The sequence below is a fragment of the Nicotiana tomentosiformis genome, chromosome 3 (assembly GCF_000390325.3).
Source record: "Nicotiana tomentosiformis chromosome 3, ASM39032v3, whole genome shotgun sequence".
NCBI lineage: Eukaryota > Viridiplantae > Streptophyta > Magnoliopsida > Solanales > Solanaceae > Nicotiana > Nicotiana tomentosiformis.
The window spans coordinates 66,616,386-66,751,101 of record NC_090814.1 but is presented as its reverse complement, the minus strand read 5'-3'; the positions used below and the strand labels follow the sequence as shown (position 1 = coordinate 66,751,101).

General features: G+C 38.8%; 5 protein-coding genes and 1 long non-coding RNA gene across 15 annotated transcripts; 3 read left to right on the top strand and 3 right to left on the bottom strand.

Moving 5' to 3' along the window:
• Nucleotides 1–13,062: 13,062 nt before the first annotated feature.
• Nucleotides 13,063–13,599, bottom strand: LOC138907942 (uncharacterized). The gene has a single exon (XM_070198569.1). It carries the CDS (start codon nt 13,597–13,599, stop codon nt 13,063–13,065), a length of 537 nt encoding a protein of 178 aa, XP_070054670.1.
• Nucleotides 13,600–27,618: 14,019 nt separating this feature from the next.
• On the top strand, nt 27,619–34,851 carry LOC104093430 (mini-chromosome maintenance complex-binding protein). Its single transcript, XM_009599172.4, has 13 exons — nt 27,619–28,010; nt 28,106–28,219; nt 28,740–28,871; nt 28,983–29,027; nt 29,239–29,358; nt 29,756–29,914; nt 32,551–32,625; nt 32,868–32,981; nt 33,075–33,277; nt 33,379–33,514; nt 33,830–34,057; nt 34,350–34,417; nt 34,498–34,851. Exons 1-13 carry the CDS (start codon nt 27,729–27,731, stop codon nt 34,607–34,609), a joined length of 1,788 nt encoding a protein of 595 aa, XP_009597467.1. The 5' UTR covers nt 27,619–27,728; the 3' UTR covers nt 34,610–34,851.
• On the top strand, nt 30,811–31,268 carry LOC138907047 (uncharacterized). Its single transcript, XR_011414750.1, has 2 exons — nt 30,811–30,951; nt 31,074–31,268. It is a non-coding gene; the product is annotated as an uncharacterized lncRNA (long non-coding RNA).
• A 5,478-nt stretch (nt 34,852–40,329) lies between the features above and the next one.
• LOC104094855 (SNF1-related protein kinase catalytic subunit alpha KIN10-like) lies at nt 40,330–91,143 on the bottom strand. 5 transcript variants are annotated; one of them, XR_011414748.1, is made up of 13 exons: nt 90,803–90,952; nt 89,767–89,965; nt 89,442–89,626; nt 89,135–89,317; nt 88,913–89,044; nt 88,657–88,842; nt 88,117–88,206; nt 87,725–87,808; nt 78,368–78,493; nt 78,054–78,290; nt 77,615–77,786; nt 73,140–73,309; nt 72,660–73,073 (listed from the first exon to the last, which is right to left on the bottom strand). XR_011414748.1 is itself a non-coding variant. In XM_070197063.1 (11 exons), exons 2-11 carry the CDS (start codon nt 89,948–89,950, stop codon nt 77,670–77,672), a joined length of 1,524 nt encoding a protein of 507 aa, XP_070053164.1. In that variant the 5' UTR covers nt 89,951–89,965; nt 91,014–91,143; the 3' UTR covers nt 77,216–77,669. The 5 variants fall into 5 exon arrangements, 3 of the variants coding, with proteins under 3 accessions (XP_070053164.1, XP_070053162.1, XP_070053163.1); XR_011414749.1 differs by lacking the exons at nt 72,660–73,073; nt 73,140–73,309 and adding an exon at nt 40,330–40,600; XM_070197063.1 differs by lacking the exons at nt 72,660–73,073; nt 73,140–73,309; nt 90,803–90,952 and adding an exon at nt 91,014–91,143 and having other exon boundaries at nt 77,216–77,786.
• On the bottom strand, nt 67,274–69,514 carry LOC138907046 (uncharacterized). Of its 2 annotated transcripts, XM_070197068.1 has the most exons (3): nt 68,257–69,514; nt 68,015–68,184; nt 67,274–67,942 (listed from the first exon to the last, which is right to left on the bottom strand). In XM_070197068.1, the coding sequence occupies exons 1-3, from the start codon at nt 68,902–68,904 to the stop codon at nt 67,828–67,830; spliced, it is 933 nt and encodes a 310-aa protein (XP_070053169.1). In that variant the 5' UTR covers nt 68,905–69,514; the 3' UTR covers nt 67,274–67,827. The 2 variants fall into 2 exon arrangements, with proteins under 2 accessions (XP_070053169.1, XP_070053168.1); XM_070197067.1 differs by having other exon boundaries at nt 68,015–69,514.
• Nucleotides 91,144–92,615: 1,472 nt separating the features above from the next.
• LOC104094856 (uncharacterized) lies at nt 92,616–104,396 on the top strand. Of its 5 annotated transcripts, none has more exons than XR_001969032.3 (14): nt 92,618–92,954; nt 93,170–93,334; nt 97,609–97,707; nt 97,783–97,917; nt 98,031–98,099; nt 98,238–98,334; nt 98,429–98,531; nt 100,686–100,896; nt 101,057–101,170; nt 101,780–101,911; nt 102,389–102,469; nt 102,784–102,900; nt 103,071–103,239; nt 103,740–104,396. XR_001969032.3 is itself a non-coding variant. In XM_070197064.1 (13 exons), exons 1-13 carry the CDS (start codon nt 92,838–92,840, stop codon nt 103,170–103,172), a joined length of 1,509 nt encoding a protein of 502 aa, XP_070053165.1. In that variant the 5' UTR covers nt 92,617–92,837; the 3' UTR covers nt 103,173–103,275. The 5 variants fall into 5 exon arrangements, 3 of the variants coding, with proteins under 3 accessions (XP_070053167.1, XP_070053165.1, XP_009599165.2); XR_001969031.3 differs by having other exon boundaries at nt 103,627–104,396; XM_070197064.1 differs by lacking the exon at nt 103,740–104,396 and having other exon boundaries at nt 92,617–92,954; nt 97,816–97,917; nt 103,071–103,275.
• Nucleotides 104,397–134,716: the final 30,320 nt, after the last annotated feature.

Sequence of the window (134,716 nt, the reverse complement as noted above, 5' to 3'; positions counted from 1 at the left end):
TCTAACCTCACCCGGCTCAAACCAACCCACCGGAGACCGACACTGTCTCCCATATAAAGCTTCATACGGAACCATCTGAATGCTTGACTGGTAGCTATTATTGTAAGCAAACTCTACGAGTGGCAGAAAATGATCCCAAGAACCCCCAAAATCAATGATCAAGCGCGCAACATATCCTCCAATATCTGAATAATGCACTCGGACTGTCCGTCCGTCTGAGGGTGAAATGTTGTACTCAACTGAACCTGTGTGCCTAATTTTTGCTGCATTGCTCTCCAAAAATGTGATGTAAACTGCGTGCCCCAATCTGATATGATGGACACTGGTACACCGTGTAGGCGAACAACCTCGCGAATATAAATCCCAGCTAACCGCTCCGAAGAATAATTAGTACCAACTGGAATAAAATGCGCAGATTTGGTCAACCGATCTACTATCACCCAAACAACATCAAACTTTCTCAAAGTCCATGAAAGCCCAACTACGAAATCCATGGTAATGCGCTCTCATTTCCACTCCGGAATTTTAAGTCTCTGAAGCAATCCTCCCAGCCTCTGATGTTCATATTTTACCTGTTAACAATTTAGACACCGAGCTACAAACCCAACTATATCTTTCTTCATCCGCCTCCACTAATAGTGCTGCCTCAAATCCTGATACATCTTCGTGGCACCTGGATGAATGGAGTACCGGGAACTGTGAGTTTCCTAGAGAATCAGCTCACGCAAACCATCTACATTAAGCACACATATCCTGCCATGCATCTGTAATACCCATGTCATCTCCAATAGTGACTTCCTTGGCATCACCGTGTTGAACCGTGTCCTTAAGGACAAACAAATGTGGATCATCATACTAGCGCTCTTTGATGAGATCATACAAAGAATACCGAGAAACCACATAGGCCAAAACTCGATTCGGCTCGGAAACATCCAATCTAACAAACTGATTAGCCAAGGCCTGAACATCCAAGGCTAAAGGCCTCTTTGCTACCGTTAAGTATGCTAAGCTGCCCAAACTCTCCGCCTTATGACTCAAGGCATCAGCCACCACATTGGCCTTTCGGGGATGATAGAGAATGGTAATATCATAATCCTTAAGCAACTCTAACCACCTCCGCTGTCGCAAATTAAGATCCTTTTGTTTAAACAAATGTTGTAGACTCCGATGGTCAGTATATACTCATACTGGACACCGTACAAGTAATGGCGCCAAAATTTTAAGGCATGAACAATAACTACTAACTCAAGATCGTGGATCGGATAATTCTTTTCATGTGCCTTTAACTGTCTAGACGCATAGGCAATCACCCTACCGTCTTGTATAAGCACTGCGTCGAGACTAATACGCGATGCGTCATAATATATAGTATAAGACTCTGAACATGTAGGCAACACCAATACTGGAGATATAGTCAAAGCTGTCTTGAGCTTCTGAAAGCTTTCTTCACTCTCCTCTGACCACCTGAACGGAGCACCTTTCTGGGTCAATTTAGTCATAGGCAATGCAATAGACGAGAATCCCTCCACAAAACGATGATAATAACCGGCCAAGCCAAGAAAACTCTGAATCTTATTAACTGAAGATGGTCTGGGCCAACTATGAACTGCCTCTTTTTTCTTCGGATCCACCTTAATTCCTTCACTGGACACTATATGTCCCAAGAGTGCCACCGAACTAAGCCAGAACTCACACTTAGAGAATTTGGCACAAAGTCTCTCCTCTCTTAGCCTCTGTAATACAATACCCAAGTATTGTGCATGCTCCTCCTGGCTACGTGGGTATATCAGAATATCATCAATAAATATACGATAAATAAATTAAGATATGGCTGGAACACACTATTCATCAAATGCATAAATGCTGCTAGGGCATTGGTTAGCCCAAAGACATCACAAGAAATTTATAGTGGCCATAACGAGTTCTGAATGCCATTTTTGGAATATCCGAATCCCGAATTTTCAACTGGTGATACCCAGATCTTAAATCAATTTTGGAGAACACCCTCGCTCCCTGAAGCTGGCCAAATAATTTATCAATACGCGGCAAATGATATTTATTCTTGATTGTCACTTTGTTCAACTGCCTATAATCAATGCACATCCGTACAGTACCATTTTTCTTTTTCACAAACAGAACCGGTGCACCCCAAGGTGACACACTAGGCCTAATAAACCCCTTTTCCTTAAGTTGCTCTTTCAATTCTTTTAACTCAACCGGTGCCATACGATACGGAGGAATAGAAATGGGATGAGTGCCCTGCACCAAGTCAATACCGAAACCAATATCCCTGTCGGGTGGCATACCCGACAGGTCTGCAGGAAATACATCCGGAAAGTCTCGCACGACCGGTACTGAATCAATAATAGGAGTATCAGCATCAACATCTCTCACAAAGGCCAAATATGACAGACATCCCTTTCCAACCATATGTTGGGCCTTCAAATAAGAAATTACCATGCTAGGAACAAAATCTAGAGAACCTCTCCATTCAACCTTTGGCAACCCCGGTATCGTCAACGTCACGATTTTTGCGTGACAGTCCAGAATAGCATGACATGGAGACAACTAGTTCATACCCAGGATTACATCGAAATCAACCATACCGAGTAATAAGATATCAACTCTAGTCTCTAGTTCCCCAATACTTACCACACATGACCGATACACACGGTCCACAGTAATAATATCACCCACCGGTGTAGATACACAAAAAGGTAAAACTAAGGACTCACAGGGCATATCCAGATAATAAGCAAAATACGATGATACATATAAATGAGTGGAACCAGGATCAAATAATATAGAAGCCTCCATGTGGCACAGTGAAACAATACCTGTGATCACTACATCTGAAGCAACAACATCTCGCATGGCAGGAAAAACATAGAATCGGGCATGACCGCCACCTGACCGGCCTCCCCCTCTTGGGCGATCCTTAGCTGCCTGACCCCCAACCCGAGCTGGCTGGGCGGGTGATGTTACTGCTGGTGCTGGTGCTGGTGCTGGTGCTAGTGTCGTTGGTCGAGAACTCTGTTGTAGAGCCCCACTCAATAGCCTAGGACAATCTATCTTGAAATGACCCAATTCTCCGCACTCGAAACAACCCCTCATCTGACGGAACTATTGTTCCTGATAACCCGAAGAATTACCTATAGAAGCCTGAGCTGACGAGGCATGATGAGAACTCTGCGCTGGTAGTGCACTAAATGAAGACTGGCTTGAGTGAGCACTGTAAGAACCGTGGCTAGCTGATGCACCACGATGAGCTGGACAACCCGTCTGAGCATGTTTGTAAGAACGACCCCTACCGCGATAAAACTAACCCCCTGAAGGAACACTGCTGAGATCACCTGAACCACGAGGCCTCTTAGCCTCCCTCTCAACCCGCTCCTGGCTGCAAACCATCTCAATCTGACGAGCAATGTTGACAACCTCGTCGAAAGTAGCACCAGACACTCTCTCTCTAGTCATGAGTAATCGTAGCTGAAAAGTGAGGCCATCTATGAACCTCCTGATCCTTTCTCTGTCTGTGGTAATTAACCAGATAGCATGACGGGCCAATTCTGAAAATCTTATCTCATACTGTGTCACGGACATATCACCCTGACGAAGCTGCTCAAACTGCCTGCGCAGCTCCTCTCTGCGAGACTGAGGCACGAACTTCTCCAGGAATAGACCGGAGAACTGCTGCCAGGTAAGGGGTGCTGCACCGACCGGCCTACATCTCTCGTAAGCCTCCCACCATCTGAAGGCAGCCCCAGAAAACTGAAAAGTAGTGAATGAGACCCCACTGGTCTCTAGAATACCCGCTGCCCAAAGCATCCGTTGACACTTATCCAGAAAACCCTAAGCACCCTCTGACTCTGCACCGCTAAAAGATGGAGGTCGAAGCCTCTCAAATCTATTAAGTCTACTCTGCTCATCATCTGCCATAACAGGAACTACCGGGGCCTGAGCAGCTGTAGCCGGCTGGGCTGGTAGTGCCCTTGGTATCTAAAGTCCTTGTACTACCTGATCTGGAGTACGGGCAACAAGGGTATGAGTACCTCCCCCGGCCTGAGAAGTGGCAAGTGCGGCCTGAGCCGAAACCACCGGAACCAGACTAGTGCAAGATGCCAATATCTGGGCCAAAGTCTCCTGAAGGCCTGGAACCTCAATGGGCATAGCTGGTGCCTGAGCTGATCCTGTCGGCTCAGCTATATCTGGAATCTGCTCCTGAGCTGGAGCAACTAGTGGTACTATAGGTGCTGGTCCAACTGTGGTACAAGCTACACCTCGACCTCTACCTCGACCCCGGCCTCTACCACGGCCTTGGCCTCTCGTGGCCCTACCTGGTGGCATTGGTGGCTGACCGTCCGATCCGATAGTACGTGTCCTCACCATCTGTGAGAGAATAGAGTAACAGAAATTTTAGTTTCCGAAATCAACAAATTCTCAAGACAGAATACAAGAAAGTGAAATTTTCCTAAGGATTCTACAGCCTCTCGAAGATAAGTACAGACGTCTTCGTACCGATCCACAAGACTCTACTAAACCTACTCATGACTCGTGAGACCTATGTAACCTAGGGCTCTGACACTCACGATCTAAAATTCCAACCTGTCGTGATGGCGCCTATCTCGATACTAGGCAAGCCGATAATCTCAATAAAACACAATTTCTCTTAAGTTTGGAAATATAATATTTAAATACGATACACAATCCCACAAATACTGATACGAACACTCCCCAAAACCTGGTGTCACTGAGTACATGGGCATCTTATATGAATACAGGTCTGGAAAATACGGTCTATGATAATCTGAGGCCAAATACAATAACAAGGAGATAGGGAAAGAGAGACAAGGTATGCGAAACACGGCAGCTACCTCTGAATCTCCAAAAAATCAACTGTACGAGAAAATCAACCCGCTATGTCCAGAAGCACCTGGATCTGCATACGAAGTTCAGGGTGTAGTGTGAGTATAACCAACTCAGCAAGTAACAATAATAAATAAGGAATTGAAGATAGTGACGAGCTACACAGTTATAGTTCATTTCCAGTAATTCCAACAGAGAATAGACATGCTTTCAAATCCCGCAGTTTAAGTCAAATCAATTTATACAGTTCAAGTTCATGTAATCCGGATATAAAATCTTCAGAGAATTTCATAACAATGACAAATAGCAACTAAGTGCAACAACAAATGAAAAGCAAGTACAGCCTCTCAGGGCAACAATCACTCCACTCGTCACAACAACTCAACCACTCGGCTCTCATCCCTCACCACTCACACTCAATGGGTACCCGCACTCACTGGGGGTGTACAGACTCCGGAAGGGCTCCTACAACCCAAGTGCCATAATCTGCACGGACAACTCACATGATGCACGGATAACTCACGTGCTATAATATCCTGCACGGACAACTCACGTGCCATAATATCCTTACCTCACCGACAGGGCCTAGGCCTTACTCACTTCTCAACCTCTCTAGTCTCTGGAGCTCTCAGAAATCACAAAGATCAACCCAAACAAAGATAACATAGTGTATCAAAAAATATCCAGAAAGACTGAGGTATAATACGCAAGAAAAATCATGACTAAGTACAAGACAACAATTAGCAAATAATTCAACAAGTATGCGACCTCTGTGGGTCCCAACAATACTATAACATAGCCTAAGCATGATTTCTAACATGATTTACAGTCAAATTTCTTCAACCCATAGAGAGCATATAGCTAACAATAAATTATTCAGCTATACAGTTTCCACGGGACAGACCAAGTCACAATCCCTTCGGTGCACGTCCACATGCCCGTCACCTAGCATGTGCGTCACCTCCAAAATAATCACATGAAACAAAATTCTGGGGTTCCATACCCTCATGACCAGATTTATAACTGTTACTTACATCAAAACATGAAATTCTTTACTATGCAATGCCTTTGCCTCGCAAATCGGCCTTCGAATGCCTCAAATCTAGTCACAAATAATTCGTTTCAGTCAATAAAATTTATTGGAATTAATTTCATAAGAAAATACTAATTTTCCATAAAAATCCGAAATTTAGCTCAAAAATTGCCCGTGGGGCCCACGTCTCGAAATCGGACAAAAGTTATAAAATCCGAAGCCCATTCAACCACGAGTCTAACCATACTAATTTTACCAAAATCCGACCTCAACTCGACTCTAAAATCTACAAATCTTATTTCCAAATTTCTAAGTTCAAATCTCCAATTTACACCTCAAAAACATGTAATCTAGTCGGATTATTCGATGATAATTCGATATTATGGAGTAGAAATAATCATAAGGGACTTACCTCAAGTTTTCCTTGAAAATCTATCAAAAATCGCCTCTCCTCAAGCTCCAATTTGTCAAAAATGGTGAATGGGACGAAGTCCCCTGCTTTATAATTCTGCCCAGACAACCCTCGATCCTGCCTCGATCCTGGGCCTCCGATCGTGTTCCTCGATCCTGGGCCTCGATCCTGGCCCTCGACCCTGACCTTCGATCCTGCCTTCAATCGTGGTTTCGATTCTGGGCCCTCGATAATGGCCCTCGACCCTGGCCTTCGATCCTGCCTTCGATCATGGCTTCAATCCTGGGCTCGATCATGGCCCTATTCTGGGCACGACTCAGGGCTCGATTCTGGGCTCGATTCTTGGAGATGGAATTTGCAGCAGAAGGAAATTGCAGCAGCTATTTTAGTCCACTTTTTGATCCATTAAACCATCTGAAACTCACCCGAGGCCCTCAGGACCTTAACCAAATATACCAACAAGTCCTAAAATATCATACGAACTTAGTCGAGTCTTCAAATCACATCCAACAACACTAAAAACACGAATCACACATAGATTCAAGCCTAATGAACTTTGAATGCCGAAACCTATCAAATCACATCCGATTGACCTTAAATTTTGCACACAAGTCATAAATGACAAAATAGACCTATTAAAATTTTCAGAATCGTATTTCGATCCCGATATCAAAAAGTCAACCCCCGGGTCAAACTTCCCAAAAATTCAACTTTCGGCATTTCAAGCCTAATTCCTCTACGGACCTCCAAATATTTTTCCGGACACGCTCCTAAGCCCAAAATCACCATACGGAGCTATTGAAATCATAAAATTTCAGATCCGAGGTCGTTTACACCTAAGTCCACATTCGGGCAATTTTTCTATCTTAAAATTTTCAATTATGAGACTAAGTGTCTTATTTCACTCCGAATTCCTTCCGGACCCGAACCAACGAACCCGATAAGTCATAAATTAATTGTAAGGCATAAATTGAGAAGTAAATAGGGGAACAGGGTTATAATATTTAAAACGACCGGCCGGGTCGTTACAGTTTGGAAGTGCTCTCAGAGGAGGGAGGCTCGTCTCTAAGTTGGTATCTGCCATGTGGCTGTTGTGGCTGTAATTGAACAGCAGGCTGCTCTTGCAATGAGTCACCCTGTGACGCTTCCCGAGATAGGATATATGAACTAGACTCGGAAGGCTCGGGCTGTCTTCCTCGGCCTATTATGGCTTTCTTACTGATTACCCTTCGGAGGGCGAGAGGTAAATTGCTTTTGCCTCTGCCTCTAGAAGGTTCACCCCTCCCCTTTGATATATCACCACGACCTCGTGATCTAACCATTTTCTATAACAAACAGTAGCAGGAGTCAATTATAGTTCAAGTGTAGATAAACAAAACAAAATATGTTTGTAGTGAAGGGAAGTGCGGTCACTTGCACAATTGCAAGTGCGGCCGCATCCTGGGTTGTGCGGACCGCTCAATTCGGACTTGTGGCCGCAGAGATGAAAATATGGTCTGTACAATTTTGAGTGCGACCACACACCTGAACTGCAGTCCACATAATTATCAGTGCGGCTGCACTATGAGTACCTCTAAATGGCAACTCTCTAAAAACTGAATTTGGCCTGATATGCAGTCGCACACACTTTTCTACGGCCGCAATGAGATTACTGCAGTCCGCACAATTGCAAGTGTTGTCCGCACATTATTGCCTTACCAACTGCCCTAGTCAACACTTCTGCAGACCACATAGTTTCTTGTGCGATCGCAGATTTCAAAATTAAGTCGGGCAGATTCCTTAAGGGTTTCGATTTATGTACAAATTGGACATGGTAATAACAATTAAACATCATAATCAGGATAACCAATCCCCAAATAGCAATTAGGAGTTGACCCACACAATTTAAACCCCACATGGTTAGAAAATTGACTTCTAATGACAAACGGTCTAAAATAACTAACAAATTGTAAGCTAAACTAAGAAAATTAAAGAATCCTAGAAATGATTTGAACATACACGTGATGAAGTGGTGCTAAGGAATGATCACAGATGCGTATCTAGGTGGTAGATGATTGAACAGATGTGTGCAAAGTTTTAACCCTTTTTTGAGTGCTCAAAGAATGAAAAGTTTGTACAGTAAATTTAGCATTACTATTTATACAAGAAGGACGAGTGCGGCAACAGAATTCCTTCCGCGGTCCACACTTTGCTACCTAGAGGTTCACATTCCTTTGATGATCTGCGGTCCGCAGATTTAGCTGTGCGGTCGCAGATTTTGGTGCGGACAGTAGAATTTGTTGTGCAGCCGCACTTTGGCTATTTCTCTAACAAACAAACTTCAGAGAGTTTGTATTTTTCCATCTTAATTTGTGCGGTGCGCACAAGAATTGTGCGGCCGCAATTGCCTTCTGTTGTAGCATTCAAAATTGTGCGATCCGCACTTTTTTCTTACTTAGACAATTGTTCTGAGCACAGTTCCTATAAACCACATTCATTCCAATAACACACTTTAAATCCAGTTAGCACAAAATAAGAACTATCTAAAGAAGAAGAAAAGAAACATGGGTAGCCTCCCAAGAAGCGCCTGATTTAACATCGCGGCACGACGCAGATTACCATCACTTCAAATGAATCACTGCCACCACATGGCCATCATTAGCTTGTCCCAAATAATGCTTCACCTGGTGACCATTGACTCGGAATACCTCATCATTTTTGTTTTTCAAGTCCAATGCACCAAAAGGTGTCACACCCACAATTTCAAAGGGACCACTCCATTTGGATTTCAGTTTTACGGGAAACATCTTCAATCGTGAGTTGAACAACAAAACAAGATCGCCCACCTTGAACTCCTTGTTTCGGATGTATTTTTCATGAAGGTACTTCATTCTCTCTTTGTACAAGGACGAACTTGCATATGTATGGTACCAAAACTCATCTAATTCATTCAATTGTGCAATCCGCAAGTTAGCAGCTGCATCCCAAACAAGATTTAACTTCTTTAAAGCCCACATGGCTTTGTGCTCGAGTTCCACCGGAAGATGACAAGCTTTTCCAAACACCAACCGGTATGGAGACATCCCGATAGGAGTTTTGAAAGTAGTTCGATAAGCCCATAGTGCATCATCAAGCTTCTTTGACCAATCCGTCCAATTAGCATTCACTGTTTTGGACAAGATACTCTTTATCTCCCGGTTGGATACTTCCACTTAACCGCTTGCTTGTGGATGATAGGGAGTCATGATTTTATGAGTGACACCATACTTGCTGAGTAAGGTATTGAAAGCTTTGTTGCAAAAATGTGACCTCCATCGCTTATGATAGCCCGCGGAGTACCAAATCTTATAAAAATATTCTTCTTCAAAAATGCCACCATACTTCTTGCTTTATTGTTGGGTAGATCAACGGCCTCAACCCTTTTAGACACATAATCAACCGTGACCAAGATGTAGGTGTTTCCACAAGAACTCACAAAGGGACCCATGAAGTCAATACCCCACACATCAAAGATATCAATCTCCAAAATGGTAGTGAGAGGCATTTCATTATTCTTCGAGATTCCACCGGCCCGTTGGTATTCATCACATCTTTTCACCATATCACTTGCATCTTTGTAGAGAGTGGGCCAATAAAAACCACAACTTAGCACTTTAGCTGTCGTTCTTGCTCCACCATGGTGGCCATTATACGGCAAAGAATGACAAGCTCCAAGGATTTCACATTGTTCCTCCTCCGGTACACATCTTCTAATCACTCTATCTGTACAAATCCGTAAAATGTATGGTTCATCCCAATAATAGTCTTGACAGTCTCATTTGAGCTTCTTCCTTTGGTTTGAAGACAACTCATCTGGGATGATACCACTAACAAGAAAATTTGCTAGATCCGCGAATCATGGCACCTCTTTCATTGGAATAGCCAAGAGTTTCTACTCAGGGAAGGAGTCATTGATTTCAAGGCCATCATACGGCATCCCCTCCTCCTCCAAACGAGACAAGTGGTCCGCCACTTGGTTTTCACTTCCTTTTCGATCCTGGATGTCTATATCAAACTCTTGCAACAAAAGCACTTATATCATCAATCGGGCTTTGGAATCTTTCTTGCTCATAAGATAACGAAATGCCGCATGATCCGTGTGGACAATCACTTTTGCACCCATCAAGTACAGGCATAACTTCTCAATAGCAAACACAATGTCAAAGAGCTCTTTTTCGGTAACGGTATAATTGTCTTGGGAATCATTCATGGTCTTACTAGAATAGTAGACCGAATAAAAAATCTTGTTGATACGTTGCCCCAAAACTGCTCCAACCGCTACATCACTAGCATCGCACATGATCTCAAAAGGAATACTCCAATTAGGAACGATGATGATAGGAGTTGTTGCCAGCTTGAACTTGAGCAATTCAAAGGCCCACATGTAATCATCATTGAAGTAAAATTTAGCATCTTTATCCAAAAGCTTGCACAAGGGGTTCACCACTTTGGAAAAATCCTTTATGAATCGCCGGTAGAACCCCACGTGACCCAAGAAACTTCTCACTCCTTTCACGGATATTGAAGGTGAAAGTTTAGAAATCACCTCTATTTTCACCTTGTCGACCTCAATGCCCTTTTTTGAAATTTTTTGGCCAAGGACAATGCCCTTCTCGACCATGAAATGGCATTTCTCCCAATTCAACACCAAGTTCGTTTCTTCACATCTTGCCAATACTTTATCCAAATTTGCCAAGCAATCATCAAAGGAATCCCCGACTACTTAAAAGTCATCTATGAAGACTTCAAGGTAGTCCTCTACTATATCCGTAAAGATCGCCATCATACACCGTTGAAAAGTGGTTGGTGCATTGCACAAGCCAAATGGCATCCGCTTGAAAGCGAAAGTGCCATAGGGACAAGTGAAAGTTGTTTTCTCTTGATCTTCGGGGCAATAAGGATTTGATTGTAGCCCGAATATCCATCTAGAAAGTAATAGAACGCCTGACCGGCCAACCTATCAAGCATTTGGTCAAGAAATAGTAGTGAAAAATGGTCTTTCCTTGTGACTTTATTTAGCTTCCGATAGTCCATACACACTCTCCACCCGGCCACCGTTCTTGTTCGAATCAACTCGTTCTTATCATTGGTGACCACAGCTATGACCCTCTTCTTCGGGACACATTGCACCAGAAACGTCCACGAACTGTCGGAAATAGGGTAGACCACCCCGGCATCCAACCTTGATAATCTCCTTTTTTGATCACGTCTTGTATGGATTCATTGAGTCTTCTTTGATGTTCAGAGGATGGCTTGGCATCGTCCTCCAAGTTAATCTTGTGCATGAAAAATGCGGGGCTTATTCCCCGAATATCCGCCAAAGTCTACCCAATAGCTTTCTTCCTCTTGTGGAGCACCGCCAATGTAGAGTCAACCTGAACATTAGTCAAACAAGAGGAAAGGATAACTGGTAAAGTAGAACAAGGGCCAAGGAATTCATACCTGAGATATGGAGGCAATGGCTTCAACTCCAAGATAGGAGGCTCTTCAATTGAAGGCTTTGTAGGAGAAGTTTTCCTATTCTCAAGATCCAAGGAAAGTTTTCGGGGTGCATAGTTATACGACCTCATTCTTTACAAAGAATTAACATATTCCATGAAGCCATCCATCTCGTCATCATCAAAATTTAGCAAGACGGCCTCCAACATGTCAACCACATTAATCGTGGCACATGTATCATCAACAATCACATCGGTCACCAAGTCCACGAACGAACATACTTCATTGCTATTCGATTGCCTCATAGATTTGCACACGTGGAACACTACCTTTTCATCACCCACCCAAAAAGTAAGGTCACCGGCTTCCACATCAATAAGAGCCTTCCCCGTAGCAAGGAAAGGTCTACCAAGAATAATCGGGACCTCATAGTCCACTTCACAATCAAGAATAACAAAATCCGCCAGGAGAATGAACTTGTCAACTCGAACCAATACATCCTCAATCACCCCCAATGGTCTCTTCATTGTACGATAGACCATTTATAATCTCATAGATGTGGGTCTTGGTTGCTCAATTTCCAATGTCTTGAAAACCGAATAGGGCATCAAATTGATACTCGCCCCAAGATCATAAAGAGCTTTTGCAAACTCGGCACTTCTAACGGTACAAGGGATTGTGAAAGCACCGGAATCTTCCAACTTAGGAGCCATCGAATGCACGATTGCACTCACTTGGTGTGTGTCTTTGATAGTTTCAAAATTCACCGACCGCTTCTTTGTCACTAAGTCCTTCATAAATTTTGCATATCCGGGCATTTTTTCCAAGGCTTCAACTAAAGGCACATTTATCGAGACTCTTCATCATATCAATGAACTTTTTAAATTGATTCTTGTCATTTTTCTTGGCAAGCCTTTGAGGATAGGGAGGAGGTGGCTTAGGCAATGGTGCCTTAGCTTTTTGCACTACCGATTCCGATATGTTAATCACATGATCCCTAGATGGGTTCACATCCTCTTGAGTTTCTTCCACCTTGTCATTAATATCAATACACACTTCTCCATTTATGTGCACAACATTCTTTGGAATCTCCTATTTCTCTACCAGTTGCTCATCATCCACAAGTTGCATTTGACTTGAGGCAGGTGCATTCCCACCTCTTCCACTTCTTGTAGTGACGGCCATGGCATGCCCCGTATTGTTCCCACCCTTCGAGTTCACCACCGTATCACTTGGTAGTGCCCCTTAGGACTAGATTTAAAGCTTGAGAGATTTGACCCATTTGCACTTCTAAGTTTCAGATTGACGTGTTGTGTGAAGCAAGTTGGGCATCAGAATTAGCATTCTTCTCCATCATTTGCTTGAACATGTTCTCAATATGACTCATTTCACTATTGGAGGAACTAGGACCATGAGAAGGATAATGAGGTGGGTTTCTCGGTGGTTGATTCATAGGGGGCCTTTGAAAACCCGACCTCTGATTTCCTTGGTTGTTGTTCCACTCACCTTGGTTATTGCCTCCCCAATTGCCTTGATTGTTATTATTTTGCCAATTCCCTTGGTTATTGCTTTCACTCCAATTGCCTTGATTTTTTCCACTATTCCAATTACCTTGGTTGTTAGAATTCCAATTGCCTTGATCATTTGAAGGTCTACATTGTTCTTGACTAGGGCCTTGGAAGTTGTTTCTTTGCCCTTGAAAGTTGTTCACATATTGAGCCTCTTCCTCTTGATCATTATAAGAGTCACCTTGATTAAATCCACTATCATCTTGCACAAGATTGTCCACTCTTTGTTGCACTTGTGGACTTCTTGTTCTTCTCTTGTTTACCATCATATTGACTTGCCTAGGGTTTTGTACTTGTTGAAGTTGAGCTTTTTCCAATTGGTTCATGGTGGTTGTCAACTCAGCTATGGATTGCCTATGGTCATGTAATTTTTTTATGTAGGTGAATCACGTTCGGATCACCTTGAGGAACATTTGCCCTACTTTTCCATGCCAATGAAGTGTCCGCCATTTCATCTAAAATCTCACAAGCTTCGCATACGGCATTGTCATAAAATTTCCACCGACAAGTTGATTTACCACACACTAATTGGTCGTATTGATCCCCCGATAGAAAGTTTGTTGAATCATAGCCTCCGTCATGTCATTATTGGGGCACTCTTTGACCATAGTTCGGTACCTCTCCCATATTTCATGCAACAGCTCATTGGGCTCTTGTTTAGAATCTCGTCTCTAAGAGAATCCATATGTCCAGGAGAAAAGAACTTGGAGATAAATTTCTATACCAGCTCATCCCATGTATGGATGGAATGGTTTGGCAATCTCTCTAACCAATCCAAGGCTTTTCCCCGTAGAGAGAAAGGAAATAGCCTCAACCTTAAAGCATCCTCAGAGACGTTTGTCTGTTTACTCACCCAACAAGTGTCCACAAACCCATTCAAGTGTTTTTATGCATTTTGACTCGGAGCCCCGGTGAAGAATCCCCGTTGCTCTAGCAATGTGAGCATTACATTTGTGATTTGAAAGTTGCCCGCCCTAATGCGGGGCAGGACTATGGCACTTGCATACCCTTCATTCGGTAACACCCGGTGTAGAGCCGCTCATGGTGGAGGTGGGGGTGGAACGGGTACATTGTCTTGAAGCGGTCAGCCTCGTCTATTGGCTTGAGGTTCAAGAGGGACCTCATCTATTGCATCATCATCAACGTCCACACACCCCACGGCTATGTTTCCGAGTTCATAGTTTGCCATGATTGCACCTACAATACTCACACGTTAATAACAAGGAAGGAAAAGAAGATATTCCAAAAATACACCTAAATATATAGCTAACACCGTTTTTAGCTCCCTGGCAACGGCGCTAAAAATTAATCTCATCCAATTTCACTCCTCTATTTAAGGATTTGAAAACGGTCAAAGTAATAGTAATACCCAACAAGAGTCGGGGCCGAATTCTACAGGGAGCTATGTGAATGGGTGTTAGTAGTATATATCTTAGCGCGTGAGTTTGTATATCTAAATTTGCACTTCCACAATAATTGGTTTCATTTGAAAATCTAAATTAAACTACGATTGCGATTTAAAAAATGAAAATAGGAAATTGTTTTTGCTTGTTTTTCAAATGATATAAAAGGCCTAGTTCTATTACCTTCACCTAGGTGTTTGCCTAATGAGTTGTAAACTTTAAAGCTTGTTTTATTGGTCGGGGTGTATTATAGATATCAACACTTAAGTACCCACTCACTACCTCTCGGTCAAAGAGTCGTTTTGCCCAGTTTGGATTTCTCAAGTCCAAATGGGTATTAAACAAAACCGTTGATAATAAGCTCTAGTCGGGTTTTACTATGTCTAGGTTCAACCCTTTAATTGGGCTTATCAATCTCTCGATTGACCCAATTTCTTGCTAGCCAAGTTTTCCTAGACTAAGTCTCTCCTTCTCAAGTAGAGACCAAGTCAAATATGCATGAAATAATGTTTGCAACCATTAATTCTTCACATAAAATCAAGAACTAGGTTAGATAATCAACACCCAACCATAAAAAAGCAATAAATCAAACACCTATTAAGTTTACACACTAGGGTTGGGTCACAATCCTAGTAAAAATCTAGCTACTCATGCTTAAATTGGAAGGAAAAAAAGAAGAAGTGATAATTAAACCCATATTGATAATTAAAATGATGAAATCAATATTCAAAAAGCTCAAAATAGCAAAAACCACTAAAAAGAGTAAAAGAAACTGTCTACTGTAGCAGTTGATGTCAAAACTTAACCTAAAAAAGTGAAACTCTTCTATTTATCTAATGCTGGAATTTTCGGACAAAAATGCCCTTTCGGAGGTTCTGCGGCCTCATAATTCCATGTGCGGTCCACACTTTGCTTCAGCCTGACAGGATTTGAAGCCTGTGACCGCACAATTCTGAACTGCGACCGCACTTCTCTCTTTCTTCGGACAACACAAATATGTTTGCGGCCGTACCATGCTCTTCTACGTTCTGCACAAATGTGGTTGTGGCCGCATCATGCTCTTCTGTGGCCGCACTCTTGTTGAACTTGAGATGCAGGTTCTTTGAACTTTGGCTTTTACCCAATTTCTACGGCCGCACAATTTCATGTATGGTCTGCATCTTGCAACCTTCTGTGATGGAATTGCTTCATGACATGCGGTCGCAGATGGTATTCTGCTGACCGCACTTTTAGCTTTTGTGTTGTTTTTGTCCTTAAGTACAGATTACTCCTTCTTGAAGTGGATTTCATCTTTTGAGCTCATCTTTCAATATTCCTATAATTAAGCATATTTTATCAGTTTTTGGGAACACAATTAAGCGCTTTTGGACTAAAACGAAATCAAAAAGGCGCTAATAAGTAGTCAAAATCCCCACTTATCAGCCCTGTTCGATGAATTTTTGGAAAGGAAGTTTCACTTGGGAACATGACTCAATCCCGAACTCAAGTTTGAATTTATAAATTTTCTTAAAGCTAACACAGATTGTTTTGCTTTGTCGCATTCGGAAATGACAGGTATCTCATTGGAGGTGGCCGTTCACAAACTAATTCTGGACCCAAACTTCCCATCGATAAGGCAAAACAAAGTGCCCGATAGCCGAGGTCAGGAGCATGCTTGTTAAAGAAGAGTAACCCGACTACTCAATATCGGTTCCATCGGGGAGGTCAAATATACAGAATGGTTATCCAATGTAGTTGTAGTTCCAAAAAAGAATAACAAGTTTAGGATGTGCGTAAACTATAAGGATTTAAATAAGGCATGCCCTAAAGACTCGTTCCCATTGCCAAATATTGATCAAATAATTTATGTTACGGTCGGACACGAGTTAATGAGTTTTCTCGATGCTTACTCCGGGGATAATCAAATAAATATGAACCCGGAGGATCAGGAAAAACTTCTTTTATAACAAACTTTGGCTCATATTGCTACAATGTGATGCCTTTTGGGCTTAAGGACACCGGAGCCACTTATCAGAGGCTCGTTAACAAAATGTTTGAAATTTAGATAGGCAAAACAATGGAGGTATACATTGATGACATGTTAGTCAAGTGTTTGAATGCAGGAGATAATTTGAAACATCTCCAAGAGACCTTCGGCATCCTAAGAAAGCATAACATGAAACTCAACCCCGAGAAGTATGCCTTCGGGGTCGGTTCCGAAAAATTTTTAGGGTTCCTTGTCTTGCAAAGGGGGATCAAAGTTAATTCCAATAAGATCAAAGCCATCGAATACATCCCGGACCATCTAACAAGCGCAAAGGAAATGCATAGGTTAACCAGAAGGTTGGCGGCTTTAAGCAGGTTAATCTTAAGTTCCTTAGAAAAGTGCCATCATTTCTTCTCACTTCTAAAAAAGAAGAACAATTTCGAGTGGACTCCGGAATGCCAACATGCCTTGAAAGACCTAAAAAAGTACTTATCGAGCCCCCAATTACTGTCAAAACCGAGGGAAAGCGAGTAGTTGTTAATATACCTAGCGGTCTCAAAAGTAACGGTAAGTGTCGTTCTGGTCCGAGAAGAAGAAGGTACACAATTTCCCATTTACTATGTTAGTAAGATATTGTCGGGAGCAGAAACCCCTTATCCACACCTCAAAAAGCCAGCCTTAGCTCTCGTAGTAGCCTCTCGAAAGCTTAGGCCTTAATTTTAGTGTCACTTGATAGCCGTTGTGACAAACTTTCCCTTAAATAATATACTTCACAAGCCTGAGTTGTCAAGCTGTTTGGCTAAATGGACAGTAGAAATCAGTGAGTTTGACATTGAATACAAACCCTGGACTGCAATCAAGTCACAAGTTTTGGCCGACTTTGTGGTCGATTTTAGTCCCGAATTAATGCCCTTGGATGCTAAGGAAGCAGTGTTGGTGTCGGAAACGACATTGGGAGTTTGGACATTGTTTACAGATGGAGCTTCCAATGTAAAAGGGTCCGGTCTTGAGATAGTTCTAGTCACGCCCTCGGGGGAAACTCCGAGGCAGTCCATTAAAATTGTTCCTTTGAGTAATAATGAAGTCGAGTACGAAGCTTTGATTGTAGGACTTGAATTAGCTCGGGGACTAGGCTCCGAGGTCATCGAAGTAAAATGCGGCTCCCAGCTGGTAGTAAACCAAGTGTATGGGGTTTTCGAAGCAAAGGAAGAACACATACAATAATATTTGAACAAGGTTCAGGCATTGCTTGCACGATTTAGGGAATGGTCAATCATACACATTCTGAGGGAAGAAAATGTGGAAGAAGACGCCTCAACTAATTTGGGATCATCCATGGAGATGAAAGTATTAGACTCTAGTACGGTCGTTTAACTTCTACACTCGATATTGGATATGGACGGTTACTGCGAGGTCAATTCAACCAACTTAGTCTGAGACTAGAGGAATGAGTTCATCAAGTACCTTTGGCATGGCAAGTTACCCGAAGACCGGAAGGTGTCCCGGGTATTACAAACCAAAGTAGCTCGTTACTGCCTCGTGGATGGGCAATTATACAGAAGATCATACCAAGGACTATTGGCCCGGCATCTAGGGGCCTCAGAGGCGGACTATGTGATGAGGGAAGTCCACAAAGAAGTTTGGGGGAATCACTCTAGTGCAGATTCGCTAGTTCTAAAGTTGATTAGGGCATGTTACTACTGGCCTCGGATGGAACATTACCCAAAGACATTCATTCAAAGGTTTGACAAATTCCAACTCCATGCATAGTTGGTGCACCATCCAGCAAAACTCCTGCATTCGGTGTTGTCCCCATGGCCTTCATGAAATAGGGAATATACATAGTTGGTCCTCTACCACCGGGCCCCGGAAAGGCAAGATTTTTCTTAGTTTTAACTGACTATTTCACTAAATGGGTTAAAGCGGATCCTTACCAGAAGATCGGTGAACGTGAAGTGGTCGACTTTATATGGGACCATATAATCTGCCGATTCGGAATACCAAAGGAAATTGTTTATGAAAACGGGCCATAGCTCATAGGTTCAAAAGTCACCAATTTTTTGGAAGGGTTGAAAATCAAGAGAATTACATCTTCATTGTACCACCCAAGTGCTAACGGACAGGCGGAATCAACCAACAAGGTAACCATTCAGAACCTGAAAAAGAAATTAGAAGATGCTAAGGGCAAATGGCCCGAAGAGCTATCCGGTGTGCTATGGGCGTACTGGACAACGACGAAATCGATCATGGGAGAAACACCTTTCTCCCTCGTGTATGGCGCGAAAACTCTAATACCGGTAGAAGTAGGGGAACCAACTTTGAGGATTTCTCGGACAAATGAAGAAACAAACAATGAAGCATTGTCGGTGAGGCTGGACTTGCTCGATGGACACAGGCACTTGGCGTACGTGAGGATGGTTGCTCAATAGCAAAGCATGGAAAGGTACTACAATTGCAGAGCCAATTTCCGTTATTTCAAAGTAGGAGACCTAGTTTTGAGAAAAGGTGACCCAGAGCACTCGAGAAATCAATGTCGGGAAGCTGGGACCAACATGGGAAGGCCCATACCGGGTTTCAGCTATAACCGGTAAAGGGTCGTATGAGTTGGAAAATTAAGATGGAGTCAAATTGCTCAACAGTTGGAACGTGATTCACCTCAAAATGTATTATTGCTGATGAAGCCTGCCAATATTGAAAGTATGTGCTGCACTCTTTTTTTCTTCGACCAGTTTTTGTCCCAATCGGGTTTTTCTAGCAAGGTTTTTAATAAGGCAACAAAGAAAAGCATACTACGAAGGGAGCATCATTGACAAAAGGAAAGACCTTTAGACATCAAGGCACTAAAAGTTTCACATCGATGGCAAAACGGCTATATGGATGGTTAAATAATCTTTGATTCAATGGCAAGCTTTGCTTTCCATCACTACAAAAGGATTATTTAACCATTCATAAGTTGTTTCCACCGATGAAGCAAGACTTACAGTGTTCGAATTCTCATGCTTCACATTCGAACACTAGGGGGAATAATATCTGATACGGTACCAGGAGTGCCATGAAAACTAGGGACTGTCAGAAATGGGATCAATAATGTCTCATCAGAACCAGGGACTGCATGATCAACCCTGTAAAAATAAGTTGTACAAGTTAGCCACATATATTGGAAGTTTAGTTTACTTTAGTAAATGAATGCTTATGTACCTTTAAAGATAGAAGGAACAAAATAAAGTCCTTTTATTTTTATCTTATTTCTTGTCCAAATAATGAGTTAATTTTATCGTTTGAAAGTTAACTAAAAAACTTCAAATGCTTGTGGAGGAATGAACATGAGACGTCCTCTTCAAGAGTATCGTAAACATAAGGGCCTCTCTTATGAAACCCTCATAGTAAAGGGTTAAGTCCAGAAGAATTTATGCCCAGAATCAAAAGCTATCGGATGACAATATACCCGAAGCTTTAATCAGTTAAACGCAAAAAAAAATTTTGCGCAACACTTAAGCAAAAATTCGTTATTTATTTATCAATTGCCAAACTCAGTAAAAGATTTTGCACAATTACAAAGTAAAAAAAAGGGAAAAAAGAAAGGAAAAAGAAGCTATGGATCATTGCCGCCAGAACCTGAAGGGAGAGAGGGATCCTCAACCTCTCTTCTATTTGGGCCCTCTTCTCCTCGACAGCATTGGCCTCCTCGGTTTTGAAGCTTAAGTCTGTCTTCAAATTATTAATTTTCTCCTAGAAGGCAGTGAATCCACCTCCTCTACTGGGGGAAACGCAGATCCCTCTCTCCCTTATTCAATCTCTCCTTCGTTTCTCGAGTACTCGGAACCAGTACTCGAAAAGTCATTTGCAGCTGGCCGAGCGGGAAGATTTTCACGAGCAATTAGCTCTAGTTCTCGGGCCTTGACAATGCAATCATCAATATCGACGATGCCCGTTTTGGCTTCTTCCAAGGTTTTCCTCGTCATATGATATATAGCATAAGTCTTCTCAAATACGAGAGAATCCTGTTAGTCCTGGAGATTTGCTTGGAATCTATCAATTTTAGCTTGGAGGTTGTCCCTCTCATATCTCAGGGCACTAAAGCGAGTATCGAGCTCAACATTTGTAGCCGAGTGAAGCCGATTTTGGTCCATCGACCTCTTCGGCCTTTTTTCCATTTGGACCCTCTTCTCCTCGACATCATTAGCCTCCTAGGTTTTGGAGCTTAAGTCGGCCTTTAAATTATTTATTGGCTCATCGAAGGCAGACTCGTGCTCGACAGCAGAAAGCACAGCGTCATGGAGCTCAGCCCACTTAGCCTTAGCCTCTTGAAGTTGTTCATATAATTGAGTGGCTTCTTGGTGGTTGGACATTTTATCTTGCTCTATTTGTTACAACCAGGCCTCAAGCTCGCCCATCTCAGCAACTTTAGCCTCCAATTTCGGGAGGCACGCAGCAAGTTAGTTCTTTTTGGCCAACAGTTGATCTCACTCAGAAGCGAGTCCTTGCTTTTCAATGATCAATCTCTATAGGCCTTCATAAGAAAGAAATTTTTCCTGTAAAAAAGAATATCAAAGTTAGGATTTCCATTGCAGCGGGTAAATGGAAAATAAGATATAAGAAAACAAGTATGGTACATGCGTCGCGCTGTGCATGGCATTATTTATCAAGCACTCCCCAGAAAGGGAGCGCATTTTCTTCCAATCTTTCTCCGAAGCCAACAGCTTTAGATAATTTGCAAGCTCTATCGGCTTGGACAAAAGATGGTACTCTTTCAAAACCAAAAGAGTGGCACTTCTCCTCCCTCGAGGATCTAGGGAAGGAGTTGAGTAATCCTACCCCAAATTCCCGTAGACGGGAGACCATGAAGGGAAAGCATTCCTTTATCGGTTGTCCGGTTGAGCATCCGGTTGAACTGGTAAAGATATTTCTCTCCTTTGAATGGGAGCCTCTTCACCACTGGCTTCCCCTTCATCGTCTAGAACCACTGTGACTATGATCGACTCGGTCGGTATTTTCTTTATCTTCTTATTTTGAGTCCCGACCAAGGAAGGGTGTCATGTTTTTGGTTGCTTGTTCTCAGGCTGGGGACTCCAAGAGGAGGCACCCTCACCTGAAGCAGATCCGCGAGCTCTGTTTCGGGCAAGGGCATTTTGCAGCACCCTCCTGATCTCTTTCGGGTCAACTAAGGCATCGACCTCAGGGCAGGTAACAGAGCCCTTGGGAAGTCCTGTAGCAGAGTGAGCAGGTTGTTAATAAAGATTTCTTATGTTCGAGCAAGGATAAAACAAAGGGTATTTTGACTTACCATGGTGCTTGGCCTTCCACCCGTAATTGGGGGACATTTCCTTCCACCGACGAAATTCTGGTGTCGTGATTTCTAAATTTTTTTGAATCTGTTGGTCCAGGCCTTGAACTCGTGGTAGTTCCTATCGGGTACTTGAAACAATAGAAACAAGAAAATTAGTAACAAACGGAAAATAATCTTTTCACGAAGGAGGAGGTGACTGATCGAAAACTCAATAAAGTGGTTCTACGACTCAAGAAAAGATGGAATTGTGGCGGTATGATATCCCTGACATCGATGACAACGGATCTTTCCATCCACTCATGACTGTTGTCGTCTACGCTGGTGAGAAGAGCATGGTGGCCACGCTTGCTAAAGTTTATTACTCCGCCACGAAAATATTTGGGAGAGCAAAGGTTCATCATGTGTGAAAGGGTTAGGGTTTTCCCGGTCTCCGTGCACAGTTGGCGAAGGTAAGCCACCGTCCGCAATATTGATGGGCCTACTTGTGCTAAGCAGACCTAGTACCGGTGGCAAAACTCCAAAATGATGGGGTCGAGCCCTTCATTCAACCCTAGGGAGAATGGACCCAAGGTAAAGGGATACGTAAAACCCTCTTTGGTGAAAGTAACCCTCTCTATCATATCCGGGGCGAGGATTTCAAGATTGGGGCATTTGTAATCCTCCTTCACAATTGGGATACTAGAAGGGCGAATGGAAAAGGGATACCTACTAACAGGCCAAGCCCGTGAAGATGTAGAAGTAGCCTTCTCTTGAAAGTCGTTAGCAGTGCTATGATATTATGGTATGATGGTGCTAATGGTTGGAGGTTCAGAATAAACATCAGCTTCCTTGTCCTTATTTTTCTTTGGGCCTCTACCGAAGAGAAGATCAATGTTTCCGAAGAGAGCAGTGAAAGAAGCCATGGTAACAAAAGGTCAGTAAAACTCTTGCTAAGATAGGTTAAAAAGATGAGAATTTCTAAGTAAAGCTAGGGAAGAAGAAAGACTTATGAAAATTTTGGAAGTAAAGAAATAAAAATAATGAGTAAAGGAAAGTTATAGACGGCAAAAATCGTGGTCGTGATTACCTCAAAAATCGGTAAAATATTTGCTAAATCGTGTAGAAACACGTGTTCGGGGTATTAAATGCGAGAAGATGTGCATCCTTTCAAGCGTTAGAGACTGTTCAGGAACATTCCCGCCAAGAAAAGAACCTTCACCAACCTCCCGGTAACACTAAGATATGTCATCAAAAAGTTAGGGGACTATTTGTATGGGATAAAATTAGTTTATGCCAGATGGTCGAATGGTAACGTGACACGTGGAACCAAAGCTAGACGGAAGGCAAGTCAGGTAACCATCAATACCAGACACAACAAATGTAATCTACTTGGGGTAAATCTCGAAGGGACCGTAGTCAATGAGAGAAGATCGATGGTTTGCCATCGGCTAGCATTCAATGAGGGAATATTCGCTAACATTAAATGAGCGACCGTTGTAGAGAATATTTGTATTCATCGCTTGCCATTACATGTGCATCAATGACCTTTTTTATTATCATTTAAGAGGAACTTAATCCTAGAAAATTGTTCCTTAGGTAGAGTTATAAATAGCAGGCTCAACAACCATTGTATGGATACAAAATTTTTTGCAGACATAAGGTATATTTTACCTTTGCTCTCACATCTCAATTAAACAACTTTATTTGCAATTTATCATTGCTTTCACTTTTGTCTTTGGAGGCATTGCGCTCGGGACTAGGCTTGTCATCTTCTTCAATCTCCATTGCTAAATTCTCATTTTTAATCTTATCTCTTTATCATTTTTTGGATCGAATTAGTTCGCTTGTCTATAAATCATGTAACACAATCTATCTCTTTTTACTTGCAAAAAATAAGGGTAGGTAGAGACCAGGTTAAATTCTCATTACCCTGACACAATCGAAATGTATATTGCCCCATTTCTTGACTTAAGTAGGAAATGTTAAACAAGAAAACCAACTTAAGCTGGGTGAATTAGGAAGATAAAAAAAATTAATAAAAAAAATCCTACCACAAAACAGAAACAAGACACCACCAATCTAATAGCTTGTTTGTACGAATGTCTAAAATTATTTTATTTTTAATAGAGTATTTTTTGTGAGAAACAGTTTAGGTAGAAAACCAACTTAAGCTGGGTGAATTAGGAAGATAAAAAAAATTAATAAAAAAAATCCTACCACAAAACAGAAACAAGACACCACCAATCTAATAGCTTGTTTGTACGAATGTCTAAAATTATTTTATTTTTAATAGAGTATTTTTTGTGAGAAACAGTTTAGGTTTGTCCAATTAATTTAAAAATTACTTTTGCTTTTCAAAAAAATATTTATGGAAAGAAGTTATTTTTTTCTGCTTCTCAAAAACTACTTCTGCTTGTACTCAAAGCACTTATTTCTTTCTAAAAGTTTGATCAAACACCTTTAACTTCGAAAAAAAATATTTTAAAAATCACTTTTTGCCAAACAAGCAATATATTGTGACATAACATTTTGATAGCACTAAAATCACAAAAAATAAATTTCAAAAAATCCAAAAAAGTAAATATTGGATCAATGTTCATTAAATTACACCTAGTAAGAAAAAATAATTTTGTTTTAGTTTGATCTGTCATTACATATGAGATACCGGACAATATAAATTTAATTCATTGAAGGAAACAGTATCACGATTTTAAAGATCAGAAATGCAAATAGTGGATTCAATGATTTAAGCAGGTTCGTGCTTCTCTTGATCCTATCTACGAAGCTTTGCTTCTCCCTGTAATCGTAATCTGTGCTTCAATTGAATTTTACAGAGTAATTAGGGCTCCTAAGGGACAAGAACAGAAGAATTGTTCCTGAATATGCACCTATAAAGAACCGGTAGGAATAAAAGTTTAAGTAGAGTCATGTTATAAATCGTGTAAGTGGATTCATTCACTTGCAACACGATGGATGTTTTCATAACAGGTTTTGGAATGATTCTGTATTCATATTAGGTTTTGAATTGGTTCTATATTCATAACAGATTTTATAGATTGGTTTTGTAACAGAAAAATATTTCTATAAATAGATTCACTAATGAACCTATTCGATACAGTTGACAATAGAAGAATTATTGTCTTCTAATATTATTATTCTCTTCTTGTGTTAAGTTCTAATTAATTGCATAATTCTTGATAAAGTACTTTTATTTTATAACAAGTCACAATTTTTTTAAGAATTTTCAAGTTCACTTGAATATACTTATTTCACACCACGTGTTTGGACCATTAATTCTGGAATTCTGCTTGTTCTATTCATATAACAAATTGCCAAAATAGGTCTTTAGAATGGTAACTTCAGTGAGTTTCATATCTTCCGTTACTACAATTTTGGCCCATGACCATGTTTGCCGGTTATAGCCTGTTTGACCAAGTTGCTAAAATCATCTTATTTTGAGTAGTATTTTTTTATAAAGTATTTTTTCAAAAGTCCTTTTGGTGAGAAGCAGTTTGTGTTTGGCGAATTAATTGGAAAAATACTTCTGATCAACAATTAATGTTTGGTCAAACTTTTAGAAGGAAAAAAGTGTTTTTGAGTAGAATCAGTATCAGAAGCAGTTTTGGAGAAGCAGAGAAGCTTGGCCAAATAAGCTATTAATCTATTTACATTGCAAGGATATATATAATATTTCTCCGATTTAGCTAAAATTTTCTATTTATAAAAAGTAACTGGAGTTGTTTATAAAATATATAGAAATATGGTCAAAATGTACAATTTATATACCACGATAACTTTTTATTGTACATAATCCGATCAAAAGTTGCAATTTACATACAACTCATAAATAACTTATATACAAATTTTTGTTGTACATAGTTCAATCAAAAAACTATAATTTTACAACATGTATACAATTATGTTAGCTGTATATATTTTATATGTCACTTGTACACCTGACATACTAAATATATACAATTTATTTATGTCTTTCTTTTTGAGTTTCAATCTGAAATTCCAACTAAAATCTATTCGAATCTTCACCAAATGTTCTAAAAATTGAGATATAAATTTTAAATGATATATATATATATATATATATATAAGATAATATTTATCCCATTTAACTATATTTTTCTATTGATAAAAAGTAACTGGAGTTATTTACAAAATATATAGAAATCTGGTCAAAATATATTTTATATACAACAATATTTTTTTTATTGTACAAAATCCGATCAAAAGCTGCAATTTACATACAACTCATAAACAACTTATATACATTTTTTTGTTTTATATAGTTCGATAAAAAAATATAATTTTACAACCTATATACAACATGTATACAATTATATTAGTTGTATATATTTTTATATGTACTCTCTTATTTCAGTTAATTTAACGCTTATGGATAAATATACGTGAGAAAAAGGGAGAGGGGGAGATAATGTAATTATATGTATATGAGAACATAACTAAGTGATAATTTCTTCAAGAGGAATAAATAAATTATAATTCCATAAATAGGTAAAAATTCCATTGCAATGCCTATTGACCGTATTCTCCCAAAAAAATGTGCATTCACGCTTCAACGGATACTGCAAAGGACAATTTCCAAAATTTATTTAATTGCATATTACATCTTGCCATTTTGGATTTGTGGTACAAATAAATATTATAGAAGTAAACAAAGTGAATTTTTTTCTTCCGTCGAAACTAATTTTAGGTAATTTACTTTCAGTATATTTTATAAAATATTAATCCGATAGTAGTCACTTTGAGATTTTATCAAAATAAAATAAAATTATGAGCTATAACCCTAACCTTTTCATTCCTAAAAAGACAGAGAAATTCAGTTTATACTTTGTTTTCTTTGATATATTTTTGTTGATAAAAGTATTTTTATGTTGTTTACATATTTTCGTATTAGATAATAGAAATTACAATAATTTCGTAAGATATTCTAATAGAAGTTCTCAGAATTTACAATAATGTATCTGATCACTTGCGCGCATGATTTCTTTTTTTGTTGAGCTAGCTAAATGAGATCAACATTCTTCATTTTCAGCTTTTTTATTCTATAAGTCAAATATATTATTCAATCATATTTATATAATTTTAAAATAATGTATTCATTGATATAAGAGACACGCGCAAAGCGCGTACACTAAGACTAATAGATTAAAAATATGACAAAATCCTAACACAAAGATGCGTGAGAAAAATGGAGAGTAGGAAAGAAAATGGGGTAGATTGAAGTTTAACACATTACTTTGTATATAAAATAGTAAATATGTATATTCCCATAAATGTACATTCATGCTTCAATATATACCGCAAAGAATAATTTCCAAAATTAATTTAAATGCATATTACATCTCACCATTTTGTATTTGTGGTACAAAAACCATAATTATTTTTTAAACTATAAATATTACCTCCTCAAGAAGTAAACAAAGTGAAAATTGTTATTTTTTCTTCTTCGAAACTACTTTTGGGTAATTTTCTCGATTTTATGATTGTGAAGTATGTTCTTTTAGCTTGGGCCGGAGTACAGAATCCTCCGGTTAGAGCCCAGTCCAAAACTGTGCCCTGAAACTTGGCGGGAAATCCAGCAGCCTCCATAACTTGGCGGGAAAATGTGCACCTACTTAGGACTCGGAGAGGGAATGCCACCAACTGCCATTCTCCTTCAACCCTAGCCTCTCTGCTTTTCGTCTCATAATCATTTTTCCAATTGATCAGAGCACACAATCAACAATGGTGGGCCTACCGTACGATTGCTTGGCAAATCCACTGGGAGCCGTCCGATTGACATTTGAAAAGGCGGTAGCTTCAGGCTCTGATCCAGCCACTTTCGATGGAAAGGACTGGGGCGCCACTGATCTCTTCAGTCAGTTCCTTTTTGACGATGGCGGTCTTTCTAAAGTTCCATTTCTGAATCCTTCAACAATGTCATGGGTGCAGCCGAACACTCTAGTTCGATTTCGTGGAATGATACAAGACATGTTGGGTAATGAATTCTATGTTGGCGCATACAAGGTATCATTTGTCCCTTGATTTCTCTTACTGACAGAGAACCTAATGTCTTCTTTGACCAATTTTTTCCTAACACTTGTTTTGTGTTCTGATTTAAGGAGGGAGAAACTTGGAGAACAAATAAGTTTGCTGACTTTTCTCAATTCCCTATGGCTACGGGTTCTTCACCTGACATGCGTGTGTGGGAGCGCCGTTTACTTTACTGTGTTCCTGTGAGTCCTTGTTTACTTTTCACAAGTAAATAAACTTTCTGTTTCAAAACAAAATTCATGTTAGGCTTTAATAGATTTAATTGGTTGTAGTAGTATTTATAAAAATGATTATCTTATATTCCCTCCTTTGACAAGGCATACAATTTAAGAAAGTAAAGAATTTTTTTTGAAGCTTGTGATCTTAAACATACTTTAACATTTGGGTTGCTAAAAGCATAAATTTGAATTGTTTCCAAATATAGTAATGTATCGTTCTTTTGGAACGGACAGATAAAGAAATAGTGTCATATAAATATTTCATAGGTTGGATAAATTTCCTAAATTTGATTTCTGGTAGGAGTTATACTCTTAGCTTGGAGTGATTATTTTTCTTCAGTTGTTTTCGAAGAGAATTTTCTTTCGTGTCCTTTCAAGTAGACTTACTCTTGTATAATTCTTTTTTACATTGGTGGAATTGACAACTGAAACTCATACTTGCTTATGTTTACAAAGTTGTTTATGTATTCTTGTCTTGATTTAGGTTCCAGGGCAAAATTCATGGATTGAACCTTCTTCTGGAGCCTTGTTAAATCCACATGCAATTTCTTCATCTCCACAGAGGGAGAAGCGCCAGAGGGACAATGATCTAGCAATGAATGACGTCGATATGCAAGTATATATCCATCTCTTTGTCTGGATATACACTTTTATTTTGCTATAAATTAACTAGATGACAAATAAGCATATTATCACAAAGGCATTTTAATGATGTGTTTATTGATAGGTCACAGATGAGGAGGTTCAAGATTCCACATCCAACAAAAAGATGGTATGCCACACTGAGTTTGTTATTACTTCTTTGTCTTTCTTACTTTGTTCAACCTCCAATTACCAGCTGTCCTTGACTTGAAAATTGTGGATGTAAACTTGTGCTCTTGTTGGTTGCTATTAATAAAATGTTTGCATTATCTGTCTTTTTATCAACTCTTTGTCCATCAACATCTAATTAAGCTTCCTTTTTTTTTTTGTTAATAAACCAGCGAGAGGATGGAATTGCTTCAGGTTCATCAAATTCAGGAAGCACTCCAACTGAGGGTGTTGGTTCTGCTACGAGTGTGCTTCCAAATTTTGACACAACTTCTTTTCCATGTTTCGTGAAGGTAAATCTTGAGTTGCTCATTTAAGCTGAACTTTGCGTATGCACCTTAACCTAATATCATCTGATTTCATTCTTTTAACTAACTGAGGAAGAATTTGCAAAATGATAAAACCCGGTGGGCGAATTTTCCATCTCCAAGGAAAAACACTCTGATCTCCTATGAGAAAAATTTCCAATTCTCCTTTTGGGGCTTCAACTCTCACATAAAGTTCTTGTTTTGACAATTCAAAAGTTGGAGAAGGTTTTTTACTAATAAACCATATCCATAATCATTCCATTCAGGATATTTGTCAGAACGCCGGATTTCTAAATTTTCGTAAGGCCCTCCTGGAATTCCTTCTAAAGCATGTTGAATAATATTTATGGATTCTAACTATTTACATTTTTAATCCTTACAGATATACGACTCTCCTGAATCTGATTTGAAGCTAAATGATGTTTTTGAGTTTATTGGTGTCTTCACATTTGATCCGGAGTTTCCAGTGGACAAAAATGACAACAATGATTTGGAGAGCAGCTTCTATGATGATACATTGGTCCAGATACCTCCCAGCAAGGTATTCTTCTTCAAATTCTTTTTATGTGATGAGGCTTGCTTTAGTCATATGGAGTGGGTTTTCAGTCAGAATTGTGAATAATTATTATTATCGGTCACCACTGGGTTTGATACTTAGAATACTTCTACAAACAAGAACTTCCCTTCACATGTTTTACTTCTCTGAATTACTTAGTTGTCAAAGGCAATCTTTGGTTCTGAGCATTGCAATCCAATAATTGCCTTCATATGTCCCTTGGACAACATCCTGCTATGGTCTTTTGGTTCGAATATCTTCTTGATAGAAACCAGAAGTCGATAACAAAGTAAATAGAACAAAGAAGTTAATATTATTGGCAATAATTTGTGCAAGAATCTTAAAAACAACTACACCAATAAAGTTGTCCGTATGGAGAGGACAATGCTCCAGAATAAAGTAGTTTTGATTCTGATAATGATACATACACATTACAGGATCTATTACTTGTATAATAGACTAACCATAACTACTGCATAACCTATTAGGATAAAGATAAATAACTTCTAATAACCATAATAAAACTGCTAAACATACAACTTCTAATAACCATAATAAAACTGCTAAACAGACAACCTCTAATAACTGAAAGCTCCAGGAATTATCTTCTCCTAAATTTCTTTGTTTCTTCTGGAAGATACGTGGCTTATCAGTACACCCCTCCTGGAAAGACGACTTGTCCTCAAGGCGAAGTTTGAGAAATTGTGCCCACATCAGTAGGAAACATGTCATTTTTGTTGTTATCTTTCACAATCTGTGTGTCGTTCTCTTCTTGCATCAACTCCAGATGAGCAAAAGTCCCAGGTTTGCAGCGATGACCAGGGCTAAACTTTTCTTCACAACGATAGCAAAGGCCTTTGTCTCGCTGAATTTGTTGTTCAGGAGTCAACGGGTGAGTGTTTGGAAGTGATGGTGGTTGAAAAGGACGTGTAACTGGTTGGCGGGATGACAGAAAATCGAAGGATACTCAAGCAGCTGGAGATGATGTCCCAACTGAAGGAGGTCGTGATACAGAAGGCAAAGTGGGTGTCTTACTGGACTGATTAGGTCCCTGTTTTCCTTCATATTCTAAAGCCAGGCTCATTGCCTTGTACACTGATCGAGGTTTGTGAATCCTAATGTCCACACAAATGTCTTCTTTCAGCCCACTGAGGAATACTCCAAGCAAACAGTGTTCTGGCCAATGTTGCAAACGCGCTGCTCGTTTTGCAAATTCTTGCCTATACTCAACTCGCTCCCGGTGACATTTGACACTACCTCATTTGGACTGGAAATAATATAACTGTCCAGTTTGTTGGATATCACAGAGATGTTCATCAGGGTTTTGAAACTCAGCAGGTCCGTAATTTTCTTGCATTACTTTCACCAATTCGTCCCAATAGTAAATGGTTCGCCCATTGTTGATCCAAGCGAAAAGATCCAATGCATCTCCTTCCAAGTACATCGAAGCCACATCAACCTTGCATTCCTCAGAAGTATGATAGTTTTGGAAGTACTTCTCTGCTTTTAAAATCCAGCCTCTAGGATCTTCTCCCTCATACTTTGGAAATTCCATCTGTCTGTGAGCGCCGGAAAGTTTCTTGATGCCAAGTGCTGTTAGCCTCACCCTCTGCTGGTATTGCTTTAGCTTTCCCTTTTCTGCTGTGATCTCCACTGTGCTGTGCTTTTAATCAGCCACATCAGCGGCTAAAGCATCTATGGATTCCAATTTCGCTGCTATAGTCGCCAATTGTTAGGAAATCGGGTCAAGAGTAGGAATGGTGGGTTCACTGTGGGAAGCGTTGGTCCGTGTGCTCACCATGGCAGATCTTACTGCTCTGATACCAAACTGATAGAAACCAGAAGTAGATAACAGAATAAATAGAACAAAGAAGTTAATATTATAGGCAATAGTTTGTGCAAGAATCTTTAACACAACTACACCAATAAAGTTGTCCGTATGGAGAGGACAATGCTCCACAATAAAGTAGTTTTGATTCTGATAATGATACCTACACATTACAGGGTCTATTACTTATATAATAGGCTAACCATAAGTCCATAACTACTGCATAGCCTATTAGGATAACGATAAATAACTTCTAATAACCATAATAAAACTGCTAAACAGATAACTTCTAATAAACTTCTAATAACTGAAAGCTCCAGGAATTATTTTCTCCTAAATTTCTTTGCTTCTTCTGGAAGATACGTGGCTTATCACTTCTCTGTTCAGCAAACCACCTTAATGCTTTTCCTTTCTCTCAGCCAATCAAGAGATGGTAACTAATACTAAAATCGTTATTTGTACAATTGGTAGTGTGACATTCTGTATTTTGGAGCAAAGTAAAAGGGAACATCACAGTTGTAGTTTTTACTCCATTCTATAGAACATCCAATGACAGATCAGGGTACAATTTATTTCTGTTTGATAGAAGCCTCTGCATTTGCTCCTGGTATCTACATCTTTTAAATCATTTGATGGCATATAGTTGCTTAAGCTAAAGCCAAGACTACATTGATATCTGGTAGAAGCTAAATCAACTATGCAGAATGATTCTGTTGAGAGGCCAGCAGTATAAATATATTTAGAAGCATTCAAGTCTCTTGAGCATGCACTTTAAGAGGCTTCTCTGTTTCAGGTACCTCGACTCCATTGCCTTGTTCACAGGAAGCTTACCGCTCAAGACTTTATTCCAGGTCCACCCACATTTGAGGTAGTTGAATTGCAAGCTCTTATTATCTTTTTACTCTGATCTTTTTTCATTTATTTTTCTATATTTTTGGAGGGGGTGGGATAGGAGGGGGGATGTTTTTCTGACAGTATCTGCGAAATAATGCCAGTGGGGCCACTTCGTGAGCATAAAATTTTCTTGCATTCTAGACTAATTACTCTTTTTGTTTTTGCTTGTTATGACTAATGATCCTTCTTGCTCATCTATTATTATTATTGTTGCAGCTTAAATCACAACTTGTGAAAGGAATAAGGGAAGCTCTAGTAGGGCACCTCACGACTGTCCTAGGAAATGATGGTGTTGCAGCTAATTTCATGTTATTACATCTGTTGTCTAAGGCATGAAAATGACTCATTAGTCTTACCTGTAGCTGGATAGATTAGAGACTTTCTATTGTGAGATACTGATATCAAGTACCTTCTTCTTTTCAGGTGCATGCTAGAGTGGATTCAATTGCTGTTGGAAAGCTTTCCTTGAACCTAACATGTTTTACCAAGGAAACTGTGTCTATTTTTGCTCATCGTCTTAATCTTGCACTCAAGAACCTTCTACCGTTTACACATTATGTACCTTTAACAGTGGATTACCTTAACAAAGTTTCTCTTGCCCCAAGAAAAGATTATCAAACTAACAGGTATTTGGTAGTTCAATATGATAAACCAGATTTAGTGATATTTATGTTCAGTTGACATGTCATTATTGTCCTTTTGTGTAACTTCGTGGTGGATGCTTCAGACTGGTATCAGGGATACTGCAACTTGCTGAAGGCTCTCATTTAACCATTGACGAGACACAATTACAAGCAGGGACTCTTAACTCTACCGGGGTTGATAATGCAAGAGTCCTGAAAAGCTTGTTGGAATTGCAAAAGGTAATTATGGAATTATGCTTATATTTGCAAATATGTTTCTCGTGTCCGGGTACTGGAAGACAGTAATATATGAAAATGCTAGATAATAATTGAGTATGATAATACTAGGTTAAAAGTATATGCCGAAGTAATAGATAATAATTGGTATGATAATAATCCCAGGTTAAAAGTGCCAAAGTAATAGGTAATAATTGGGTATGATAATAATACCAGGTTAATAGCATTTATGCAGGTTGGGCTGTTTGGGCTTATTTACTTTCGTAAGTATAAACTGAAGTTATCTTATATCCACTTGTTCTTCCCTTCTTTTTCTAGGTTGAATATGACTTCACTTATTATAAGATGGACATGCCTGCGGACTCTCAGTTGCTAGTTCTTTCTGAGGGGAAATCCAATATACTCCCAGCAGATTTGGTTTTACCATTCCGTCCATTGTCAGTAGATGCTGCTCAAGATGTTGAGACGGAAGTGCTGCAATCTTGGAGATGGTACCTGGCTACTATGAGATCATTGTCACACTCTATTGGGCAAGAAATGCAGAAGGTAAGAGTTTGTGCTAGACATCTGCTTCTCATGGTTTAAGACAGTCAGAAGAAGAGTTTAAACACTAGTATTCCATGCAACCTCAAACTCCCAAATGTAGGGTTGCAATAAAATGGACACTTTATATTTTGTACAAACATTTGTTTTCCATTTAAACTCTTTTTTATGTTACCCTGATTTTGATAATTGATGTTCGATAACCTCTCTCCTTGGTAAAAATCCCCTTAAAACTCAATGCTTATTGTTTGTGATCGTAAACCTTTAAAGTAGTTCTGACTATGCCAAATTACAGGTGGTAGAAGATGACTTAGTAGCTGCCAGGCAGGCCGATAGAAGCTTAAGTAGTCAAGATTTCAGCAGGTCAGTTGGAGTATTAGTTGTATTTGTTTGGTTTTCTCAGTCATGCCATTGGTTGTATTGAAGCTGATGTTGTGCTGCAGGTTACTGACAATGGGACGTCTTATATCACTAAGTTTTGGTGAAACCTCTTTAACCCTTGAACATTGGCAAATGGCCAAAGAACTAGAGCGCCTTCGAAAGGAGAGATTGTAGGGCAGCTCATAAAACATTACTGGAGCAGGAAATTGGATCATAAACCGTGTATACTTGTTAAGTGGAATAGTGGATCACTTTCTTCACTCTCTGTATAAAATGCCAAATCTTAAGCTGTGCTAGTAGAATGAACTGTCGTTCTGCTTAGCACTTCTGTGATTAAGGTTATGTTATGTACTCTTATCAATATAAATTTTCTTCTTGTGAACAACCAATCAAATTCATAGAGGTTGTGTGTTGGACCTTGTTTGAGCTGCGCTGAAGTTGGACTTGGCACAACTTCTTAACGAATGCCACTGACAAGGAACTGATGGCGTGGTCTTATAGATTACTACAGTTATCTTCAGCATTTTGTATGACGGTGTTCTAAACTGAAACCTTAAGTATTCTTTAACAGGAATATTATGTTAAGTAAATGACTAATCACAACCTGTTTCAGGTGTGCCTAACATATTTCATTTTGGGTTGTTTCAAAACGTCCGAGCCATTTTATTTTTATATATTTTTCAAATATTCTAATTCTTTAATATCTAAACTTTGGTCATGTATTATAGTATTTTATCTCGAGCTAATTTTTCAGTTATGGCTTTAATGTTTTTCATACAATTTTATAAGTGTGAACTTTTAGGGTGTGTTTGGTATAAAGGAAAATATTTTTCGAAAAATATTTTTAAATTTTTCCATGTTTGGTTGACTTAAATGTATAGGAAAACATTTTTTTTATCAATTTATTTTTCTTCACCTGGAGGAAAATGTTTTCCCTATCAAAAAGAGGGAAAGTATTTTCCAAAATTATTTTTCAACCTTCTCCGCCCTATCCCCGCCCTCATTCGCCCCACCCCCAAATTATCCCAACTCCCTACCCTCCCCCCCACTACACCCCAACCTCGCCTACCACCCACCCTAATAGAACTACTTATTAAGAGTACTTTCTTTTTATGTTGTAGATAGAGTATTTTTTTTTTTATTTCAACAAAATGAATTTTTTTTAATGATGTATTAAAAGTATTTTCTTTCATTTCAACAAAAGGAGTACTTTTATTTTATGATCTAGAAAAAAATATTTTCTTTTATTTTAACAAATCGAGTACTTTCTTTTAATGATGTAGAAAAAATATTTTCTTTTATTTCAACAAACTAAGTATTTTCTTTTCCTGGAAAAGAAAATGTATTTTTTTTTCAAAAAATGAGTACTTTCTTTTTCATGATGTAGAAAAAATATTCTCATTTCAACAAAATAAGTATTTTTTTTCATGATATAAAAAAAAGTATTTTTTTTCATTCAACAAAATGAGTAATTTCTTTTCATGTTGTAGAAAAGATACTTTCTTTTTCAACAAAATAAAGTATTTTCTTTTTCAACATGATATATGGAGATTTTGGGGAAGATGGTTGAGGAGAGTAACATTAAAATTTATTTTTCTAGAAATATTTTTACTCTCTAACCTAATACTAGAAAATATTTTCAAAAAAAAAAATTGCACTCACCAACCAAACAAGGAAAAATAAGTGATAAAACCACTCATTTTCCTTCCTACCAAAGACACCCTTAATGTGAAGTCATTTTACTAAAATATGTTAGAAACTAAACGACCAAATTGCTCTGTAAATAAATGCTTGATGTCATTCCTATTCCCCCCCCCCCTCCTCCCCCCCCCCTCCTTAGAGCAAAGACCTTTGTATTTTCTATTCCTCCAGTATTTTCTATTTTTTCACTTATTTACTACAAGATCTTTTTTTAAATGCTTGATGGTTTCATGTGTAAAAGAATCTTTAAAAAAAAAAAAAAAATTCTTTTACCCTTGATTTGTTTTGTAATTTATACTAAATATTTAATGGGTCAAGGATTATGGAGTTGTTTTCTTAATGATTTAGTTTCACCGGAGAATGCACAATGAAGTTGGCTATTTAATTTGGTTCCTACTAAATGATAAATGATGGCTACTGCGAATTGTAATGAATATTTTTCACCCCTAAGCGTTTTCAACTCCTAGCATTAACTTTGGCTAGAAAGTTCAATGTTTTGGAGTTATTTTCAACTTCAAACAGTAAACTTTTAAAAACTAATAAATTGCGAAACTATTGAACAATTGTAGATCCATTGACGTTCTCTTTGGTTCTCTTTTGGGAGTTCTACTACTCATTCTTCTTCTTCATTATTCATCTTTAATGTGATTGGCTTGTCTATGTCATGAATTCCAATGAAATTGCTCATGCATTTACTCTTTTAACCATCTAACTAAGTAATTATTTCTTTTATAAGTTTTGTAATTCTTATAGAGAATGGGATTCTTGTACTGTTATTTAGCATGTTCCATACTGATGTTTTTAACTATTTTCCCCTGACAGTATAGACCTGGTACATGAAAATTGAAAGAATGTATATTTGGTGCTTCTTTTTTTTTAGGTGTGATGGCTGGAAAAAACACATTTTCCTGTGTGTATTTATTCCTTTATTTTTATTTCTACGAAGGTTTTTTGTTTCTAGCTTGAAGAATTTCTTTTCTAAAACTATATTTTTTGAGGTGGCTACTTTTGCTATATTGTGTTGTATTATTACATCTTCTTTGTATATTCTAAAATAACAGAGAGCACAAATATATGATTATTTTGAATAATTTACTTTAAGTTTAAAATAACAGAGAACACAAACATTTGAATAATTTACTTTAAGTTTAATTTTATATTTTTATCTTATATAAATTGGTTAATCAACACCAATAATTTGACAATCGTAATAAAGTACTATTAAGTGATTGAATTACTAAGAGGTAGAAGTCTTCGATCAGGCCTACATGCTTGGTCGTTTTAGTTGAAAAAATGAGGTTGCAAGGATTCTAAGAACTAAAACTTTCTATTATTTTCAGTTTACTTTGAGACGACATTGTATTTCCTTCTTTTATTCTTTCAAAATAGTTAGCTTTTTAATGACACTGAGGTTAATGCATAGAGCTCTAGTGGTACAAATAGTGTTACTAGTTAGTGATTCTAATACTTTAGAAACACCACATTTTAATATGAAACATTTGTTAGTCACCAATGTGACATTTGAAGGAATAGTATCGAATCTTATTTGATTCTATGGAGTATAATTTTGTTGTTGTGACATGCATAAACTTTTTAATAATTCACATCGAATAGTACGTGTCACGCATGCACAAACTGTAAATAACAAATTACATGGATGCCAAGAGTTTTAGTCATGACATAGTATCTAAAATGTTAGAATGGAATATATATATATATATCAAGACATCGTTAATAAAAAAGTATTAGGTGAGATACGATCATATTACATGTTTGGACCTAATAACATCCACATTAATTTCATTATACATTGTTACGTTATACTGATCTAACTAAAGGTAGTTGTTCAGCTTCACAGGCTTTGAAGATGTTTACACTACTAGAAATTCGGCAAAAACCGATCAAGACCAACTTTGGTCGGTCAAAAAACCGGCCAAAAAACCGACCAAAGTTGGTCGGTTTTTCAAAATATTTTATTTTTAATTTTTTTTTTACGAAACTGACCAACTTTGGTCGGTTTTCTTTGGCGCAAAAATGCGAGAAACTATTTTTGAGTCCCGCGAAATTATTTTTCAAGAAACCGACCAACTTTGGTTTGTTTTTCAATTAAAATAAATAAAAATTAATATTTAAAAAATGAAAAAGGGCCAAGAATGCCCTTAACGTATTAAAAATGACTCAAAAATGCCCTCCTTCCACCTGTGGGTTCAAATTTGCCCTTAATGTTATTTTTAGGCTTAAAAATGCCCCTCTCTTAACAGAAAGATTACATGACATTGATGGACATTTTCATTAAATATGTAATATTTATTTAGTCTGGAAAAATATAATTTTTTTTACTAAAAAATGAAAAAAACGAAATTATTGTTTTCCAGTTTTTACAAAAAAACTGCTTTAAAAAAAGCTGAAAAATATTTTCTAAAACAATATTTTTGTAAAAACTGAAAAATAATTTTCTAAGGCAATGTTTTTGTAAAAGCTGAAAAAGAAGAGGAAATATATTTTTTTTACTAAAAACTGAAAAAAATAAAAATATTGTTTTTCTGTTTTTACAAAAAAACTGCTTTAAAAAAAGCTGAAAAATATTTTCTAAAACAATTGAAAAAAAACTGAAAAGCAATTTTATAAAGCAATATTTTGTAAAAGCTGAAAAATATTTCCTTTTTTTTTTTGCTTTAGAAAATTATTTTTCACTATTTGTTTAAGTTTTTACAAAAATATTATTTCAGAAAATATTTTTTAACTTTTTTTAAAGCAGTTCTTTTCTAAAAAAAACTGGAAAAAAAAATATTTTAATTTTTTTTCCAGTTTTTAGTAAAAAAATAAATTCCTCTTCTTTTTCAGCTTTTACAAAAATATTGCTTTAGAAAATTACTTTTCAGTATTTTTTTTAAGTTTTTACAAAAATATTGTTTCAGAAAATATTTTTCAGCTTTTTTTAAAAGCAGTTTTTTTGTAAAAACTGGAAAAAAAATATTTTCATTTTTAGTAAAAAAATAATATTTCTTCTTCTTTTTCAGCTTTTACAAAAATATTGCTTTAGAAAATTACTTTTCAATTCTTTTTCCAGTTTTTACAAAAATATTGTTTTAGAAAATATTTTTCAGCTCTTTTTAAAGCATTTTTTTTAAAAAACTGAAAAAAAAAATAATTTCGTTTTTTCCCGTTTTTAGTAAAAAAACACTTTTTTACGGACTAAATAAATGCTACATATTTAATTAAAATATCCATCAATGCCATGTCATCTTTTCGTTAAGAGGGGGTATTTTTAAGCCTAAAAATAACATTAAGAGAAAATTTGAACTCATAGGTGGAAGGAGGGCATTTTTGAGCCATTTCTAATACGTTAAGGGCATTCTTGGCCCTTTTCCGTTAAAAAAACAGATCAATTTTTGGTCGGTTAATTCGGCCGGTCATTTTAAAAAACCGACCAATTTTGGTCGGTTATTTTCGTGCGAAAATACAATTAAAGAGTATAAATCAAATAAAAGACAGTCTTAAAACAAAATGCACCAATGGTCTAGTGGTAGAATAGTATCCTGCCACAGTACAAACCCCGGTTCGATTCCTAGATGGTGAATCTTTTGATTACATAATTAAAAAAACCGACCAACTTTGGTCGATTTTTTTAGTCGGTGTTCAGCGGATTTCTAGTAGTGTTAATCATTTTGCATTCAATATTTTGTGTTACTTACCACTCACATATATACTGTAATGTAATAAAATTATTTTTAAAACATTTGTACCCATTGGCATAGAATATATGTGCAACACACGTCTCTAAAAACTAGTTAAGAAAATTAACAAAATCTTCTAATGCCAGAACAAAAGTTGATACTAAAATGTGAAATGTTTCGTGCAACAAATTTTACATTCTCTTTGAAGATTTAGTGAAAGGCGAGATTTCGATAAAAGATATGCCTTATTTGTGAAGATTTGTAAAATTTTAATTAGTGGATTTTAAACTTTATTTTCGTTTAGACAATATTATTTAGCTAGAAAAGAAGTATATGAAATTTTTATTAAACAAGAAGGAAAGAAAGAATGCATACTTTTTAACGGTAGCATATTTTAGAACTTTGAATTAAACTTCTTTGTATTCGTAAATAATTTTCTTTATAATAAGATCCAAGATAATATATCACAAACACATGGCTAACATCTTATTAACTTAGAGTTAACGCTTGCCAATATAACATTAAAGATTTTATATCTTGTAAGCATATTACACTATAAACAATGAATATAAGAAAAAAACAAAACACTAATTTTTTGCAAATTGTGTTAAACATATATAAACTCTATTTAAAAATTTAAATCTCTTATTAAAATTTGACTTTAAAAGACTAATTTATTAGATGGTTCTTGAAGCCCTCTTTTTTTTGCATCCCTAGAATTCTCGAGTGTCGTCTAATATGGGATTTTCATTCCCAATGGCTTGAGAATTCCAACTTTGTTAAAAATCTGCAATACAAAAGATTTAGGGAGTTACTTGGTTCGCTGAAAAATAAAAATATGTAGTGAATAAAATGAAGCTCAGAACATGCAGCAAAAACAATAGCAAATCAATGTCAAACAACAAGAAACTTTCAGTAGGTAACCATGTGAAACTAAGAACCAACTCTAAAGACTCTCCTATTTTTTGAAAGAGTTTACACTCAGAATACTACATACAAGGCTCTCAATTTTCAGCTTTTTTTTTATAGTCAGTTGATATTTTTCTATCAAGATTGTATTTTTTTTACCTCTCAAAGTATGTGTTCAACTAATTCTTTTTTTTTTCTTCTCCAAAGTTATGTAAAGTGTGTCCTAAAGTGTGGAATATGGTATGCTTAAGTAGGAGAAGAAAGTTCTTTTTGGACATATTTTAGTTCACCTAAAATTGTGTCCAAAGGGACTTACTTTTTGTGCCAAAAACAATCTAAGGACTGTCCAAATGGGAAAATGGCAGCCCTCTCAACCTAATGTGGTAAAAGCATGGGAAGAAAGATGCTTTCAGCCACCCCAGCAGTAAAAGCAAGCCACTAATGTATCTCAAATCATGATTAAACTATTACCCTCCAGCTTTAGACCAAAAGACCAAATCACTATCGACCTAATTGTTTCAAACCAAACCAAGATACAACAAACATGTAACTAGACTTTACTAGTTGAACTATTAACCAACAAGGAGAAACTCAGAAACCAACTATTAAAACCAAGCAAAAACATGTATAATCAGTAAAGACAATTTAGCAAACTAATACCCAAAAACAGAATCAAAGAGATTAAACATGAAACGGATGAATCAATCGGATTAAACCTAGACAGAAATTCCAATCAAACACAAACAAAGCAAAATGATAAACAAAGTGGATCGAATTAACAACAGATTCTGAGACTCGAAGAATCACGAAACTCGCAATACATAAAGAAATAGTAAGATCAATGAATTATGAAGATCAAAACAAAGCAATACAAAAACCGAAACAAACTTAAAATCTAAACTGACCGTTTTCAACTGACTAAGCTACGAACATTGATTATTGACAAAATCAAGCGTAAATCTACTGCTAGTAATGAGCAAAAAAGGGAACAAGGAATTACGGTATCACTTTCGTTCGAGAACCTACCTCAGAACTTTAACCTCGAATCCTCGGTGCAATAACGGGGTGCCAAATGGCCAGTCAATTGACCTTCGAGCACCTTTTGTCTTAAGGGCATGTGTTGGTTCAACAAATTCTGCACATCGGAAATTAATTTGTGCGCCATACCAAAAGAAAAAGGGTGTCCGAGATCGTACACAACTTAAAATAGAAGGCCGAGTGAGTTTCTGATGGTTAAAGGTCATGGAGGTGGAGGTTGCTAGTTGGCAGTAGCAGAGATCAGATTTATGGATGAAATTAAAAGAGAAGTGTAGATCTCAAGTATATCTACATGTTTATGTGAGATTTTTGTGTTGGGGATGACTGGTTTGTCACGAATTTGAGAAAGAAAAAAAAGAAAATTTTGGGCGGCTAGAGTTTCAGTCAATGCCAAATTGGTAAAGATTGATGGAGATTCTGAGGATTTGAGACGTGGATTGAGGTAGATGTGAGAAAGAGAAGAAGACTGGTGTAAGGTTGTTTGTGGAGTTTGGATAACGGCCGACCAGTGGTAGAGATTTTCGACCGGCGAAGGACGGCGTCAGTGCGCAAACTAGCAGAGGGGATGAGAGAGACGAGAGAGTAAAGAAAGAGAGGAGAAAGGAACAGTAAAGGAGAAATGGGGGGCAAAATTCGGACTCCATGAGACTTAAATACCTGGAGTGGAGATCAAATGATGGCCATCAGATCAAATGAAGATGGGTGGATGAAATTGAATCTCAACCACTTAACCAAAATAACGTCGTTTTAGACGTCTTCTAGGCCACCCCATCTGGACCAGATCCTGGGGCTACCGGGCTACCGATTTTGGTCTAAATTTTGGCCAATTACGTCTTTAAAATGGCAAGAGCAATCCCTTAACCCCCCTTATCAAATATTAAATATAATAAAATTCTAAAATCTACAAATAAACACAATAAACCTAAAGAATATAATGTAGGAGAGAAAAAAAGGAATAAAATTTCGGCATTTACAGGTACAAGTTGGTCGTGGTAGGCAATTATGGCCCGAGGTCAGCCTTGGCATACAAGTGTCCATGGTAGGAGGTCGGCCGTGGCAGACCACTATGCACGAGGTCGACTATGGTAGGCCACTATGATAGGAGGCCGGCCGTTGCAGACCACTATGGCCCACAACCGATCATAATAGGCATGTATCAATGGCACGAGGACGTCAATAATATGCCATTATGGCACGCATTCGGCGATGGCATACATGTATCAATGGCACAAGGTCTCTGATACCAGTTGTCGCGGGGTCAATTTGGGCCAATTTTTCGCGCCTAATTGACACTGTGCGGCAGCAACTTGACACTCAAGTTACTCAGCCTTTTCCAACACTTAGCCAACTTTTCAACAAGTTCGGCCTTGAACAAAATTCGGCAGCAACATAAAGAGAACACAATCAAGTACGGGAAAATCCCAACCTTTGTATTAATATGAAAATATACAAAGGACCCCTCACTTTGCTATGAACAGAAGTCGTTCACAGCCCACTTCGACCAGCCAAGATCACAAGTCAATCTTGTCACACTAAGACCTGCCCAAATGCCTAGCCTTAGCCTACTTCTGAAACACTCAGAAACCCTCACGTTTCTTTCTTGTTTCCCACTTTACTATGAACACAATTCGTTCACAGCCCACTTCGACCAACAAAGATCACAAGTCGATCTTGCACACTAAGACCTGCCCAATGCCCAGCCTTAGCCCCCGTTTGAAATAATTAGAAATCCTCACGTTTCTCTCTTGTTTCCTACTTGGAAGTCTCACAACAGAACTTCCTTTTGAAGACACTCTTCTTCTTTTGAAGACCCTCTTCTCTCTTCTTCCTCCTCCTGAATTCCACACGAAATTCCCACCAATTTATAAGTATAGGTGCTGCCACTGGCAGATTTGAAGGGACAACATTACAAAGGGACAATCCATTATAGTGCTTGTTCTACTTCAAGCACTAAATCAGCACTTAACCACTTAATGGGGCATTACCCACGAAATGGCCTTCATCAACATGCATTGTGGAGCACTTGGCCCTGTTTTGTGGAGCACTCAGCTCTTTGGTGGAGCACTGGTCCCACCTTCCACTGAAACCTGCCTTGTACACAGCTTTGCTAAATCTGTCCTAACTTGTAGTTGACATCCCCAAATACTTAGGCTATTTTTCCACACGAAATGATATTACATACAAGTATTAAACAGACATAGGTACAAGTCATTATAAAAATACAACGGCCCACTACTTTGGCAAGTGCACTGCATGTGCCCCTTTTGTTGGTCAGCTATTGCATGCCCAAGGCTGGCATTGCGCCCAGCCTTGGGTGATTTTGACATTGCTCCACGCCAATGCCTTTATGCGCAACCTGCTGCCCATGATTTTACCGTACATGCCCGACACTCTTTGTCGCCCGCACATTGCCTTAGCCGCATTTCTGCCTTGTATTTGTCAACACTTGTTTCACCCATGCCATTACTTGTATTTTGTCTCACATAGCTTTGCCTTAGCTATTGAAACCCTTTGCCATCATTCCGTGCCTCCGCAATTTAGCTTAGCTTGTACTTGGCGCTCCCACAATTTGAACTGCCCGTACCTTTGTCTTTGGCGCGCATGCCGTGCCATGCCGCCCAAACTTGCCTGCACTGCCTCATCAAGTCTTTGCCAAACTTGTCTTGCCTGTCCCAAGACTTTGGCCAATACTTGTTCCCTTGACAATGTTTCTCGTCCATTGTCCCGCATGATCATTTCACTCCCGCATAGGCCAATGGCAAGACCATCACGCCCCAACCCTTGCCACAGCCGTGCCATGTCTGATGACAAAGATTTGGGTCCTAACAAACCACCTGCACCCTTTGAAATCGACGTCATCGTCGTTCTGACTTAGCGAATCAATCCCAAGGGGTTGTTGACATACAAGTCCCCTGGAGGTGCATTCACATTTGCCACAATGGCATTTGCCTCTGCCACTTGTTCATGTCTCTCCGCATCCAACATAACATTCACCCTAGCCTTCACCGGACAGTCCCTCTTCAAGTGCGGACCCTAACAAGTGAAGCAGCCACTGAATTTGCCGCTTCTGTCCTTGCCCTTGGAAGTCTCTGTCTGCCTTCCATTCTTGGCAAGACCCACGTCTTCGGCAGCTTGGCCTTTCCCACTTTTCTTCCATTCCTTTCCCTTGTCCTTCCTTCCGTCGAACTTTAAATACGAAGACTCAGCAGGGTCATGACGTATATTGAGGTCAGCCAATGCATCTGCCGCTGCAATAGCAGTAGAGAGGCTTTGAATATTTTGCCTTCTCAACTCTAATTGCGCCCAGCCCTTCAACCCGCTCATGAAGTAATGCAGCTTGTCTTCTTCTGCCATGTTACTTACATTGAGCATCAAGGATGAAAATTCCTTGACATACTCCCTTACCGTGCCACTTTATTTCAAGTGGCGCAGTCCATCTCTCGCTACCGACGACGAGTTGGTTGGAAGGAATTGGGATTTTAATTCCTTCTTCAACGCCTCCCAAGTTTCAATCTTGGGCAGCCCAGCACTTTCCGCTTCTACTACTCGTGTACGCCACCACACCTTTGCATCATCCGTCAAATACATCGGTGTGATGGTCACTTTTTAATCATTCGGCACACGAGCAGCCAGGAAATACTGCTCCATATCCCATAAGAAATTTTTCAGTTCTTTGGCACTTCTTGCACCGCCATAAGCCTTTGGCTCCGGGATCCTTACTTTGGTGCGATCATTGTTTCTAGGGGCATTATTTTGTAACGCCCTTCAAAGTTGAACCACCTCCTCGCGCAATTTTTCCTCATCCTTGCATACCGAGGCCATTTCTGCCAGTGTAGTCTTATATCTCGCCGCATAATCTGCCTCTAGACGGGCCATTCTAGCAAGAACAGAAGAATCGGAACCCATTTCAAGAGCCTGCCCAACAAGCGCTTCCAACTGTTCCACTCTTTGGCGCAGTTCAGCATTTGTGCCACCAGCCATGTTCTCAAACAGTAACACGAAATCTGCTACTGATCGTCTTACCACTGTCACGAACTTTGATCTACTCTGATATTAGTTTATCAGGGTAGCTCTGATACCAGTTGTCGCGGGGTCAATTTGGGCTAATTTTTCGCGCCTAATTGACACTGCGCGACAGCAACTTGACACTCAAGTTACTCAGCCTTTTCCAACACTTAGCCAACTTTTCAACAAGTTCAGCCTTGAACAAAATTCGGCAGCAACATAAAGAGAACACAATCAAGTACGAAAAAATTTTAACCTTTGTATTACTATGAAAATATACAAAGGACCCCTTACTTTGCTATGAACATAAGTCGTTCACAGCCCACTTCGACCAGCCAAGATCACAAGTCGATCTTGTCACACTAAGACCTGCCCAAATGCCTAGCCTTAGCCCACTTCTGAAATACTCAGAAACCCTCATGTTTCTTTCTTGTTTCCCACTTTACTATGAACACAATTCTTCACAGCCCATTTCGACCAGCAAAGATCACAAGTCGATCTTGCACACTAAGACCTGCCCAATGCCCAGCCTTAGCCCCCATTTGAAACAATTAGAAACCCTCACATTTCTCTCTTGTTTTCCACTTGGAAGTCTCACAACAGAACTTCCTTTTGAAGACACTAATCTTCTTTTGAAGACCCTCTTCTCTCTTCTTCCTCCTCCTGAATTCCACACGAAATTCTCACCTATTTATAAGTATAGGTGCTGCCACTGGCAGATTTGAAGGGACAACATTACAAAGGGACAATCCATTATAGTGCTTGTTCCACTTCAAGTACTAAATCAGCACTTAACCACTTAATGGGGCATTACCCACGAAATGGCCTTCATCAGCATGCATTGTGGAGCACTTGGCCCTATTTTGTGGAGCACTCAGCTCTTTGGTGGAGCACTGGTCCCACCTTCCACTGAAACCTGCCTTGTACACAGTTTTGCTAAATCTGTCCTAACTTGTAGTTGACATCCCCAACTACTTAGGCTATTTTTTCACACGAAATGATATTACATACAAGTATTAAACAGACATAGGTACAAGTCATTACAAAAATACAACGGCCCACTGCTTTGGCAAGTGCACTGCATGTGCCCCTTTTGTTGGTCAGCTATTGAACGCCCAAGGCTGGCATTGCGCCCAGCCTTGGGTGATTTTGACATTGCTCCGCGCCAATGCCTTTGTCCGTAACCTGCTGCCCATGATTTTACCGTACACGCCCGACACTCTTTGTCGCCCGCACATTGCCTTAGCCGCATTTCTGCCTTGTATTTGTCAACACTTGTTTCACCCATGCCATTATTTGCATTTTGTCTCACATAGATTTGCCTTAGCTATTGAAACCCTTTGCCATCATTCCGTGCCTCCGCAATTTAGCTTAGCTTGTACTTGGCGCTCCCATAATCTGAACTGCCCGTACCTTTGTCTTTGGCGCGCATGCCGTGCCATGCCGCCCAAACTTGCCCGCACTGTCTCGTCAAGCCCTTTGCCAAACTTGTCTTGCCTGTCCCAAGACTTTGGCCAATACTTGTTCCCCTGACAATGTTTCTCGTCCATTGTCCCGCATGATCGTTTCGCTCCCGCATAAGCCAATGGCAAGGCCATCACTCCCCAATCCTTGCCACAGCCGCGCCACATCCGATGACAAAGATTTGGGTCCTAACAACAGGCCACTAAGGCCCGTATTTGGCCATGGTATGCCTATGTCAACGACACAACGTCAGCCGTGGCAGGCCACTATGGCCCTAGATCGGCCGTGCCAGGACTTCAATGGCACAACGTCTGATCTATAGAGAGTTGTATTCATGAGGAAAAAACCAAGAGGGGGATTGACCGTAGCTCATAAGTAACAACAACAACACAAGGACAAAAATTTTGCTGATAAAAAATCTTAATTAGCCTAATACTTGGCATCTATCTGAAATTTATTTTTCCAAAAAGAAAAGGGTCTTTGACTCCACTTGGGAGGTTTTGACAAGAGTAATAGAATCATAATTATATGAATTAATGGGTCAAATCAACGAGAATCATAATAAGGGGTGCCTTCATCACGTTGGACATTTGTATTTGTTCTCAATTCTCGAGAAGTTTCCAAACATAACTTCAGACAAGACTCCTTTTCTCGCGAAAGTTTGAGATCTATAGCTGCTAATGAAACATCGACACAGAATCACGGTATGCAAAATGAACTGATTTATTTGCATAATAATTAGTTACTTCTACGGACTAATATGAAGCCACTGAGATGGCAATGACAGATTTTGTCTGGTTCTCACATTTGCTCTTGTCATATATAGTACGATTTTGATTTATCATTAGTGGTGTTTTGTTTGAGCTCCTTTTTGTTTTGTTGAAATTGTTGTCTTTGGTTATGGCATTCTTTTTTCATTTTTATTGAAGTTGTGATTGATTCAAATTTACATGTATGATAATGGGGCGGTACAATTTGAGAGTTGAGACTTGAGACTATAACATTCATTCAGATAAGTAAGTACCTATATTTTTCTTTTTCGGTTTTTGGTCTTGATAAGTAGCGATAATTGGGTATAAATTTCCTCTATTTTTTCAAGCTATATATGCTCAATAGGCATCACACATTAGTGTGGCCACGCTCACAGTATTTTCTTCCCTGGCTCATACCAAAGTAAAAGGTAGTAACGAATTGGAGCTGAAAGAACATGTGTCATGTCGGAGGAAGTGATGAGCAAAGAATCTAATTGAGAGAAAATAAATATGAAGAATAAGGATAATTAATGATGAAATTCTTATTGGGCACCAATGTTAATTCTTTTGTGTCCAACTTAAACATCGTCTCATAAAACAAGTAATTCTCTAAACCCACGTTATTTTTCATTTTTATGTCAGTTACGTTTAATTTGCTCCAGCAGTAGTTAATTGTTTTAGATATTACTGTTGGACATATATAGTCATGTACTGATCAGTAATCACCTAGAGGCTAGAGTTCAAGACACTTCAGATTTTCAATTGCAACATTAAATGTGGCACCAATATTTTCATGTAAGTTGGTACGTAAAATGAAATTTGATGACTTTACTTATAATTTATTTATATATTAACTTTAGCCTTTGTGATTTATGAAATTTATTTTCTACAATTGTTAAGGTAGCTTTTTGTTATGTAATAAGACAAAAACATATTTTATTTGAATGCATGTGATGACTCGAAAGAAAATATGTTAGATAAATATTATTGTATACGGTCAAAATAGATTTTGGCCTTCCTACGTTCGATCAAGTTCGAGTGTTAAAGTGTCGGAATGAGTCAGAACGAGATTTCTGGGAGTTAGCTCCGAGTTCGGTATTATCGAGCTTCGAGTCCGAAGGTCGTTCAAGGAGTTGGCTCGATACCTCTATCGAGCCCGTGACCGAATTGATCCGCAAGGCACTGCTTCGAGGTCGGAAATGCTCGACGCCCATCTCGAAGGTCGAACTCGAGCCAAGACCGAAGGACCCGATCCAGTAATGAGTTCGAGCCAGTATCGAGCCCACAGACAAAAGTCGTTGCGACCGCACCAAGAGAGAGAATCTTGGCAGGAATCAAGGAAGTGACAAGTCATCATAGGCCTTCGACTACATGCCTTATTTTATTGTCTTTTTTGTGATGACCCTCTTCTATAAAAGGAGGAATCCTTGTAAGCTAAAGGGACAGACAAAAAGAAATCATTTCCCAGATTGAAAGACATCCCTTTGTGTTACTTTGCTTTTATCTCATTCATTCTCATTCCCTACTGTTTGCATTCTCATAAGCTAAGAATCTAAGTATTTCTATTTCTTTTCACGATTTATGTCAAATTGTATCACATACCCTTAGAACCATACATAAAATCTAACGTTATCCGATTTTTCCGGTAAATAGTTTGGCGTCCACCGTGGGGCTAAGGGTAATAACGATCGTTTGACATAAATCTAAAGTACACGCCAGCTTGCAACTTCAAATCAGCAGTGACTTTATTTATCGACCATGAAGCCGACCTTCAAGATGAAACCAACAACTTGGCACCCGGTGCCGGAAGACTACTTAACAATGGCACTGAGGCTCGAATCGAAGTACCCGAAATTTGAGCTGAAGTACCATTGGATGTTAATTCACAAATAGCTTTGGAGGCGAATCAGCGTTCCGAACCGGAAAGAAGTATTCAAGGCGGTACTCGATCCGTAGCCCAAGATACCCAAAACGCGGGGGAAATCGGGGCCAACTTACGTATGATCTTCGAGATGTTACAAGCCCAACAAGTAACGATAGCTCAGTTACAGAGCCAAACTCGCGCACAAAGCAGGACAGTTCCTAATACACTTCGTGAAATCACCCCCAGAACAGAGCCCGCCGTAGTAAAATCAAACGAGCAAGAATTGGGGACTGCTCCCGGAATTACTAAATTACTCGAGGAACTCACAAAACGAGTCGAAGCCAACGACAAGAAGGTAAAAACATACAATGTCAGGGTCGATCAAATCCCAGGGGCTCTACCAATAATAAAAGGGCTTGATTCGAAAAAATTCACACAAAAGCCTTTTCCCTCACGTGCGGCACCGAAACCAATCCCCAAAAAATTTTATATTCCCGAAATTTCCAAATATAACGGTACTACCGATCCTAACGAACATGTCACCTCTTACACATATGCCATCAAAGGTAACGATTTGGAGGACGATGAGATCGAATCCGTGTTGTTGAAAAAGTTCAGGGGGACCCTCACGAAGAGAGCAATGATATTGTATCATAATTTACCTCTGAATTCCATCGATTCTTTTGCCATGTTAGCAGATTCGTTCGTAAAGGCACATGCTGGTGCCATAAAGGTTGCAACAAGGAAATCAAACCTCTTCAAAGTAAAGAAAAGGAGGAACAAAATGCTGAGGGAATTCGTATTCAGCGAAGTGAGGATCACTTCGCCAGACCGGGCACGGGGTCAGCTCCAGCTCTTTTAAAGCCAATTCGGGGCTCATTTTTCCCATTTCATTTGGACGAATTTTGGAGCTCTTCTCCACTCTCTCAAGACCACCAACTCCCTTTTTCTTCAAGGTATGTAATCCCCATTATCTTGGTGTGAAATTCCATCATTTTTACACTAGTATTGATGAAATCTACAAATAAAATACTTAGATCTTCAAGAAATTTCTTCAAGAACTCAAAGGAGGGTTTTGCACGATTCCTTCCAAAAGGTAATCCTATACCCTTAGACTTATATGTATGAATATATTATGGGAATATGAGTATGAATTAAGTATTAGAACTTATTGTATGGTGATTGGAAACCATATGTTCCCAATTTAAATACATAACTATTGTAGAGATTGAAAGGTGATTATTTGATGGAATTTGTTGGTTGGGTGTGGATTCATGTATATGATGTTGGAAATTATGAATTGTTTAAGAATGATGGTGGGATAAATTGTTGGATAATGATAGTAGTTGGATGAACTAATTCTATGGTCAAGATATGTAGAGATTCACGCCTACTAGGTGTTTGATAAAATGCCTAAATGACCTAAAACTTGAAAGTTTTACTAATATTGGTCCAATCGAATTATGTTGATGTAGATCGAAGTTGTAAGAGTAGTTGGAGGTTTTAATATCACTAAAGAGCTGAATTAAGAAAGCTCGATTTGTGGCGATCTTATTATCGAGGGACTTTCAAGAAAATCATCGGATTTGAGCCGTTCAGAGGTTGATACGCGCGGAATAGAAATTCCGGTGTATTGTACAGTTTGCTCGGTATTGGATTTGGCTTGTTTGAGGTAAGTAACACTTTTAAACTTGGTTCTGAGTGTATGAATCCCTGAATTACGTGTTGTTGAATTGTTTGGAGATGACGCACATGTTAGGTGACGGGCGTGTGGGCGTGCATCATAGGAATCGTGACTTAATTGATCCCGTGGAGTTGCATAATTAAATAAATATCATTATCCACATATCCTCCACGTGTTATAGAAATTGAGTTGAGATTCATATTAGAGATCATGTTTAGGTTACGTGCTGATATTTTGGGACCCACAGAGATCGTGCTGTTGTTGAATTAAACTGTTTAAAAATATAATTTGTACTTCGTCACATATATTATTTGCATATCATATCTCAGTCTCTGTTGTCATTCATTGATACGCCATATCATCATGTTGGGCTGATTTTAATATCATTGTGAGCCCTAGAGACTGGAGAGGTTTATGACTAGGTGAGGCCGAGGGCTTGATTTATGAGTTATAATTATGGGATCGGGTTGCACGCCGCATCATATTTATTTATTTATGCATGGATCTGGCTATTATAGCGCTTGAGTTGAAGGAGCCCCTTCGGAGTCTGCACTCCACAGTGAGCGTAGTTGATATATATATCTGGGATAGATCTTGCCATTGATATATATATTGAGGGATGGATCTTCCATGGGCATGAATCTTGCCTGAAACATTTATATTGAGGGATGGATTTTTTTCTAGGCATGGATCTTGCCCGAAGCATTTATATTGAGGGATGAATTTTTCGTTGACATGGATCTTGTCCGAATCATTGATATTTGGGATGGATCTTCCCCTGGGCTGGATTGGCCTTATACAGTGCTGAGTGACTGACTGTCAGTTGATATATATATATATATATATATTTGGAATGGATCTTCCCTAGGTTGGATTGGCCATATACAGTACTGAGTGGTTGAGTAATTTAGATTGTGAGTATACGGAGTTTTCATTAAGGTGCATCACATACAGTACGTACATTGGCATGTAGATATAGAGATGTCATACTCCTCGTATTGTTCAGAATTGATCTGTTTTATTTGTACTGAAAGCAACTGTTGAACTTGAAAACATGTCTACATTTATGTAATTTTATTATTTATACTAGACTGTACCTGTAGAGCTCGTCACTACTTTCAGCCCAAAGGTTAGTTTTGTTACTTATTGAGTTGGTTGTACTCATACTACACTCTGCACCTCGTGTGCAGATCCAGGTACTTCCGGATACGGCGATTGCCAGATTTGAGGATTTATCTGTTAGAGACTATCAAGGTAGCTGCTCGGTATCCGCTGACCTTATCTCTCTTTCCTTCAGTTATTGTACTGTTCTATACTTTCAGACAGTATTTTTATCAGTCAAATTTTTTATTCATATTAGATGCTCATGTACTTAGTGATACCGAGTTTTGGGAGTGTTATATTTGTATTTGTGAGATTTCTTCCGCTGAATTTAAATATTATGTTTTCAAACTTAAAAGATATGGTGGTTTATTGAGATTGTCGACTTTCCTAGTATTGAGATAGACGCCATCACGATAGGTGAAATTTTTGGCCGTGACAAAAGAGAAGAAGAAGTAACTAGATTAGTTCAATTGGAATCAGTTAATGAAGTTCACCTCAAATTAATTTATATTCGGCAGGATCACGTTAAATGCATCTCTTGGTCAGCAAGAAGGGATTTTTTTTTTTTCTTATTTACCAGTTTGACATGAGTTTGTAGAAACAAGAAAGTAGGATATAATATACACACAAGCTAAGGCAGAAACCACATTCGATAATGATTGCCAAATGATGTGGGCGATAAGCACAGTCAAATTTTGGACCTTTTTTTTCTTTTTGGCGATACTTTTGGAACCTTTGAATGATAAAGTAGTCACATATGCAAAAGGACAGAGGAACTGAGGTTGGAAAGCCACGGCCAGAGCTCCATCTCTTACTTCTTCGCGCACATGATTTTTCATGACTCTGCATGCATGGTTTACCATTTTTCAAATGAAACGCATGGAATTACCACCGGTCACAGACGATTGGGCCGTACAATCTTTCACCCAAGGGTTGAACGAGCTAAGTTCAACAGCATCACATTGGCTGAAACAAAATTTGGTCGAGTATCCAGCGATAATGTGGGCTGATGTACATAACCGTTACCAATCAAAAATTAGGGTCGAGGATGATCAGTTGGGAGCTCTGTGTGGAGCCGAGCTTCGGAACAGGACAACTACCAAAAATCAAAAGGAGATCGACAAAGAACAAAGGTCGAACAAAGACCGATATCGACCGTACGTCGCAGATCGGGTGAACAACGGTTCAGCACGGAATATAGTTCGGAACAATCGAAGGATTGATCGAGGAAAAAATTCTCGGGGACTTATGAGTAAGAGCGTCTTTGATAAATATGTCAATCCTATAGAAGCACCTCGACTATCAGAATATAACTTCAACATTACTACATCCGCTATCGTGTCGACTATCGGACGCATCAAAGATACTAAATGGCCTCGACCCATGCAGACCGATCCTGTGCAAAGAAATCCCAATCAAACATGCGAATATCATGGTACCCATGGCCACAGAACGGAAGATTGTAGGCAACTAAGAGAGGAAATAACCCGCTTATTTAACAAAGGGCACCTTCGGGAATTTTTGAGTGATAGAGCGAAGAACCATCTTAGAAACAGGGATTCCAGCAAGCAAAACGAGCAAGAAGAACCACAGCACGTCATTCACATGATCATCGGCGGCATCGATACCCCTCAGGGACCGGTGCTTAAACGTACTAAAACATCGATTGTGAGGGAAAAGCAATCTCGGACTCAAGATTACACACCCTCGGGGACATTGTCCTTCGATGATGAAGATGCAAAAGGGGTCATCCAACCTCATAATGACGCACTGGTAATATCCGTACTCACGAATAAAATAAAAATTAAGCGTGTGTTAATCGATCCATGTAGCTTGGCCAACATCATCCGATTGAAGGTCGTAGAACAGCTCGGCCTGCAGGACCGGATCGTACCCGCAACTCTGATTCTAAACGGGTTTAATATGGCATGTGAAATCACCAAAGGCGAGATAATCCTACCAATAAACGTGGCTGGAACCGTCCAGAAAATAAAGTTTTACGTGATCGAAGGCGATATGAGATACAACACCCTTTTCGGAAGGCCATGGATCCACAACATGAGAGATGTACCTTCGACCCTACACCAGACCCTCAAATTCTCGACATCAAGAGGTGTCAAAACGGTGTACGGAGAGCAACCAGCTGCAAAGGAAATGTTCGCCGTCGAGGAAGCTACACCAATATCCTCACCTTCGCTGATAAAGGGATCGGGCTCAGAAGGAGAACGGGACACCAAATAGCAATCACAGATATCGGCTTCGACCCAGCCAGATAACCAGAAGATCGAAGAGGATGATGATCAAAGGATTCCTCGATATTTCATGATTCCCGATGACTCCGATGCCACCAAATCAACAATCGAGTAGCTAGAGCAAGTCATATTAATCGAGCACTGGCCCGAGCGAAAGGTATACTTGGGAACGGGGTTGAGCCCCGAACTCAGGAAGAAACTCGTTCAATTTCTTATCGATTACATCGATTGTTTTTCATGGTCCCATTTAGATATAATAGGGATCCCGCCGGACATAACAACGCATCGGCTAAGCTTGGACCCCAGGTTCAGACCGGTGAAGCAAAAGAGAAGACCCAGTCTGAGGGAAAGCACGCATTCATAAAAGACGAGGTAACCAAGCTTCTCAAAGTAGGGTCCATTCGAGAAGTGAAATATCCTAAATGGTTAGCCAACATAGTTGTAGTACCTAAAAAAGGGAATAAACTTAGAATGTGTGTCGACTATAAGGATTTGAACAAAGCATACCCCAAAGATTCCTTTCCGCTACCTAACATCGATCGCATGATCGATGCCACGGCCGACCACGAGATCCTCACTTTTCTCGATGCCTATTCTGGGTATAATCAGATCCAGATGAACCCGGAGGACCAGGGAAAAACTTCATTTGTCACCAAATATGGAACGTATTGTTATAATGTGATGCCTTTCGGGCTAAAGAATGTAGGGGCTACTTACCAATGCCTAGTAAATAAAATATTCGAAGAACAAATAGAAAAATCAATGGAAGTTTATATTTATGACATGCTAGTTAAATCCCTGCGCGCAGAGGATCATTTGACCAATTTGCAAGAAACGTTCGGAATTTTAAGGAAATACAACATGAAGCTCAACCCCAAAAAATGTGCTTTCGGGGTCGGTTCAGGCAAGTTCCTCGGCTTCACGGTGTCACATCAGGGAATAGAGGTTAACCCCGATAAAATCAAGGCGATCGAAGACATCGTCATTGTGGACAACGTGAAAGCCGTACAAAGGCTAACAGGTCGGATTGCAGTATTAGGCCGGTTTATTTCAAGATCATCTGATCGAAGTCACAAATTTTTCTCTCTACTAAAAAAGAAGAACGATTTTTCTTGGACCCCGGAGTGCCAACAAGCATTAGAAGAGCTAAAACGATATCTGTCAAGCCCACCATTACTTCACACTCCAAAAACGGACGAAAAACTTTGTTTGTACTTCGCAGTATCGGAAATCGCCGTAAGCGGTGTCCTGGTTCGAGAAGAGCAAGGTACACAATTCCCCGTTTATTATGTGAGTCGAACCTTAGGAGAAGCGAAAACTAGGTATCCACTCCTAGAAAAATTGGCACTGATAAACGCCTCTAGAAAGTTACGACCGTACTTTCAATGCCATCCCATATGCGTATTGACCACTTACCCACTTCGTAATATTTTGCATAAAACCTGAGTTATCAGGCAGACTGGCCAAATGGGCCATCGAACTCAGTGGATACGATATCGAATATCAACCCCGTACTGCCATCAAGTCTCAAATCTTAGCAGATTTCGTGGCCAATTTCACGCCAACCCTCGTACCCGAAGTCGAAAAAGAACTCCTATTGAAATCAGGTACATCATCGGGGGTGTCACACCTCCTTTTTCCCGAGAAGGTAGGGGTAGGGAGTTTTTCCAATTTAAGTGACATTATTGAAAATAGGATTATTTGTTTCAGTCAGAGTCGCCACTTGGAATAATTTATGGTGTCCCAAGTCACCGGTTTATTTTAAATCCCAAATCGAGAAAATTTGACTCTATTTTTGTGGTCTGCGAATACAGAAGACCGGGTAAGGAATTCTGTTAACCCAGGAGAAGGTGTGAGGCACTCTCGAGTTCCATGGTTTTAGTACGGTCGCTCAACTATTAATGATTGGCCTAATTATCTGATTTAATACATTCTTAAAATCTATTGTGCATTTTTAACTTTTAACCGCTTTTAATTATTTATGAAACTTATTTGAACAAGTCGCGATGTCGCATACTCATTTATTTTTGTATATATTGCGAATCGCATCACGTGAAACGCACCCGTGATTTACAACATGTTTATTTTTATTATTATTCGAAGTTGAAGTCAAGTCGCGTGAAACACGCACTTGAGTTGGGGTTTACATATCGTGACTATGCCACGGGAACCGTACCCATAGTCACGATGATTTATTAATCGTGCCTAAAGCAAGCTACGAATGTTTATGAGTCTATCTTCCTAAACTAATTTGAGATTATTGTGAAGGCCATAGATTATGGAATTTATTTGTGGATGACATGTCTTAATTGCTAATGGATCATTTAGTACTTGATGACCAAAAGTCTCTTTCAATTCATCTTATAATCTATAGAATATGCCCAAGTGATAGTAATATATTAATTAATCCAATTGTTCTTATCATTAAAAAGTAATTCCTAAAGCCCAATCATTTTATGTGAATGTTCAACTCATCTTTCAAGATATTAGTGTATGGCCCAATTAGGAAATAATTCATTTATCAATTAAGCTTTGAGCCCATATTCTTAGCACTAACAATCATTCCAAAATAACGACATCGGTGAAGCAAAACTCACGTCTTAACACCAAAAGAATTAACCAAGGACTTCAAGGCATGCTAATTAACTAAAACTAAAAACAGTAAGCAATTAGACTAAAATATTCTTAAAAAATAACAAGCGAAAAAGTAAACCAATCGTGAATCAATCTTTAAACAAAACAGAAAAAAATACACTTAAACTTATAGAAAATATAATATGAATTGGAATCTGAAAACTGGAGAACAAGAAATGGACCTTTCAATAGCTAAATATTCTTCGGTACAACATGAACAAAACTTTGATGGACTTTTGTACGAACTAACCACAACCGAAAATGGTATAGAGAACCTCGACGGAGCTTCTAACCTCGACTGAAACTCTTTTGTTTTAGTGTTTGGGTAAGTTTCAGCTGGTGGTTCATGGAGGAAGATGAGGTGTTAGGTGTTGGTTTTTGCTGGAATTTTAGGCTGGATTTTCGAAAGAAAGAATGACACAAGTAGAAATTCCCTTATCCTAGGAAAAGAAAATAAATTTCTCTCAATTCCCTCCTCCCTCTCTTTTTTTCTCCTTCTCTCCCTCCCTTTTTTCTCCTCACATTTCTCTTCTATTTATAGAAAAATAATTCGGAATTTTGAGATTTTTTTATTTTTTAATTAAAAATATTTCCACTTCCCATTTTTTTATTTTAAAAAAATAATAATTTTCCACTTTCCTTTACTTTTATTTTTTAATTTCTCACTTTTTTTACTTTTAATATATTTAAAATTTTACTTTTTTTACTTTTCTTTTTTTTATTTCCCACTTATTTTACTTTTTTTTTTTTTTTAATTTCCACTTACTTTTACTTTTATTAAAAAAATCAGATACCCTTACTTTTATTTTTTAATTCCAACTTTATTTTACTTTTTATTTTTTAAATTTTCACATTCTTTTACTTTTATTTTTTAATTTTTCACTTTCTTTTACTTTTTTTATTAAACAATTTCTACCTACTTTTACTTTTACTTTTTAATTTTATATTTCTACTTTACTATTTTTTAAATTTTCACATTCTTTTACTTTTATTTTTTTAATTTTCCACTTTCTTTTACTTTTTTTATTAAACAATTTATACCTACTTTTACTTTTACTTTTTAATTTTATATTTCTACTTTTACTATTTTTTTAATTCCATTCCGAAATTTTTTTTTTAATTAATATAAAAATAAAAATAATACTAATAGTAAAAATTAATAATAATTTAAAAGTTTAATTATTACTATTATTAAATTTCTGAAATTATTTACATAATAGACGGTGATAAAAATTCAAATATAGTAAAAAAAAATTAGGTGTTTACAGCTGCCCCTCTTTACTTGGAAACATAAAGAGTTTTCAGGCAAAGACTATGTGAGCCATGTGACTAATTTTTGACCAAACCATTATTCAAAAGGAAAAGAAATAAAAGATAGGGTGCAACCGAGTCCTGGTTTTGGACAACTTACATATCCCGGGTTATCGAAAAATCAGGTCGCGTGTAGTTCAAGGAGAATGGTGGAATGATAAGTTGAGGAGTCAAGTGAGTCTCTGTCGAGGCTCCGGTCTGCGGTCCTGCTATTATATAAAAAATAAAAAAGAAACTAAACAAGCCTATCAGTTATGAGTTACAAGATTCCTATCTATGAGTCTTCAGAAACTTGATCTTGAGTCTTGACTAGTTCTTCATGCAGACTCTGATCTAAACCTTGATGCTCGCTAGCTGTAGGTTCTAGTTAATTGTTCTATAGCTTCTTCTAATCAAAACGGGACTCTAATGCTCGTGGCTTCAGTCATATCTTGAGCATTCCACATCTTTTCAATTGCTTTTGCATTTTGGATTCACTTATTTTTTATTTTCTTTTATTCTAAATTGAGACTTCTTCTTTTGGTCATCTCGAACTCTGTGCCTCGAGGTAAAACCTACTCAGACACTAAAACAAACAAACGAACGAAATTTTTCTGGCCCAGTTTGAACTAGAAAAATTTTGTGAGTTATTGTAACAAAATTCTAAACTACTATATTGAAAGCAATAAAAGGCCGGAAAAAGTGTACCCTGAAAAAGTCATGTTTTTTCTTGGATGGTGTTCTTTTATTGTCAAAGGATGTCCCAACTAAGGATTGGTGTACCTTATGTTGGGAAAATGTGGCCAGGGAATGGGATACCCTATATTGGCAAAAATATCGGGGAGTGGTGTACCCTGCATTTAAGATCAAATCAACTAGGGAGTGGAGATCCAATGTCTAAAATAATCATCAACTAGGAAGTGAAGACCCTATGTCTAAAACCATCAACTAGGGAGTGGAGACCCGATATTGGAAAAGAGCCTGGGAAGTTGAGACCCTATGTCTAAAATAAAATCAACTAGGGAGTGAAGACCCTATGTTGGGAAAGAAACTAGGGAGTAGAGACCCTATGCCTGAAATAAAATCACCTAGGGAGTGGAGACCCTATGTTAGAAAAGAGACTAGGGAGTGGAGACCCTATGTCTGAAATAAAATCAACTAGGAAGTGGAGACCCTATGTCTAAAATAAAATCAACTAGGGAGTGAAGACCCTATGTTAGAAAAGTGATTTGGGAGTGGAAACCCTATGTCTAAAAAAATAAAAATCAACTAGGGAGTGGAGACCCTATGTCTAAAAAAAATCAACTAGGGAGTGGAGACCCTATTTTGGAAAAATGACTAGGGAATGGAGACCCTATGTCTAAAAAAATAAAAATCAACTAGGGAGTGAAGACCCTATGTTGGAAAGTAGACTAGGGAGTGGAGACCCTATTTTTAAAAAAAATAAAAATCAACTAGGGAGTGGAGACCCTATGTTGGGAAAGAGACAAGGGAGTGGAGACCCTATGTCTAAAATAAAATCAATTAGGGAGTGGAGACCCTATGTTGGGAAAGAGCCTAGGGAGTGGAGACCATATGTCCAAAATAATTTCAACTAGGGAGTGGAGACCCTATGTTGGAAAAAAGACCAGGGAGTGGAGACCCTATGTCCAAAATAACTTCAACTAGGGAGTAGAGACCATATGTTGGAAAAACGACTAGGGAGTGGAGACCGTATGTCTAAAATAACTTCAACTAGGGAGTGGAGATCCTGTATTGGAAAAGTGACTAGGGAGTGGAGACCCTATGTCCAAAATAACTTCAACTAGGGAGTGGAGACCCTATGTCCAAAATAACTTCAACTAGGGAGTGGAGACCCTATGTTGGAAAAACGACTAGGGAGTGGAGACCCTATGTCTAAAATAAAATCAACTAGGGAGTGGAGACCCTATGTTGGGAAACAGACTAGGAAGTGGAGACCCTATGTCCAAAATAACTTCAACTAGGAAGTGAATACCCTATGTTGGAAAATAGGCTAGGGAGTGGAGACCCTATGTTGGAAAAGCGACTAGGGAGTGGAGACCCTATATCCAAAATAACTTCAACTAGGGAGTGGAGACCCTATATTGGAAAATAGACTAGGGAGTGGAGACCCTATATCCAAAATAACTTCAACTAGGGAGTGGAGACCCTATGTCTAAAATTTGAAAAAGAGACTAGGAGTGGAGACTATATGTCTAAAATAGAATAACTAGGGAGTGGAAACCCTATGTTGGAAAAATGCAGCTAGGGATTGGAGACCCTATACTACCATGATTTTGAACTTTTTTTTTTGTTATCCTTTTCATCATCACTTTTTTTTTTGTTTTCTTTTTTATTTTAGAGAATGAGTAAATGTGGGAAAGAATATTTTGGAGGAGACTTCCCTGTTGGAGTGATTGCTGCAAAACTGTTTCTAGCCTTTGCGCGATTTCTTTTTGGTTGCACCTGCTTCTTGCAATGTTGCTTTTGGATTGTACATGTTTTCTATTTTTTTTCAAACAAAGAATAATTTGTCAGTTTGAAACGGTGGTTGGTTTTGTGGCCTTGATTGTTTCAGTCACTCAATCTCGACCCCTTCAGCTGCAACTGGTTATTTCCTGAATACCGATTGCATTTCTAACCTTGGAGAACCTCTGGCTTTCCGAGACTTTTCCATGACGGTCAGTCACGTGAGACTTAACCTTTTCAACTTTATTTTGCCTTTATAGGCATTTGACTTTGAATTTTCTCTTTCAACAGTTTTTGATTTTGAAGCATCGGCCACCATGGCCAGTCAGAGTCGACTTGATGCCCCTGCCGAGGCTGGATGCCCTTTTTTTTGTATATTAACTTGTATCAAGTGAGAACCCTGTAAATCAGTATTGCCATCCTTTATATTTCTACTTTTACTATTTTTTAATTCCCATCCGAAATTTATTTTTTTTAATTTTTTTTAATTCATTTTATTTAAAAATAAATATAAAAATAAAAATAATACTAATAGTAATAATTAAAATTTTAAATTATTATTAATTTTTACCCTATATATCATATGCCGATTCGGGGTACCCTCCAAAATAGTATGCGACAATGGAAAATAATTCATTGGCAGCAAAGTAACGAGATTCCTCGAAGACCACAAAATAAAAAGGATACTATCGACACCATACCACCCAGTGGGAATGGACAGGCCGAATCAACGAACAAAACCGTCATTTAAAACCTAAAAAGAGGTTGAACGACGCTAAAGAAAAATGGAGAGAAATCCTGCCCGAAGTCCTTTAGGCATATCGGACGACGTCAAAATCCAGTAGGGGGGCGAACCCATTCTCCTTAGTATATGGGTCTGAAGCATTGATACCAGTCGAAGTTGGTAAACCCAGTGCCAGATTTTGATTCGCGATGGAAGAATCAAATAACGAGGCTATGAATACCAGTCTCGAACTATTGGACGAAAGACGAGAAGTTGCTCTCGTCCAATTGGCCGCCCAAAAGCAGCGAATCGAAAGATATTATAATCGAAGAACTAAGCTCCGCCATTTCAAGCCAGGGGACTTAGTGTTAAGAAAAGTTAACGTCAATACCCGAAATCCGAACGAAGGAAAATTAGGACCAAATTGGGAAGGACCATATAAAGTGCTCGAAAACATCGAAAAAGGATCGTACATGCTCGACATTATAAACCAAACAGCTATCAAGCAGCTGGAATGTATCACATCTAAAACGGTACTACTGCTAAGGTACGACCTTTCCATATTCATTTACATTTCAAAACTGAACCCTGTAGAAGACCGAACGAAGGCTAAGATGGATCTTTCGCTCGAAAGCACACGTTGCACTCTTTTTTTCTTAGACCAGTTTTTTCCCAAATAGGTTTTCGGCAAGATTTTTAATGAGGCAACCATTGATCGTGCTGCACTTACAACAATATCCGAGGCCTCTTTACAATCGATCTCGAATACTGAGGGGGCATTAGGCCCTCAAATACATCGAGTTCCGATGCAAGAGTTATTTCACAAAAGGGTCCCAATAGGAAAAATTGTAAGAGCCAAATGGTCGAAACAAACCATGCTCAAATACATCGAGTTCCGATGCAGGAGTTATTTCACAAAAGGGTCCCTGTGATGACCCAAAATGTCATCTTTAAATTTAATAATTAATTATGTGATCTAAGCACTATTTATCATTACTCGACTTGCGTGTACAGTCCGTAAAATTTTTTCGGAAAGTTTTCAGGTGAAAAATAGATTAAAATGTGAATTAGATGTTTAAAACACAACTGAGTTGACTTTGGTCAATATTTTGAGCAAACGAGCTCGGATTAGTGTTTTGACAGTTCCGGTAGGTCCGTATCGTGAATTGGGACTTGGGCGTATGCCCGGAATCAAATTCCGAGGTCCCTAACCCGAGATATGGAATTTTGATAAAAAATTAAAAGTTTAAGTTCAAATAGTGACCGGATGTCAAATTATGTGCAAACGACCGCGGAATAGAATTTTGATGATTCCAACAGCTCTGTATGGTGATTTTGGACTTAGGAGCATGATCGAAATTTTATTTGGAAGTCCGTAGTGGAATTAGGCTTGAAATGCCAAAAGTTAAATTTTTAGGAAGTTTGACCGGGGGGTTGACTTTTTGATATCGAGGTCAGAATTCGATTCTGGAAATTGAAATATGTTTGTTATGTCATTTATGACTTGTGTGCAAAATTTGAAGTCATTCCGAATTGATTTGATGTGTTTCGGCACAAGATATAGAATTTGAAAGTTCAAAGTTCATAGATTTTGATTTGAGGTGCGATTCGTCGTTTTGATGTTGTTTGATGTGGTTTGAAGCCTAGACTAAGTTCGTATTGTATTTTGAGATATGTTGGTATAATTGGTTAAGGTCCCGAGGGTCTCGAGTGAATTTCGGAAGGTAAACGGAATGGATTTCGGACAAAGAAGGGTGTTGGAAATTTCTGTTGTAGAAATTTCGCCAGAACTTTCTAGTGCGTGGAGCCAAATTTGGAAGCTTATATCGCGCAATCTATAAGGAATCAGAAATTTTTTAAAACATAAAAATTGTAGCCCTTTGATTCTAATTTCCATAAAGTTAAATCATTCATCATTTGGATATTTGTACAGAAAGTTATGATGGATTGAATGAAGGCTGGTAGAGCAGTTTTGCCAGAAATTTCTGGCGAAATTTCTAATGTGTGGAGCCGATTTTAGAAGCTTATATCTCGAAATTCATAAGGAATCGAAAAATTTTCAAAACATAAAAGTTGTAGTCGTTTGATTCTAGTTTCCAGAAAGTTACACCATTCATCATTTAGACATTTGTACATAAAGTTATGATCGATTGAAGAAAAACTGGTAGAGCAGTTTCTGGTGGACTTTTAGTGACGGAAAATGGACTTTTAGTGACGAAAAATGGACTTTTAGTGACGGAAAATGGACTTTTAGTGATGGATTGACAAAAACTTAAGGACCAAAAATGGTCATTTCATTTATTTCGTTTTGGATTTTTGGAGCACGGTTCTTGGGCGATTTTTGGGCGATTTTCACGGAAAAATATTGGGGTAAGTCATAAGTGTTCCTTATCCTATATTGATTATATTTCATGATTCCATATTCATTTATATCATGAATCCGTAAATTTATGGAAGAAAAATCAAGATTTTTACAAAATCTTCCAAAAACGAAAATTTAAGATTTAGAGGTCGAGTTGTTATCGGATTTTGGTAAAATTGGTATGAGTGGACTCGTAATTGAATGGGTTGTCGAATTTTGTAAGTTTCGCCGGATTCCGAGATATGGGCCCCACGGGCAAATTTTGAGCTAATTTCGGATTTTAATGAAAATGTAATATTTTCTTATGAAAGTGATTACTATAATTTTTGTTGACTGTATCGAATTAATTATGACTAGATACGAGTCGATCGGAGTCAGAAATTTGAGGAAAAAGCATAATACTTGGTTAAATTGGAGCAAGTCGAGGTAAGTGACTTGTCTAACCTTGTGTGGGAGAAATTTCCCCTAGGATTGGTATTGATGTGATTATTAAAATATGTTGAAAGTCGTGTGCACGAGGTGACGAGTGTGTACACGGGTTAAATTGCGAAAGATTATATTTTTAAATTGTGTAGATCACTGTTGCGCATTTATTAAATTATTTTATCTTGTTATATTCTTCATCATTGATGTGAGATATATACTTCAAATTTGTTTGATCTTTTCTTACTAATTGTTTTACCTGTTTAGTTGAAACTTGGTTTCTTTTATTCTGTGCATTATTTGAAGGTTGATTTTCTTTAAATTAAATATTATTAATATGAAGTATTTGACATTTTAAAACTTGATATTGAAGCAACGTATTAAAGATTTTGAAATATTATTTTCCTAAATTATTTACTCCTGAATATTTTTATACTCATTGTGATGGAGCCGTGAGCTCTTTATTGTGAAAAAATATTATTGTTGAATTATTAAAATATGAGTCGTGAACTCTTTATTGTGGAAAAATATTATTGTTCAATTATTTTGACATGAGCCGTGAGCTTTTTATTGTGAAAAAATATTGTTGTTGAATTATTTTGGCAAGTTAAATTATTTGAGCACCTGAGGTGCAAATTGTGATATATTGTGATATTGATACGCATGCGGTGGTATAAGGTCTGGGTGTTGAAACGCATGCAGTGAGATAAGGGTGGCTTGATACACGTGGCTAGTAGGGGTGACTACTAGAAGTCATGCGGTGTGATAAGGGTGGCTAAAACGCGGGATGCTATTTCGGAAAAAAATATTTTCTTTAAATAAATTGTGAAGGCTCCCGCTGTGATATAAGAAAATGAGATATTATAAAATTATTTATAACTTGGGACTACGAGGCGGTACCTCGGTAGTGCCTTTGTTGATATTGATTTATGGCCATAGTTGCTTTCGATTAATTATTGTGATTTTCATAAAGTTGAAGAAAATTCTGTTTTGATTCCACGAGATATTATTTGCAATTATTTGGTGTCATTAAATGTGACATACTATTTGATTCATTTCCAATGTCATTTTATTTTACTACATTAATAAATATTTTACCATGCCATTATTATATTCCAGTAGGGCCTCACCTGACCTCGTCACTACTCTATCGAGGTTAGGCTTGACACTTGCTGGGTACCGTTGTGGTGTACTCATACTACGCTTCTGCACATCTTTTTGTGCAGATCCAGGTACATTTTTACCAGCCTAGACATTAGTGAGTTACCTGCGCACGGAGACTTCGAGGTATATCTGCCAGCGTCCGCAGACTCCGGAGTCCCCTTCTATCATTTTATGTTGCTTCCTTATATTTTATTTAGACCTTGACATATAGAGACATTGAGAATTAATTCTTAGAAGCTTGTGACTTATTTCTACCGGGTTTTGGGAGTTGAAATTGTTGAATTGTAGTTTATTTATTTCAGATATTTATTATTATTCCGCATTGATAGGCTTACCTAGTCTTAGAGACTAGGGGCCATCACGACATCCTACGGGGGGAATTTGGGGTCGTGACAGTCCCAATAGGAAAAATTGTAAGAGCCAAATGGTCGAAACGAACCATGCTCATATAGATTGGCCCGAACCCAGGTGCAGAAAATGAACACATGTATAATAACGTACGAAGAAAGTTCTCTTCTTTATCGGCATCTTATATCCAAGGAAAATTCCTCTATTTGGAGATTTATTATACAAACAGAACCAAGTTAAAATCGACCGATGGGCTACATTGCATCGAGTTCAAACCATTCACTCGGCTGCTAAGCCTACGGGCTACTTTTTTCGGGAGTGAGTAAGCACTCACTCAACCACTAAGCCTACGGGCTACGTCGGCCATTACGTCTTCGGGCTACATTGCATTGAGTTCGAATCATTCACTCGACTGCTAAGCCTACAGGCTACTTTTTTCGAGTTCTAGCAAGCACTCACTCGATCACTAAGCCTATGGGCTACGTCGACCATTACGCCTACGAGCTACATTGCATCGAGTTCGAATCATTCACTCGACTGCTAAGCCTACGGGCTACTTTTTTCGAGTTCGAGCAAGCACTCACTCGACCACTAAGCCTACGGGCTACGTCGACCATTACGCCTACGGGTTACATTGCATCGAGTTCGAATCATTCACTCGACTGCTAAACCTACGAGCTACTTTTTTCGAGTTCGAGCAAGCACTCACTCGACCACTAAGCCTACGGGCTACATCGACCATTACGCGTACTGGCTACATTGCATCGAGTTCGAATCATTTACTCGACTGCTAAGCCTACGGGCTACTTTTTTCGAGTTCGAGCAAGCACTCACTCGACTATTACGCCTTCGGATTATATTCCTTCAAGTTCGAATCATTAACTCAAATAGTAATCCCAAGGGATACGTCACTTCGAACAAGTCAATAATAGAAACTACAAAATCCAAATTTGATTGAATTGTTAAGATCCTTGTGAAAACGTTTATAAGGCACGCATCAAGTCTTCACAAATCGGCCAAAGTTGTCTATATACAAAAATTTATACATGATTGAATAAAAACATTATGAACTATGCTTCCTGATCATCATTAGGGATGTTTGCTTCTCTGTCAGGCTCTCCCCTATACTCGGATCCGCTCTTGCTATCGCCATCGTCATCATCGTCGCCATCAGAAGCTAAAGCTTTAGCTTCAGCCTCGAGCTCTTATGCCTCTTTTATTTCTTCGGCAAGGTCAAAACCCCGAACATGTATCTCCTCGAGGGTCTCCCTCCGAGACCTACATTTAGCAAGTTCAGCAATCCAATGTGCTCGGGCATCGACAGTATCCGCCGCCTCTCGTGCCTCCATCTGAGCAGCCTCGGCATCAGCCCGGTACACGGCAATGGACTTATCCGCTAAGATTTTCAATGACTCAACCTCGGCCTTGGCCTCAGCAAGCTGGGCTTCAAGCTCCTCAATTTTCTTATCTTGAGTCAAACCCGTTTGCTTAACGTTTCAAAGCTGGACATCGGCCGATAGTAAGTTGGTCAAAATGATCTCTTTTTCCGCAGCCAAGCGATCGATAGTCTCCTTCCACCGATTACATTCAACTTTGATTTGATCGACTTCCTCCCGAAGTGACCCGATCTTTTCAACCTTTTGCTGCAGTTGAGACAATGAAGGGTTAACTTCCACAGTCGAGTCAAACCCATACTTTAACAGAACGAGGCTCACCTGCTTGTCAAGCTCGGCTCCTTCTTCACGAGCCTTGCCAAATCCGCTTGGAGGTCCTTTATAGCCTCGTCCTTCTGGTTGCAAAGAAGCCGCAAGGCATCTCTCTCCCCCGAGACCTTCTGAAGCTCGACCTCACACTGCCCAAAATCGACCCGAAATCTACTAATGGCCTGCACAGTAGGGAAAGAACACAAGTCAAACTCGGAAAAGAACAAAGAAACCAAGTATAGTAAAATCGTTACCCGAGTAATGAAACGTTGGGCCTCTTCCAGTAGAAGAAAAGCGTCCCCAATGTCAGAAGCATCACCGACTATGGTAAAGCAATCCCGAAAAGGATCCCCTGCACTAGAGCCTTTGCCCACATCGGGGGTCTTCAATTCTCGAGCTTCCTTTAATTCCTCCTCGGAAAAAGTGGGAAGAGAAGGCGAATAAACCACTGTCATAGTCCCAAGCAAATTACTCGGGGCATTCCGATCAAGACTCGGGATCCCGGAGTCAACCCCGACCGGTACAACTGCCATCGGTTCAGGAGCTTCGGTGACATCGATAGCTCTGGCAGATCGGGACACCAAAGCCGAGGAACCTCCTTCTTCCTCTTCTTCTTCCTCTCCTTCTTCCTCTTCTCTCAGTCGTTGGACCGAGTCGATCAAAAGGGCAATAGCTTTCCTCCTTACCCTTCGAGTTTTGGGCTTGGGGCCCTCTAATCGAGAGGCAGCTTTGCACTTTTTGTCTTTCCCCGATTTCGGGACAGGGGACTCATTTCCTTCTTCACCGCTCGAAGGCCTCAAAGCGGCGTCCTTGGTTACGCCTGCATAAAAGGAAATCGGTAATGAATGGAGCACAAAGAGCGCTTCGAAGGAAACGAGAAGTAAAACCTTACCATTGTTCATGGCTTCCCATCTGCCTTTAGCCAAATCACGCCAAGCACGTTCGGCATAAGAGAAAGTCGGGGTTAACTTCCGAACCCAATCCTCGAGGTCGGGCACTGCTTGTGGTATCCAAGGGGAAGTTGTATATCGGGAAGAAAATATTTTATAAAAAAAGGCGAAGTCTTATGAGAACAACTTACGATCGAAATTCCATTCCTCGGGGAATGGCATCTACTCTTCCGGAATGAGGTCACGGGTCCTCACCCAAATGTAACGCACCATCCAATATAAAGGATAGAGAAGAAGGGATGAGAAGCTCAGACTAGGAATGAGGGTGAGAGTATACAGACACTAGAGAAGGGAGATGAGGAGAAGCGGACATTTTACTCAACAATACGCATACCCTTTTTACAGCATCGATTCTCTTTTTATTAAGCCCTTCACCTTAGTCTTCTTGCCCGGGTCCCACACAAAGTTTTCTAATATTCCAAACTGGCCCTTCAACTTAGTCTTCTGGCCAATCTCGTTCATAACAGAGTACTAGTAATTCTGCACGAGTGTGTGTTGTCTCTATTATGCTTTTAGCATAGCCTACAATCCCTTCCCCATTTGCATTTCGAATAACTCCTCTTATGCCTCCATGCCTAAGATTAGTGTTTGCTGCACCATCAGTATTAAGCATAAAGTAGTTGTCTTTTGGTGGTTTCCATTTGACCACAATATACTATTCTATTGTACCTGTAAATTTATTGTTTCATATGTGTATTTGATAAATGATAATTGTGCCTAGTTGGTATAATATTGAATGCATCCGTGATAGCAAAATTATCTGGCTATATTTTTAATGAGAAGCAAGAAATTGAAAATCTTGACACTCTATGACATAAGGATATCAAATTATACACACTGTTTTGTTGTCTAATGCTGTGAATTAGCTTCAGTTACTTACTGCCTTCTTGTGTGGTGAAACCAACTTGGAGCGTTGGAAACTGATTTAGGGTTGTTTTGGATCTTTTTAAATGTCATCTGTAATGGTCGCTTTTTTAAATTCCAGGCTTTGGTCTTGATACACAGGTTTTTTGGGGTCACTCTTGTTGCATTCTACGTCTTGTGGCTTTCTTCTACTCCCGGAAGTTCACCATTTAATATCAAGGTACAACTTCACAATTTGGCAGCCACTTTTTGATGATTCAGTCAACTGTTTTGATGAAAAATGGTAATAATGCAGGGACTGTTCTCTGTGTCCTCAACCATAAAACAGGAACTAAAAGTGGAAGTCGGTCACACGAATACTCCAAACTCGGCAAGTTGGAGCAACCGTGGGTGGTTTTACGTGTCAGTGAGAATTGACTTGTTTCTTTGGGTAAATGCTTTGGCTTTAATTCTCAACTATTGCAATAACTTCTAATAGTATTTTTTTTATCGATTCTTTGATGCTTGTCTCCTGAATAAGGTTCTTGCATCATTGTTTCTCAGGTTGCTTTGCTTAATCTTATTACTATATCTTCAACTTGGGCTAGAGTTATTGATGTGATGGATAGTGAGGTAATTATGTCTCCGATTGATTCGATAAGTTTAAACAGATATCACCTCCCACAGAAGGGAAGTTAAATGGATTTAATTGAGTGCCTTGCCTTAATGGTAGTAAATTTTGAGATATGATTTAACTTTTTCCTTATGCAGTCAGGTTTAAGATTGTTTGGGTTTATTGGTGCTGGTGCTACACTTGGCCAGCTGTTTGGTTCGCTATTTGCCACGAGAATGGCTTGGTTAGGACCGCGTGTGTATATCTTTATGTTTTTTCTTGCTTCCTTATTCTTTTGAGGCTCTTTTACTTTCTATTTTCTTAGTAGTTCCTTTTTTGGTTCTTGTAGATTTACTTCTTGTTTCAGCAATTCTCATGAAACTTGCTGCACAATCATCAAAAGGGATCAAGAAAGATGTCTTACAATTTCCTGAAGAACTATCTCCCTTCAGGTTTTCTTCTTCTTGTTGTTCTTGTTCTACTCTGATCGGGTGTATTATTTATTAGATTTTATTAGCAATAGAATTAGTCCATCAGATGAGATTAGGGCGAGAGGTCTCTAATTGTATGATCATCTCCCTCGGTAGCTCCTTTGAAGCAAGCAATTAAAGCTCTTTATCTAGCCTCTATCAGCCTTTGGATGACTGTCTCATGTTTCTTACCCCGCTGTTATAGTGTTATGCAGTGGTGTACATAGAATTTTATGTAAGTAGTGTCATATTTAATAAGGTGAACAAATGAAAAAAATTACTATAAAAACTATCTTAATAAAAAACATTCAAATACATTAATAAAATATATGTCTTCAACGACTTTTCTTTTTCTTGAATAAATGATACGGGAATTTTTAATAATTTATTGAGAAATTTAAACAAGAGTTCTTGATTTTAAAATTCTTTATCCTTAATAATGAAGTTTTTTAGAGCAATGATTGATTTGTCTTTTTTTGTTTTAACTTTTTTTCTTGGATTTCTGAACTGTCTTTCCATGTTCAGTGTCATTTTAAGACTCTTCTTGGTGTTAGTTATAAAAAGGGAAAAAAGTAAAAGGCGAAAAAAAACTGGATGAAGCACAGCTGGAGAATCTAACCCGTGTCAACACATTTGTGTAGTAATCCAATATTATTGCCGGAATGGAGCACCTCCCATGGTCAAATGATGTCATTCTAGTCTTATTTATCTGTTATTTCTTTTTTAATTTGTCATTTATAAATATATTTAGTGAATTTTTCGGCGAAGCAATGTCACGTTACACCACTTGTATCCATGTGCATCCGCCGCTGGTGTTATTCCTGTTTTGCTGTTGCATTGGTGTCTCATCCATCCCTGGGTGGTGGGTGCACTTCTTTATTAGTGAAAGTTCTCTCTGCGGTGACATAATTTTGCCTAGTCTAGTTGAGTCATGGTGTAAGTTCGATATAGATCTTTAGCAGCTCCCTTTATTTATTTTCTTTTGGGATACGGAAGTGTTTGATCTAGCAGGAAATGCTTTTTACAAGAAAAACTGGAAAAAGAGATAACTGATGTACTCACAAGTTACCATGAATCTAATATCTGTATCTGTGCTACATAGAGTTTGATAGTCCTAGAGTATAAAGAGGATGCATTCATTTAACTCCTTAAAGAACACACTGTACTAATGATTGTAAATATGTGCTTTCTCTACACTTTACCAATTGAATACCTCTCTAGACAGTAATACCTCCCTCACAAGTTAGATAAAGGGTGTGTTTGGTACGAAGAGAAATATTTTCTGGAAAATATTTTCCCATGTTTGGTTGGCTTAAATGTTTTGGAAAACATTTTCCTTATGAACTCATTTTCCTCCAATTGGAGGAAAATGTTTTCCTTATCAAGAGAAGGAAAAATATTTTCTAAAACTCCTTCTCAACCTTCCCCACCCTCACCCACCCACCCCACACCCTCACACCCACCCACCTAACCCCACCCCCTCTCTCCAAAAAGGTTTTTTTTTTTCAAATTTCAGTTTTTCTTTTCCGTCACCACCCACCCTACACCCCCGCAAAAAAAGTTTTTTTTTTTACTTTTTTTTTTGTAATTTTAAATTTCTGTTTTTTTGTTTTTCTGCACCACCCACCCCTACCCCACCACCCCGCACAAAAAAAAAAGCTTTTTTTTTTGTAATTTTCAAATTTCTGTTTTTTTTTTTTCTGCACCACCCATTTCTTCCCCCCACCCCACTGCCCCCCACCCATACAAGTTTCTGCACCACCCATTTCTTCGGTAAGGTCAAAACCCCGAACATGTATCCCCTCGAGGGTCTCCCTCCGAGACCTACATTTAGCAAGTTCAGCAATCCAATGTGCTCGGGCGTCGGCAGTATCCGCCGCCTCTCGTGCCTCCATCTGAGCAGCCTCGGCATCCGTCCGGTACACGGCAATGGACTTATCCGCTAAGATTTTCGATGACTCAACCTCGGCCTTGGCCTCAGCAAGCTGGGCTTCAAGCTCCTCAATCTTCTTATCTTGAGTCGAACCCTTTTCCTTAATGTTTCAAAGCTGGACATCGGCCGATAGTAAGTTGGTCAAAATGGTCTCTTTTTCCGCAGCCAGGCGATCGATAGTCTCCTTCCACCGATTACATTCAACTTTGATTTGATCGACTTCCTCCCGAAGTGACCCGATCTTTTCAACATTTTGCTGCAGCTGAGACAACGAAGGGTTAACTTCCACAGTCGAGTCAAACCCATACTTTAACAGAACGAGGCTCACCTGCTTGTCAAGCTCGGCCTCTTCTTCACGAGCCTTGCCAAATCCGCTTGGAGGTCCTTTATAGCCTCGTCCTTCTGGTTGCAAAGAAGCCGCAATGCATCTCTCTCCCCCGAGACCTTCTGAAGCTCGACCTCACACTGCCCAAAATCGACCCGAAATCTACTAATGGCCTGCACAGTAGGGAAAGAACACAAGTCAAACTCGGAAAAGAACAAAGAAACCAAGTATAGTAAAATCGTTACCCGAGTAATGAAACGTTGGGCCTCTTCCAGTAGAAGAGAAGCGTCCCCAATGTCAGAAGCATCACCGACTATGGTAAAGCAATCCCGAAAAGGATCCCCTGCACTAGAGCCTCCGCCCACATCGGGGATCTTCAATTCTCGAGCTTCCTTTAATTCCTCCTCGGAAAAAGTGGGAAGAGAAGGAGAATAAACCACTGTCATAGTCCCAAGAAAATTACTCGGGGCGTTCCGATCAAGACTCGGGATCCCGGAGTCAACCCCGACCGATACAACTGCCATCGGTTCAGGAGCTTCGGTGACATCGATAGCTCTGGCAGATCGGGACACCAAAGCCGAGGAACCTCCTTCTTCCTCTTCTTCTCCCTCTCCTTCTTCCTCTTCTCTCAGTCGTTGGACCGAGTCGATCAAAAGGGCAATTGCTTTCCTCCTCACCCTTCGAGTTTTGGGCTTGGGGCCCTCTAATCGAGAGGCAGCTTTGCACTTTTTGTCTTTCCCCGATTTCGGGACAGGGGACTTATTTCCTTCTTCACCGCTCGAAGGCCTCAAAGCGGCGTCCTTGGTTACGCCTGCATAAAAGGAAATCGGTAACGAATAGAGCACAAAGAGCGCTTCGAAGGAAACGAGAAGTAAAACCTTACCATGGTTCTTGGCTTCCCATCTGCCTTTAGCCAAATCACGCCAAGCACGTTCGGCATAAGAGAAAGTCGGGGCTAACTTCCGAACCCAATCCTCGAGGTCGGGCACTTCTTGTGGTATCCAAGGGGAAGCTGTATATCGGGAAGAAAACATTTTAAAAAAAAAGCCGAAGTCTTATGAGAACAACTTACGATCGAAATTCTATTCCTCGGGGAATGACATCTTCTCTTCCGGAATGAGGTCACGGGTCCTCACCCAAATGTAACACCCTATCCAACGCCGATCCTTGTCTTCATCGATACTCGACATCAAAGCCTTCGATGCCCGACGATGAAGTCTGATTAATCCTCGAAAGATTTGAGGTCGATACAGACGTATGAGGTGGTTCAGGGTAAAATTCAGCCCCCCGGCTTTGGTGGAGAAGAAGCGAAGTAGGATTACTATACGCCATAGAGAGGGATGAATCTGACCAAGGGTGACCTGATATCTCTTACAAAAATCGATGATCACTGGGTCGACCAGACCCAATGTGAAGGGATAAGTGTAAACACTTAAAAATCCCTCCACATGGGTGACGACGCTCTCTTTGGGGGATGGAACTTGCAACATAACCTCGGAACCGCAGTTGCAGTCTTTTCTAATAGCCTCAAGATGACCCTTCGTTATAGAGCACATATACTTCGACACGTGCTCGCATCGACCCAGGACGGATGAAGGATTCTCAATCTTAAAATCGATCCTTAGAGTACACGGGCCGGGAATATAGTCAAAAGTGGACGACTCCACCGGCGCCTTGTCGTCGAACGACCGTGAAGAAGAAGCTTTCTCCTTCTGAGGCACAGTTTTAGAAGTCTTGGCCATTGATATGGAAGGAAGAAAGATGAAGAAAAGTAAAAAATTGATGCTACCAAAACTCTGGTAGCAACAAGAAAGGAAGAAAAGACGAGAAAATTTGGGGGAGTGAACGCGTGAAAGAAGTAAATGATAGATAGAAAAGCTATTTATAGGCTCGCGTCGTGACGGTTCAATATCACAGGTGGCCGACCACCATCTGACAAGCATTAAATACCTTGAAAGGCTGATTCGATAGGACAGCTATCACATACGTCATAATCGATCCCTGTGAGAACGTCGGCTTATGTCGCGATCGAACCACCAAAAATCGCATCGATTCTCACCGCATCCTTCGTGAGAAAAGAGGGGACTATCTGTATACGGTCAAAATAAATTTCGACCTTCCTACGTTCGATCAAGTTCGAGTGTTAAAGAGTCGGAATGAGTCGGAACGAGATTTCTGGGAGTTAGCTCCGAGTTCGGTATTATCGAGCCTCGAGTCCGAAGGTCGTTCAAGGAGTTGGCTCGATACCTCTATCGAGCTCGTGAACGAATCGATCCGCAAGGCACTGCTTCGAGGTCAGAAATGCTCGACGCCCATCTCGAAGGTCGAACTCGAGCCAAGACCGAAGGACCCGACCCAGTAACGAGTTTGAGCCAGTATCGAGCTCACAGGCAAAAGTCGTTGCGACCGCACCAAGAGAGAGAATCTTGGCAGGAATCAAGGAAGAGACAAGTCATCACGGGCCTTCCACTATATGCCTTATTTTATTGTCTTTTTTTGTGATGACCCTCTTCTATAAAAGGGGGAATGCGTGTAAGCTAAAGGGACAGACAAAAAGAAATCATTTCCCAGATTGAAAAATATCCCTTTGTGTTAGCTTTTATCTCATTCATTCTCATTCCCTATTGTTTGCATTCTCATAAGCTAAGAATCTAAGTATTTCTACTTCTCTTCACGATTTATGTCAAATTGTATCACATACCATTAGAACCATACATAAAATCTAACGTTAACCGATTTTTTCGGTAAACAATTATATTCCTTGTATCATATGAAATTGATTAATTTGGTACAGTTTGATAGCATGCATGAAATTATATGAAAGATTATTTCCAAGGTTTGTAAGATATAAATTAAACTTACATTAATGCTCCACTTGATTTTTTATTTTTTTTTGTGAGATCATGAGAATAAACTTGTGTTTTCATTTAGATAGTATTTAAAGTTTGGTGACCCTTTATCATGAATGTGATATATCTTGAGACTTTGAGAAAATCATAACATATTAATGTTTTATGCATTATGCTCGGCAACAAAAAAATATGAATAGTTTGATTTTTGGTGATCTATATTTATATGGAACATTAAGAGAAACTTGTATTTTATTCTTTCGTATGTATTTATTATAAAATAAATTTTTTATTTTAATAATATTGATATTATTTTATACAAAGTGTATACTACATGACTCGACATACATGTGCAACGCACGTGCCGAGTAACTAAGTATTATAAAAGCAAGATCAAAAGCAAAATATTAAAAGACAAAAATCCGTTTTAATGTTAGGGACCTTATGCCCTTCCACAATTAAACATACAAATCAGTATAGTAATCAAGTGTCTCTTCGTTAATCTGAAAAAATGAAGAATTTGAGTTGTTCAAAATTGACCAGCTTGGTGTGCGAAATTTAGAATGGTATCTGATGGTTAGTTTCTATGCTAATTAGAAACCTAATGTTGACAATATATTTTCCAAGCAAGTTATCATCTCTTATATATCCATATTAATTTTTCAATTGCCTAAAATCAGCTTTGTTAGGAAACTAGAATGAAAAGTTTATTAGCATGAAAGCTCGACTTGTTTTTTAACGCCTTGGTTTTTCCTTGGTTGGTCTCCCACTGAATTCACTTCAAAAGCTTAACTCTATAGCTTAGAGTTATAGCCAGAGGTGGAGTTGAAGAACTCGTTTGTCCTTCTCCTACCTTTGCTTGATAAAAGGTACTTGGCCAATTTCCATTGCAATGTTAACATTACTCGTTATTCGATCCATTTTAATTAGTTTAAAATTTTATTGACAAGAAACTACCATGGGTGCTTTTTATGTCTTAAAAGCTTTAAATATGACAGTTACCAAGGCAGAGAAAAAGGAATACTAGATTCAATATGTTTCATTAAAAACCGATGGAACTAAGTGACATTCATCTGTAATATATGAAGACGAATACTTATATAGGGCATCAACTATCAAGTGATACAATGATACGTAGAATTTTAGCTTGTGTTTTTAATAATCTTGTTGAAATTTGACAAGACCGAACCATCGAAACATGAACACAAAATTGTAATTATATGAAAGAAATAGCAGAAAACCACCAAATTGATATACAACAAAGTTTTCATTGTGTACAAAATACACATTTTCTCTGAAAACCATGAGTGCACCAACATCCTTAATTATCATATATCACTGACCACAAATACGAGTATGCATTCAGTTTTTGGTCGATTTTAGGTTTAATTTGGTTCAAGTAACGAAGTTTTGGTTCATATACAAATAAAGCGATAGGTGATCAGTTGAGATTAGATTAATTTTCTTTTTCACGATTCAAGTGATTGTATGAATAACCAGAGCCTTCAGTGCCCCATCCAATTCATTGTGGATAGGGTGCACATTAAGATATATAACCATGTTCCACCAAATATATGTATATATTATTTTTTTTGAGAATTTTGGCTAAGTGCATGGGTTCAGGTGTACCTCACTTTACCCAATGGATCCGCCATTGGCTCTAGACATTGTTTTTCCTTTCCAATTATTGTGGTGCCTTCAGCTGCATAATGAAAACAGCACAAAAATCCAGGAAGAGGAACTGTGGACCGCTAATTCTTTGGAGATCAAGCAGGTATCTATCGTTCTGAGTTTTGTAGAGCTGTGATAGTATTTATGCAAATCCACATTAGAGAGATCTACATAAAAAACTAAAAAAGCTCCTACTAGTAGAATCAATGGAATATCGTAATTTGGTTAACACAAGTTCAAAGATGGATGTAATTCAATACCCGAAGCTAGGTCATAAAGGATAAATTAGACTTGACTATCGTTAGCAAAATCCAAATTTATGCATCAGTTCACAAATTCATCGAATTACCACTACGTTGAGAGTAAAAGATAATGAAACAAAGAAAGATAATGATACCTGCATTTCAAACTTCAAAGCGGTTTGTGGCTGTAAATGTGTACTCATGGAAGTTGCATTGCTAATAAACTGATAATTATTCACATGATTGCTGGCCATGCTCTTAAGATGATCAAGACCGTGACACTGACACCATAAACACTTCATATTGTAGTGCCCAACTTTTTTCCATCGAACATTTAGTTCATGCAGAGTTCCAAGAACCTGATTCATGATCTCCCGTGGATTTGCTGGAGACTGACAAAGTAATCAACAATGAAATAGAGGAAATTATTCAAACTTATTTCCATTACATATACTACAAGAAAACTAACCTGAAGTCCAACTAGCCATTTTTTCTCTTTGGAAAATGAGTGTCTCAAACTCGCTGCTTGAGAGGTTCCATTCTCAGCAGACAGCTGTCGATCAAGATTTGGAAGCGACCCAGGGGAATAACCATCCTGAAGAAACACAGGAAAGTAAATTACAAGGTCCGCCTAATGAATGTGGAATACTTAAGACTATAATAAATAGTCACCTGATATTTGAAGAATCATTGCTCTAAACTTAGGGAATAGGTACGGAAGTTAACAAGTAATATTGGGTAAAGCGAGAACTGAACTACCAGCGTTCTGAAACTTGTAGTAAGCGTGATGTAATATGGCCATTATTTTGTCAAATGGAGTCCATCTCACATAAGTATAAGCATCTTTGTAAAGTGTAGACTTTGTTGGCAATATTCTTTGGGACCCAAAAATATTGCATTGTGTGTTGGACATCATTTGCACAAGTTGTATCTCTTCTTTTACACCTAAGAGGTCAAGACTTTTTTGCCTATAAAAGGGAAGGCCATTAGTTCATTTTAGACACACCAACAAGACTTGAGTCTTCATTTCTTGTTTCTTCCTTTCTTCCTTTATTAAGAGTGTTTTATATGAGAGTTAAATGTTGGGAAACACTTGTGTGAACCCTTTCTTTGGAGTGATCTTGTGAGGTTATTCTCTTAGGGTATTTGGGATTAATTAGAGTGTTTATTCTAATTTTGTACTCTCTTTTGTACTCTTATTCTTATAGTAAATTGCTCCTCTCCGCTTGTGGACGTAGGTCACTTTGACCGAACCACGTTAAATTTGTGTCTTCTTTATCTACTTTAATTGTCGTTGTTATCAACTTCAATTGTCTTTGTTATTGTCATTATACCATTGTTTGGCTAATTTCCGCACTACCCGGGTTCCCGATCCTAACAAATTGGTATCAGAGCCGGATCTAACCGGGTTAGTTTCAATAGCCAAAATGACTCTAACAAAGACCTATGTTGAGAAATTTGACCGAAGAGCAAACTTCGGAATGTGGCAATTAAAGATGGAAGCTATCCTAATTCAGGATGGCTTAGACTTGGCGTTGCAAGAAAAGGAGAAGAAGCCGGATAAAATGACGGATGAGGAGTTTGCCATCATAGACAAAAAGGCAAAAGCAGGTATTATTTTAAATCTCTCAAATGAGGTTTTACGTGAAGTTTCTGTAGAAACCACAACTAAAGGCATGTGGGAAAAATTGAAAACCTTATATATGAAGAGGACGGTGGAAAATAGACTTTACCTGAAGCAGAAGCTTTATACAATTCGTATGGGTGAAGGTACCTCTATTCTCTCTCATCTTGACACATTTGATTTCATTCTTATGGATTTGAGTAATATAGATGCTGAAATTAAAGATGAGGATCAAGCCGTGTTACTGCTTTGTTCTCTACCCCCATCTTTTAAGCATATAAGAGATACTATGCTTTATGCAAAGGATAATATCTCTTATAAGGATATTAAATCTATCTTAAAATCAAAGGAACAGATAGATAGTGATATTACTGGGGAAGCTAGTGGAACTCAAGCGGAAGTTGGCTTGTTTGATAGGGGCAACTCCGACTCCATATCCAGATACAATAATTTACAGTGTCGCTATTGTCATAAGAAAGGTCACATTATCTCCGAATGCTATAAGCTGAAAAATAAAGAAAAGCATAAGGAAAGAAAAAATGAGCACAAAAATACTGACACCGTCGAAGCTAGAGTAGCAACTGATGAGATTGAGGGAACTATATTTTTAGCAACTGAAACTAGTTTCAGATTAGACAATGAGTGGATTTTAGATTCCGGTTGTTCATATCATATGTGTCCTAGAAGGGACTTGTTTTCTACATATGATTCAGTTGCAGGTGGAGTTGTCCAATTGGGTAACAATGTTACTTGTAACGTTATTGGCAAAGGTACAATTCGGGTCAGAATGCATGATGATGTGGTGAGAACTCTCACCGATGTTAGATATGTTCCCGAGTTGAAGAAAAATCTCATATCATTGGGCACTTTAGAATCCCTTGGGTGCAAATTCACTGGTGAAGGTGGAGTTCTGAAAATTTTTCAAGGTGCTCGTGTGATCATGAAAGCACACAGATCTGGTTCGTTGTATACTTTATTGGGCTCCACTGTTATAGGCCCTACTACAGTTTCGGTATCAGACAACTTGTCTGATTTTGATGGCATTAAATTTTGACATATGCCTATTGAGGCTTTTGCGGATAAAGTGGAGCAAATTTACTATATCATCCAAAATTAGGCCAAGGTGGAGATTTGTAATATGGCCATTATTTTATCAAATGGAGTCCATCTCACATAAGCATAAGCATCTTTGCAAAGTGTAGACTTTGTTGGCAATATTCTTTGGGACCCAAAAATATTGCATTGTGTGTTGGACATCATTTGCACAAGTTGTATCTCTTCTTTTACACCTAAGAGGTCAAGACTTTTTTGCCTATAAAAGGGAAGGCCATTAGTTCATTTTAGACACACCAACAAGACTTGAGTCTTCATTTCTTGTTTCTTCCTTTCTTCCTTTATTAAGAGTGTTTTATATGAGAGTTAAATGTTGGGAAACACTTGTGTGAACCCTTTCTTTGGAGTGATCTTGTGAGGTTATTCTCTTAGGGTATTTGGGATTAATTAGAGTGTTTACTCTAATTTTGTACTCTCTTTTGTACTCTTATTCTTATAGTTAATTGCTCCTCTCCGCTTGTGGACGTAGGTCACTTTGACCGAACCACGTTAAATTTGTGTCTTCTTTATCTACTTTAATTGTCGTTGTTATCAACTTCAATTGTCTTTGTTATTGTCATTATACCATTGTTTGGCTAATTTCCGCACTACCCGGGTTCCCGATCCTAACAAATTGGTATCAGAGCCGGATCTAACCGGGTTAGTTTCAATAGCCAAAATGACTCTAACAAAGACCTATGTTGAGAAATTTGACCGAAGAGCAAACTTCGGAATGTGGCAATTAAAGATGGAAGCTATCCTAATTCAGGATGGCTTAGACTTGGCGTTGCAAGAAAAGGAGAAGAAGCCGGATAAAATGACGGATGAGGAGTTTGCCATCATAGACAAAAAGGCAAAAGCAGGTATTATTTTAAATCTCTCAAATGAGGTTTTACGTGAAGTTTCTGTAGAAACCACAACTAAAGGCATGTGGGAAAAATTGAAAACCTTATATATGAAGAGGACGGTGGAAAATAGACTTTACCTGAAGCAGAAGCTTTATACAATTCGTATGGGTGAAGGTACCTCTATTCTCTCTCATCTTGACACATTTGATTTCATTCTTATGGATTTGAGTAATATAGATGCTGAAATTAAAGATGAGGATCAAGCCGTGTTACTGCTTTGTTCTCTACCCCCATCTTTTAAGCATATAAGAGATACTATGCTTTATGCAAAGGATAATATCTCTTATAAGGATATTAAATCTATCTTAAAATCAAAGGAACAGATAGATAGTGATATTACTGGGGAAGCTAGTGGAACTCAAGCGGAAGTTGGCTTGTTTGATAGGGGCAACTCCGACTCCATATCCAGATACAATAATTTACAGTGTCGCTATTGTCATAAGAAAGGTCACATTATCTCCGAATGCTATAAGCTGAAAAATAAAGAAAAGCATAAGGAAAGAAAAAAATGAGCACAAAAATACTGACACCGTCGAAGCTAGAGTAGCAACTGATGAGATTGAGGGAACTATATTTTTAGCAACTGAAACTAGTTTCAGATTAGACAATGAGTGGATTTTAGATTCCGGTTGTTCATATCATATGTGTCCTAGAAGGGACTTGTTTTCTACATATGATTCAGTTGCAGGTGGAGTTGTCCAATTGGGTAACAATGTTACTTGTAACGTTATTGGCAAAGGTACAATTCGGGTCAGAATGCATGATGATGTGGTGAGAACTCTCACCGATGTTAGATATGTTCCCGAGTTGAAGAAAAATCTCATATCATTGGGCACTTTAGAATCCCTTGGGTGCAAATTCACTGGTGAAGGTGGAGTTCTGAAAATTTTTCAAGGTGCTCGTGTGATCATGAAAGCACACAGATCTGGTTCGTTGTATACTTTATTGGGCTCCACTGTTATAGGCCCTACTACAGTTTCGGTATCAGACAACTTGTCTGATTTTGATGGCATTAAATTTTGACATATGCCTATTGAGGCTTTTGCGGATAAAGTGGAGCAAATTTACTATATCATCCAAAATTAGGCCAAGGTGGAGATTTGTAATATGGCCATTATTTTATCAAATGGAGTCCATCTCACATAAGCATAAGCATCTTTGCAAAGTGTAGACTTTGTTGGCAATATTCTTTGGGACCCAAAAATATTGCATTGTGTGTTGGACATCATTTGCACAAGTTGTATCTCTTCTTTTACACCTAAGAGGTCAAGACTTTTTTGCCTATAAAAGGGAAGGCCATTAGTTCATTTTAGACACACCAACAAGACTTGAGTCTTCATTTCTTGTTTCTTCCTTTCTTCCTTTATTAAGAGTGTTTTATATGAGAGTTAAATGTTGGGAAACACTTGTGTGAACCCTTTCTTTGGAGTGATCTTGTGAGGTTATTCTCTTAGGGTATTTGGGATTAATTAGAGTGTTTACTCTAATTTTGTACTCTCTTTTGTACTCTTATTCTTATAGTAAATTGCTCCTCTCCGCTTGTGGACGTAGGTCACTTTGACCGAACCACGTTAAATTTGTGTCTTCTTTATCTACTTTAATTGTCGTTGTTATCAACTTCAATTGTCTTTGTTATTGTCATTATACCATTGTTTGGCTAATTTCCGCACTACCCGGGTTCCCGATCCTAACAAATTGGTATCAGAGCCGGATCTAACCGGGTTAGTTTCAATAGCCAAAATGACTCTAACAAAGACCTATGTTGAGAAATTTGACCGAAGAGCAAACTTCGGAATGTGGCAATTAAAGATGGAAGCTATCCTAATTCAGGATGGCTTAGACTTGGCGTTGCAAGAAAAGGAGAAGAAGCCGGATAAAATGACGGATGAGGAGTTTGCCATCATAGACAAAAAGGCAAAAGCAGGTATTATTTTAAATCTCTCAAATGAGGTTTTACGTGAAGTTTCTGTAGAAACCACAACTAAAGGCATGTGGGAAAAATTGAAAACCTTATATATGAAGAGGACGGTGGAAAATAGACTTTACCTGAAGCAGAAGCTTTATACAATTCGTATGGGTGAAGGTACCTCTATTCTCTCTCATCTTGACACATTTGATTTCATTCTTATGGATTTGAGTAATATAGATGCTGAAATTAAAGATGAGGATCAAGCCGTGTTACTGCTTTGTTCTCTACCCCCATCTTTTAAGCATATAAGAGATACTATGCTTTATGCAAAGGATAATATCTCTTATAAGGATATTAAATCTATCTTAAAATCAAAGGAACAGATAGATAGTGATATTACTGGGGAAGCTAGTGGAACTCAAGCGGAAGTTGGCTTGTTTGATAGGGGCAACTCCGACTCCATATCCAGATACAATAATTTACAGTGTCGCTATTGTCATAAGAAAGGTCACATTATCTCCGAATGCTATAAGCTGAAAAATAAAGAAAAGCATAAGGAAAGAAAAAATGAGCACAAAAATACTGACACCGTCGAAGCTAGAGTAGCAACTGATGAGATTGAGGGAACTATATTTTTAGCAACTGAAACTAGTTTCAGATTAGACAATGAGTGAATTTTAGATTCCGGTTGTTCATATCATATGTGTCCTAGAAGGGACTTGTTTTCTACATATGATTCAGTTGCAGGTGGAGTTGTCCAATTGGGTAACAATGTTACTTGTAACGTTATTGGCAAAGGTACAATTCGGGTCAGAATGCATGATGATGTGGTGAGAACTCTCACCGATGTTAGATATGTTCCCGAGTTGAAGAAAAATCTCATATCATTGGGCACTTTAGAATCCCTTGGGTGCAAATTCACTGGTGAAGGTGGAGTTCTGAAAATTTTTCAAGGTGCTCGTGTGATCATGAAAGCACACAGATCTGGTTCGTTGTATACTTTATTGGGCTCCACTGTTATAGGCCCTACTACAGTTTCGGTATCAGACAACTTGTCTGATTTTGATGGCATTAAATTTTGACATATGCCTATTGAGGCTTTTGCGGATAAAGTGGAGCAAATTTACTATATCATCCAAAATTAGGCCAAGGTGGAGATTTGTAATATGGCCATTATTTTATCAAATGGAGTCCATCTCACATAAGCATAAGCATCTTTGCAAAGTGTAGACTTTGTTGGCAATATTCTTTGGGACCCAAAAATATTGCATTGTGTGTTGGACATCATTTGCACAAGTTGTATCTCTTCTTTTACACCTAAGAGGTCAAGACTTTTTTGCCTATAAAAGGGAAGGCCATTAGTTCATTTTAGACACACCAACAAGACTTGAGTCTTCATTTCTTGTTTCTTCCTTTCTTCCTTTATTAAGAGTGTTTTATATGAGAGTTAAATGTTGGGAAACACTTGTGTGAACCCTTTCTTTGGAGTGATCTTGTGAGGTTATTCTCTTAGGGTATTTGGGATTAATTAGAGTGTTTACTCTAATTTTGTACTCTCTTTTGTACTCTTATTCTTATAGTAAATTGCTCCTCTCCGCTTGTGGACGTAGGTCACTTTGACCGAACCACGTTAAATTTGTGTCTTTTTTATCTACTTTAATTGTCGTTGTTATCAACTTCAATTGTCTTTGTTATTGTCATTATACCATTGTTTGGCTAATTTCCGCACTACCCGGGTTCCCGATCCTAACAAATTGGTATCAGAGCCGGATCTAACCGGGTTAGTTTCAATAGCCAAAATGACTCTAACAAAGACCTATGTTGAGAAATTTGACCGAAGAGCAAACTTCGGAATGTGACAATTAAAGATGGAAGCTATCCTAATTCAGGATGGCTTAGACTTGGCGTTGCAAGAAAAGGAGAAGAAGCCGGATAAAATGACGGACGAGGAGTTTGCCATCATAGACAAAAAGGCAAAAGCAGGTATTATTTTAAATCTCTCAAATGAGGTTTTACGTGAAGTTTCTGTAGAAACCACAACTAAAGGCATGTGGGAAAAATTGAAAACCTTATATATGAAGAGGACGGTGGAAAATAGACTTTACCTGAAGCAGAAGCTTTATACAATTCGTATGGGTGAAGGTACCTCTATTCTCTCTCATCTTGACACATTTGATTTCATTCTTATGGATTTGAGTAATATAGATGCTGAAATTAAAGATGAGGATCAAGCCGTGTTACTGCTTTGTTCTCTACCCCCATCTTTTAAGCATATAAGAGATACTATGCTTTAAGCATATAAGAGATACTATGCTTTATGCAAAGGATAATATCTCTTATAAGGATATTAAATCTATCTTAAAATCAAAGGAACAGATAGATAGTGATATTACTGGGGAAGCTAGTGGAACTCAAGCGGAAGTTGGCTTGTTTGATAGGGGCAACTCCGACTCCATATCCAGATACAATAATTTACAGTGTCGCTATTGTCATAAGAAAGGTCACATTATCTCCGAATGCTATAAGCTGAAAAATAAAGAAAAGCATAAGGAAAGAAAAAATGAGCACAAAAATACTGACACCGTCGAAGCTAGTGTAGCAACTGATGAGATTGAGGAAACTATATTTTTAGCAACTGAAACTAGTTTCAGATTAGACAATGAGTGGATTTTAGATTCCGGTTGTTCATATCATATGTGTCCTAGAAGGGAATTGTTTTCTACATATGATTCAGTTGCAGGTGGAGTTGTCCAATTGGGTAACAATGTTACTTGTAACGTTATTGGCAAAGGTACAATTCGGGTCAGAATGCATGATGATGTGGTGAGAACTCTCACCGATGTTAGATATGTTCCCGAGTTGAAGAAAAATCTCATATCATTGGGCACTTTAGAATCCCTTGGGTGCAAATTCACTGGTGAAAGTGGAGTTCTGAAAATTTTTCAAGGTGCTCGTGTGATCATGAAAGCACACAGATCTGGTTCGTTGTATACTTTATTGGGCTCCACTGTTATAGGCCCTACTACAGTTTCGGTATCAGACAACTTGTCTGATTTTGATGGCATTAAATTTTGACATATGCCTATTGAGGCTTTTGCGGATAAAGTGGAGCAAATTTACTATATCATCCAAAATTAGGCCAAGGTGGAGATTTGTAATATGGCCATTATTTTATCAAATGGAGTCCATCTCACATAAGCATAAGCATCTTTGCAAAGTGTAGACTTTGTTGGCAATATTCTTTGGGACCCAAAAATATTGCATTGTGTGTTGGACATCATTTGCACAAGTTGTATCTCTTCTTTTACACCTAAGAGGTCAAGACTTTTTTGCCTATAAAAGGGAAGGCCATTAGTTCATTTTAGACACACCAACAAGACTTGAGTCTTCATTTCTTGTTTCTTCCTTTCTTCCTTTATTAAGAGTGTTTTATATGAGAGTTAAATGTTGGGAAACACTTGTGTGAACCCTTTCTTTGGAGTGATCTTGTGAGGTTATTCTCTTAGGGTATTTGGGATTAATTAGAGTGTTTACTCTAATTTTGTACTCTCTTTTGTACTCTTATTCTTATAGTAAATTGCTCCTCTCCGCTTGTGGACGTAGGTCACTTTGACCGAACCACGTTAAATTTGTGTCTTCTTTATCTACTTTAATTGTCGTTGTTATCAACTTCAATTGTCTTTGTTATTGTCATTATACCATTGTTTGGCTAATTTTCGCACTACCCGGGTTCCGTATCCTAACACGTGACAATGTGAACCATAGTAGTGTATTGTGAAATTAATCATATACAAAAGACTGACTCTTCACATGCTTTGCAGTTTTCACCTTCATTTTATAGAAAGCCAATAGATTCAATCAAGCAAATATCAGGAAAACTGCTACCTCTTCCCCCAACCCTAAGAGGTTGGAAAATAAGCCACTTCTGAGTTATAAGATTATTTTTAGACTCTGATACTATCAGTAAGAAGTTCAGAGGTATAACAGAATCAGTAGGGGAATCAGAATTGGGACATAGTTGGAGAAGTGCAGAACATAGTAGCATCTCTTGTTCCTTATTTGTGCAAAAAGATAGCAGCATGTCCGTAGTCAGAGTTTCTTCATTGTGATGGGATTTTCACAAATTGTACTTTTCCTATCTGAAGTGACTCGGCAGGTAGAATAGCTCCATGACAATCACACAACAGCATGAACGTAGTTAACATTTTCTTATTGACAGAAACAGTAGTAAATGCCGGCCCAAAAACTTTATGCTACGAGAAATAATGACTGTAAAAATAAGAAAGGGCATACCATAGATTCCTGAAACTCAGCTCCTAGATAGCTACCGGAAGCCAAGGAATGGTTGTCGTACAGCAGATAGTATGCAACAGTAGCCTGAGACAGACATATGAAGGTATAAAGCAAGCTGAAGTAATTAAAAGGTTCACTACATTTCATCACTTTGTAATCGATTTGATTGAACGTGACCTCAAACTTTAGTTGAACCACAGTGTATATAACTCCTCCCAAGGATCAGCAAATACACATAAAGCCCTCATTTCCAGTGTAGAGATGTAAAACACAAGCATAGCTACAATTGCTGGCTTATTTATCCTTTTCCAATACCCTTTTAGTAGGCATATGCAGTAGAGGAAAACCACAAGAAGAGAAAAGCAGCTATGCCTAGAGACAGAGTAACGTACATCATCTTGCATTCGCTTTTGCAAAGATTCGAGCAACTGGTCTCGATCAAAACCCATTCTAATTACTTGCTGGAGAATTTCCTCGTCGAGCTGCAAAGTTGTACGCAAGACAGCTTATAGTATCAGCAAGGATGGGTAATAGAAAGAATTACACGCTACAAGTATTTAACAAACAGACAATAATATGGGATAGATGAGATAAGCTCTCGACATATTTCCAATCAAACAAGAACCTCTACAATAGCTGCAAGATACACAAGTTTTCCCTGATCTCGTAGAAGGAAGTGAAGATTGGAAACAATGATTTGATGTCCTTTGGAAGTATACTTGATGACCTTTATGTCACCACTTGAATTAATACAGGAATAACAAGTGGAGAAATCACAAAGTCCAGTGTCCAGTATAAGTTTCCAGATTTGCAGCAGCATATCTAGTTGGATTTGAAGATAGCGGTCGACAAAAAGGGGTAAAATCAATTGGAATACTTTTAGCATCATACAAGATAATCTTTTGCTATTAGCAAAATAATGTTATAGTTACCTTTTTCAGAAGTTGCATAGAATCAGGTGGAGGAACAGCCAAATACCGAGGAAGATGAATTTTGAACCACTGGTGCTGACGAATATCAGCTATGGTGGTCCGCATCATAGGGTCAACAATTAGCATCCTTGGTATCAAATCCCTAGCTCCAGGTGACAGATGACTCGGAAGGGTGTAGATTCCACGCTGAATGACACATTGTTAACCATGTAAAGAACCACTACCTTAGACAGCAAAAGTAGATCAATCTATGTACCTGTATTTTCTTGAAAAGGTTAGGTATATTCTCATCTTCAAACGGAAGTTTTCCACAAAGAAGAGCATATAAGATAACACCACAACCCCAGACATCTACCTCCGGACCAGCATAAAGTTTCCCAGAGACAACCTGCAAATAAATGTTGTCGATATGACTTCGGCCTTCCAGCTCAAAAGACAAATGTTTATCTTAAAGATTACAAGTGGTGCAAGTTTCCACCTCAGGAGCCGCATAATTAGGACTTCCACAACTTGTCTTCAGAAAATGGCCATCTCGCATAATGTTGCTCAAGCCAAAATCTGCTATCTTTACATTGCCTCTTGCATCCAAAAGCACATTCTCAGGCTTAAGGTCCCGATGAACCACCCTATTCCTATGGCAGTACTCTACACCGGCAACAATCTGTCCCCAGCCAAAACAACCAAGCAATAATGATCAGCGAAAAATTAAACTACATAAAGATAAAGCCACAGTTAAGACTGCCATTTGTACTATCACATGACAAAGAGAAAAAAATCAACTGTACCTGCTGAAAAATATGCCGAGCTTCATCTTCCTGTAACCTGCGTTTTTCCATAATATAGTCAAAGAGCTCGCCAGACTTACCATACTCCATTACAACATATATATCTGTTGGTGTCTCTATCACTTCATAGAGCCGTATGACATGTGGATGCACAAATAATCTACATATTCTTATTTCTCTTCTCACTGCACAAAAATATAGTGAAATTTTAGAAAAAAATGGATAACCATTTAAATCCTTAAACGAAAAACCAAGACGAGATTCAAATAAAAAAGAAACCAATTTTGTTGATAGCATAATGCTACCCCAGGCATGAGCTTCATACGTTTTTCCTCCATGCCGAGATTCCTCATTTTTTGACGGTTAAGGATTTTTATAGCCACGTTGTGCCCCGTCAGCAAATGCTCAGCAACTTTGACTTTACCGAAGGCTCCATGCCCAAGAGTTTTTCCTAGCCTGTAGTTTCTCAGAAAAGGAGTATCAGTCGTTCCACCACCTCTGCTACCCATTTGTCTATAGCACACCTGATTGAACACCCTTAGCAATTTAGTCAAAAACTATTGGATACCTACTATTCAGTAAATCCATTTGCCGATACGGTCTCAAAACATAGTTTGCACACACAGCAGATTAACTAAAGTTTACAACTTCATTAGAGTATCATATTATAAGATTAGGTCAATTTTAGCATCAAAGAAAGCAAATTTTATTGAACATGTAATCCGATCCAAGAAACTTGGAGAGTTCCGCTAGACAAGTTATCAACTTGAAGATTATCAAGAATTTCAGCACACGGCAGTAGACAACAGGTACTACCGTTATCTAAAAAGACTAAAAGCTATCAACTTGAAGATTCCGCAATCAATGATCAAATAAATAAATTAACACCCACATCAAGTTCATATCAGAAACCGTAATTACTGACTTAAAGCACGATTTTGCTCAATTGTACAAAATTAATCACAAAGACCAAGAATTTTGTTATTATTACATATGAACTAACAGAAAATAAAAGTTAAAACAAAGAACTAGAAAATGTAAGAATTGTTTTTCTCACTGTGCATGCGCGAATTTTCTCGGGAAAGAGAGGAAAAAGGAGAGTCTAGAATTTCAGACAGTGAGGAAAGTGATTGGAGCTTTGTAATTCTCGACTTCAGAATCTGATTCAGCAATACTTTAGCCCTTAAGTTTGTCAAAAGAATTTCATTTGTGCATTTCTGTTGATTACTGGACGTCTATGCATTATGCGCTCTCCACCGAGAGATTCCAAATAAAATATAGACACATGGGCTTTGATCCCAAATAATTCCAAAACGAAAGAAAACAACTTTTGAGCCACCCAAAAAAACAGACTTTCTTACTCTCAAAAATAGCATTCGTTCCTCCACCTTCAAATCCTACGCCGCCTCCGCCCGGGGGCGAAGGTACGTAACGCTAAGGCGGTACTTAGAAAATTATACCGTATATATAAAGTAAAATATTAAATTTTAATAATATATAGCATATATTGAATATGATTGTTTTTAGTTAGATGAAATTCCTGGCTTCAGTCATAGACTCCGCCGCACTCACTCTTCTGTTTTCGTCAACTTCGCACCTCCTCCTGTTTTCAGCATAGAAATTGTGAACAACGTTAAATCATTAGTTTGCTTCGACAAAAGATGGAAGTCAGGAAATGCTTCAGTATTGATATTGGAGAGCTTTACATAGTATGAGTACGACACCCTTAAATGGAAAAAATTATTAAATATATGTTTATAATAATTGATTAAGATTTTAATCCGTAATATTATAGCCTGTTTTATTTTGAGAATTTTTTTTTATCAAAAGTACTTTATTAAAAAAAATTTGTGAGAAGTAGTTTGTGTTTGACTAACTAATTTAAAAAATACTTTTGAACAGTAATTAGTGTTTGACCAAACTTTTGAAAACTGCTTCTAATTATATTTTTTTCAAAAATGCTTCTCAAAAAAATACTTTTGAAATAAGCTATTTTTTTCTGCTTCTGCTTTTGCTCAAAAACACTTTTTCCTTCCAAAAACTTGACCAAAAATCTCAATTTTTGGCCAAAAGTGTTTTTGAAAAAAAAAAATATTTTTGGCCCAAAAATAAGATTAATCTCTTTTGTTTAGAATGATATTACGTTTAACTCCCCGCTTAGATACTAAAACTTCATGTTGTGACTTGTGATCTCCCTAATGCCGCGTTTGACATTTTAAAACGTAAAAATAAAATATATTTTAAATAAGTAAAAATAAGGTAGTAATAAGTAATTTTAAGCTGGTCCACTAATAATGAGGGTAATTCAAAGGGAGAACAAATTTAATCTATTTTACATAGTTAAAGGATAAATATGAGCATATTTGGGACCAAATTCGGATAATTTTGTTTTATTTTTCATAGTTAAGGAACATTTTTAGTCCTTTCCCCAAGTTACTATTAGTAATTGATACTCCATATCTTATGTGGTTACCATTTATTCAAGAGTTTAAAAAGATACAACATGCATGTCTAAAAATGTTTATTTTCTTTTTAATGTTATGTGATAAAAAAATTCAACAAAAAATTTATTCTTTTTCTTAAATTTCATAAAATTAAATACATAAGAATTTTCTATTTGTATTTATAATGTGTCTCTTAGTGATCTATTTTAATATATAATAGTAATATATATATATATATAATATATATATATATATATATATATATATATATATATATATATATATATCATCTTTATGAAAACTAAGACGTCTCAGGCCTGTTTGGACATAAAATTTGAAGGAAGTTTTATTCAAAAAAATTTTACTTTTTTTTTTTTTAAATCAACGTTTGTTCATAAAATTTTTAATTTTCAATTGAAGATGCATTTTGAAAAATTTGAAAGCTGTTTTTCAAAATTTTCACTCAAATCACTCACAAAACTTCAAAAACAACTCAAACTGAAATTTATATCCAAACACAACTCTAAATTTCAAATACCATTTTCGCCATTTTTTCGAATGTTACAATTCTTATGTCCAAACGCCTACGTAAAATTATTCAAACTAATAATTGTGTAAGATTTTCATTTTCATAATATAGAAGGTGTAATTTTTTTATATTAAAACGTACAATCATACATGTATAACCCCTTTGAATACTCATTAGGTCGGAACTTTTCCATAAAAAGAAGTCAATGCGAAATAAATCTAAACATTTTTTCTTGGCGGACATTGGGAAGAAGAGTCGTAAACTGCAGATCCTTTATACTACCAAAGTCTGAAATGAGAGATAAATCAGAGCTTTTGTCAATTGTCGAGTCTCAGCTCGCCGGATCTCTCATTCTCTCTTCCATGATCTTCAAGTCAATCAGCTAAGAGTGTGATAAACAAGGAGAGAAGGGGGAGTAGTAGCATGAGGCCGATGAATTTGGTGGGCAGAGATCGAATTGAGGCATTTGTTTCGTTTTTCGTCACTCTTCTACCCCACGAGCTCTCCGCTTTGCTTTACTCCACCTCCACTTTTTTCTTTGTAAGCAAGACCACTCTCTCTCTCGAATCTCAATCTCTTCATCAATTCCTCAAAAAACATAATTTACCCAATCTTTTTCTGGGCTCATTTGAGTCAACGTTTTTCTTGGTTAAACGGATTTACTTGTTTTCCATTTGATGATTAATATGCGCAAATGAAATCAGTATTTAAATCATCAAATTTGATTTTTAATTTTTAATTTTTGAAATATGCAGATTTTGAGTGCATATTTCGTGGTGCTTCCTTTACGTGATGAAGGAGCTATATCTCTAGGCCTGGGGAATCTACCGAGCTTGTTTGTTGGATCCTTGCTACTCACACTGGTCGCTGCCCCTGTTTCCACCTTAATGTTTTCGTTGCCTAATCTTTCCAAGTCCAAGGTAATGAATAACTGACTAATTCCTTCATTTATATATGTTTTTTTTATTGAAATGGAGAATATTGTTAATACTAATATGCGTCATATATAGATGAAGGGACTAGTCTAGTATACTTACCACCTGCAGGTCTTTTACAAAAGTGTTCAAAAAAGGGGAAGGGAATCATAGATCATAAGGTTTTAATATGCATCGAGCCTCGTACTCCTTTTACCTAAGCTATAAGTTTTAATTTTTTATATGCAGCAAGTTTTCAAAAGCTCATTTATGGCGCCCTTAAGCCTTGAAGCTCAGAAAAGCTCAGGGAGGGCGCGATGCCTCGCTTAAGTTGCGCTTCGATATAGGCAAGGCACTAAGGCGTGTGCCTCATTGCGCATGAGTTCTGTCTTGAATCTAGCGGTACTAAACAACAAAAGTAATTGGCAAATAAGTGCATTAGTTGTTAAAGAAAACATTATGAATGCATTTGTTACTTTTTTCTTGAATTATATTTTATTTTTATTTTTTTCCTACGTTGTGCCTTTTTTTCGACCCCACGGTGTGGGATAATATTGGGCATGGTGTTGTTGTGCCTTTTTTCTAAAGCCCCAAGGAAAGATAATAAACAGTCTAAAAAAAAAACTAAATCCACATTTTAATTGTGCTTTGCGCTTAAAGCCCCATTAGACATGTAGCGCCTTTTAGAACTTTTCGCAGTTGACAACTCCACCACCACTTGCAATTAGAGATGATATGTGAAAATTTGTGGTTTCCAGATAAGACCAGTGGATTTAATTTCCATAAGGTGCTAGTTTTAGGCCCTGTTGGAGTATGTAATGATCCCAAATCAACCAGTAGCTAAATGTAACAGTTAAACTCACAAACACCCTTTTCTATTACTTCAACAGAGAAATGAGATTACAACTCAGCTCAAAATATAAGAACAACTGCTAGTACTAATAATGAAACGAAAATGACGGAATTGGAATATAAAGGATAAAGAAGAAGGGATGAGAAGCTCAGACTAAGAATGAGGATGAGAGGATACAGACACTAGAGAAGGGAGATGAGGAGAAGCAGATATTTTACTCAACAATACGCATACCCTTTTTACAGCATCGATTCTCTTTTTAATAAGCCCTTCACCTTAGTCTTCTTTCCCGGGTCCCACACAAAGTTCTCTAATATTCCAAACTAGCCCTTCACCTTAGTCTTCTGGCTAATCTCGTTCATAACAATACCCCGTCCTCAATACGAACCTTGTCCTCAAGGTTCGGGCTAAGAACAATGTTAATAACACTTGTTCCGCCAAATGTGTCTATACAAAGGTAATCCCTGTGATAAGAGAAGATATGAGCTATCATCGCTGTGTCAAAGTGACATGAGATGGTGGTCAATGCAGCATTGACAACCTTTGGCACAACGTCAACACAAAGCATAAGGCAGCAAGCTAGCATCTTGCCATGGAGAGGGTCATACTTGACTTCAGCTTCCTGGACAATTCTCTGCAAACCAGTAGCAAGAGCAGTGATGGACACAATAAGCAGAATGATCTTGGGGTTAGTTAATAAGGCTCGTTGTCCACAAATGACCATAGCACCTTCCATCATCATCAACGACAGATTGGAGATCAAGAAACCCAAGAATATGTGCATGTATGAATCTCATTTTCCAGAAATTCAAACTCCATGAAGATGATTCAGTTGATGCATCTTCTCTAACCATTGAACAACATAGTAGGGAAAATAAGTTTGGTAAGATCCAAATTCACTCCCAATTGTCGTTCACTGCTGTCATTGACAAGGATAATATGACCTCTAAGTAAATAATTGATAATTTGAGAAGCCACAGTGAGCATCGTTACTGCATACCAGCTTTATCTCCTCAAAACAGTCTACAAACTCAGCTGCGGTTAGAAACCTTGGTCCGGCATGTGCAACGACATTAAAATGGTGATCCCAAGAATTTTTTAGCATCAACCCATGGAACTTGAATTCTGATGGACCAAGTTCAAGCCTGTCCCCAAGTATAGAAACTCGTTTACTTTTGCAGTCGATACTAGCTGGACTTGCATTGTAAACATCAGTTATTCTTGTAATCCCATTTTCAGCTACTTCAAGGTCTATTCTCCTGTGAACTAGTATAAATCTGGACGACGATTTGCTTGCTAGAGCAATATCAAGAACACCATTAGCACTAGCCACAAACGCAACGGCACATGCATTAATGACCAAACGTATGCCATGATTGGAGATTACGAATTCAACCACCTTGTTCAACCCCTCTAGAACAATTCGTATATCGCGACTTGCATCTATAATTTGTGATAAAACTAAACATACATCACATCCCAACTTCAGAATGTAGGACAATGCCCTGAAAAGCTGAAATGTGTAAAGCTTCACAAGTAAGAGAGTATGTGCAGATGTCTCAGGTTGTAATTGAGGAACGTGAAGGCATCCACCAGGGGTTACAATGAACAAATTCGCTTCGGGATCGGGATCAAATGGAGAAGGAGTCAAAATACATCGATCATTGGAGGTGGAACCAACATCACACTCTAATATTCTAATGATCTCCTTGAAATCATTCACAACCATGGTGGAACAATATCTTGCAGTGTCAAGAAATGAGGTAAATAATCTAGAACCATGATCAAACGGAAAATCTAATCTGAATTGATCAAGTGAAAATCGATGCAAGGATAATATAAGTTTAGTATGATCGAGTTCATTTAAGTAAGCAAATGTACCTATGCCAATAAGTTGGACATGACTACAAGCTGAAAACATACAAGGCAGTGCTAAAAAGATTTCATCAGGCTTGACAAGGTCTCTGGAATCACATTTAACAACAGAAATTGTGTGAAACATTTCGTCGAACACCTGGATTTCAGGCTTTATGAAATCATACTCCACTGAATCCTCAACTTCCATGGCAATTTCCCTAACGGGTATTTCAGTGAACACCTTACATGCATAGACTTTTGAATTTTCCTCCTCCTCATATTTAGTTTCCAGTTGGGTACTCTAAGTCCCAAGGCAACCTAATGAAGCCACTACGGTAGGAAATTGAATAGAGTTCGAAGAATTACCAATCGGATTTACAAGCTCAGTAAGTACTTCGGAATTATCCATAGGTTTTGAGTTTCCATCAGCCAAAACAGAATCGCTCTCTCTGATAAAGACTGTAGGAGCACTGTCCGATGCATATTCTACAGCCGAATCCTGCATAATTGTTGGTCGCGAACCCTTAGACATACGGGAAAGACCACTGGATTTTGTGGAGTTGCTTAGACATACTCGAGTAGTTGGCATGCATTTGCAGTAGCAAGGCAAGACTACGGGAATCCATGGAGTAGGAATCAATGAAAACACCAATATAATGATCCCAAATCAACCAGTAGCTAACAGTTAAACTCACAAACACCCTTTTCTATTACTTCAACAGAGAAATGAGATTACAACTCAGCTCAAAATATAAGAACTACTGCTAGTACTAACAATGAAATGAAAATGACGGAATTGAAATATAAAGGATAGAGAAGAAGGGATGAGAAGCTCAGACTAGGAATGAGGATGAGAGTATACAGACACTAGAGAAGGGAGATGAGGAGAAGCAGACATTTTACTCAACAATACGCATACCCTTTTTACAGCATCGATTCTCTTTTTAATAAGCCCTTCACCTTAGTCTTTTTGCCCGGGCCCCACACAAAGTTTTCTAATATTCCAAACTGGCCCTTCACCTTAGTCTTCTGGCCAATCTCGTTCATAACAGAGTACTAGTAATTCTGCACGAGTGTGTGTTGTCTCTATTACGCTTTTAGCATAGCCTACAATCCCTTCCCCATTTGCATTTCGAATAACTCCTCTTATGCCTCCATGCCTAAGATTAGTGTTTGCTGCACCATCAGTATTAAGCATGAAGTAGTTGTCTTTTGGTGGTTTCCATTTGACCACAATATACTATTCTATTGTACCTGTAAATTTATTGTTTCATATGTGTATTTGATAAATGATAATTGTGCCTAGTTGGTATAATATTGAATGCATCCGTGACAGCAAAATTATCTGGCTATATTTTTAATGAGAAGCAAGAAATTGAAAATCTTGACACTCTACGACATAAGGATATCAAATTATACACACTGTTTTGTTGTCTAATGCTGTGAATTAGCTTCAGTTACTTACTGCCTTCTTGTGTGGTGAAACCAACTTGGAGCATTGGAAACTGATTTAGGGTTGTTTTGGATCTTTTTAAATGTCATCTGTAATGGTCGCTTTTTTAAATTCCAGGCTTTGGTCTTGATACACAGGTTTTTTGGGGTCACTCTTGTTGCATTCTACGTCTTGTGGCTTTCTTCTACTCCCGGAAGTTCACCATTTAATATCAAGGTACAACTTCACAATTTGGCAGCCACTTTTTGATGATTCAGTCAACTGTTTTGATGAAAAATGGTAATAATGCAGGGACTGTTCTCTGTGTCCTCAACCATAAAACAGGAACTAAAAGTGGAAGTCGGTCACACGAATACTCCAAACTCGGCAAGTTGGAGCAACCGTGGGTGGTTTTACGTGTCAGTGAGAATTGGCTTGTTTCTTTGGGTAAATGCTTTGGCTTTAATTCTCAACTATTGCAATAACTTCTAATAGTATTTTTTTTATCGATTCTTTGATGCTTGTCTCCTGAATAAGGTTCTTGCATCATTGTTTCTCAGGTTGCTTTGCTTAATCTTATTACTATATCTTCAACTTGGGCTAGAGTTATTGATGTGATGGATAGTGAGGTAATTATGTCTCCGATTGATTCGATAAGTTTAAACAGATATCACCTCCTACAGAAGGGAAGTTAAATGGATTTAATTGAGTGCCTTGCCTTAATGGTAGTAAATTTTGAGATATGATTTAACTTTTTCCTTATGCAGTCAGGTTTAAGATTGTTTGGGTTTATTGGTGCTGGTGCTACACTTGGCCAGCTGTTTGGTTCGCTATTTGCAACGGGAATGGCTTGGTTAGGATCGCGTGTGTATCTCTTTATGTTTTTTCTTGCTTCCTTATTCTTTTGAGGCTCTTTTACTTTCTATTTTCTTAGTAGTTCCTTTTTTGGTTCTTGTAGATTTACTTCTTGTTTCAGCAATTCTCATGGAACTTGCTGCACAATCATCAAAAGGGATCAAGAAAGATGTCTTACAACTTCGTGAAGAACTATCTCCCTTCAGGTTTTCTTCTTCTTGTTGTTCTTGTTCTACCCTGATCGGGTGTATTATTTATTAGATTTTATTAGCAATAGAATTAGTCCATCAGATGAGATTAGGGCGAGAGGTCTCTAATTGTATGATCAGCTCCCTCGGTAGCTCCTTTGATGCAAGCAATTAGAGCTCTTTCTCTAGCCTCTATCAGCCTTTGGATGGCTGTCTCATGTTTCTTACCCCGCTGTTATAGTGTTATGCAGTGGTGTACGTAGGATTTTATGTAAGCAGTGTCATATTTAATAAGGTGAGAACAAATGAAAAAAATTACTATAAAAACTATCTTAATAAAAAACATTCAAATACATTAATAAAATATATGTCTTCAACGACTTTTCTTTTTCTTGAATAAATGATACGGGAATTTTTAATAATTTATTGAGAAATTTAAACAAGAGTTCTTGATTTTAAAATTCTTTATCCTTAATAATGAAGTTTTTTTAGAGCAATGATTGATTTGTCGTTTTTTGTTTTAACTTTTTTTCTTGGATTTCTGAACTGTCTTTCCATGTTCAGTGTCATTTTAAGACTCTTCTTAGTGTTAGTTATAAAAAGGGAAAAAAGTAAAAGGCGAAAAAAAACTGGATGAAGCACAGCTGGAGAATCTAACCCTTGTCAACACATTTGTGTAGTAATCCAATGTTATTGCTGGAATGGAGCACCTCCCATGGTCAAATGTTGTCATTCTAGCCTTATTTATCTGTTATTTCTTTTTTAATTTGTCATTTATAAATATATTTAGTGAATTTTTCGGCGAAGCGGTGTCACGTTACACCACTTGTATCCATGTGCATCCGCCCCTGGTGTTATTCCTGTTTTGCTGTTGCATTGGTGTCTCATCCATCTCTGAGTGGTGCACTTCTTTATTAGTGAAAGTTCTCTCTGCGGTGACATAATTTTGCCTAGTCTAGTTGAGTCACGGTGTAAGTTCGATATAGATCTTTAGCAGCTCCCTTTATTTATTTTCTTTTGGGATACGGAAGTGTTTGATCTAGCAGGAAATGCTTTTTACAAGAAAAACTGGAAAAAGAGATAACTGCTGTACCCACAAGTTACCATGAACCTAATATCTGTATCTGTGCTACATAGAGTTTGATAGTCCTGGAATATAAAGAGGATGCCATTCATTTAACTCCTTAAAGAACACACTGTACTAATGATTGTAAATATGTGCTTTCTCTACACTTTACCAATTGAATACCTCTCTAGACAGTAATACCTCCCTCACAAGTTAGATAAAGGGTGTGTTTGGTACGAAGAGAAACATTTTCTGGAAAATATTTTCCCATGTTTGGTTGGCTTATGAGTTCGGATGTTTATGTGTTTGGAAGTTTACGGGTTTAGAAATTATAAAGTTTACGGGTTCGAAATTTTGCGGTTTCGAAAGTTTAGCGGTTCAGAAGTTTATGAAATTTGTGGGTTCGAAAGGTTGTTGGTTCGAAAGTTTATGACTTCATGTTTATTGTATCTAAATTATTTATGAATACTTTTGAGAAGTTATTTTCCTTAATTTGCGTACCAAACACCGGAAAATGAATAAGATTACTACTTGTTTTCCAAGAAAACATTTTTCACGAAAAATATTTTCCGTTATACCAAACACACCCAAAATGTTTATACTTTTGTTGAACACTGTTAAAGACATAATTAAATAAATAAAAGTGTGTTCTGCTTAAACTTTTAGATGAGATGGTCACACACTTCAACATGGTATCAGAGCAGGCAAAGGTCCTGAGTTCGAGTCTCACCGCCACCCAATTATCAAAACGAATTTCAATGTGTATGGCTCATAAAAAAAGAATCAAGCCCGCACGTGAGGGGGCGTGTTAAAGACATAATTAAATAAATAAAAGTGTGTTCTCTCTAACAACTTAAACTTTTAGATGAGATGGTTACACACTTCAACAAACACAAACTAGATAAAATCCTTTTGACTAGCAAGAAGATTTTACAGACTAGCAATGAAATAGAGGTGCTTTATGTGAATGTTCTTGCATGTCTTCCTTTCTCCACCCCTTCCTTAACCCCCCCACAAAACCCCCCAAACCAAAAAATAAAATAAAATAATTAAGAGAAAAATATTATACTCCAGTAGTCTCTAACCTTTGTCGTTTTGGGTTTTAGAGAAGCTTATATGGATCAAGCCAAAGAGGACGAGAATGAATCAAAGCTCACACAGAGAACAACTTCCCCAAAATCGCCAGCTTCTGTAGCAAAGCCTCAGCTCTGGGCTATATTGGATGGGTTAAAGCTAATTCTATCTTCGACTTACTTGTTGCACGTATCATTATTCCTTTGGTTGAGTGCGGTTGTTTCCTCGTTTTTTTACTTTCAGGTACAATAAGAATTTTCTTTGATTTAAGTGACAGAATGGATAAGCATGTGTAATGTGGTGCCTTTACGTGATTTACTGATCTCACATAGATGACCGCCTTTTTGAAAGACCAGCTTACGGTTACTGCAGCCTCACCCCCCACCTTTTCATTCTTTTGCAGAAAGTAACTGTTATTGCTGCTGCAGTAACAGATCCAACTGGTAGAAGAAGATTATTTGCACAGATCAATAGCTTTATTGCTATTTTTATCCTTGCTGGACAACTTACTTTGACGGTATGGCGTAGATGTATAACATGCAAAAGTTTAATCGCTAAGCTAATCCCTTTTCCCCCCTTGTGCATGTGTCTGTGTTACCTGGGGAAGAGGGGAAGGGGGTATTGAGGGCATATTCTTTCTCCAATCTGTAAAAGTTTGATGAATCTCTCGATGCTACTTGAACAACTCTAATTCAAAATTTCTCCTATCTGCTCTCAAATGTGATGGAGGGATTGAATGGAGCCTGTGGTGAAGGCTTCTTCCTCTCCAGATGTTCTTGTCATATTGCACCACTTTCCTCATCTGAGTTCCACCATAGAATATAAACTACATCTGTCACTTGGAGATGTGTAAGAGTGTTTAATATCACGTTGGTAATATCAGTTCCAGGTGAATCAGTTGTGTATTTTGAAGGATCCCAATGAGTTCCCATGTATGCAAAGTCAGATTAAGTAGAATTTTAAAGTGATAACATATTTACAGTCTTATAAGTTGATCAGTTTCCTAGTGTCTTGAACTGCAGTTCCCTTCTTTTGTTTTTCTCTATGTTCACATGTTACGTGATTCATTTAATCGTATCTCCAGTGCCACAAGTTCTATAAGTCTTTATTCACCGCGTGGTTGCAGGGGCGCATCCTTACTTTTGCTGGTGTCACTCTAGCCATTTGCTCCACACCTTTTGTTGCATTCACAAATTTAATTGCTTTAGCAGTATGGCCTACATGGATTGCAGTGGCCGTCTCAGAAACCCTGAGGAAGGTATTTTTTCTTCATACCTTTTTCCGAACCTCTAAAGAGAAGTAATAAAAAAAATGATGACAAGAGAAGTTGTAAAGGAGGAAGCGCCCCTTCAGGGATTTGTACCATGTTTCGTTGGAATACAAAACTAGTGTAAAATATGCATTGTATATAAAGAAGTAAGGAGAAATACACAATTGGAACAAATAGACCATTGTATATGACTGTGTGAAAATTAATTGCTTTAGTGTATCCACACTTCTTGCTACATCAGCATCAAAGAGGGTCGAGACTATCAGATAGCCAAGTATAGGGAGGTAACTACAAATATGTGAAGTTTAAGTGTGCACTAAATAAACCGTGCCAAGTTCAGGGAGGTAATGAGGTATTCTGCCATTTTAGTTTAACAGGGAACTAACAGGTTTTGCAATGAAAAAAAAATAAGTAGGGATACACTTATGCAATTGAGCCCTATATGTTGTTGTCTTTTATGGTTAGGTGGTCACATATGTAGTTACCAGGCCTGGAAGGGAGCTTCTTTTCACTGTTGTCTCACAGGATGAGAAGTATAAAGCAAAGGTATGTCACAAAATAGTGACCTGAAAGATTATCATAATTCCATATTATATTGTATTAGCAGCTACATGTATTATGAATATCCTGTCTGTAGGATTTCTTGATTTTCATTTCTTAGATCTTTTCGAGAGGATACGACAAAGCTGGTAGGTTAACATCCTTTTTGTTAGGTCCGCTTAAGTGTTTCACGACACTTCAAAAGGATTGTCGTGGTTGCAATAGTTGGCAGTGCCAAGTGTTCTCTTTTATATCCCTAGCAGTAGAATGATTCTGTTGTTTCCCTTTTTTTTTCCGCGGGGACCAACGTGTCTATGCAGGTATGCATAGATGTGATAGTTCAAAGACTTGGAGATGCTACAGCAGCTGGAATGTACAAGCTACTCTTCAGCACTCTCAATGGCAAGGCATCAACTGTTTCTCTATATGCCCTACCTGTATGTAAAACCTTCTCTTGACAACACTACTCCAAATGTCTTGAAATTATTGTCGTTGTTTATACGATTCCAGATGAATGGATACACTAATGCGCACTTCTGTATAGTGATTGAAAAGCCTCAGAAAAATTAAGGTTGAATGTTCAACTTAAGTTTGGCAATTTTTTCAGGTCTGCTTCATGTGGATACTGACAGCATTCTATCTAGGACACCGATACAAGCAACTTTCAATGGCTCAGCCCTCTCAACCTGCTGAAACATGTAGAAAATGATTTTTATACGCTTCATATGGAACTAAGGCCAAACATGAAGATTTTTGTATCTTTCAGCTCCTCGATGGTAAAAATAGCCAGTTCCTTTTCTTCTTTGGATCAATTTCCGTTCAGAATTGGTTTTTGCTTTGTTCTCTCCTTTTAATTGGTTTTTGCTTATTGCTCCCACCTTACACTACGCTATTCAACAGAGCACTCGTAACAAAAATACTCAAATGATTACGTAACTGGAAGAACATCTTTAAGAAAGAAACAAGAAACTTGAAGAAGAACCTCATCTACACCTAGAGGAGACACTGAGCTTAGGTCGAGTTATTCTTGACCTTTGGAAGTGTGTGACTACCAGTACTCACTGGCACGTATTCATCTTTGATTCCTTTTTCCAATTTGCAAACTCAGTAGACTGAACCTATATTAGAGGCAGCCTGTTTACTATGACTCTATTCTTTGCTAGGTCAAGTGTGAACCCTCCAAAACATGAAAATAATGCTTGTCCTCTTTGAGATTTTATTAGAAAATAGCCCCTCAATTCACTGACGTGAATATATGCTCCATCCTTAGTTCAAGGATAATGTCTCAAGTTCTGTCAGTTAAAATTGCTTGTTCCAGAGCAGGGATTCAACTCTAATGGTTGAGCAGCGACATAAAAGCTTGACACAGAATTTCCATTCGGAGAACTGGAGAAGTGAATCAGGAAATCAACTATAATTCATCAAATGCCATGAATTCCACAATTTTTATACATTTTTGGGCGATTTTGTTGTCTTTGCGGTTGTTAGTTTCTCACTGGTCTATCAGAGATCCATCTCTATTGAAGGGCATTGTTCTGCAAGACGTCCATCTTAATGGCCACATATAGGATATAATCATCACTGTATACTATATTACCACTTCTTCGATCCAATATACTATAAAAATGGAAGCAGAAGAAGTAGAAGAGGATGTGGTAGTGGTTTAATTGAAAGCCCCAACATTCTTGCCTCCATTCCATTTGATTAGTTTTTTAACCTTTGCCACATGGGATATATTGTGCAAAAGAAATAGAAAAAACGGATTTTGGTCATAGAGTCACTCTTTTCTTAATTCAAGACTTGGAGGGTCCTTCCGCCCTAGTGTTCTCCTATTAGACTTGATAGGAATTTATGGTTGTAAGTTGTAACTAAATCTAACTTTTACCATAAATTTTGTCTAACTGGTTAGTTTTAATTTTTGTTGCTTCGGAAAGTTTACTGTCCTAGAAGGATTTTGTATGTTCTGAAGCAGCAGTTAGGTGGCATTATTATGTTTCCATGTGTGGTATTGCTACCCAATTGATGGTTCACTATTAAAGATTACTGTATTGCGTGAAATATAATCAACCCTACCCATCGAAGATTATTAGGCATGATAAGAAATCATCTAACATTTTATTTTTTACTGAAAATTGAACCCTCATCTCCCATAATTTTACCAATTTTATTTAACCGCAAGACCATACCCTTAGACGCATCAAACAATGCTGCGCCTACAAGATTAACTAATTGGCAGTTAATATGATAGATGAGATGTGGTTAAGCTACAGCAATATAAAAACTGAGGAATACATTTGTTTGCGAGTGTACCCAACCCTTTGCACAGCATTTTTTGGCTCAGTTATCTATTAAAATCATTTGAGATTATTACAAACAAAGCAAAGCTTGAATCATTGTACGAGGTTTTGAACGTCCAACAAAACTCAAAATAAAGTTCCGTTTCTTTCCCAACTCCTTACATTCTCCAACTCTCTACCGATATGTTGCCAATGACATCGTCGTTTGTCCTATTGATTCGTCTTGTCAAATATAGAGGAGAAACAAAAGGATTTGCTTGATACAACTTAAGACTGCAGCAAGGACATGACTCCAGTCGTAGATACGACTCTGTAATGATTGAATGTGTCAAAAAATGAACGAGGTTGACCTAAGATCATGTAAAGAGAATTAAAGCATAATAGTAATTGGTAATTCTCAGTTACTAGTTTATTTGATATGCTGTACTGTGACTCTTAACATATTAAGCATGTAATATACTGTACTAATCTTTGTATATATCTCAATTGAAAATTCAATGAAGCGAATAAACAATCCAATAAAAGAAAATCCAAAAACAAAATTACAGATTCGCTTCATTAAAAAAAAGGTCGAAATCTTCACTTTGGAAATTGAATGTTTCATTTTATAACAGAACCAGGAAAATCAATGTGCACTGTCCCATTATCATTCCTAATCATTAATGCCCAAACGATTAATCTTGGCTGCTAGACCACATACTTGTATACTTGACTCCAGCCTGCATGCAACAAGCAAAGCCAATCAACAAAACTCAGAGTAAAGTACTTAAGCCAATCAAATACAGAACAAGAGAAAGAACAGAGACAGAAACACAAAAGAATCACACACAAAAGAAAAAGAAAGAAAAAACGGAAAAGGTTTGTTCTTCCATTAAAACAGAGGGAAAAACATCAACATCAACATCAAAATGAACATTCACCTCTCTCGTAACACAACATAGCTAGTTGTATCGGTTTTCCGTATCTTGGTGATCCTCCTCAATACATCAGCAAAAGCAGCCTTATCCTGCATCAAATTAATTAATGAAATCACGCAAGGAAAGGAGGAATTTACCATATCACAAGAAGTAAAAGCAGTGTCAAATCTTGGCTGACATGCAGTTATGCTGAGGAAATCCAGTTTTGCTTTACATTTTTAGGGTGTTTATTCACAAGATCAGCGTTTGCCTAAAGTGTCAGCGTTTAAGAACCATAATCGGATCTAATCTCATTTTTCTCATAGAGAATAAACTTGCAATATCTTCAATCTGCTTTTACTTATCGTATAACTCTTATGCTCCATAGTACTTTTCCATGGTTCCAACTCTTAGTTAGGGTAGCTACTTCCGTCAATTAACATAATATCATCTGCAAAACGAATGCTTCATGAACGCTCATTTTGTATTCTATTAGTTACCTCATCCATAATTAGGATAAAAAGTACAGACACAATGCAAATCATTGGTTCTGAAAAACTCAATATCTCTTCCACTATCCTCACACTTGTTCCCGCTACTTAGTTCACATCTTTTAGAAGAATATGTATCTTTCTTCCTTCTCGAGCACCCCACAAAGGTTAATTTTGCACCGGACATGACCATACAATCTCAATCAACCTTCTCTCATGTTATCCTCAATACATTCTACTTGCACCTTCTGACGAATGTGACCATTTTTAAGCTACTGGTATGAATATAACAAAGAAGTGTAAATTAGAAGGTGAAGAAATTATGGGGTGGCAGAAGCTCTTGATCTCGATGGGAGAAACAGAGGAAAGGATAATGTGCTTGTGTTAAATGAGGATAAATGGGGGGAAGGATAATATACTATTGTAACATCTTCTACCATCCATCACATACTCCATTGTCTATAGAAAAACAAAACGTGAATCTGTCTTTATTCAACAAAAGATGAAGCTTTGTTTTTATCACATGAGTCGTATGGAACAAAAATTGGATTCAATATCACCTTTAATAATGAATTGATCTCTAAAAAACTATACACATGCACCTCCACATTGTTGACTGACAAAGTATTCCAATGTTCTTGGAGAAGGACTAAAAATTGTTAGCTTCTGCCGTACAATTTTATTTATCACTTAGCACAAGCAAAAAGCATATCAGACTGGGTGCCTATATCCACAAAGTTTTGGATTTCTCAACTATGGCAATGAAACCACTAGCATTTACATAGTGTTACTGCACTCTCAAATCAGCACCATCAAACTCAAACACATTAATATCTTTGCAGAAGCAAAAATCTAACATATGTCCACCTAGCCAATTGCCTCAAACAGAATGAAGGACATAATGCTTCAAAAACCGAGAAACCCAATGCATTCCACAAAATTTCGACGAACACTCAGGAGAAACTACTATCATCTATCAACTATGTCTCAATCCCAAACTAGTTGGGATCAAGAATATGAATACTCAGCACAAACCTACCCGCACCAAACGGCCTAGTGGTCAACGAACAGGAAAGAGAACCATTATCCGCGCCACGGCCTTGTGGTCACATGAAGTATCAGGTTCAATCCCAGTGGGCCAATAAACTCTAATTCTAGGTGGACTGAGTTACCGGATACTTGTGGTGGGAAACAGCAGGTACCCGTTAGAATTATGAAGGTGCCCACAAGTGCCCGAATTCCCACAATCATTTAAAAAAAAATAAAAAAAATCCTGCAGCATGTCTTTGCTCCAAACAAAGAGAAAATAACTCTAAGAGGATCACTAGCCACAATTAAGACATTAATTAAAAGGATTACAATTTCGAACCCATAAGGATCAAATACTGACTCCACCTCTTGACTATGGCGAAGGAATAAAATTTTGTGTAATAAGACATAATGTTATGCACTTTAATATTTATTTGAAGCAAACAATGAGGTCACTCTTTTCCTAAATCCTTCATACATTCCTCTGATCACTTCATTCCAGTACAGCTGATAGATAATTAGATAGAGAAACCCAAATTTTAGTACTCATATCCTGGGAAGTTCAATATAGAAAAACGTAATCGAATCAATCGTGTAATTGGAGCGCCGCACTCGCTGCACTTATCGCAAGCCTCAGCCATGATCAAAATTGTATGAGAAATGAAGGGGAAGGCCGTTATTTATAGATGGACCCGACGCCATTTCAGGAGTAAATTTTTGGTTCTGTTTCCGTTACCGCCTCAAGTTTGGAAAATTGCTCTTTGCACCCGCTAGGATTTTTGGGTAAGTTAGGGATAATGACCTTTCGAAAACCTTGTTTTTTCCTTTCTAAAAATCTTCTTGTGTGTGTGTGTGTGTTAACGTTGAGTTTTCAATTCTGATCACATTAATGCAGTAATTGATAATGGAAAAAAGTTCAAGTTTTATTGATAAAAATATATTTTTACAAGTAGATTATTTAAATTTTAATTTGACTCCACATAAGTATCTAGTAAGCACAAGTTACCAACCTAGAAACAATAAGGTAGGTAACTTGTTGGAGCTAATAGAGTCCATCAAAAGTTATATACCATCAGCATATAAAATTTAGGTTCTGCATATCTGTAACAAATATATAATCTCATAATAATTTAACAAAATTGGAGTATTTTGGGAGATAAATTAGCAATAAAATGATATTGGTCAATATTGCACGTTTTTCCTTACACGTCAAGATATATATTGTGACGATATTGCTAATAGTATAGATATTCAATATCTCTGTCACCTTTTAATCTATTTTTGGTTTAATTGTTGCGATTAGATGTATGGAGTGAAAATGTGGAACCATGATTCAATGATGGGCAAGGTTTCATATCTAATCAATTGACAACTATATACGTAGAAATCGACTTTAATGCTGACATAATTTTCTACATAGAAAGAATGTGGGTTAGTTGGTCCAAACATCTTCACTTAGCTATTTAGATTTTATCTTTTATTTTCTAAGGCAAAAGAAGGATGGATTGAACATTAGTCCGTTATAAATAAATGAGAAGAAGAGTCTCTCCCACACTAACTGTCTCTATTTACTAAGATTTGATCGTAAGTTTACAAGAAGAAGGATTTTATGTAGCAAAAGCATTTGGTTTTTATGAGGGATAATTTGAGTTGACGTTGTTTGACCCAAAATATAGATTTTGGTTCAACCAATTAGATTTAAATAAAGAAGAGTCAATTTTAACTAATATTAATATCCAAAAGATGAGATAATTAAGTTTGTAATAAAGTAATACGTATGTGTTAGGTCAGATGATAATAAATACGAACAATATCAACAATATTTAATGATTCCGAGGGAGTGGGATAACATTAACTAACAACAAATAGCAATGGATGATATTTATGTAAATAAGAACACGAGTCACCCAAAAAGGGGTGAGATCTGTTGATATTCCTTCTGACAATGATAAATGATTGATGAGCCTTTGAACATTCGGGTTGTTCTTGGATCGAGTGAAAAAGTTAGGCAAGAATCTTAGTAAAAAGGTATTTTCCGTGTGTTTGCAATAGGATCAAATTCTCTCAATAAAGTCAATGTATTTTTTTACAAGTGAATATCTTATGTCCCCTATCATCGTGTCTCTTTCTATTTATAGGGAACAAGTTCCTAGAAACCCTAACAGTACAGGTGTAGAGAATATCTACTAGAATATTATCTTTAGTGTCCTATCTTAAAACTAGCTGTTATAACTCTGTCTAAGATGCTCGACCTCGACCTTGATCCATGATGACTTCACGACCTTGATCTTCGCTGACTCTTCAACTGCACCCTTCATCGCCTCAAGGCCACTTCGACCTGGGGCAGATCTTTGTGGAAACCTTACTAATAACACGTGGTGGCTGATGAGGGCTATCGTGATGCTGATGTGGCTTGCCTATATCAAAGATATTTTTTGACTCATACAGTTAGTCACTCCGCTTGTCGAGGTCATCCCCGCGGGCAAGTTCGATGAGTGGATAATGCCATTTACAGGTCGTGATCGTCGTAAAAGCCAGGCAATGTGACCCTTTATGGGCCGCATATTTTGAATTATTTGAATTCTCGAGAAAATTTGTTGGAGCCATCTTGTCCAAGAGAAAGAGTAATGTCATGACATCATGCGTCATGATGATGTCATTTCTCGATGCATTGCGTCGATTCTCATGTGACCCTTGATTGATTCTGTCATTTCGATCTTCATGCTAATCATGACAAGCTGTTTCGATTCTGGTGCCCCCAAATCTTATAAATATGGGGTGGCTCGTTGTAACGACCCGGCCGGTTATTTCAAGAGTTGTAGCTCTGTTTCCCCATTTACTGCTCATTTTATGCTTAATAGTTGCTATGTGACTTGCCGGGATAACTGGTTCGGGTCCGGAGAGGTTTCGAAATGAGTTGAGACACTTAGTCTCAAGGTTGAAAGTTTAAGTTGAAAAGATTGACCGGATGTTGACTTGTGTGTTAATGGCTCCGAATGTAACGACCCGACCGACCGTTTTGAGCTTTAGCATGTCGTTTAACGGTTTGAGACCTTGAGGAGCTTCACTTCAGGTATTATAACTTGTACATGTTGTCGGAATTAAATTTCGGAAAATCCGGAGTTGGTTTAGAAGGAAAATTCTCATTTCGGAAGCTTTAAGTTGGAAGAATTGACTAAAGTGTGATTTTTAAGTAAACGACCTCGGAATCGGGATTTGAAGGTTCCAACAGGTTCGTATGATGATTTTGGACTTGGGCGTATGTCCGGATCGGATTTTGGATGACCCGGGAGCATTTCAGCGCCTATTGTGGAAGTTGACACTTTGGAAGAACTTCATCAAAATTAGGTTGAGGTGTATTTCAATGTTATCAATGTCCGTTTGGGATTGCGAGTATGGGAATAGCCCCGTATGGTAATTCTGGTATTGGGAGCGCGTCCATAAGTGGATTTGGAGGTCTGTAGGTCATTTTGGGGTCATTTGGCGAAAAATAGAAATTTGAAGGTTTTTAGAAAGTTTGATTGGGAGTATACTTTTTGTTATCGGGGTCAGATTCCGATTCCGGAAGTTGGAGTAGGTCTGTAATGTCAATTATGACTTGTGTGCAAAATTTGAGGTCAATCGGATGTGATTTGATAGATTTCGGCATCGAAGGTAGAAGTTTGAAGTTCTGAAGTTCATTAAGCTTGAATTGGGGTGCGATTCATGGTTTTAGCACTGTTTGATGTAATTTGAAGGCTCGAATAAGTTCGTAATGTGTTTTGGGATACGTTGGTATAATTGGTTAAGGTCTAGGGGGTCTCGGGTGGATTCCGTAAGTTTAACGGATCGATTTTTGGACTTAAGAATTTTTTAAGCTTAATGCTTCTGGTGTAGTCACACTTGTGTGACTTTGGCCGCATGTGCGAGATCGTGCGTGCGACGAATTGCTCGCAGAAGCGATAATGGATTGGAGCTGGGGGAGCCGCAGAAGCGAACTGGAGAAGTGCACATGCGAGTGCGTAGGAGTGAGGCAACTGCCGCCGATGCGTATAATTGCGCAGATGCGCAAGAGCTGGTCGCACATGCGATGCCCGCAGAAGCGAAGAAACTTCCGCATGTGCGAGTTCTTGGCTGGGCAGTGAGGAATGTAAGAGCAGAATTTGGACCGCACATGCGGAGCCGCAGGAGCGGCTATTAGACTGCAGGTGTGAAGGTCGGGCATGACAGTGTGTTTCTTTAAAACGAGGGTTTGGCTCAATTTCACTTCATTTCGTCCATGGGTGTAAGTGATTTCTTCACATTGTGAGTTAAATACATAATTGTTATATGTATTCAAGCATGAAAAATTGTAGGAATTTGGGATTTTGAAGAGAAACCTAGGAATTGGTATTTTTAAATTTTGACCATGAAATTTGACATGGAATTTGGAATGAATTATATATTTGAGTTAGTAGGGTTATGGGTAATGTTTTCGAGGGTAATTTTTATCGACTTTTCGAGCGGAGTTGGATTGTTGTATAGTGAAATATAATAAGTATTAGAGTATATATTTATGGGTTTACACATTTATTGACTAGTTTTGGAGCGTTGGGCATCAGTTTGAGTTATTGGAAGGGCTTGGGAGCCGGTTATAGAATTTCGGAGTAAGGTAAGTCTCCTTTCTAACCATGTAAGAGGGAATTAACCCCATAGGTGAATCAAATCATTATGTGCTTCTATTTGTGGGGGCTACGTATGTACGAGGTGACGAGAGTCTGTGCGTAGCTACTATTATGCTTATGTATGGGTAGTCTAGGACTCATATCATGTTATACTTGCGATGTTGTGCCCTACTTGTTAATTTAATTATTTAAAACATTTAGAAACTCGATAAAGGAATTGTAAAAAGTTAAAATTCATTTACTTGACCGTTAAGTGGGAATTTGTAATTCTTGAAATATTTGCCCCTTAATAAATCTTGAATTGGTTGTTTAATGTGTTTTTCTCTTTTGTGGAGCGGGCCGAACGACTCGGTAGCAGATAGATGCATCTATGGTTTGGTCCGTTCGACTCTCGGCAGTGTACAATTTAAATATTTATGTTGGATCGGGTCGTACGACCTCGACATAATTTGCGCATGATTGAATTGGTTGCTTTGGAATTTATGATAATTGTTATTGCTTCATTGGCCTGAGATGCAAAATGATAAATGATGAAAAATAAATTTGGAGATTTCTTATTAACAAAAGAATTGTTTACTTATTTAATGATATTAAGCTTACAGCCGTTCTACATAATTCATGCTTACTTATATCATTGGTATTTTATTTATAACCTATAGTAAGTGTCGGAGTCGACCCCTCGTCATTACATCTTCGAGGTTAGGTGGGATACTTACTAGGTACGCGTTGATTTACGTAATCATACTACACCTGCTGCACATTTTTGTGCAGGTACATATATGTCTAGTGGACTTGTGGGCGTAGAGGTGCGGTTATTACAGGGACTTAGGTGAGCTGCACTCTATACTACGATCCGCAGCCAGCAGAGTCTCCTTCAGAGTATTTATATTTTTTCTGTCCAATTTGTATTCCGGACAGATGTTGTATTTTATTTTACTTCCTAGTTGATACTCATGCACTTGTGATACCGGGTTTTGGGGTGATTATGGGTTGTTTGGTATTAAAATTGTGAAAATATTTTTATTTACTCTGTAAAGTCCATTTTTTTTTGTATTTAATTGAAGGAAAATATGATTTTAAAAATATTAAAATGAGAACCAAATTAAGTATTTATTGTTGGCTTGCCTGACAACAGTGTTAGGCGCCATCACAACCTATAATAGATTTTGGGTCGTGAAAACATGGTATTAGAGCACTAGGTTCACATAGGTCTCACGAGTTATGAGCGAGTCTTGCAGATCGGTAAGGAGACGTCTGTACTTATCTTCGAGAGGCTACAAGGCTGTTAGGAGCACTTGATTCTTTTGAGGCTTGCACCTTTATTTCTTTCCTATAATTTTCATGGTACTACAGAGGTGGTGCAGGATGTTTCTGTCTGCGTATTTGATTGGGCTATTACCGTCGCCTTGCGGAAGGCCCTCCTGTCGTTTCAGCTCAGCATTAGTATTTTCTATGGTTTTGAGATTTGGTATTGATTATTATGACGATTCGTGCGTTGTTATCGCACCATGTTGGTGTAATGATAGGGTGCTTGTTTATGTGTCGAGACAGCGAATAACTTGAAAGGAGGTTTTTTTTCTCAGTGCATGATTCAAAAGTTTAGCATTTTATTTCCAACGGAGGAAAGGCAATCAGACTAAGAATATTTAGATTTGGGTTGATGGAATAACGAGACTTGGTATTTTCGAGCACGGTAGAGTTCTCAATTATGATGTGGTGTCATCGTCCTTGTTGAACGCGTTAAGGTTCACCGGTGTTATGGTCTTCTTTAATTCGCCTTTGGGGCAGGGTATTGTGGAATAGTGCCGGGGAAACGGCTGTCATAGATCGCGGTGGGCAGTGGTTAGGGATCGTATTAGTGTTCCTAGTGTTGATGGTTAGAGAAGGATGATCTTCAGAGAGGCTTTAAAGTTGGTAGCGATCTATTGGTTCAAGTGCTACAGAGACGGATTTTGATTTAAGGCAACAACTTGGCAGCGGAGGATGAGGAAGGACATGTGGAAGGTGTCTTGTGGTGGTTAAATTTCTAGAAGGCCAAGTGTGAAAAGTAGAAGTCGAGGAGTTGCTTAAAGGAGAGGGTTTGACCAAAGTGGGAGAATGGCACAGTAGCGTATGGGTCCTGTGGTAGGATAGCCACACGCCTTGAGGGAAGGCTAGAGTTATTTGGGATTCATGGTGGGCAGTGACTAGGTCTACAGGATTAATCTGAAATATTGGCTGCTATACGGAGAAAGGTTGGATACGACAGAAAGGAGTTGCTCGATATGAAAAAGGATACAACATGACTATGGATTGGAATGTATTATCGTACCTTTAGCTGATGTCCATAAGGAGTAAATGGACTTGTACAACTAGTGAATGAGCACGGGCTCAGGATGAATTATTGGTTTCATGGTAATTGTACTCGGTGCAGCGTTGTTGGATGATGTCGGCATGGAATTTCCACAGGTGGGTTATTCTCGGTGAGCATGTTAATGGTTGCGTGATGTTGACAAAGCTTCTGCGAAGAATTCTACTGGCTACCCGGTATGAGGTCGAACAGGTGAATGTGGCTAGGGATTCAGAGCGTTCATGAAATGGTTAACAGGAATATTTCGAGGAATTTGGCGGGTCGAATGCGCGAGTTCATGTCAGTGAGGAAAAAAGAATCTTGGTAGGTTTCAGGGTCATGTAATGATAGCTTCAAGATAAGTGGGAGATCCCCACCGCCTACGATTGGATAGCATGGTTGTCTACTTGTGCGGTTTCTGATTATCGGCACATTGGTAGGTTATTAAGACCAAGGAAAGAGAACATTAGTGGTAATTTGAGCAAAGGATTTGAGGAATGTGTGTTGTAATTGGCCTTATCGATTCATGTTTAGGATTTTAGAAGACTCAGAGTTTATGCTTCGTATAGATGTGATGTACAAGGAAAGTGAGTCAGCCGAGTGCTTCTTTGAGAAAGTGTTCATGTGCTAGCAGGGCCTTTTAGTTTGATCATTATTAGGAACAAGCCAGAGTGAGTGACTCTCAACAACGGTCCTAGTGGATTCAAAAGTTAAAGAGCGGTGCCTAAGGATTTCGAGTTCGTAGTATGGTTAAGTATCGAGCTTTAGAAGCGGATTATAAAAGTGGCTTGGAGTGTTCTATGTTATCTTGGGTTTGCGGTGTGGCATTGGAGGAATGGGATAAGATAACTTCGGATTCATAGAGGAACTTTTAGAATGGGTGTACCAGTTGAAGATGCGAATATGCGCATAAGGAGGGCATGAGATTGCTCGTGGGTTTTGGAGACAATGTGGTCTCGTGAAATAAGGTCACTCAGAATGAGTGCAGATTTGGGTTCATGACGTTTTGAATGGAGCTATTATTATTCCTAAGTCAAGTCCAGAGTAAATTAGAAGAAGTCGGATCGGTTAGCAACGGTTGAATTGGCATGATGGTGGCAATGATCAGTTCCTTCAGCGTGTTAAGTTATACATGTGATTTGTGGCAGTACGTGCGAGGCTTGACGACCACCACAATTGATTTTATTTGGAGGAACTTGAGTATTATGGCCTGTTATGTGTAGATGGATCCCGAAAAAGTTATGGTGGTTTAGACCACTACTTGAGGATTGTATTTTCTGTGATTATGGGAATTTAGTCGCATGTTGTAATGGTTCTCCTGAAATGAGTTAAGTGAGAGGTTCCTATATGATGAAGTGTGTATTCTATTAGTAGTTCAGGAGTTATGATGAAACTCTTGTACTCTTGTGTATTGGCACAATTAGGTGTAGTAAGTAGCATGGGAATTGGAAGTTGAGGATCAAGGTTGCGGTTCAGTGTTGACAAGAATATCACAAGCTCGGATGACCAGGAAAAGGGATTCAGATGGTTAGAGTAAGCTGGTACTGTCTTTAGTGTCATCTGAGATCGGTGTCTTATGTAAGAGGCTTTGCGTACTGATTGAGGATTCCTGATTTGCTTTACAACATTAGTGTGGCCAGTGGTATGGACATGCAGACTTGTTACCTGGTGCGGAAGGTCGTGGCAGTGTATCCCACGGGAAGATTATATAAGTACGACATGAATTCACTTGATTGATTAAAGATTTAAAACCAAGTATGGAGATTGTGGTACTATCGCTAATGTGAGAATTTATGCCTGAAAGGCACTCGGTTCATTTGGTTGTGGACTATGGAAGTTTGTTCCTGATTTGACGGTTGTTCTTGTGTGTCATGGGAAAAAAAGAGAAAAGGGGGGTTATTGTGGATCCTTGAATGGTTATTAGCCCAGTGCGGTACAATCAGAATCGGCTTGAGGCCCGTGAATGGATCTAAATGTGAATGTGGGCTCTATATCAGGCCGGATGCGTTCATTTCAGCATAACATTGTTTTCAGAGGGGTTTTCAGGCCCTGGATGTTATTCTGTTGTCGGCCCTTCCGTGTAGTCTCTATTGTGCCATGTGGGTTGGGTGGCGATTTGATTATTTGCACTCGTATTGAGATCCCGTATAGTTTGTGGTGTTATATGAGGAGGATGGCTCTCGAGATGCAGGTCATTTATTACACCTTAGTCGTGCTTGAGTTTTGTAGCGTATGGCTCTATTTGTCTCCCTAGGGATGGTATTATGCACTTGGCGTTCTTGTGGTTGACATTCGGGTATTTCGTAGGTATAAGTGTTTTGACTTGATTGGTACTTCTCTATTTATTTCCATGTGTGGATCGGGTGGCACGCCGCCACAGGTATATGGTTGGATCGGGTGGCACGCCGCCACGGATATGTTATTTGGATCGGGTGGCACGCCGTCATGGGTATCATGGTTGGATCAGGTTGCACGCTGCAACGGTATCATGTATGGATCGGGTTGCACGCCGCAACAATATGATGTTGAGTATAGTTCCCCATATCTATTCTTGTGTGTTTGTTTCTCATTTTCTGGGGAAGGTACATAACAACTTTTGCGGTTATTTAATTAGTTACGTGGGTTGAGTAGTTTGTTCCATGGTTCGTTTTCCTTATATATTGCATTCGAGTTTGTAGCTTGTTAGCACATTGTAGCATCATATGAGGCTTTTGCAGTATCTGAGGTGGCTTATTGTCTGAGCATCTTGTACTAGGGTGATACGAGATTATTGGACCTGGGATCAGTGCGGTCAAATTTATATGAAGCATATTAAAGAGTAAATATTGTTATTCAGTTAATAATGAGGTAATAGTCCTTATCAGGAGGAGAGACTCCATGAATTGTGATTCGGCAGGTGGTTATGAGTTTCTACACATCCTTTATGTTGTGGCAGTATTGCGAGAGTTGAAACGAGACTTATATGCTTCGTGAGGTGTGTTGTGGGCATCAGATTCATGAGATTTTGGCTATCGTTGTCAGAGGATGTTATTATGGTCATATGAGTTACACGGTGCATGGTATGAATTCAGTAAGGGGTGTTGTGTAGTGTGTAGTGATTGATACAGTGTCCGTATGTTGGAAACAGGCCTGGTGGAGGATTCCGGATGTTGGAATTTGACTCTAAGGCTTACTTGACTAAATAAAGGGGAAGAACTTCATATTGGCTCGAGCTAATGTGCTCAACTGAGTTGCGGTAGCACGGGTAGGTGCACGAGGTGTTAAACGGTGATTTCAGACAACTCCAGAACAATTCTTAGCACGTTCGAGGACGAACGTATGTTTAAGTGAGAGAGAATGTAACAAACCGACCGATCGTTTTGAACTTTAGCGCATCGTTCAGTGGTTTGAGGCCCTGAGCAGCTTCAATTCAGGTATTATGACTTGTACATGTGGTCGAAATTGAATTTCAAGAAATCCGAAGTTGGTTTAGAAAGATAATTCTCATTTCGGAAGCTTTAAATTGGAAGAATTGACTAAAGTGTGATTTTTAAGTAAACAACCTCAGAATCAGGATTTGAAGGTTCCAACAGGTTCGTATGATGATTTTAGACTTGGGCGTATGTCCGGATCGAGTTTTGGATGACCCGAGAGCGTTTCGACGCCTATTGTGGAAGTTGGCACTTTGGAAGAACTTCATAGAATTGGGTTGAGATGTATTTCAATATTATCAATGTCTGTTTGGGATTTCGAGTTTGGGAATAGCTCTGAATGGTGATTCTGGTATTGGGAGTCCGTCCAAAAGTGGATTTGGAGGCCCGTAGGTAATTTCGGGGTCATTTGGCAAAAAATGGAAATTTGAAGGTTTTTGAAAAGTTTGACCGGGAGTAGACTTTTTGATATCGGGATCGAATTTCGATTCCATAAGTTGGAGTAGGTCCATAATGCCAATTATGACTTGTGTGTAAAATTTGATGTCAATCGAACGTGATTTGATAGGTTTCGACATTGATGGTAGAAGTTTGAAGTTTTAAAGTTCATTAAGCTTGAATTGGGGTATGATTCATGGTTTTAGCTTTGTTTGATGTGATTCGAATGGTCGACTAAGTTCTTAATGTGTCATGGGGCGCGTTGGTATAATTGGTTAAGGTCCCGGGGGTCTCGGGTGGATTTCGGAAGTTTAACGGATCGATTTTTGGACTTAAGAATTTCTTAAGCTTAATGCTTCTGGTGTAATCGTATCTGCGTGACTTTGGCCGTAGGTGCGAGAACGCGGGTGTGGCGAATTGCTCGCAGAAGTGAGAATGGACTGGAGCTGGGGGAGCCACAGAAGCGAACTGGAGAAGCACACCTGCGAGTGCGTAGGAGCGAGGCAGCTGCTGCCGGTGCATATAATTGCGCAGATGCACAAGAGCAGGTCGCACTTGGGATGCCCGCAGAAGCGAAAAGACTTCCGCAGGTGCGAGTTCTTGGCTGGGCAGTGAGGACTGCAGGAGCGGAATTTGGACCGCACCTGCAGAGACGCAGGAGCGGCTATTGGACCGCAGGTGCGAAGGCTGGGCTGGCAGTGTGTTTCTTTAAAATGAGGGTTTGGCTCAATTTTACTTCATTTCGTCCATGGGAGCCGATCCTGGAGCACTTTAGGAGTTCCATATTCATCAAATATAATGGGGTAAGTGATTTCTTCACATTGTGAGTTAAATACATAATTGTTATATGTATTCAAGCATAAAGAATTGTAGGAATTTGGGATTTTGAAGAGAAACCTAGGAATTGGTATTTTTGAATTTTGACCACGAAATTTGACATGGAATTTGGAATGAATTATATATTTGAGTTCGTGGGGTTATGGGTAATGTTTAGAGGGTAATGTTTATCTACTTTTTGAGCGGAATTGGAAATTGTTGTAAATTGAATTATAATGAGTATTAGAGTATATATTTATGGGTTTGCACATTTATTGACTAGTTTTGGAGCGTTGGGCATCAGTTTGAGTTGTTAGAAGGGCTTGGGAGCTGGTTATGGAATTTCGGAGCGAGGTAAGTCTCCTTTCTAATCTTGTAATAGGGAATTAACCCCATAGGTGAATCAAATCATTATGTGCTTCTATTTGTGGGGTCTACGTACGCACGAGGTGACGAGAGTCCGTGCGTAGCTACTATTATGCTTTTGTCTGGGTAGTCTAGGATCCAAATCATGTTGTACTTGCGATGTTGCACCCTACTTATTAATTTAATTGTTTAAAACATTTAGAAACTCGATAAAGGAATTGTAAAAGGTTAAACTTCATTTACTTGGCCATTAAATGGGAATTTGTAATTCTTGGAATATTTGCCCCTTAATAAATCTTGAATTGATTGTTTAATGTGCTTTTCTCTTTTGTGGAGTGGGTTGAACGCCTCAGTAGCAGATAGATGCATCTATGGTTCGTGTCGTTCGACCCTCGGTAGTACACAGTTTAAATATTTATGTTGTATCGGGCGGTACGACCTCGGCATGATTTGCGCATGATTGAATTGGTTGCTTTAGAATTTATGATAATTGATATTTCTTCATTGGCCTGAGATACAAAATGATAAACGATGAAAAATAAATTTGGAGATTTCTTATTAACAAAAGAATTTTTTTACTTATTTCATGATATTAAGCTTACAACCGTTCTACGTAATTCATGCTTACTTATATCATTGGTATTTTATTTATAGCCCATAGTAAGTGTCGAAGTCCACCCCTCGTCACTACTTCTTTGAGGTTAGACGGGATACTTACTTGGTACGCATTGATTTACGTACTCATACTACACTTGCTGTATATTTTTGTGGAGATACATATATGTCTAGTGGCCTTGTGGGCGTAGAGGCGCAGTTATTGCGGGGCTTTAGGTGAGATGCACTCTATACAGATACTGTATTTTATTTTACTTCCTAGTTGATGCCCATGCACTTGTGACACCGGATTTTGGTGTGATTATGTTTTTTTGGTATTGAAATTGTGAAAATATTTTTATTTACTCTGTAAAGTTCATTTTTTCTATTTAATTTAAAGAAAATATGACTTCAAAAATATTAAAACGAGAACCAAATTAAGTATTTATTATTGGCTTGCCTGACAACGGTTTTAGGCACCATCACGACCTATAATGGATTTTGGGTTGTGACACCGAATTGGAGTTTCGATGGTTTTGTTAGCTCCATTGGGTGATTTTGGACTTAGGAGCGTGTCTGGACAGTGATTTACTGGTCCGTAGTTGAGTTGAGCTTGAAATGGCGAAAGTTGGAAATTTAGAAGTTTGATCGAGGGTGGAATTTGTGGTTACCGGGCTCGGATTGGGGTTCCTGGAGTTGGAGTAGGTCCGTAGTGTCATGTGTGACTTGTGTGCAAAATTTGAGGTCAATCGGACGTGATTTGATAGGTTTCGGCATCGAATGTGAAAGTTAGAAGTTTAAAAGTTCATTAGGCTTGAATCGATGCGTGATTCGTGGTTTTAGCATTGATCGATGTGATTTGAAGGCTCAACTAAGTTTGTATCATGTTTTAGGACTTGTTGGTATATTTGGTTGAGGTCCCGGGGGCCTCGGGTGGATTCTGGGCGGTTAACGGATGAAAACTAGGACTTAGAGCATTGCGAAGCTGGAGCCTTCTGGTGTGATCGCACCTGCGAGGGTATTGGCCGCAGGTGCAGCTGATGTAGCACAGGTGCGGAGCTAGGCTGGCCTGGGATGTGATGCAGGTGTGAGGGGTCTTCCGCATATGCGAGCCCGCAGGTGCGAGCAAGGCTCCGTAGATGCGGAGAAGTGGAGAGTAGGTTGTCTTCGCAGAAGCGGATCGAGGGTTGCAGAAGCGCTTCCGCAGATGCGGAACTTGGAGCGCAGGTGCGGACCCTGTGGACTTAAGTGATTTCCGCAGAAGCGGAACTCCTATCGCAAAAGCGATTCCGCAGGTGCGAAAGCACTGGGCAGTGTTTAAAATACACTGGTTCCATGATTTTCATCATTTTGGACATTTCAAGTTGGGGCTTAGGCGATTTTTGAAAGGGATTTCGAAGGTATTCTTGAGGTAAGTCACTTGTGGTTAAATTAATTCAATAATTATGCTTCCCCATTGAATTTCCTACCTAGTTTGTGTGCTTTTGAGGTGTAATTTTGGAAGTTAGAGGCTAGGAATTTGGAGAGCCCAACTCGGGGATTTGAGTTCTGATTTGGTGTCGGATTTTGGTAAAATTGATATGATTGGACTCGTGGTTGAATGAGATTCCAGATTTTGTAACATTTATTGGATTCCGAGACGTGGGCCCGAGGCCGACTTTTGAGTTGACTTTTTGACTTTTGATTAAGAACTTAGTATTATCCTATGGAATTGATTCCTTTAGCTCATGTTGATTGTATCGAACTGATTGTGGCTTGATTCGAGACATTCACAGGCCGTTTCGCTACGCAAGGTCTTGTTGGAGTAGAGTTTTGCATAGTTTGAGGTAAGTAACACTTCTAAGCTTGGTTTTGAGGGTATGAAACCCCAAATTATGTGCTATGTGATTGATGTTGAGGTGACGTGTATGCTAGGTGACGGGCGTGTGGGAGTGCACCGTAGAAATTGTGATTTAGTTGATTCCCTCGAACTGCGTAGCTATTTTATCTGAACATTTTTGCTATACTCTATGTGTTAGAGCACTTGAGCTGTGATTCATGCTAGAAATCATGTTTAGGCTATATGCTGGTACTATTAGGACCCACAGTGGTCGTTCTTTGCTGTCGAGTTATCTGTTTAATTGTAGTTGTGTACTCAGTCAGATTCATCATTACGTATCATATATTAGTCTCTGTTATCGTATATTGTCACATCTCGTATCATTGATTAGGGCTTCTTAACATGAGTGTTGTGAGCCCGAGAGACTGGAGAGATTGGTGACTAAGTTGGGGCCTGAGTGCCGTGCTTTGAGTGATATATATATATATATATATGTGGATCGCGTTGCACGCCGCAACAAGCCTTATGTCTATATGTATGTGGATCGTGTTGCACGCCGCAACAAGCCTTATGGCTATATATACGTGGATCGGGTTGCACGCCGCAACAAGCCTTATGATTATATATATGTGGATCAGGTTACGCACTGCAACAAGCGTTATGGCTATATGTGGATCGGGCTGCACACCGCAACAGGTATCATACAGTGTTGAGTGACTGAGTGTGACGAGCGAGAATTGAGATGGACAGATTGAGTGCTCTGAGAGTGTGAGTACTTGGTATTCACTGTGTTACATCACATACGGTATTCACACTGGCATGTGGCTATAGAGGCGTCATACTCTTCTTATCAATCACACTTTTCATATTTTATCTGTGCTAAACTTAACTGTTTAACCTAGAAGCATGCCTACTTTTCTATATTGTTAATTCTGTATCTTTACTGTATTGTTGAGCTTGTCACTACTTTCAGACCACAGGTTAGACTTGTTACTTATTGGGTTGGTTGTACTCACGGTACACCCTGCACTTTGTATGCAGATCCAGGTGTTTCCGGGCACAGCGGTTGCTGATTCCTGCGTTTCATCAGTTCAGAGATCATCGAGGTAGTTGCCTTGGCGTTCGTAGACCTAGACTCTCCTTCTTTATCTTCTAGTCTTGTTTATATTGTTATACTTTCCTAGACAGTGTTCCATTGGTTAGACAGTGTTGATATGTAGATGCTCATGTACTCCGTAACACCCGGATCTTTTGGGAGAATTTTGTACTGAGTTACGATATTTATATTCAGTTTTTACGAAATTCTTACTTATTTAAACATATTTCCGTATATTTGGTATTTAAAAAAGTTGGTATGTGTGAGACGTCAGCTTGCCTAGTACCATGATGGGCGTCATCACGACATGTCGGGTTTTAGGTCGAGACACCCGTTGAATTTGAAACTTTTCCCGCACTCCTTCTTCTTTCCAAGTAGAAATCTCTTTCTCCCTCGTAGATCCTTTTCATTTCTCTATTGCTTTCTCTGCTTCTTTATCTCCTTCCACAATAATGTCGAGCCTCCCATTAGATATCCACATGGAAGATCATCCTATACCTTTATACGTTGTTTTCCCTTATCAGGGGGAAGACAACGGAGTTACTGGTGAGGAGGAAACCCTCCTTACTGTGGAGGAGATCGTACCCCGGTATCCTGACGCTAAACCTGATCCACAAGGCACCGAAAGTGGTGACAGAGAGGTTCCAATCTACGATGACGGTTGAGTGTTTAGCCGAATTTAAGGTTAGGCTCGGTCTCCCTGGTCACGCGGAGTTGGTTCCTACAGGTGACGATGAAGTTCGGGTTCATCATCTTGGATTCTATGCCCTTTACGCATATTCGTTCATAATTGGCTATTCGTTCCTTCTGCCGCCTTTGATAGTAGATTTGTGCCGCTAGTATAACGTATGCCCAACGCAACTTTCCCCTTACGTTTTTAAGATGGTCAAGATACTAACAAAAATTGCCGAATTGTTCGAGTTGGGTTGAACTTAACCTTTTGTTAAGGCGGTTTTGATAAACATAAATTTTTATTACTTTGACGTTGTTGCTCAAAGTATTTGAGGTGGTTAATGTTCCAATTATTTGGTAATTGTTTTCCTTCCATCATCTCTAGTTGGAACGAACCCTTGTTTGCTTTGGCTGTAATTTTGTACGGGTCGTCCTAGTTTGTTCCCAGTTTGCCTTCCCGTGGATCTGTGCTTGCTTGAGTTTTGGCTTTGAGTTCGTAATCCCCAAATTTGAGTGGCCAGAACTTTGCTTTCTTTTTGTAGTAACGTTCCACTTGCTGCTTTTGGGCGACCATCCTTATGTATGCCATATATCTTCGTTCATCGATATCATCGAGTTCTTGCCTTCTACTCTCTTCATTACTATTACTGCTTTCGTGGGAGTACCTTTAGATGGGTTCTCTGACTTCGACTGGTATGCTTGCTTCGGTCTTGTAGACTAGAGAGTAGGGCGTCTCCCCTGTGCTTGTCTTTAGGGTAGTTCTATACGCCCATAGTACTTCTGGGAGTACTTCCGGCCACAGTCCCTTAGCGTCTTCGAGCTTTTTCTTCATGATGTTTAATATGGACTTGTTGGAGGATTCTACCTGCCTATTACCCGCTGGGTGATACGGGGTTGAAAGTATCCTCTTAATATGCCATTTCTCGAAGAATTCAGTAGTTTTCTTTCCCGTGAACTGGGGTTCGTTGTCGCAGTTGATCTCTTTAGGTAGGCTGAATCAACAAATGATGTTTCTCCATATAAAGGTGATTACCTCTTGTTCGCGTATTTGGGTGAACGCTTCTGCTTCTACCCATTTAGAGAAATAGTCAGTTTAAACTAAAAGAAACCATACATTACCTCGCCCTGCTGGGAGGGGGCCCACGATATCCATTCCCCACTTGATGAAGGACCACGAACAGGTGACTGAGTGGAGATGTTCGCCTGCTTGGTGAATTATTGGGGCATATTTCTGACATTGCTCACATTTCCTCACAAACTCTGAGGCATTGTTTTTCATAATGGGCCAGTAGTATCCTGCCCGTATGAGAGACTCAACGAGTGCTCGATCGCTGGTATGAGTGCCACAATGACCTTCGCAGATTTCTTTGAGGATGCACTGGGTTTGGTTAGGGCCTAAACATTTCTCCAGAGGTCCACCATATGTCCTCTTGTATAGGTCATTATGGAGGAGATTGTATCTAGCTACCGGCATTCTTAGTTTTTTGGCTTCCTTTTTGTCGTTTGGGAGTGTGCCGTCCTGCAAGTAGGCAATAATACGATTGCGCCAATCACAAGTGAAACTTACAGATCTTACCTCGATTTTGTCTAGCGACGAGTTGAGGAGGTGGACTATACTTTTATTCTCGGTGGTGATGCTTTTGGTAGCTGCGGCCAGTTTGGCGAGGCCGTCCCCTTCAATATTTTGTGCACGCGGGATCTGGTAGAGTTGGCATTCACCGAACTTGGGCAGCAGTTTGCAGATCTCGGTCTGATATTTTTGCAATCTTTGTTCTTTGATTTGGAAAGTCCCTATGATTTGGTTGACTACGAGTTGGGAATCATAATAAAGCTTTAACCGCTTCACCCCATACTGGAGTGCTAGTCACAATCCTACAATTACGGACTCTTACTCGGCCTCGTTATTAGTCATATCTGGGCATCTTATGGACTGGCAAATTACTTCGCCGGTGGGGACCTCGATTACGAGTTATCGTCCGGATCCAGAAGCATTGGATACACTGTCGGTGAATAGGACTTATGTTTAGAGAGAAGCTTGGATGACTTCCTTCTCGACTTCAGGATTATATTTGCGCTGAAGTCGGAGACGGAGTTGGCGATCACTTGCGACTTTATCGCTGTTCACGATTGATATGTGATATCGTGCTCGCTCTGCTCGATGGCCCACTTGGCCAGCCTTCCCGATAATTTGGGTTTATGTAAAATGCCTCTCAGGGGAAAGGTGGTAACCGAGATAGGGTGACACTGGAAATAAGGTCTAAGCTTTCGTGAAGCTATGACTAGTGCCAGGGCTAGTTTCTCGAGGTATAGGTACCTCGTCTTGGTGTCGACGAGAGTTTTGCTAATGTAATAAATGGGAGATTGCGTACCTTTACTTTTTCGTATCAAGACTTCACTCACTGCCACTTCGGAGACAGCCAGATAGACGAGGAGGTATTCCCCGGGTTCGGGCTTTGATAACAGAGGTCGTGATAACATATATGCCTTTAGCTCTCGCAGAGCTTGTACGCATTTAGGCATCCACTCAAGACCGTTATCCTTTTTGAGTACACCAAAAAATCTATGACATTTGTCGGACGACCGCAAGATAAATCTCGATAAGGCGGTGATTCGACCAGTTAATCGTTGGACTTTCTTCTTAGTAGTCAGTTGCTCCGGTATCCCTTCGATAGCTTTGATTTGGTCTGGGTTGAACTCGATCCCCCATTGTGACACTAAGAAGCCCAAAAACATCCCGGAGGCCAGGTCAAATGTGTAATTTTTTGGGTTTAGTTTCATTCTGCATTATCTCAGTATGTCGAAAGCTTCCTTCAAATGGTCGATATGGTCCTCCGCCTTTACGGATTTGACAGCATGTCGTCGATATATACCTCCATGGTCTTGCCAAGCTGATCTTTGAATATTTTTGTGACCAATCTTTGATAGGTTGCTCTTACGTTCTTCAGTCAGAATGGCATGACTCTATAACAATATGTTCCTTGGTGGGTGATGAATGTGGTTTTCTCTTGGTCTTCTTCTTCCGTAAGTATCTGGTCATAGCCCAAGTATGCATCCAAAAAGCTCAATAGCTCGTGCCCAGCCGTTGCGTCGATGAGTTGGTCGATATGCGGTAATAGGAACGAATTGTTTGGGCATACTTTGTTCAAGTCCGTGAAGTCTACACACATCCTCCAATTCCCGTTTTTCTTTTTAACCATCACTACGTTGGTGATCCACTTGGGATATTTCGACTCCCTGATAGACCCAATTTCTAATAGCTTCTCCATTTCCTCGTGGACGACATCATTAATGGCGGGATTGAATTTTCGTCTGACCTGCCTTGCCGGGGGTAGAATAGATTAACTTTTAATTTATGTGTGGCAATATCTTTAGGGATGCCCGTCATATCTGCGTGGCTGAAGGCAAGCAAATCCGCATTAGCTATTAAAAATTGACTAAATTTACCTAGTTCTTGGAGTTTACAACCGATGTAGGCCTTTTTGCTGGAGTCGTTGGGTCCAATCGAACGGGGTCGAGGTCCTCTATAGTTGCGTCTGCAGCTTCAATTATTTCAGAATCCGTGATGACGTCCCTGGTCTCTTCTTGCGTCGACCTCGACCTTGTTGATTTCTACGCATCGTTTTCCTTGTCTTTCTTCTGTTGGATTATCGTGTTGTCTAAGGCGATGCAGTAGCATTCCCGGGACGTGCGTTGTTCCCCCCTTATGCTGAATATTCCCCAAGATGTTGGGAATTTGATTATTTGGTATAAGCTGGGGGATATTTCTCATAAGATGTATCCATGGTCGTCTTACTATGGAATTGTATGCAGTGGCGTGGTCCATGATGTGGAATGTTGTCTCCAGAGTTATGCCGCTGGCCAAGACAGGGAGTGTAATTTCACCCGACATATGTTTAACTGTATTATTAAAACCGGTTAGTGTGATGCAGCGCGACACTATCTTGTCCTCGAGTCTCATATAGGTGTGGACTTAAGGATAGATAATGCACGCTCCACTCCCATCATCTACCATGATACGTTTAATATTAGTATCTAAAATTCGTAAAGTAATGACGAGAGCATCATTATGAGGGAAAGGCAAACCGTCGGCATCTAACTCGTCGAAGATGATGCTTTCTTCGAGTCCGTCATACCGTTCGTGGGTGATAGACCTTTTGAGCTTGTGAGTGACAGTGTATTTGAAGCCATTGATGGAGGCATCATCACTGCCACCGATGATCATGTTGATGGTGCGAGCTTGTGATGGCGGCCTCGGTGGGCGTTGGTGTTCACGACCTCTAGCGAAGTTGATTCGCCCGTTGTCGCTCAGTAGCTCTTTGAGGTGTCCCTGATGTAACTTGTTCATAATTTCTTGCCTGAGGGCGATGCAATCTTCTAGTTTGTGTTCGTACTCCTGGTGGAATTCGCAGAGGGCGTCAGATTTTCTGGTGGTTGGGTCAAACCTCATCTTAGGCGGCCATTTCACCTTTGTTTAGAGTTTTTCCAGGGCATAGACTATTTCTGTAGGTGACACACAAAAATTATGAGCAGATAATAATGGGGAATACCTATCTTGTTCCGGTGAGTCCCCGTCCTCAGCCTGGATGGGCCTTCATCATAGAGGAAAGAAGGCGAGGCGGGGGACATGCGTATGGCTGATGTCGTTCCCTATTGGGTCGTGAAACTGAGTGATCCCTCCCTATGTTATCTCTTTGTTCTTTCCTGGGCTTGGCTTGTACCGAGACGAGCCGTCGAGTTGGTCCGTTGAGGTCTTCATCATTTGCTCGGACTTTAGCACAATAAGCGTTATGGATTTCATCCCAAGTGATTGGAGGATATTTCATCCACCGGCTTAGCAGTGTTCTGGTCGCACTTGAACCCTCTCTACTCAACCCATTCTAAAAAGTCGCGACCGCCATCCCCCTGAACACGTTTGGTAGGGTCATCCTTACCCTGGTGAATCAGGAGAGAAAGTTCCTCATTCCCTCTCCCAAGGACTGCTTGATGGCGAATATGTCGTTCACTCATGTTTCAGATTTCTTGGCTCAGGCATGCGTTGTTATGAACTTATCGACCATTTCTTCGAAGGTTTCTATGGAATGGACTGGTAGATGTGAGTACCATGTTAATTCCCCTCCCGTAAAGGTTTCGCCAAATTTTTTCAGCAAAATAGAGGACACTTTTTCCTTGGTGAGGTCATTGCCCTTCACGGCGGTGACATAATGAGTCTCTTTGGGGTCGGTTGTTCCGTCGTATATCCTGAGATACGGCAACAATTTGAAGGTCTTTGGTATGGCATGCAGGGTTGCTTCCTCGATGTGCGACTGCTCTACGAATCTACCGGCATCCCTCTTTGGCAGTAGCTTAGGGGCGCCCGGTATCTTGTCGACTCGTTCTTGGTGTTCTTTCATTTGATCTCTGAGCGATTTATTTTCATTGTACATTTCTTCCATCCTTTTTAGAAAAGAGGCGAGGACGTTGTCACTTGCATTGTTAGTAACATTATGAGTTATACCTTGTGTTAGAGGGTCGGGTTGGTTGCCCTGTTTGTCTGCTCGTTGCACTATGTAGGCTCTTGCGGTCTCTTCAGTCATGCATGGAGTGGGTTTGTTGAGCACACTTACTAGTGGAATCAACCAAACTATATGGGTAAAAAAGTATCTTTGATATAGGCAAGCCACATCAGCATCACGATAGCCCTCATCGGCGGCCACATGTTATCAGTAAGGTTTCCACAAAGATCTGCCCCAGGTCGAAGTGGCCTTGGGGCGATGAAGGATTCGATTGAAGAGTCAACGAAGATCAAGGTCATGAAGTAATCATAGATCAAGGTCGAGGTCGAGCATCTTAGACAGAGTTATAACGGCTAGTTTTAAGATATGACACTAAAGAGAATATTCTAGTGGATATTCTCTGCACATGTACTATTAGGGTTTCTAGGAACTTGTTCCCTATAAATAGGAGACACAATTATAGGGGACATAAGATACACTTGTAAAAAAATACATTGACTTTATTGAGAGAATCTGACCCTGTTGCAAACACACAAAAAATACCTTTTTATTAAGATTCTTGACTAACTTTTCCACTCGATCCAAGAACAACCCAAATGGTCAAAGGCTCATCAATCATTCATCACTGTCAGAAGGAATATCAATAGATCTCACATTTTTCGGGTGACTTATATGTTCTTATTTACATAAATACCATCCATTGCTATTTGTTGTAATTAGTTAATGTTATCCCACTCCATCAGAATCATTAAATATCGTTGATATTATTCGTATTTATTATCATCCGACCTAACACACACGCATTACTTTATTACAAACTCAATTATCTCATCTTTTGGATATTAATAATAGATAAGATTAATTCTTCTTTATTTAAATCTAGTTGGTTGAACCAAAACTATATTTTGGGTCAAACAGGCGCGAAATGATAGAAGCATAATGGAATATCAAGAAAAAGGATTTTTAATGAACAATATTTGGATTCAGATGATATATACGTGCATTTTGAAATAGTTCTCATCTCGTTTATTGTATTCTTTTAGTAACTTATGATAAACACCACTATACTATATATTACTCACTTGTAAATGCATTCTTTTTAATTTCAAAATAAATAAATATTATTACATTAATCTTCAAGTTAGTTAATATCTAACATATCGAAAAAATTAAATTAACTCATATAAATGCACCAGCCATGTATAGATTTGTTATATTGTGACTCTCATACGAGGCTTGAATGAGCCATTTTGGTTACAAAAATTAGTCAATCCTCACTAATATAAGTGTAGTCAATTCGATTCTGACACTATTAGTGTTGGCCCAAGTGAAGTTTGTTTTGATGATTGACAAAGGAACTCAAAGCATGAACCAGATCCATATATAGTGTACACAGACACAGACAGACTCACACACAAGGCATGCACGTGAAGGAGATAAGCTTAAGTGGTTATATCTGATATCTTCTAAACGAAAAGGTTACATAAATGATAAGGAAAAGGACACCTTACTAGAACTCTATCCTAGATAAGGGAGGAGATAGAAGTTGAACATAACTAGAACTCTTCCACCATGTAAGAATATAGCATTAGAACTCTAGTTATTTCTTATTCTACTAACTCTATATATTGCAGGATGTTCTCATTCTATATGTATGCACAAAAGCTGAAGTTAAACGTGATCGAGTTGAGAGCAAAATAGCAAGGCATTTGCAAACAATTATTGTGTGATTCAAATGTGCGAACCTGAAGCTACATGAACCAGGTAGAAGAACCAGTTCTAAGTGTCTGCCTTTTATTCTAGTTTTATTGTAGTAGGTATTTTCAAATTGTACATATCGTCTTTATGAAAAGGCAATTGTATTAGGTACCCTAAGTATTCAAGTTAGAGTTAACTTGAAGTTGTCACAACAGTTAGAGGTTGGTTGATACAACGGGATTAGAGGTAATCCTTAGGTTTATAAAGAGTTTTGTAAATGCTGTTTTGGCTCAATGATTTAGTAAAGTGTTGGGGAAAATCCTACTGAGTAGTAGGTCGTAGTTTTTTCACCTTTTGAGTCTGGTGTTTTCCACGTAAAATTACTTATGTTCTTTACTTTCCGCATTTACTATTTCTATAATAGTAGTATAAGGAACACATAGAAGAAAAATGTCCTTCTATAATCAGTGCACGCGAAAATTAGACACCACACAAATTACCCCCCTCTTGTGTGGTATTGAAGTATAAAATATTAATTGGTATCAGAGTGGGTTCTCCTTGAAGAGGCTTTGTAACGACCCGACCGGTCATTTTGAGCTATAGCATATCGTTTATGAGTTTGAGGCCTTGAGAAGCTTCACTTCAGGTATTATGACTTGCACGTGTGGTCGAAATTTAATTTCGGGATGTTTGGAGTTTATTTGGAAAGAAAATTCTCATTTCGGAAGCCTTAAGATGGAAGAATTGACTAAAGTTGGAATTTTGAGTAAACAACCTCAGAATTAGGATTTGAAGGTTCCAATAGGTTCGTATGATAATTTTGGACTTGGCAGTATGTCCGGATCGGGTTTTGGATAACCCGGGAGCGTTACATCGCTTATTGTGGAAAGTTGACATTTTGGAAGAATTTTATAAATTTGGGTCGAAGTGTATTTTAATGTTATGGATGTCCTTTTGGAATTTCGAGCCTAGGAATAGCTCTGTATGGTGATTCTGGTCTTAAGAGCCCATCCGGATGTTGATTTGAAAGTCTGTAGTTCATTTTGGGCGTCATTTGGCGAAAGTTAAAAGTTGGAGGTTTTGGGAAGTTTGACCGAGAGTGGACTTTTTGATATCGGGGTCAGATTCCGATTCCAGAAGTTAGAGTAGGACCATAATGTCAAATGTGACTTGTGTGCAAAATTTGAGGTCAATCGGACGTGATTTAATAGGTTTCAGCATCGAATATGGAAGTTAGGAGTTCAATTGTTCAATAAGCTTGAATTGATGCGCAACTTGTAGATTTGACGTTGTTTGATGTGATTTTAGGCCTTGAGCAAGTTTTTGTTATGTCATGGGACTAGTTGATGTGATTGGATGGGGTCTCGGGGGCTTCGGGTGTGTTTCGGGGTGGTTCCAAGCTAATTTTGGTTGAGTTGTTGTTGCTGGTTTGCTGGTGCTGGTATTTTTCTTCGCGAACGCGAAAGGTCTCACGCGTTTGCGAAGAAGGGAGTTGGTCAGAGCCCTTTTTGTTCTATGCGTTCGCGAGTGGGCGACGCATTCGCGAAGGGATAGTTGGTAAAGCTTCGCGTTTGCGGGCCCTGTCTCGCGTTCGCATACAGGAACTGGGGGCTGGGGCAGATTGTGCTTCGCGAACGCGAGGGTCTTGCCGCGTTCGCGATGAAGGATTTCTGGGCGTGGGCTTGCTGAGCTTCGCGAACGCGAGGGTGATGCCACGTTCGCTATGAAGGGTCGCCTAGGCAGTGTATAAGTTGCAAGAAACTGGTTTTGGCTCATTTTATCTCAAATTTCCCATTGGAGCAGAGCTTGGGGCGATTGTTGAAGGGCTTTTTCATCATCCTCCACTAGGTAAGTGATTCTTTCGCATTTTATGTTAAATACAAGAACTATATATGGATTTGAATATGAAAATTGGTGGAAATTATGAGATTTTGAAGAAAACCTAGAAATTGGTATTTTTGGATTTTGACCACGAATTTGGGCATGGAATTTGGAATAAATTATATATTTGAGTTATCAATGTTATGGGTAATGTTAATCTTCGAAAAATTTCGGAATCCAGGCACGTGGGCCAGAGGGCTGGCTTTGTCGACTTTTCGAGCGGAGTTGGAAATTTGTTTAAATTGATTGATTATGGGTATTAGAGTATATTTTGACTGACTTGCACCTTATTTGACTAGTTTTTGATCGACGGGCACCGGTTTGAAGTGTTAGAGCGGCATTGGAGCCGGTTATGAAACTTCAGAGCGAGGTAAGTCTCATGTCTAACTCTGTGAGGGGGAAACTACCCCTAGGTGTTGTAATTGATATGTACTACTTATTGCGAGGACTACATACGCACGAGGTGACGAGAGTCCGTACATATTTACATTCATGCTATTGTCCGGGTAGACTTAAGTTCACACCATGCTATAATTGTACTATATGGGATATTGTTGCTCATTTAATTTCTTTATTTTTTATTACGAGTGAGGCCGGACTTGCGTAGAGTCATAGACTTGCTTTTTTAGAGATTTGACGGTCTTCATGACTAGCCGTGTAATAATTGTACTCCTTATACGAACATCTCCCGTGCTATGTGTTTCCATTGAAAGGTTTTCCTAAAAACTCTATAACTCACACGCCTATTCGTGAGTGGGGTCAATGACCCGTTAAAGCTTCTTATTCAAATGGGATCAGGTCGTTCGTCCCGGCAGGATAGATACATCTGTGGTTCATGCAGTTCGACCCTCGGCAGTGCGCACATCTTATGGGATCGGGTCGTTCGCCTCGGCAGGATTATGTACCACGCTCTCATGGGAGTGAGCCGTTCACCTCGGCAATATATAATAGATTTATATCTATGGTTATATACCAGATTTTGATGGGATCAGGTCGTATGCCTCGTCATTTCTATAAAATACTTCTATGGAAACGTGCGTATCATTTGTCAAAGAGCCAATGTATCTGGGAGTTTTCCTGATTTGAATTATGATGACCTATCTGGTGAGGTTCTTTATATATATATATATATATATATATATATATATATATATATATATATATATATATATATATATATACACACAAACTCCGGTGGAGGAGGTGACTGCTAATCGAGAGTTTGCGTCTATTGTTGAGAGAAGGATTGCACCACGTAGTTATACTTGTTCATTTTGTTTATTACACTGCCCATATTGTTTACTTCTTATTATAACTGTCTTATTGGACCACTAGTGAGTGTTGATGTCGACCCCTCGTCACTATTTTTCTGGGGTTAGGCTAGATACTTACTGGGTACGTGTTGATTTACGTACTCATATTACACTTGCTGCACATTTATGTCTGGTAGTCTTTTGGGCGCGGAGGCATGGCTTTTTTTGCGGGGACTTCCGGGAGATGTACTTCATGTTACGATCCGCAACCTGCAGAGTCTCCATCATAGTTATTTATATTCTCCCGTCTAATTTGTATTTCAGGCAGAGGTTGTATTTTCTTATATTTTCTAGTTGATGCTCATGCACTTGTACACCAGGTTTTGGTGGTGCTTATGGGTTATTCCTTATTGTAGTTGTGAAAACATTATCATTTACCCTGTAAATGCTTCTTATTACCATTTAATTGATGAAAATTATGATTTCAAGAATACTAAAAAGAGTAATTAAGTTAATCATTCACTGTTGGCTTAACTGACGGCGGTGTTAGGCTCCATCACGACCTTTAGTGGATTTTGGGTCGTGATGACTTGGTATCATAGCATTAGGTTCACTTGGGTCTCACGAGTCATGAGCAAGTCTAGTAGAGTCTTGCGGATCAGTACGGAGACGTCTGTACTTATCTTCGAGAGGCTACATGGCTGTTAGGAGCACTTCCCTTATTGATTCCTCATCGTGCGATTTGATTCCTTCGAGGCTTATGCCTTTATTTCCTTCCTATTCATTCTTTTACGGTGTTGAGCACTCATGTCAATTAGGCACCAGGGAGTTGCAGTGGTACTATAGACGTTGAGCAGGATGTTTCTCCCTGCGCAGTCGAGCGAGTTATTTTTGTCTTTTTGCAGAAGGATGTTCTGTCATTTCAGCTCAGTAGCTATATTTCGGATGGTTTTGAGGCTATGCACAGGTTGCTATGATGCTCATGAGTTATTATCTCGCGGTATTGATATAATGGTGGGGTGCTTGTTTTTGT

What these genes read in the sequence shown, in the direction of transcription:
- LOC138907046 (XM_070197067.1), bottom strand. Translation starts at nt 68,904, where the DNA reads ATGAACAATGGTAAGGTTTTACTTCTCGTTTCCTTCGAAGCGCTCTTT. An exon ending in GAGCCGAGCTTGACAAGCAG is followed by an intron (nt 67,943 to 68,014) that starts GTGAGCCTCGTT and finishes TCTCAACTGCAG; the next exon opens with CAAAAGGTTGAAAAGATCGG.
- LOC104093430 (XM_009599172.4), top strand. Translation starts at nt 27,729, where the DNA reads ATGGTGGGCCTACCGTACGATTGCTTGGCAAATCCACTGGGAGCCGTC. An exon ending in TGAATGACGTCGATATGCAA is followed by an intron (nt 28,872 to 28,982) that starts GTATATATCCAT and finishes GTTTATTGATAG; the next exon opens with GTCACAGATGAGGAGGTTCA. An exon ending in AGTAGTCAAGATTTCAGCAG is followed by an intron (nt 34,418 to 34,497) that starts GTCAGTTGGAGT and finishes GTTGTGCTGCAG; the next exon opens with GTTACTGACAATGGGACGTC.
- LOC104094855 (XM_070197061.1), bottom strand. An exon ending in TCTCGGCATGGAGGAAAAAC is followed by an intron (nt 89,627 to 89,766) that starts GTATGAAGCTCA and finishes ATTTTTGTGCAG; the next exon opens with TGAGAAGAGAAATAAGAATA. An exon ending in AAAAGCGAATGCAAGATGAT is followed by an intron (nt 87,809 to 88,116) that starts GTACGTTACTCT and finishes TGTCTGTCTCAG; the next exon opens with GCTACTGTTGCATACTATCT.
- LOC104094856 (XM_009600870.3), top strand. Translation starts at nt 92,838, where the DNA reads ATGAGGCCGATGAATTTGGTGGGCAGAGATCGAATTGAGGCATTTGTT. An exon ending in CTAATCTTTCCAAGTCCAAG is followed by an intron (nt 93,335 to 97,608) that starts GTAATGAATAAC and finishes TTTAAATTCCAG; the next exon opens with GCTTTGGTCTTGATACACAG. An exon ending in ATGAGAAGTATAAAGCAAAG is followed by an intron (nt 102,470 to 102,783) that starts GTATGTCACAAA and finishes GTGTCTATGCAG; the next exon opens with GTATGCATAGATGTGATAGT.
- LOC138907942 (XM_070198569.1), bottom strand. Translation starts at nt 13,599, where the DNA reads ATGGTAAACAAGAGAAGAACAAGAAGTCCACAAGTGCAACAAAGAGTG.